At 40.9% G+C, this 125592-nt stretch overlaps 1 protein-coding gene and 1 pseudogene across 5 annotated transcripts; both read left to right on the forward strand.

Moving 5' to 3' along the window:
* The first annotated feature begins 37332 nt into the window (after window positions 1-37332).
* Window positions 37333-107064, forward strand: Wapl (WAPL cohesin release factor). Of its 5 annotated transcripts, none has more exons than XM_006252725.5 (19): window positions 37333-38146; window positions 40924-41444; window positions 54794-55843; window positions 59711-59811; window positions 78920-79015; window positions 81037-81189; window positions 81427-81563; window positions 82236-82347; window positions 85932-86159; window positions 90280-90391; window positions 91037-91134; window positions 93384-93460; window positions 96384-96559; window positions 97002-97117; window positions 97215-97379; window positions 98540-98747; window positions 100410-100498; window positions 104099-104194; window positions 104721-107064. In XM_006252725.5, exons 2-19 carry the CDS (start codon window positions 40946-40948, stop codon window positions 104784-104786), a joined length of 3579 nt encoding a protein of 1192 aa, XP_006252787.2. In that variant the 5' UTR covers window positions 37333-38146; window positions 40924-40945; the 3' UTR covers window positions 104787-107064. The 5 variants fall into 5 exon arrangements, with proteins under 5 accessions (XP_006252787.2, XP_006252788.2, XP_063131209.1 ...); NM_001427279.1 differs by having other exon boundaries at window positions 37702-38146; window positions 59693-59811; XM_006252724.5 differs by having other exon boundaries at window positions 38143-38574; window positions 59693-59811.
* A 4399-nt stretch (window positions 107065-111463) lies between these two features.
* On the forward strand, window positions 111464-113072 carry Isca1-ps1 (iron-sulfur cluster assembly 1, pseudogene 1; annotated as a pseudogene).
* The last annotated feature ends 12520 nt before the right edge of the window (window positions 113073-125592 follow it).

A 125592-nucleotide genomic window follows, 5' to 3' on the forward strand; every position in this document is an offset into this window, starting at 1 on the left:
GGCGTTTACAATGAGTGCATAGGTAGATGTGCTTGTGCCTTCCCATGATGATGTCAGAATTTACTTAACTCACAAACCCTGACAATGTCATTGGCTCTAAGTCACCAAGCACAACTGAGTTCATTGGCTGGCATGGCCATTGGCAAAGCACAGTTTCTTTTATTCCATTCTTCATTAGTAAAATTAACTCTATTTTGCATATTAAATGCCACACAATAACACACACATACATACACACACACACACACACACACACACACACACAATGGTGATGAAAGGGTTAAAGCAGCTACGGAGTTCAAAGATGCCTTACTGAAGGCAAGAGAAGAAATTGGACAGAGATGTAAAAGGAGTTACCACAGGTAGATGAAGAGATGTGAGCCCACTCTCAGAACTGTTTTGAGACATGAACTTGGTAAGGCTGTGTCTGGCCAAAGGCAATTCCAGTGAGCAGTCAAACAGGGGGATCTTATTGAGCTGAACCCCAAGATGTGTGTGCTTAGTGGGACAGCATCAGGAGTTCATCACCTAATGGATCTCAGAATGTATGTGGGAATGGTCTGATGACAGGTTCCTAGTGCTGTTGTGACCCAGTCTCTGTCTTCTCATATGGTCCAGGCAAGAGAGCCACATCAGTATTTGGTCTGGGATATTTGATAACTTCATAGGCTGGTTTTCTGATACAGTTTTGATACCCTGGTGTGCTCATGTGTTCCCGAATTAATTTGCTAAGTTTACAGGTCAGAACGTTTTATTTGTGTGGATAAGTTAACTATCAGTGTGTGCCGTACTCTATGCTGGACAGATGCTGTCTGACCACAGCCACAGGTAAGATATGACGTCACTCAGGGCAAGGCACAGCTGCTGTTCTCCTCAACGTGGACGAACCAAGAACCAGATGCAGCTTCATTTCCACAGTCCTCAATCTGAAGGCTCATTTGTCACATAAAACCATCATTCACAAGGCAAACAAAGTCAGTCTGTCCCTTGTTAACCCATCTGTTGCTATCGGAGGCTAAGCTGCCACCCTTTCAAAGGAGGAAACCAATACAGGCATGGTGGTTCATACCTGTAATCCTAGCCTTAGAGAGAGGTGGGCAGGAGGGTTGCCGTAAGCCTGAGGCCATACAGTAAATTCCAGGCCAGCCTGGGCTACAGAGCATGACCCTGTCTCAACTATCTAACAACTAACTAATTAACTAACTAACTAACTAACTAACTAACTAACAAGATGAACAGGAGAGGGATCATAGCCTTTTTTTCTACCATATAGAACTACTAACACACAAGAAGAGAAACTCGCCTACAACTATATAATGAGGTCAAATTACATGATCAAAAGCCAGAAACCCTCACCCTCCAAGAGTGGCTGTAGTGGGATATAAGATTGTAGGTGACTTTCTATTTTCCATTTGTGTCTCTATATTTCCAATAACAACAGGGAAGGATGAAAGTCAAGGATACACTTCTTGAGGTCAACTGACTCATTCCTATTTTGCACAGCCAGACCTCAGTTCTTGTTCTTATCGGGCAGCATGTTTTAGTGATTCTGAAATTTCTTCAAAGTCCTCAGATGGTGTGAAATGGCAAAGTCCAGGTTTTGTCTTTGCTTACCTTTTTTTTTTTTTTTTCGGAGCTGGGGACCGAACCCAGGGCCTTGCGCTTGCTAGGCAAGCGCTCTACCGCTGAGCTAAATCCCCAACCCCTTTGCTCACCTTTTTTAACATCCTTTTTCCTTAAAACTCTTAGAATCTCAGAAGTATCGGGCATCTTCTTGTATGCACAGACCCCAGATAGTCTAGTTTCTGCATGGAGATTAGTCACCTGTAACCAAAGCAGGATTAAAGGGCTGGGACTTGGAACTCTACCTCCCAACCTCCAGAAGGGCAGGGACTGAAGGTTAAGTCAATTGAAAATGACCAGTTAACAAATCATGCCTGTCAGTGAAGCTCTCATTGAAAAGCTAAAGCGTGGGTTCTGTTGCAGGCAGAAGATTATATGGTGGTCCTTGGATCAACCAGTATCTCTCCATCTGCATTTTTTAAAAGATTTATTTATTTATTATATATAAGTACACTGTAGCTGTCTTCAGACACACCAGAAGAGGGCATCAGATCTCATTACAGATGGTTGTGAGCCACCATGTGGTTGCTGGGATTTGAACTCAGGACCTCTGGAAGAGCAATCAGTGCTCTTAACCGCTGAGCCATCGCTCCAGCCCCCATCTGTATCCTTTATAGCATCCTTTATGATTGATTGATGGTCAACATGTTTCTTTAAGTTCTGTCAGCTGCTCTAGCAAATTAATCAAACCCCAGGAATGGCTTGTGGAAATCCCAGTGTACAGACAGTAAGAACTTCTGGAGGTTGACCTTGTTTCTGCCATTTGAAGTTTGAGGACAGGCTTAGGGACTTGACTGTCAAGCTATGGCTGAATTGAACTGAGTGAGGGATAGATACCAGCTGGTGTTCATTGCAGAACTAATTTAAAATATTTCAAACTTTATTATTGGTGTGTGTGTGTGTGTGTGCGTGTGTGTGTGTGTGTGTGTGTGTGTGTGTGTGTGTGTGTGATTTTGCCCTCTGTGAAGTTGGCTTTACCTCCCCACTTTACAGGCCCTGTGGGGATAGAATTCAGGTTGTTAGGCTTATGGTGCAAGCATCCTTACTAGCCGAGCCATCTCACTTGCCCAATGTCTTAGTTACTATTCTATTGCTCTGAAGACACACCATTACCAAAGCGCCATTTATAAAAAAAAGCATTTAATTTGGGGGGGGGTGGTGCTGTTAACAGTTTCAGAGGGCTAGTCTAGGAGGAGAAGTAGTTGAGAGCTCTACATCCTGATTAGCAGGCAGCAGGCAAAAAGAGAGAGAGAGGGAGGGAGATGGTGACAGAGAGAAAGAGACAGAGAGAAACAGAGGCATAGACGGAGACAGAGACAGAGACAGCGAGATAGAGAGACAGAGACTGGACCTGGCATGAATATTTGGAACCTCAAAGCCCATTCCAACATTCCTCTTCCCACAAGGCCACACCTATCTACAAACCCACACCTTCTTTCCAGTTTGTTAACTGGAGACTAAGCCTGCAAATATATGAGCCTTTGAGAGCCGCCATTTCTGTTCAAACCATCACAGACCACAGACATCTAATTGGTGTCATGAGTGTGCATATGTGTGTGTATGTGCGTGTGTGTGTGTGTGTGTGCGCGCGCACACACACGTGTGCGTTGGTGTTCATGTGCGTGATGTTTGCCACGTCCTCTGTGGAGTTGCCTCTTATCTCCCACCCTTACACGGGATGTGGGGCTAGAAGGCAGCCACCTTTCCAGCCACACCATCTCACTTGCCCCAGAACTGATTCCTTATTTTGTATGGAGGGGCAAGTCCCTCAGGCATTGGTATTTGTTTTGTGAGAGGGTAGCAGAGACAGATTTTTGTTTCTCTTATATTTTCCGAGATGAGTTACAAGAAAGGGAGATTAAAAGCATTAGATGTTTTGGGACTGGTGAGATGGCCCAGTGGTCACGAGCTTATATTAGTCTTGCATAGGACCGAAGCTGAATTCTTAGCACCCGTGCTAGGTCTCTCGCAACCACCCGTAACTCCAGCTCCAGGACTAGTTAAGACTTCTAGCTGCTGCAGACACCTGTACTTATTGGACATACTCCCACAAAGATAGACATAATTTTAAAAAAAATAATAAAAGCAGATTTTAAAAATGTTATGCGTGCTTATACTTTGCTGCACGTATGTCTATGTGAAGGCGTTAGATGCCGTGGAACTGGAATTGCAGACAGTTGTGAGATGCCATGTAGGTGCAGGGAATTGAACTCGGATCCTCTGGAAGAGTTTCTAGTTTTCCCAACCACTGAGTCTTCTCTCCAGCCATAAAACCAAATCTTTAAAAAATAAATTTTGGGGGCTGGGGATTTAGCTCAGTGGTAGAGCGCTTACCTAGGAAGCACAAGGCCCTGGGTTCGGTCCCCAGCTCTGGAAAAAAAAAAGAACCAAAAAAAAAAAAATAAATAAATTTTGGGCTGGAGAGATGGCTCAGCGGTTAAGAGCACTGACTGCTCTCCCAGAGGTCCTGAGTTCAATTCCCAACAACCACATGGTGGCTCACAACCATCTGTAATGGGATCTGATGCCCTCTTCTGGTGTGTCTGAAGACAGCTACAGTGTACTCATATACATAAAATAAATAAAACTTAAAAAAAAAATCTTGGGGTTGGGGATTTAGCAAGCACGAGGCCCTGGGTTTGGTCCTCAGCTCCAGAAAAAAATAATCTTTAAAAGCAGATGAGGGGCTGGGGATTTAGCTCAGTGGTAGAGCGCTTACCTAGGAAGCGCAAGGCCCTGGGTTCGGTCCCCAGCTCCGAAAAAAAAAAAAAAAAAGAACCAAAAAAAAAAAAAAAAAGCAGATGACTCTGAGTGGGGATACCGATTAGTGTCATAGTAACTGTTTCACATGTGCGGGGTGCTGGGTGTGAACCCCAGTAATTCGAAAGACACTGTGCTGTCTGATCGTTGGAGTCTTGCACAAATCTATGAAATTTGAGTGGAAATCAATATTTATTGTAATAGTACTTCTTTTCTCATGTATTGTTTTTGTTTGTTTGTTTGTTTGTTTGTTTGTTTTTTCCAGAGCTGAGGATCGAACCCAAGGCCTTGCGCTTGCTAGGCAAGCGCTCTACCACTGAGCTAAATCCCCAACCCCGTCTTTTCCCATGTATTAATTGACCACTGGGACTGGGGTGCAGCTCGGTGGTATAGCATGTACTAGGCCCTGAGTGCAGTCTCCACTACCACAAACCGTCTGTGCTTGACTTTCAGACTATGACACATGCTTTTAATTGTGCCACTTGGGAGGCACAGGCCGGTGGATCTCTGATTTCTAGGCCAGCCACGGCTACACGGGAAGACTATGTCTCAAAGACAAAACAAAACAAAACAAAACAAAACAAACAAAACCACACATTTGAATACTTTTTTTTATGTTTATTTTTTCCCAATGCTGGAAATTTGACCCAAGATCTCATAGCATGCTTGTGAAATGGACTGTTCTGCAAGTTTCTTCTTCCTTCCCTTTTCATTTCCCTCTATAAGAAGGCAAAGATTTGAACAGAGAGTTAGAGCTAAGCTTTACTGAATGACTTAGGAGTTTAACGGTGATGGTGGTGGTGGTGGTGGTGGTGGTGGGGTGTGTTATATAATCTGTTCAGAGTATCTTCTCTCCTCCTAGATAGATTGGCCTTCCACCCCTCCCTAGAGGCTGTGTTATCGAAACAGCCTCAGAACTCTCCCTTGTTGACCTCCCCTTGAGTTTTGCCAACGAGGGAGTCTCACAATGAGGTGACAGGTGGAAGACAGTGCATGCTCCCTCCCTCTCCCTAAAGATCTCCCTCACCCTGTGCTGTGAGCACCACCAAAATGTTCTGTTTCCACATGGTAGCTCCTCACGCAGCCTTTCTGTCTCCAGGTTCTGAAAGCTACTCTTCTTCTTGGCTCCCCCGGGCCGGGGAGAAGGCAGCTCTTTTGTCTTTAGTTCTGAGCCCCATAGTACTGCCTGCTCCCTGGTGGTTACTCTACACCTCCCCTTCACCTTTGTGAATAGCACCTTTATTACGCACTGTACTCTCCTCAAATTACCCAATCGAATGTGTCATCTGTTCTCTGCCAGGCCCCCGACAGATAGGATCCCTCAGGAGATAGGGAGTAAACTCATCCAAGCTTAGGTGTTGGTGGGTGATATAAGCAGGCTTGGAAACAGGTCTGTCTGCATTAAATCCCTCCCACCTGGGTCAGGTCAGACTGCAGCAGCGTCTGCAAGGAGTCTCCCAGGGCAGCCAGCGAGGTGAGCATTTGGGAGACATCCAGGTCTAGATTTAGGAAATAAGCTCTTCTGTTCTATGCCCTGGACCATGCCATGCCCGGAGGCTGTTCTCATGCCTGGCGCTCCTGGAGTTGGTCGTGTCTTCCTCATTATGCATGCTCCAGAGATAGGCTCGACCCTTACAGCACGGGATCATAGCGAATATACCAAATCACATGGTTTTTTGCTTTCCCAACGACCTGAAAATTTTGTTTACGTTTACCTCAGTGCATTACTTGTGAACAACAACAATAATGAAAAGGTGCCTCAATCAATCGACCTGTTGGAAACATGGCACCATAGGGTTGCTCAATACATGGTAAATAACACATTATTTGCCAAGTGCAATAAAACAAAGTCTGCCAGTTTTCTGCCTGACACTGTGCTTGTCCAGAAGGCTTTGCTTGCCTAGAACAATCAAATCAACAGCACTATAATAGTTCAAAACAAAAACAAAGCAAAAACCCAACTGCAGCAAACAAAAGACTCCTCAAACAAGGGGTAGAATCCAAGGTTGATGTGGTGGGGTACGTTTATAATTCTAGCACTTGGGAGGCTGAGGCAGGAGGATTGCTTGTCCTAGCCAAGACTTGATTATATAGTAAGATTCTAACTTAAAAAAAGAAACAAGTGGAATTCAATTCTCAGCTTCTAGCCTACAGGCTGCCCTTTGTAATTTGCTCCTAGCCAAATGCAAAGGATCTCCGCAGCATGACTCTCAGGACTGGGGCCCTAAAGCCAGAACTGCTCTGCCTGACTCTCCCCTCCGGGGAAACGGATTCATGGAACCTGACTGTTACGTGGTGGCCACATGGGTTCAGCTGAATCTCTGCCTGTGGGTCCTTTCGAGAGGTTGACATTGCCTGAGGGATTCCAGCAAGAACTTCCAGCCGGAGCTCAGTCATCTTCGGGAACAAAGAAGAACACGACTGCTATTCTCATAAGTCACCAAGCGGTGATGTTTGCACAGTATCAAAGTTCTCAACTTTATAGGCCTGGTAGGGCCAACGCTTCTCTTTGGCGTGTCCGGCGTCTTCTACGAAACCTCTCTAATTCTCTCTTTTTTTTTTTTTTTTTTTTTCTTTTTTTCGGAGCTGGGGACCGAACCCAGGGCCTTGCGGTTGCTAGGCAAGCGCTCTACCACTGAGCTAAATCCCCAACCCCTAATTCTCTTTTTTTAAAAGAAAAGTTGCCAAATCTTCAGTTGATTAACAGCCCTGTTCCGTGTGTGCAGATAAGTAGGGTGTGTGTGCATGCATGTACATGTCTGCATGAGCACATGGATGGCCAAGGACAACCTCTACTGTCGCTGCTCAGGAGTCTCATACCTAGTCTTCGTCTGTTTACTGAGACAAGGTCTCTCTGGCACAGAACTTGGCAAGTAGGCAGGCTGGCCAGCAAGATCTAAGTATCTGCCTTTCTCTGTCTCCCCAGCCTGGAATCAAAAGCATACATGCCTGGCTTTTTAAGGGGGGGGGCAGGAGGGGTTGGGGAATCAAACTTAGGACCACATGCTTGCAAAGCAAGCACTTTACTATCGTTGCTGTTTCCGTGCCCCCTGTGTGCTATTTTTAAAACCAACTTCATAGTAATGGCCTCCAGGGCTTAAGGCTTTCTAAAACTGAATATGCCACCAGATAACATCAATGACTAGAGACCGAGTTCATTAATTTATGCATTTATCCTCTGACTCATTCACTCAAAGCATACTCATATATACTTAGTGGTTGTTTTGAGAATATCGAGAATTTCTAAAGAGCTATTTAGGACTAAAAAATTTTAGGGGGCTTGAGAAGAGCTTCAGTGATGAAAACATTTGCTATTCTTCCAGGAGGCCTGAGCTCCGTTCCCAGTACCTGTGTCAGGCAGCTCATAGCTTCCTGTAACTCCGCTTCCAGGGGTCTGACACGCTCTTCTGGCTTTCATGGGCACACACACACACACACACACACACACACACACACACACACACGAATAAAATTAACAACCGGGCTGGAGAGATGGCTCAGCGGTTAAGAGCATTGACTGCTCCTCCAGAGGTCCTGAGTTCAATTCCCAGCAACCACATGGTGGCTCACAACCATCTGTAATGGAATCTGATGTCCCCTTCTGGTGTGTCTGAAGACAGCTACAGTGTACTCACATACATAAAATAAATAAATTTAAAAAATAAAAACAAATATTGAACCCTGAGCCTTGCAGAGCAGTTGTGGTGCTCGCTTTTAGTCCCAGCACTCAGGAGGCAGAGGCAGGCAGCTCTCTGAGTTCGAGACCAGCCCAGTCTACATAGTTCTAGGACTCTCAGGGCTACACAGTGAACTCCTACCTTGAATGATGGAAACAAACAAACAAATAAAAACAAAAAACAAACAGGCAAAACAAAACTCCAAACCCTATTCTTGCTCACATTAATTTGGTTTTAAATTTGGCAGTCAAGAACTTTGACTAGAGCAGTGGTTTATATGAAGCACTAAGAGGACATCCTCTTCCCTGGGGAGGGTGGAGAGTAAAGTGGTGGCTCTGCCTCTTGGTCTTCAGACCTGTGACTGACTCCTATCATGCTACTAAATAGGACAGAAGTGACAAAGCGTCACTTCCAGATCAGGTTACAAAATACTTTGGCTTTCCTCTTTCCCTTCTGCTTTCTATGTTGGCATAATCTTGTTCTTCTTCTCCCTACCCCTTTTGAGATGGAGTCTCATATATCTCAGGCTGGCCTTGAACCCCTGACTCTGCTGCCACTGCTTCCCAAGTGCTGGGATTATAAGCCTGGGCCAACACTCTTGGCTGTTTGCATACTTTGATGAAACAAGGTGGCATGTTGAAAAGTTCCAGATATGAAGGAACTGAGAGCAATTATTATTTTTTTAATCGAAAATAGATTATTTTCTCATTAATATATCCTGATTATAATTTCCTCTCCCAGTTCCTCCCCACTTTCTCTCTCCTCCTTATCTACTCCCTTTATGTCTCTCATACGCCGTATCAGACATTGGCTGGTTACTCCCACAAGTTCTGTGCCACCATAGCCCTAGCATCTTTTGCAGGTAAGACAGGTTGGAGGTCAATGGTTTTGTGGCTGGATTGGTGTCCACATTTCTCTTTCAATAGCCTGAAGAGAACCTTCCCTCACCAGAGAGCCTCGAGTGTCAGGGTGAATGCTCCATGTACCTGTGGACCCCAGCTTGACTCCTCCATGTTCAATCAGTTGTGTGGATGTTGTTCTTGATAATGGGGCTCCGCTGTCAGTTCACATCAGCCGGGGTTGTTTGGGGATTTTCATGAGACGCCCCCTTGGCCAACAACTTGACTGAATGCAGCCCAGACCCACCACTGAAGGCCTCAACTGGCTACAAGAAATGGCTGGTTGGTTTTCCATATCCCCCATTACTAGGAGTCCTCATTAGGATCACCTTCACAGGTTCCAGGAAGTGCTCACTGTGCTAGGTTTCCACGTCAACCACAAACGCACCCCCCATTTCCAACCATCTCTCTCGGGACTCTTCCCTTCCATCCCATCTCTCCCTTACACCCGATCCCTCCTGCTCCTGTCCCCACCTGCCCCGACCCACCAGTAAAATCTATCCTATTTCCCCTTCCCAGGGAAAGCCATACACTCCCCCGAGAGCCCTCCTCTTTAACCTTTTTAGATCTACTGATTGTAGCTTGGCTACCGTTTACTTAACGGCTAATACTCACTTATAAAGACTTATTTATTTAATGTATATGGATACACTGTAGCTGTCTTCCGGCACACCAGGAGAGGGCATTGGATCCCATCACAGATGGTTGTGAGCCACCATGTGGTTGCTGGGAATTGAACTCAGGACCTCTGGAAGAGCAGTCAGTGCTCCTAACCACTGAGCCATCTCTCCAGCCCCATACTCCACTTATAAGGAAGTATAGATCATATTTTTCTTTCTTGGTCTGGGTTACCTCACTCAGGATGATTTTTTTTTCTAGTTCCACCTATTTGCCTGCAAATTCCATGATGCCATTTTTTTTTTCCAGAAGCTGAGTCATACCTAATGAGGAAGTGGGCCACGTTTTCTTTATCCATTCTTCAGCTGAGGGACAGCTAGGTGGTTTCTAGTTTCTGGCTATTATTAAGAAGGCCAAAACGGACATAGTGGAGCAAGTGTCTTTGTGGTAGGATGGAGTGGACTTTGAATATAGCTGGATACTTTGTTATATTTTTCTTTTCTTTTTTTTTTTTTTTGAGATAAGTTTCTCTGTGTAACCCTATCTATCTTGGAACAGGACTGTTTGTCCTGCTTGTCTACAGACCACGCTGGTCTCAAACTCACAGAGATCTGTCTGCTTCTGCCTCCTAAATGCTGGGATTAAATGTGTGCCCCACCCCCCACCTCCAGCCCCAGCTGGATCTTGAGGTAGACCAATTCCCAATTTTCTTGGCAAGCACCATACTGATTTCCATAGGGGCCGTACAAGTTATATTCCCACCAGCAATGGAGCAATATTCCCCTTGCTCCATATATCCCTGACAGTGACTATTGACCAACGCTGCATAAGCAGGTGAATTCTTTGAAGAACCCTGCTTAAGCATGGCCTTCCCCAGCCAAGCGCTCAGATGAGACTACTGTGACTGCCACCTTATAAAAGAACCTGGCATAGATGACACAGACTGTCCTCAGATTTGTAACCTGCCTTTACTGAGGTAACTGAAGGAAAGTTCTGGGAGACACGGCGACTGCCACAAGAAAACAGCTTTTAGGCAATGAGCTATCCAAGGATGATGACTTTGCTCTGAACTCTGGTGGACAATTTTTTTTTTTTTGGTTCTTTTTTTTTTTTTTTTTTTTTTCCGGAGCTGGGGACCGAACCCAGGGCCTTGCGCTTCCTAGGCAAGCGCTCTACCACTGAGCTATATCCCCAACCCCTCTGGTGGACAATTTAAGGGAAGAGTTGGATAGGCACGAGGTCATAGATTCCTTTTCTTCTGTTTTCATTTACTGCTGCCTTTCATGGCTTCCCCTTTTGCCTTTTCTTCCTTCCCTGCAAAATTCAGTCTTGAAGGTGTTAAGTAGAGTAGAGAAAAGGAGGCATGAGGGAGGGGTCAGCAGCGAGGCACAGGGCACTGAAGACCGGATGGGCTAAGAGGGGCATTTAGGTTAGTAGGGCAGCCTCCCTAGGAGGGCCAAATGAGGACACCCACATAAGACTGTGACCTAGAACAGGATGAACGCAGCTGGGAAGCACCAGAAGGGTATTGTCCAAAGAAGTAGGCAGCTCAGCCAGACTTAGTCTGCTCTGCGCCGCTGAAGCAGACCTAGGAATAGAACTTTGTTTCTCGTATTTCTGGATTCCAGAAAGTCCGAGATGAAGATGGTGGCACTTGATGAGGTCCCCCTTCCTGTACCCTCATGCGGCATGGAGGCAAGAAACCCATTCCCAAGTATTTTTGAAATTTATTGTTTTGAGTGTGTGTTTGTGTATATGTGTGCACACACACAAAAGAGAGAGGGAGAGGAAGAGGGGGGAAGAGAGAGAGAGAGAGAGAGAGAAAGAGAGACAGTCAAAGGTCTGAGGTGTTGGTGACTGTGAACCACCTGGGTGCTGGGACTTGAACTTGTATCTTCTGAAAGGGTGGTTTATGCCCCTAACTGCTGAGCCATCTCTTTAGTTCCATTCCTAAATGCTTTTTCCCAGTTGCCTCAATTCTCTCGTAATGGTGGAGAGCTACAAGGTAACCACTTTCCAGAAGACTCCATTTCCCAACAGCATGACACCTGATGATTATGTCTACAATCAAGCGATCTTTGGGAAACACTGAGATAACAGGAACTGAGTGAGAAAGTGAAAGGGTCACTCATTCTGTTTCATAAGAAATCACCTGAAAATGTAATTGGTTCAAACAAGAACCCTTCGGCATCTCAACTGTTTGTGAATCAAAATTCAGAAAAGAGGCCTACAGGGATGGCTCATCAGGTCAGCGTATTTCCACACATAGACAGACACACACGCACATAATTAAAAGTAAAATAAACATTTTTAATTATAAAAAAAAAAGCAAGGCAGGGCTTGTTGTGAACGGCTTGATCTGTTCTATAACACCTGGGCCTCGAGGGCTGGGCTATCTGAAGTCCTGATGGAAGTCGTAGATCAGCTTCCGAGCTGACTTTTCTTTTTCACTCACATCTAGGCCTTCATCAGACAGCGGAGTGTTCTCACAGCTTGGTAAGGGGTGTCTGCCGGAGTGAGTGGTCCCAGAAGGTGAGCCAAGAAGAGGTTACCTCCTTTGCAATCTAGCTACAGGTTCAGATAGCATCATTTCCATCATATTTTATTCATGGGGAGTGAGTTACTAAATCCAACCCACGGTGAATAGGGGGAGTGGGATTAGATTGCACCTTTCGAAGGGAAAACAGTCACTGAACTTGTGGACTATTTCAAGACCACCGCAGAGTGCATCGCATTGGAGAGGTGGCCCAGTGTGGGTTTTCAGGGCCAAGGAGAACGAGGAAGGCACCATGTGGGACAGGCAGACTGGCATGGGATCTGCATCTCTACTGTATTTGATGAGGACATCTGAGCTCTCAACAGCCAGGTTGACAGCAGTGCTGGATGGTGGATTATTCACAGGGGACTGAACTCACGAGAAAATATATGAAGAATCACTTTGGGGGAGTAGCTGGTAATAGCTTAATTAGTGAAGTGCTTGCCTTGAAAAAATGAACTTGGGGGCTGGAGAGATGGCTCGGTGGTTAAGAGCACTGACTGCTCTTCCAGAGGTCCTGAGTTCAAATCCCAGCAACATGGTGGCTCACAACCATCTGTAATGAGATCTGATGTCCTCTTCTGGTGTGTCTGAACAGCTACAGTGTACTTATAAATAATAAATAAATCTTTTTTTTTTCTTTTTTTTGGAGCTGGGGACCGAACCCAGGGCCTTTTGCTTGCTAGGCAAGCGCTCTACCACTGAGCTAAATCCCCAACCCCAATAAATCTTTTTTAAAAAGTGAAAAAGAAAAAATGAACTCATGCTTTAAAAAAAAAAAAAAAAAAAAAGCTAGGCATGGCTTATGGGTCCTGAAGAAATAGGAATGTCTCTGGGCTTCAGTGTAGTCAACTTGGCAAATAAACTTCAGGCCAATGAGAGACCTCGTCTCAAAAAGAAGATGGTAGGTTCCTATGGAATAACGCCTAAGGCTGTCCGCTATTGTCTACTCGAACAGGCACAGGCACAGGCACAGGCACAGGCACAGGCACACGGGTACACATGCACTACCCCACCACAAATACAGGCAAAACAAAACAAAACAAAAAATGGATAACTGGGGATTGGAGATCTATCTGAGTGGTCGAACATGTGCTTAGTATGGTCAAGGCCTGGGGTGGAATCTCCAGAACATAACAAAAGATATACAAGAAGAAAAAGAAGAGGAAGAGGAGAGGGGGAGGAGGAAGAAGAGGAGGAGGAAGAGGAGGAAGAATTGAAGCCATGTTTCTCACTATCAAAAGAGTGAGATGAATACACAGAGGAGAAAATCCCAGTAACAGAGCTATACACTCATTGCTTATAAGATAGAGAAATATGAAAAGACATAGATTGTGTGTGTGCTTGTGTTTCCCAGCATATCTGGGTGTCGTAAGCTATTCACTCTTACAGTTCACTAAAAGGACCTGAGAAGAGTGGAGTCCTAATAGCAACGAGTGCTTAAAGCTTGGCTCGAGTGGACTTAGCGCCTACAAATACATTACCCCTCCCCGCTAAGAAACGAAAGCCACTTAGAGAAACGATGAATCCGGGAATATATAATGTGAGCCCGAAATACCTTCTCGCAGTGGAAAGGCAAGTACTTTCCCTACGACCGTGAAAGGCACATCCGAAGGACTGATGGGACAGATACAGAGGAATGGCTCTAGGCCCAGCTCCTGGGGACACTGAGCCCGGGGGACTGCTTGAGTGTGAGTGGAGTGAGCATGGGGAGACTCTCCTCACTGGGACAAAGGAAAGATGGGCAGGATTGAAAAGTACCCGGGAACCAGCTTGGAGTTACTTCCATTAGCGAAATCCGAGGCAATCGACTCAGCCAAAATAAAAGGTAAAGGGCTGAGTATGGGGCTCCGTGGGTAGAGTGCTTGTATGGCAAACATAAAGTCCAGGTTTGACCCCCAGCACCAAAGGAAGCAGGCCTAGTGGGGCATCCCTGCAACTCTAATTCTTGGGATAGAGAGACAAGAGTATCAGAGGTTCGAGGACATCCTCATCTACATAGTGAGTTTGAGGCTAACCTGGCTTATGCAAAACTCTAGTTCCAGGGGACCTGATGCCCTCTTATTGCCTCCATGAGTGAAAATCTGCACACACTTGGTGCACATAAACACAAGGGACTCATACATAAACACAAAATAAGTAAATAGAGATCAAGAGCAACAGCGAGAGATCAGAGAGACAGAGAGACAGAGAGAGACAGACAGACAGACAGACAGACAGAGACAGAGAGAAACAGAGAGAGAGGCCCTATCTCAAACAAAGTGACAGATAAGACTGAACTCCAATGTTTTTCTCTAACCTCCATACATGCATCATAATTCAGGCATATGTGTGTACACACACACACACACACACACACACACACACACACACACACACCATTAAAACTAAATGCATTAGCTATTTTGAACTGGATCCTGTTTCAATGAAGGACTTGATGGACATTTGCCAAAAGTTGAATGGGGTTTGAGGATTAGACGTTGATGTCTATTTCCTGACTCTGGTGTGATCAGATTCTTCATAGGAAACACAAACAAGCTTATGCTTCATAATAGAATTAAGCATTAATAGTTTAAAGACACTCATAGTAATAAAAGTGAACTTCTTTCTCTGTGTAATGATGCTACTTACAGGACACGAGAATAACTGTTTAAGTTATTCTCTCTTTTCTTCTCCTTCTGTCTCTGTATCTCTGTCTCTGTCTTTCTCTCTCTGTCTCTCCTCCCTTTCTCTCTCCTTCTCTCCCTTCCCCTCCCCCTTCCTCTTTCTCTCTGAGACAAGGTCTTGCTATGTAATTGAGTCTGTCCTTGTTGACCTCACAATCCTCTTGTCTCAGCTTCTGGGTGCTGGGATTTCAGGTTCATTCTACCATGTCCAGCTTTACTTTTTCTTCTTGTGTTGTTTAAATGGAGAACACAAGTAACTGTCTGGGCTCTGTCAAGTTGCTATGAAGCCATCGTCGGTGTTCAGGCCTTTCCCAGATTAACGTGCACTGGAGGAAGAAGATAATTTTAGTTGAGATTGCTGGACAGGAGTTCTAAGCAATAAATCTATTCACAGGGGCCCCAGAACATTTCTTTGATCTACCAGTAGGAGCTGGGCATGATATTCAGACCACAAATGATAGTTTAGCTTGATTCTGATGCACTGGGCCAGGCCTAGTGACATTCATCCAGGAAGTAGGACGATAATCAGAAACCAGAAGGCCAACTGGGCTATACTGTGTTACCACCTTATGAAAGGCGTGCATGTCCCTCCCCTGTGAGGAGATATTTATTTGGGTCAGTGCAGTGTACAAGTGATCCCTGTCATTTGGGGTCAGGAGTTTTAAGAGCCAAGATAGTTTGCCTTGCCTATTTTCCTAGCAACGTTCTAGATGACTCTGCTTAGTCAGCCTGGGCCCCTCCTCTAAAAGACCTGGAATCACTCAAGAGGGATATTCAAGAGAAAGAAACTCTGACTGTTACGAGCCACTGAAATCTGGGGTTATTTGTATAACTCAGCCTAAACTGAGTGATACATTACCCCAATCTGTCCTGTAGTTTTTGAAGAGCTATTTTTAGCCATGGGGCAAATTCCCACAATAGTTTCTTGATCCATGGAATGAAGACATTCAAGTAGAGCTAATTCCCTACCCCAAAGCTGGAAACAGCAACCAAGCCCTGTGTGCAGCATTCTTCTTCAGCACTTTAACCATCAATTACTGAGATGTGTGAGTGCCTTTCCCTAATTGCTTCGTCTTTTTTCATTTATCCTATATATACTATATATGCTTCAGAACACCAATTATGTAGCACATATAAGCATGTACTACATAAAACATAAAACATTAAAAAAAAATAAACCCGGATTATCCTGATCTCGAATACATTGGATTAGAGCTGAGACTAGATATGGTCCAAACATGTGTTTTATATGGTAAGCTTCATGAACAGTGTTTTAGACAGACAGACAGACAGACAGACAGACAGACAGACAGATCAACATTTCAAACAAGTCAGAATTTGTTGGCCATACTTTAAAATCATATGTCACATGAAAGTCTAGATGAATTGTTTCTTTGACATATGGAATTTGAAGTATGGAAAGATATGGAGGTCCTAGGTCCTTTCTCCCTGTGGCTAAAGGCAGCTGAGAAGGATCATCCGCTGTCTCTTTCAGTAGAATTAAAGTTTTCCCAGCTCCCCACGGGTTCTGTCCACCCCTCCAGCACTGAAGGGTGAGGCCGGCATAGCTCATGACCAGCTCCTATAGATGCAAGCCCTGTGGGCCACTTTGCCCTTCTATGGGTGCTAAAAACAATGAAAACCTAGATGCCAGTCATCTAAAGGGAGACTATTTATTGGTGAGCAGTGGTGGCACTCTCCTTAATCCCAGTGCTCACTTGGGCTGACTAAGGTGGATCCCCGGTCTGCAGAGTGGGTTCTAGAACAGCTAAGGCTACACAGAGAAACCCTGTCTCAAAAAACAAAGACAAAGGACACATGATGTTTGTGGGGAGTTGAAGAGAACTCAGCTGACAGTGACAGAGGCTGAGCTTGGCTTGTGGTACAGCTGTGCAATGCTCATGGGTCTTGTGTCCTCGATGATCTCCACTTTGCTTGAGAGAGAGGCGCAGCAGAGAACTTTCCTGCCACTCCTCCTGGTACCTGTTGCTGACTCTCGCAGAGGCTGAGCCTAGCTTTCTCTGCTAGGTAGTGCCACCACTGTTGATTCGTTTGCTGTCCCGACTCTACAGAACCTGCTGGAACTTCTGTGAAGTTTTGTGAGTGGACCGAGTTGCTGCTGCTAACCTATGAACTGAACTGTATCTTACAGATGACACAGAAGGGAGTTGCTCCAAAGAACCTTTTTAAACAGGTCCACTCCCCCACCCCTGCCCTGTACCCTTTCTTTTCTACTACCTCTGGTGGGTGGTGGGTTCAAAGGGAGGTTAACGTGATTAAGAACCATCATTAAAAATAAAGTTTGAAAAAAATTAAAGTTGCAAACAAACAAACAAATAAGAGAGGCTGAATGCCTCCCTAAGAACCTTTCTTGGACGGCAATATGAAATTCAGTGGCAGAGACGCATCATGGCTAAGGTTTTAGGTCTACAGAAAAACTGACAAAATAGTACAGATAATCCTCATAACCGGGACCAACGAGGCGACACAGTGGATGGATGAAAGTGCTTACTGCCAAGTGTGAGAACCGTGTTTGATCCCCAGAGCCTACAGGGTAGAAGGAGAGCCTCAATTTGAGCTCTGACTTCTATATGTGAACTGTGGCATGTGCTTGTCCCAAAATAAAAATAAATAAGTAAACATATAGATATATACACATATATACGTACATACATACATATATAATACACGCCTATGTATACACACATACACACATACATACACACACATATACACATACATACATACATATATAATACACGCCTATATATATATACACACATACATACACACATATACACATACATACATACATATATAATACACGCCTATATATATACACACATACATACATACACACATACATACATACATACATACATACATACATACACACACATATACATACATACATACAGTGGCTCCAAGACTTCTCCCTGGGTTCTACTTCTTATGGTCTTAACTGCCTCTTCATAGTGCCAAACATGGGCCTTTTGGGGACACTCCATATCCAAACTATAGCTTATAGTACATTTTAAATAATCAATGAACCAATATCGATACAGTGCCAGTATTTAAATCCATATTTTATTCAGATTTCCTTCATTTTTACCTACTTGCCTTTTCTGGTGTGACGATCCCATTCAGGACATCATCTCCCCAAGCTCTCTTCTCTTTTCCTTTAGGTTTTCTTCAGCCTGAGTTTCACTAGGCACCAAAGCTGACCTAAACCCACTGTGTAGCCCAGGCTGACCTCAAACTCAAAGCTGGAATATCTCTACCTCTGAGTGTCTCGTGTACTGAGATGACAGGTGTGCTCTCTGCTCCTGCATTTTACATTTTACATTAATCATTATGCCTCCTCTGATCATTAATCACCACTGTCTTGAGTTGAGTTACCTTGGAGACATACCTGGGGCGTGTCAGTAAGGGTGTTTCTAGAGGAATGTAACAGAGTTAGGAAGACCCACTTTGAATGTGACTGACACCATCTTGTGGGCTGAGGTTCTGGAGTCAATAGAAAGGAAAAGGGGGGAGAGTGAGTTGAGCGCCGGTACCCAGTTTTGTTTGCTCTTTGACTGCAAACACAATGGGACCAACTGCATTGCATTCCTGCCCTTGTGCCTTCCCTGTCACAAGGGGATAGACCCTTGAACTGGTAATCCCAAATAGACAAATGCTCCCCTTGAGTTGTTTTTGTCAGATAGTTGGTCGCAGCCGTGAGAGAACATGTATCTCTATAGGGTCCTGTGGTGATTTGAATATGCTTGGCCCAGTTGATGATTCCATCATCACGGGGCCCTCGTGAGCTCAGGGTTTCTCTACTGTGATTCCTCCCTTACCATTCATAGTCTCAGAAGGATGTTACTCAGTCTTATGTGGAGGACATTATCTAGGGTAACTATTTGGAATTCTCGTGCATGAGAACTTTGTCTTTAATTAATCCCCACTCATTTTTATTTTTTTAAATTAAAATTTATGTATTTACTTATTTAGCTTTATATGTCACCACTGCCCCACCCCCTGGTCCTCCATCCCACAATCCTTCCCCCTTATCTCCTTCCTTTCTCCTTTTAGTGGGTGCAGCCCCCCTGGATATCCGCTTACTCTGTCACTTCAAGTCTCTGTGAGGCTAGGTGAATCCTCTCCCACTGAGGTCAGACAAGGCAGCCCAGCTAGAAGAACATATACCACAGACAGGCAACAGCTTTTGGGATAGCCTTCACTCCAGTTGTTTGGGACCCACATGAAGACCAAGCTGCACATCTGCTACCTATGTGCAGGGAGGCCTGGGTCCAGCCCGTGTATGCTCTTTGGTTGGTGGTTCAGTTTCTGAGAGACCCGAAGGTCCAGGTTAGTTGATTCTGTTGGTCTTCCTGTGGAGTTTCTATCCTGTTCAGGCCCACAATCCCTCCTCCTTTTCTTCCATAAGAGTCCGCAAGCTGCATCCACCGTGGACTGTGGGTGTCTGCATCTGTCTGAGTCAGCTGCTGGATGGAGCCTCTCAGAGGACAGTTATGCTAGCCTCCTCCCTGCAAGCATAACATAGTATCATTGATGCTTATCAGTGCTTGCCCATTGGGGTGGATCTCAAGTTGGGCTGGTTATTGGTTGAGCGTTCCCTCAGCTCTGTTCCATCCCCAATCCTGCATCTTTTATAGACAGGATAGACTTTGGGTTGAAAGTTTTGAGGGTGGGCTGGTGTCTCTGTCACTTTACTGGAGTTCCTGCCTGGCTACAGGAGGTGGCCTCTTCAGGTTCCATATCCCCAGTACTGAGAGTCACAGCTAAGGCACCTCCCTTATCCCAGGTCTTTGTCTCATCCTGGAGATGCCCCCCACCTCCCCACCCCTGTCATTGGCAGATTTCCATTCATTCTCATGGCCATCAGGCTATCTCTCTTGTCCCTCCCCAACCCTGATCTTTAATGCCCCATCCTCCTCCTCATCTCCTCTCCCTCCCTGGTCCCTCCCTCTGTCTGCCTCTTTTGATTATTTTATTCCCCCTTCTAAGTGAGATTCAAGCATCATCGCTGGTACCTTCCTTTTTCTTTAGCTTCTTAGGGTCTGTGAAGTGTAAAATGGGTATCCTGGATTTCATGGCTAATATCCAATTATAAGTGACTATATACCATGCATGTCTCTTTGGAGACTGGGTTACCTAGCTCAGGATACTATCATCGAGTTCTATTCATTTGTCTACAAAACTCACGATTTCTTTGTTTTAACAGCTGAATAGTATCCCATTGTGTAGATGTACCACATTTTTTTATCCATTGTTCAAAGTGGCTGGATACAAAAATTAACTCAAAGAAATCAGCAGCCCTCCTTTACACAAATAATAAATGAACTGAGAAAGAAATTACAATAACCATGGATAATATAAAATACATTGGTGTGACTCTAACTAAGCAAGTGAAAGATCTGTATGATAAGAATTTCATGTCCCTGAAGAAAGAAATTGAAGATCTCAGAAGATGGAAATATCTCCCATGCTCAGGTAGGAAAATGGTCATCTTACCAAAAGCAATCTACAGATTCAATGCAATCTCCATCAAAATTCCAACACGATTTTTTTATAGACCTTGAAAAATCAATTCTCAACTTCATATAGAAACACGAAAAACCTAGGATAGCCCAAACAGTCCTGGATAATAGAGAACTTCGAGAGGAATCACCATCCCTGACCTCAAGCTATACTACAGCACAATCATGATAAAAACTGCATGGTATTGGTACAGAGACAGTCATGTTGATCAATGGGATCGAATTGAAGACCCAGAAATAAAGCCACACACCCATGGCCACTTGATTTTTGATAAGCCAAAACCATACAATGGAAAAAAAAATCTTCAACGAATGGTGCTGGTCTTGCTGAATATCTGCAATGTAGAAAAATGCGAATAAATTCTCCATTTATCACCCTGCACAAAACTCAAGTCCAAGTGGATCAAAGATCTCAACATAAAACTGGATACACGATATCTCATAAAAGAGAAAGTGGAAAATACCCTTGAACACGTTGTTACAGGAGACGACACCCTGAACAGAAGAACACCAACGACTCGGGCTCTAAGATCAACAGTTGATAAATGGCACCTCATGAAGCTGTAAAGCAAGGGACACTGTCAATCAGACAAAACGGCAGCCTACAGGTCGTGAAAGGATATTCACCAACCCTACATCTGACGGAGGACTAATATCCAATATATACAAAGAATTCAAGAAGTTAGACGTCACAACCCAAAGAACCCGGTTGAAAAATGGGGTACAGAGCTGAACAGAGAATTCTCCACAGAGAAATCTTGAATGGCTGAGAAGCACTTAAAGAATTTTTCAAAGTCCTTAGTCATCAGGGAAGTGCAAATCAAAGTATCTCTGAGGTTTCATCTCACACCCATCAAAATTGCTAAACTCAAAAACCCAAGAGATAGCACAAACTGGGGAAGGTGTGGGACGTGGGACACTCCTCCGTTGTTGGTGGGGATGCAAACCTGCATAACCACTGTGGAAATCAATATGGCAGTTTCTCAGAAAACTGGGACTAGTTCTGCCTCAAGACCCAGCTATACTACTCCTGGGTATAGACCCAAAAGATGCTTCCCCAGTTCACAAAGACACTTGCTCAACTCTGTTCATAGTAGTTTTATTCATAATAGTCAGAAACTGGAATTCCCATTCATTTGTTCATTACATCAGTGTGGATCCATGGGTGTTTACTTCTACTTAATATATTTCACTGTTATGCTCATATTATCCCATTGGAAGCTCTTCTACAGTGGTCCTTAGTGTTTGTTTACGTTTTATTTTATGTGCATTGGTGTTTCGCCTGAATGTATGTCTGTGTCACGGTGTTGGATCCCCTGGAACGGGAGCTACAGACAGTTGTGAGCTGTCATGTGGATGTTGGGAATTGAACCAGAGTCCTCTGGAAAAGCAGCCAATGGTCTTGACCGCCGAGCCATCTCTCCAGCCCGCCTTGGTATCTTTTTTGATGTCTCCATTGTTGTTTCTTTTGTGTTTGTTTGTTTTGTCTTATTTAAGCAAAGGCTTGGTTTTTTTGGTACTGTAAGATGTTTGAGGCTCATCTTGTCTGTTTTCCGGCCAAGCTGGAGATTAAACATTTCCCCTAGTGATGGTGGCTTCTTTTACCGTAACTATGGTTTGAAAATGAAACATACCAAAAGGCTCAGGGTTTTTTAAAAAAAATAATTTAATTTCTGTGCATTGTTGTTGTTGTTTTTTTTGTTTTTTTGTTTTTTTGTTTTTTTTTGTTTTTCGGAGCTGGGGACTGAACCCAGGGCCTTGTGCTTGCTAGGCAAGCACTCTACCACTGAGCTAAATCCCCAACCCCTGTGCATTGGTATTTGAAGGCATCAGATTCCCTTGAACTGAGTGTTGGGGGACAGTTGTGAGCTGAACTGGAGTTGCAGACAGTTGTGAGCTGCCATGTGGGTCTGGGAACTGAACTTCTGGAAGAACACGCAGTGCTCTTAAACCTCTGAATCCTCTCTCCAGCCCCCGGCTCAAGTATTTTTTTAAAATAATTTTTTTTAAAGATTTACTTATCTTACGTATGTATGAGTGCTCTGTGTGTACACCTGCAGGCCAGAAGAGGGCATCCGATCATATTACAGACGGTTGTGAGTCACCATGTGGTTGCTGGGAATCGAATTCAGGACCTCTGGAAGAGCAGACAGTGCTGTTGACCTCTGAGCCATCTCTCCGACCCAGCTCAGGTATTTTTAACAGCTAATTCCAGGCTGGTGTTTGGGCAGGTTGTGGGCCCTTCAGGCATCTGAATGGAGATGGATTTCTGGGTGTGGATCTAAAAGGGTTATGACCCCTCTCAGTTTCTAGTGTCGCTCTCTACTTCCTAGTCCTGATATTACCCCAACCCAAGGAATGCCTGGAGTTCAGACTTGGGACAAACAGCTGAGGTGTGAACTTAATGTGTTCTCCCAGCACCCCCCTCCCCCTCTCCTTACCTGGCATACCTGCCCTCTACCCTGAACTTTCCAGCCCAGGGACTAGGCTTCCCCTCCCCTGGAGGCTCTTCCCTATATAACTCACTCTCCCTCCCTCCCTCCCTCCCTCCCTTTCTTTTTTCTCTCTTTCTTTCCCTCCTCCCTTCCCTGTGCCAACTTCCCTGGCCTCGTTCCTCGGGATCAGTGAACCTTCCCGGGAGCGGCTTTCCAATAAACCCGCCTTTATATGCTCTAATCTAACTTGAATTGGCTCATTTTCCTGGTGAAGAAACAACATGTTAGGAACGCTGCCTGACTTTCCCTGCCATCGTGGGATGGCCCTCTGAGACTTTGACTCAGAGTAAGTCCTTCCTGCTTTAGACGGCCTCTGTCGGGTGTTTTGTCGTAGACAGAAGAGTAATGGATACATGTGGTGAGACGCCAGAGCTGAGCAGAACCTGCGCACTTTACCACAGTCAACTCAATGGCGACCCGGCTCAGTAACAGAATGCTGCCAAGTAAAGGAAGCCCTGGACTGCATGCCCAGCACCAGAAAAGAAACAAGGAGGCAGACTGAGATCCTGTCACGGAGGTTCTGTCCTTGCCTGTCACGCCCACGTATGGCTCAGGAGGCTAAGCAGCAAGGTTTCTGAGTGCAAGGCAAAGCTGAGCTACATTGCCAGACTTTTGTCACCAGACCCGCCAGTCCTTTTCTTCCTGCTTTTTGAAGGTGGTCACACCGACTGATGTGTTTTATAAAAAGGTCGGGAAAGGCAGGGATATGTTCTGTGGAGGCCGGGTATGGTGTAGGGGAAAGGGGGTACCTCTGCAGCCCATGCCGAGGCATCTCTTCCCCTGAGGGACCAGCCATACGGCGGCATAGTATAGACTAGAGTTTATTCAGGGCATGGGGAGGGAAGTTGAGAGAACGGCGGGTGGGGGGAAGGAGGGAGGGAGGGAGGGAGGATGAAAGGAGTAGAGGCTGGCCATGAGCACAGGAGAGAGGGGGGAGGGGATGGGGAGAGACGGGGAGCAAGAGCAAGAGAGCAGGGGGCAAGCAGCCCCTTTTATACTGAGTCAGGCACATCTGACCTTCCTTGGGTAGGCGCCAGGTGGGTCAGGTAGGCACTGATGAAGTAATACATTAAATGCGCTCTCTCTCTCTCTCTCTCTCTCTCTCTCTCTCTCTCTCTCTCTCACGCACGCACACACACACACACACACAAACACACACACACACACACCCCAAACACAAAAACAACCCAGATACACAAAAACAACCCAGATGCACAAAGACTGAGACAAACCAGTGGGAAATGGCTGCAAGGGGTGTGTGTGTGTGTGTGTGTGTGTGTGTGTGTGTGTGTGTGTGTGTGTGTGTGTGTGTGTGAGTGTGTGTGTGTTTAAGAAATTGGTGGAGGGGCTGGGGATTTAGCTCAGTGGTAGAGCGCTTGCCTAGCAAGCGCAAGGCCCTGGGTTCGGTCCCCAGCTCCGAAAAAAAGAAAAAAAAAAGAAAAAAAAGAAATTGGTGGGGGAAGACAGAGTAAAGGAGCACTCCCATGAACAAGGTCACTGCATCTGGCAGCCTAGTACTGCCGTGGGATGGCAAGGCCAGCCTGACCCGGAGCAGAATGTAGGACCGGAAGCTGACTTGATGAACCAGCCTCGTTAACGGTGGGCCCGAAGAGAGTTCACGGTGGAGTCTGAAACAGTGCAAGATAGGAAGGCTCTGAACATTTTCCTAGACACAGAGAGTTAATTTGTTTTACACATAGTGCATATATGTTTTCGGAAGGTCGAGAAGGTTAGAACCGCCGCGGTTCTGGCAGCCCCAGATACTAAGAAGGCCGCCTGGGATCAGACCTTGTAGCTTATCAACCAACCCTGCCCTAGGTCTCCAGGCCCTTAACTTAACTCACTTGTGCCTCTAAAGTCCTCGTGGAGAGATCTGTTATAATTGTCCTTATCACCTAGGAAGGCGCCTTTTTTTTTCTTAAAAAACCAAAAAAACAAAACAAAAAAAACCCCCAAAAACCCATATCCAGGTCTTGCTGGAAGAAACAAAATGCAGACAAAGTGGTACTTAGCCTAAGTTTGGGTGGGGCAAGGCCCTGAATGGAAATGTTTTTCCATTCAACTAAAATATTTTGGGCTTGGGGTCATCCGGGAGCACCGGATACTGCCCTCAAGAAAAGCCCAGGACGGGGCTGGGGATTTAGCTCAGTGGTAGAGCGCTTACCTAGGAAGCGCAAGGCCCTGGGTTCGGTCCCCAGCTCCGAAAAAAAAAAAAAAAAAGAAAAAAAAGAAAAGCCCAGGACGCACAACATAACAGTGATTACCATAACTTTGCACTTCGTTGTTTTCCCAGAATCCTTGGAAGGTGGAGGTATAGTAGACGCCTTTGGCCCAAGGCGTGGGTGGGTGGATGAGCTTCTTGGAACAGCGCAGAGACCACCACCTCAGGATTGAATGGACGCCCATTTCTTCCGAGGTGGTTCAGCTCCCATCTCTGCGAAACCCTTTTCCACTCAAAGGCCTCAAATAAGGCGATCAGAGCCCGGGTGGATCGGAGGCTAATCTCGCCACGGCTTGCCGAACCCGGGTTCCTCCAGACCCCACTCCGTTGGCGGAGCCGGTGTACTGGATCAACGCACCGCCCCACTTTCTCAGCTCTGGGCAAGGCAAGGGACAGTCCAGCAAAGCAGCTAGGCCTCTCTTCTGGCCAGGAAGTGTCCTTTACATCTGCGGCACTACAAAAGAGGCCCTTGCTGGCACCTTTTTCTTGTAAATTCTAGGTCAGGCCCCGAGAGCAAAGCAAATCCCCTGGGGAGAAGGGACCAAACACTGAGCTCCCATCCCACCCACTCCGGCATCCTAGGGTGCATTCATTTGAAATGCTAATGTTTTCGTACCTAGTTCTACCAGTAAGCAAGCTAAAGCCTTGGTGAGATTAAAGAACCCAGATACTTGGGCTGGGGCAGGAAGCGGCAAACATCTGTTGGCTTAAAAGAGGGAGGCAGGTGTTTATAGATAAATGGCGGAAAATTATTGCAGACTCCATAGACCAGGACGCTTGCTTTAAAGTCTCCTTTGTGCATGATTTCAGAGTAGAGGTTTTCCGAGTCCACTGACCCTTATTTGCACCTCTCCCTATCACCTTTTCGGCGGGGACAGCGGGCAGTTGAGTCTCCCGCCTCTGGGCAGCAGGAGGGCAGGAAGCAGGTCGTGGGTGGAGGGGGGTTGGGATCGGGTGACCCAAACTCAGGCCCCGCCCAGGTCGCTGGCCTTTTCTGGGCTGATAGGCCGGGTCTCCTCTCAGCGAGGAGTTGGGTGGTAACCACAACGCCCTGGAGAACAGAAAGGTGACACAGGCTGTCGCTCGTATTCTCTCTCCGTCTCTGTGTCTGTCTCTCTCCCCTCTCTCCCTTCTCCTCCAATTTTGGCTTTCGTTTCTTTGTCCGCATTCGATAGTTTATCGAGTTTTGCCAAAATTATCAAGTCGTATTCCTTGCTCAGCCCAGCTGCCAGCGACGGTAACAGTACCCGCGAACACCTTGGGAGCTGCTGACACACTGCCAGCCCCCAAGCCTTTCAAAGAGATTAACTCTGCAGGAGGAGACAAAAGTCACGTCTAGCTGCTTTCCAGAAGCGGCCCAACACTTCTGCACTGTCTCATGGGTTGCGATAAATTGGGGCACACTTCCTGGTTGGATATGGGTCGGAATTTCGCAGATGGACCGCCTAAGGGCTTAGAGTTTCTGGGTGTTGGAGAGGGCTGAACGGGATATCAGTGGTTCTGGACCGTTTCCAGGTTCCCCACAATTCTCCAACTTCGGTGTTCTTTAATCCACTCAGTTCTCTAAGCAAGTACTCCCTTATCTTTCACAAGTTTTTGCCTCAAGCTGGGAAAAACTCAATAAAGGAATGATCAGTTTTCAGCTGGTGCAGTCAACCCCCAGACACAATGAAGTAAGTAACAGAAAGGACAGAATTCGTTCTCACTCTCCTCGGAGAGGCTCAGGGGTTCAGGGACTTTGCAGGGCAGCTTGAGCTGGGGTTGGGGAATCATCCGAAGGGATGGGGACCTATTGGGGAGCTGGCGTTGCTCACTGGAAGGAACTCAGTCCTCTCTTTTCTCTGTTTCTGAGAAGGTGAGAGAACTGGAGAGAGTGAAGAGTCCGTATCAGGAATCCATTTGGGTGTTGTTGGGGACCCAATAAGCAAGGTTGGAAGGGCAGTGTTCACTTCTTGGCTAAGACAGAACTGTAGCCTCAAACTCAAAAGCCTTTTGGGGAGAGCAGTGGTTCTCTAACTTCCTAATGTTATGATCCTTTAATACAGTTCCTCATGTGCTGACCCCCAAGCAGAAATTATTTCAGTTGCCACTTCATAACTGTAGTTTTGCTACATCTATGAATTGTAGTGTGAAAATCTTTTTTCCAATGGTCTTAGGCACCCCCCCCCCCGTGAAAGGGTCCTTTGATAACCCCAAAAGGCCCACAAGTTGAGAACCACTGTTGTAGACTGTTTTCCCATCCTTGCTGCTCACAGACAAGCCGACCTCCCTCCCAGCCAGACTGCACTTGACCTCTTTGATCTTTATTGTGTTCCTGGAGGTCAGAGGACAACTTGTGTGAGTTGATTATCTCCTTCCAGCACAAACATCCAGGGGATGCCCAGGCTCTGACCCTTTCCTTCAAAGCAGCAGGGAAGTCTCAACTCTAATCCTTGTTCCTCTGTGCAAATTCAAGCTTGCAAGTTGGAAGGGCATCAGAAGGAAGAGTTCTGTCTCCCGACTTAGACTCCAGGTGTGCATGGCCATCAAATAAATAAATGATAGATAGATACATCGATAGATAAAAGCTAGGCAGTGGTGGTACACGTCTTTAATCCCAGTAGAGGCAGGTAGGTCTCTGTGAGTTTGAGGCCAGCCTGGTCTGTAGGGCTAGTTCTAGGACAGCCAAGGCTACACAAAGAAACCCCATCTCCAAAACAGAAACAAAAAAACTTCAGTGCCTGGGACAACAGGCTTCACTCTTCTGACCTCTGGAAACAGCAGGCCTGGTTTAAAAATCTGGCTCCGTCACCTATCGGCCGACTTGCCAGGTGTCCTTGGGAAGGTCAGTTACCTGGTATAGTGCTCTGTAGGTCTCCCCTTAATGGAATGGTAGGATAGTACACTAAGCCCTAAGGAGGAGACAGATGCTGGTGACAGTGTCAGCGACAACATGGGGACATCTGCTGTTGTGGTTGGCAGAGACAAGGGTGGGAGGGGGACGGGGGGGGGTGTCTTCTCTTTATATGAGAACAGCACAAGCACATCTAGGAAGTGGCTGCCCTTCTCCCAAGCTCTCTGAAGTTCTACAGTGGCTTGGGGGAAACTGTGATATTTCTGCTATGGCCAAACTGTCTGATCCTGGCAGTCTAGCTTAGGTGGGCAGGGACAGACTGGCTTGTGGAACAGGTAGCACCCCAGGGACCTCTAGCCAGAGTCAACCAATGCATCCACACTGCTGGGATCTTGTCCCAAGCAGGGTCTTCTGCTGCTTCCCGCCTTGGGAAGCCCTGGGGGGGTGTCATTCAATTGCCTTGTGTTGCTTTTGATAGTACTTCAAGGTTATTAATCCCTTCATGAACAACATCTGTCCATCTATCTATCTATCAATCAATACATATCACATCCATTTTTTTCCATTTTCTAGAGTCATACCTGACGGTAATACCATGTACCTGGGTTTTAAATATAGACCATAGGGGAATAAGACTACAGGCTGATTGATTTGCGTTCAGCAGGATGTGTAATCTAGGAAAAGGCATCATAAGTACAGAGGGAGAATGATGCTCTGGGCAGAGGGGGCTGTAGGAATCGAAGCATGAAGTCTTGGTACTTGAGTACTATTTTACTGCCTGGAGTCAGGTGGAAGAAACTGAAGGAAGGTATTTAAGGTAACAAGCAACCAGATGGAGTTATTTCCAGTCACAACCGCAAGTCATTAAATTTTGGAAGCAGAGAGAAGTGATTTGTCAAATGTATGACTTGAAAGTATCATTCTGGGGGCTAAGGAAAGGTAAATGCACTTAAAAAAAAAAAAAAAAAAGGCTATTTTTAGCCAGGCTGATGGCACACATCTGTAATCCCAGTACCCAGCAGGCTAGTCGGGACTAGTGCAAATCTGAGGCCTGTCAGTGTAGGCTTAGAGTTTTCAAAACCTACTGTAATTAGGGTTCTCAAATGCTTCAACCTCCCTTCCATCCCACTGACCAGAGGTAGGGGAGAGAGAAGATTAACAGGAAAAGGGGGTTGTGGACCTGTTTAGTAGTTACCCGGGGCCATTCCACTCTTTGCTGTCAGGATACCAGCAGTCTAGTTCAATAGCTAACACGAAGGACGATCCAACAGAAACAGCAAGGCCCCACCAAGTCGACCCGGAGTCAGCGGAAGTGTCTGCTGGGATACCAGGGGAAGTTCGTTGGTGCCTTTCTCCCCACCAAGTGAGGGCATGAGCAGAGAAGCGAAGCAGTGCCTGGTAGCGAAGCAAGAGTGTCCTCCCACTGTGGGGTTCTATTTATATTCTTTTTGAACATCATGAGACCTGTAAAGTGTCTGTTTTCAGCAAAACATCACATGCCCTCTCACAAGACAGCTTCCACAAAGACATCACATGACACAACCGAGTTTTTAAAGAAACCAGAAATTTCCACTTTAAATCAGGACTCTGTTGGGGCAAAAAAAAAAAAATACTTTTAATTCCATTAAATTTCTTTCACTATTCTCCTCAGGTTAGTGAACAATCATCAGTCATATGAGAAGACAGGAAGATTATATAGTTATCCAAAGATTTGCTTTATTTTCTGACACACTAATCTGACAGATTTATAGAGCATAGTGTGATAATTTAATACATGTATGAAATGTGTAATGATCAAACCAAGGCAATTAACATTTCCAACTCTCCTCAAATATTTACCATTCACTTGTGCTGGGAAATTTCAATCTTTTCTCTTCTCTCATTTTTTTAAATGTAAAAAAAAAAATCACTGTAAACAATGGACACATATTGTTCTTCATAGCACAAGACTCATTTTATCTAACTGTACGTATCAATTTGCCATCCAACCTTCTCGAACCCTGTGTCTGATGACCACTATTCTAGGTTGTTCAAAAAGCGTTTGTTTTTAACTCTGTGTGTGTGTATGTGTGTATGTATGTATGTGTGTGTATGTGTGTATGTATGTGTGTATATGTGTGTGTATGTGTATGTGTGTATGTATGTGTGTGTATGTCTGTGTGTATGTGTGTGCATGTCTGTATGTATGTGTGTATGTGTGTGTATATGTGTGTATGTGTGTGTATATATGTGTATGTATGTGTGTTATATGTGTGTGTATGTGTGTATGTATGTGTGTATATGTGGTGTATGTATGTGTGTTATATGTGTGTGTATGTGTGAATGTATGTGTATGTGTATCTGTATGTATGTGTGTATATGTGTGTGTATGTATGTGTATGTGTATCTGTATATATGTGTGTGTATGTGTGTATGTGTGTGTATATATGTGTGTGTATGTATGTGTATGTGTGTGTATGTATGTGTGTGTATGTATGTGTGTGTATGTATGTGTGTGTATGTGTGTGTATGTATGTGTGTATGTGTATGTGTGTGTATGTATGTGTGTGTATGTGTGTGTGTATGTGTGTGTGTGTATGTGTATGTGTGCATGTGCACCCCCCCCCCCACATTGATCAAAGTCTTTGGATCCCCTGGTGCTGGAGTTACAAGTGGTTGTGTGCCATCCAACATGGGTGCTGGGAACTGGACTTGACAAGAGCAACCTGTGCCCTTACTACTGAGCCAAGTCTCGCCCCGTGAGATCTTCTTAAGCTGCCTCATGAATGAGAGAGAACATGAGGTGTTTGTCTTTCTGTGTGTCCCTTATTGCACTCATGGTGTCCCCAGTTACGATGATTTAGACTTAGAAACACTAAGCACACAGTATCGAGTTCCCACAAACCTCCCTCTCCTAACCCCACCCCAAATGCTCCTATTATGAATACACCATGTGCTCTGCTGTTCTCAATGGCGCAGTATTAACTGCATCTATAGTAAACACTGGGGTCCTTCGATTTGACACGGAGACCTGTTACAGTGCTGTAGGAAATGTCATCTTTCTCAGTCTCCTGTGTGACGGGTCCGCCTCCTGCCTACCGTAATGAGAAAGTAATGCTCTCTCATTACTACCCGGATTCTATTTTGAAATCTTGAATATTTTGAATTTTGCCCTTTCCACGTGTCACACATCTAGAATCAAAACATTCGGCCTTTTGGATTGGGTTCTTGCACTTACCTGGTTGCATTTAATGTTCTGCTATATCCTTTTATAGCTTTCCTATATACCCAAAACTTTTCTGTATAGCCCAGGCTGGCCTCAGATTTATGACAGCATGCCACACAAAAAACCTGCATGAATGGGGAGTTAGCTTAACAGCATACTCTATTTCTCCTAGTGCATCAGAATATCATCACTTAAACATTTTTTTTTTTTGGTTCTTTTTTTCCGGAGGAGCTGGGGACCGAACCCAGGGCCTTGCGCTTCCTAGGCAAGCGCTCTACCACTGAGCTAAATCCCCAACCCCATCACTTAAACATTTAATCCGTGAGCAAATTTAAACATAAAGCTCTTGAAATCCAGTATCATCTTACATTTTCAGCACACCTCAGGTTAGACTAAACACGTGTCCAACACTCAATGGACATAGCTATGGCTGCCACACTGGACAGTGGGGATAGAGTGCGGTTTGGGTGCTGAGGACACGGCATAGGTCAAAATGAACAGGACTCTATACTCCTAGTGTGGGAGATGGAGAAAAACCAAGCAAGTACTTTTGGAGAGCTTTATTAGCAAGTGAATGTACTGGTATTGCCGAGAGACTGGAAGGCTGTTTTAGACAGCCAGAGTAATCCAGAAAGCCCTATGCATGCAGTGGCTTCAAATTAAATATGGGGCAGTCACTGCTTGGATCACGCTAATGCAAGCTGCTCCAAAATTCAGCTTAGTACAAAGAGTCATTTATGGCTCACGAGAGACTCATGAGGTCAATGGGGGCAGCTCTTAGTCCCAGGTGGGCTCATGCATGTGCCATAGCTGCAGGCCAGAGAGTTGGCTCTGTAGGGTCAGCTTTGGGGCCTGCTGGCTGTTGACTGGAATAGGATGACTTCACCTCCTTTCCATGTGGCTTCTCATCATCTAACAAGCTAGCCTCAACTTGTTCTCTGGGGCAGAGGCAGCAGATCCAAATGACAACATGAAAGCTTTAGGCTTCTTAAGCCTCAAATGTGAAATGCATCACCTATGTCCTTTTCTTTTGACCAAACGAACTTGTCGGGCCTGCCTAGATCCTGAGAGGAACTGCGGACTCACACTGCAAAAAGTGTGACTACAGAAACGATCAACAAATTCAGGCCATATTCATTATCGACGGCTTCAGCTACAGAAAAACGCTTTCAACTCCACCGGCTGTGAAAATCCTAACCCTGGGCTGGGCGTGTGAGCTCAGTGGTGGCTGGCATGCTCGCCTGGCATACATAAGGTCTAGAGGTGAATCTCTAGTACCACATACATAAGAAGATTCTAAACTTCTATGTGCCCAGTAAGATAATCTCAGAATACAAAAGCAAAAACAGAACAGCATGGTTTAAAAAAAATGTAAATCAAAAATTTCAATGTATCTTTTTTAAACTATTGATTGACCAGACAGGCACTGTCAGACTGTCAGAATTTAAAAGTGATTTAACGCTAGTGCTTGGCTAGCAATTATTTATAGCCTATCTTCTGTGTGGCTGGCATTTATCTGGAAGCCCCTTCCTTCATACAGTTTATGTTGTAATGGCAGAAAACATACTAAGCAAGTATGTAAGAAAACCAGTGATAACTATGGAGAGAAACAACAGGAGATTCAGAACGCTGAACGGAAGGTGTGGGAGAGCTACCAGAGTTGAAGGAGGAGTCATATAGGCTTCGGGGTGCGTGCAGAGGTTACAGTAAGTGCCCAGGCCTGAAGCAAGAGCTGGTTTAGCAGTAGACAGAAGGTAGGTGTGGCAAAGTGACTGGAGGTACTCAGGGGCCTAACAGGGATTTAGGAGGTTTGGTTTCAGTAATGGCGAAGTATCTAGATTTTTTGATAAGGTACCATGCAACTTTACTTGTGAGGACTCCAGGAAAAAGCTGTTCCCTGAGACAAAAGTCAGGACTTCTAAGAGGCTGCTGGGTACCCAGTTTTGTTAGACAAAAGTTCAAGCAATTTCTATTGCTGTGTCGTTTAACTACCTACACTGTAGTCTATTCCCCAAGGGATGTTACCATCTCCGGAGAACATATTCCAATTATCTTGGAAAACAAGGTAATTGGAATTATGACAGTATTCATCATTGTAGTTCTCACAGTGAAAACCACAAGGACAAAATAATTCCAGATAGTACAGTCTTCCTGGCCACGCCGGGGGAAGCTTGACAATGTATGGAGCCACTAAGATACCTGAAACTATTGTTATTGTCTAATCGCTTTCCTTTTTTCTTTTTCTTTTTTAAAGATTCATTTTATGTATACATTGCTGCTGTCTTCAGACACATCATAAGAAGGCATCGGATCCCATTACAGATGGCTGTGAGCCACCATGTAGGTGCTGGGAATTGAACTCAGGACCTCTGGAAGAGCAGTAAGAGCTTTTAACCTGTGAGCCATCTCTCCGGCCCGTTGCTTTCCTTTCAAGGTATAACCCTACAGGAAAGGAGGGCTTTAGTCCACAGCTATTTAATGAGTACCTACTATGTGTAGGCACTCTTCTATAGGGATAGAGCAGAGAACAAGACTTGATATGAGGGCAGATTCCTGTTCTTTCTTCCCAGAGCAGATAGGCATAAATATTTGAAATAGGGTATATTAGATGGGAATGTTTATGCCCTAGGGGAAAAAAAAATAAAATGGGCAGTGGATATTTGGGAGTGGAGGGACTACAAGCAGTTTAAAACAGGCTACTCAGGGTTGGGGCTATAAGCTCAATGGAGGAGCACTTAGCATTTGTTGGACCTTGAATGAATCCCAAGCAACCCCACTCCCCCCCCACCCCCCAGATTCATTGAACATCTAATGGAAATGAATGGGATCAGCCTGGTATGAGAGGAACCACATGTAGGGGAGGAAGTAGGAGCTGCTGTGGAACACTGGAGGTATGCAGAGTGGAAAGAGGAGGAGCCGTGTGTCAACAGGTAAGGGCAGGGGCTAGCACACATCCCATAGTGCTTTGCAACCCAAGTACTACAATATGCAAATGCGCACTTTACAGTGTTCCCCCCACATCCCAGAGCAAAGGAAAAATGGTGCTCATGCAGTCCCTTCTGGTTTCAACATACTGAACTAGACTCTAAGTCATATTTTATGACACAGTTTTCTAAGAAGGGCTGAAGGTTTATTTGGCGAGGTTAGTTCTGCCTCTGCCTGTGCAAGAGCTAGACCAAGGGCACAGAAACGGAAGAAACGCCTTCTGCTAGTTTTCTTTGCAGGAGAGAATATAAGGCAGTGGGGGAGGGTCTTGTCTTCCCTAGGCTGTACATGGAAGGGTAGCCTGTAGCATCAAAGGACATAAACTGGGCTCAGATCCAGGATTCTAGATTGTTACATAACTATGATCGTGGGGAAACCCCCTTCCGCTTCCCCCCAAGATAGCTGAGGGGAAGAAGAGCATTAGATGAAGGAGATTCTTAGATTTTTGATCAGGTGAGCATCACACGTCATCTGCGTGAGGACTGAAAAGAGCTGTTTCCGAGTCAAACATTATCAGAGTAAATAAAGAAGTACACACCTGTAATTCCAGAATTTGGGAGTGGAGGCAGAAGGGTCAAGAGTCCAAGGCTGCACTGCGCACTATGTGGCCCTGTCTCAAAACCAACCAACCGACCAACTAACCAAATGGAGAAATATGTCGGGACTCAAGCAATACAACCAAAAGCTTCTGGCCTGTACGGCATAGATTATGTCATTCTGGTGTGGTACTCAGGACCACGGCAAGGGAGCATTTAGTTGTGGTACAGTCTTCTGGGTCTCTCAAGATAAGCCCTAGAGGTAGTATCATCTGTCAGGCATGATATGAGGCCCTGGGAAGGTAGAGTTCCAGCACAGTGCTGCTAGTTAAGTCATGTGTGTAACTCCACAGAGCCAGGTTACTATCTCCCCTCACAAATCATGTAGGACCTTTTCCCCCACTTCCCCAACAGGAGGCTGGCTCCGATCCTCCTCCTTCAGCTTCCGGAATGCAGTCACTGCAGGTGTATCTATACCTGGTTTCATGCACAATTTCCTGCTGCGTTTATGAATAGCCACACATCCAATAAAGTTGAGATTTCTTTTTTTTTTTTTTTTTTTTTTTTTTTTTTGGAGTTGGGGACAGAACCCAGGGCTTTGTGCTTGCTAGGCAAGCCCTCTACACTGAGCTAAATCCCCAACCCCGAGATTTCTTTATTAGTTGTAGTACATTAAGTAAGTGCCAACCTTTCTATGCCCTTCCCGTATAACAGGGAGGGCAGACTAGGGCACAAATGAATCCCCTAAAATCCCTAGCCTCATACTGGTTGCGGATTAGGTTCTTGACCCTTTTATGCTCGCCTATGACAGGCAAGTGCTCCATCACCAAGTTATATGCCAAGCCCTGTCTTCCCTTCAATATCTTAGTCCAGACTGGCGTGGAATGTTCAAAGCTCCTGCCTCAAACTTGGAAGGATTGGGATTGTTCTCCCTTTCCTCACCTAAACTCAGTGGACCATATGATGCGCACCTACCAGTGCTTGTTAAACGTTGCTGTGTGAACCAATGGCCTGGGGGAATCCCACTAATCTGCAGAGGCCCATGTCTCTGCAGGGGCATTATCCCTTCCCAACAAAGTCAAAGGTTATGCCTAGATACTGACCATGGGTCACTCTTTCAGCAGCAGGGATCTGAACACAACTAAGTTCTATCACTTAAGACAAACCCTACAAAAGGGGGCCGAAGAATGGTTCTTAAATAATCAACCTTCCCACTTTTGCCTCATCAACTTCAAGTGCTGAATACCAGCAGGGCTAGGCCAGAGGGTTTCTCTTGGTCTTGGAAGTCCTCCAGGAAGGTCTCCCAAATGCCTCTCTCTGCCTCTTTTGGCTTTTTGATCTTACCTTTTGCCTCTGATGATAGTTACCCTCTAATTAGCACCCACCCCATGTCATCTAAATAATTAACCTAAGTGCAGATGCACCTCTGCCAGCTGTCTTCAAACAAATGATAAAACAATATCCCAAGCTGCTGATTAAAAAGACAAAATTGACCCAAATAAGTCATATATCTATACCATACATAGTGCAAGACCTATTAACTGGTTCCTTAGCATACGTTAAGGGGCAGGTGGCTTAACTGTGAAGTCAGTCCGAGAAAATACATACACAATACTAGGGAAACTGGAAACGCAAGAATGTAAGTTATGAAACTTAGCATCAAAAGGAAAACAATTCAAGTGTGTTGAAAATCCACCTTAAATTCCTACTGGGAAGGGCCCATGTTTTTGTTTTTAAGAGGGTGGCAGAAGGGATTGCCAAGGGTGTCTAAGCAAGGGCATGCTGGAGAAACACTTACTTATACTTTTCCTCTTTAGGATTTTCCTGACTACACTGAAGGGAGCTTGAAACTTGAGGAGATCTTAAAGGCAAATCTGGCAGAAGAGGTTGTCTTTTCACTGAAAGCAATTAGTAGTTTTCTAATTTCTCAGTTGAGTCTCCATTAACTGCAAGGCTGATGGCTAACCACTCACTTCTCCTATGTGAAGCTGACTGTACGGTGTTTAGAAAGCTATTTTTCCATTGAAGGCTTAAAATAAAACCCCTCCAAATTCCTCAATTAGGTAATACACTGACATGAAAGTCTCTGCAGAAGAAAACTTACACTACTTCGTCCATCATTCACTACCTTCCTGTCCCGGACTAGTTAGTTAAAAATCAAAACCAAAACAAACGACCTGCGCCCGCAAACCAAAACTTTATTATGAACAGTTTGAGACAAACATTAGTATGATAGCGTATGTGTACATATCCCGCAGCTCCCACAACGAAGAACGTCCTCAGTTAATTTATTCTCTTCTCTCCCCGTTTTTAGAGAACAAAATAAACGCATCGGATCATTTTACTTATCAACATTGTAGTATCCTTTTTTTAAAAAAAAAATTTAAAGCCACATTACCGTAAGCACAGTCAATAATGACGATGAGAATTCTTTAGTAATATACAATACTCGGGGAGCGGGGTGGGGTGGGGTGAGGGGTGGTTGTCATTGCTAACAGGTAGGGGAAAGAAGACCGAACTCCGTAGTGGGGACTGACAAGTAAGGTGGGAGGGGATGAAGCGCCTGGCTGAAGCGGATCCGGGCCGCGAGGAGACCAGCACCGGACTCCTGGTTTCGGCCCTCGTTTACCTGTGTTGGCTCGCTCGCACCGTCAGACCAGTTCAAAGGCTGCCCCAAATTGCCCGCCTCCAAGGTCCGGGCGGTGGCCTCTCAGGCTCAGCGCAGCTGCACAAGTCACTGTCCCCAGACACCGGAGGGTCCCTGGAGGGGAAACGATTGACACAGCTGCCTGCACTGTGCCGCGAGCCTTCCAGCGCCGCACCTGCGTCTCGTCGCGTGGCCAGGAACTGGAACTGGTTCCCGAGTTGGTGAAGTGTCCATCAGGCCCGCAGCCAGAACCCATACAGTTCGCCAGCTCCGGAACCGGGCTTTAGACACCAAGACCTTGCGGAAGAGAACTACAACTCCCGTCGGGCCTCGCGCTCCAGCCAATCGTGGCAGCCGGCGCGTGCGGGGCGCGGCGCCTGCGCGGCGGTTTGAGTAAGCGGCCGTACGATTGGCTGCGGGGTCGGGCGGCCGCGCGGGGCCTGTGGGAAGCGGAGTGACGGAGCGAGCGGCTGTTGGAGGAAGGAGGTGGGGGCCGGGAGCGCAAATGGCGTTGAGATGGTTCAGGGCCCTGTTCAAACTCCAGCGCTGACCATTCACCGGCGGAGGCGGCGGCGCAGGAGGCGGCGGCGGCTTAGCTGGGGCACGTAGCAGCCTCGGCACCGGCGGCGGCCGCCAGGGAGGCCTAGGCCCTGTCCGGCCGGCGCGCCCGAGGTGGGGAGGGAAGTTGCGGGGCCGCCGCTCACCCCCCCCCCCCTCGACCGGGCTTCCTATTTACCGAAGCGGAGCGGCGGACTGTGACGGCAGCACAGCCCCTCGCCTCTCTTGGCGCACCGGTCGGCACTGTTCTCTCGCGCGGGGCTCCCGCGTCCGCCCGTGGGCCGTTGGGAGCGGGAGAGGCGGAGGCGGCCCGAGGCCAAAGCACCCGCCAGGCGCCGAGGGTAAGTGAGGTCTCGGGCGGCTGCTTAGGCCCGGAGTGAGTTGGGGCGGGTGGAGGAGGCAGGGGCGGTGCGAGTCTCGTTGCTCACCTGGCTTCTAAGGAAGTTGGGCACTGGAGGATCTGAAGAACTCTTTCCCTTCCCACCTCTCATTTTTGCCTTTTGAGTTCTTTTCCGGGCGGCTTCTTGATTGACTAATCTCTTCCAAACCCGGTCCGGTTGATTTGAGTCCTGAATTCTTTTCCCCGTCGTCTCCACCGCCTCTAGCCGTCACCGAGGCCTTGCTTCGGGGACTCAGTAGCAGAAGCTTCCGGGGCGTCCGAAGCGACATCCCTTTCCTAGGCGGTGGGGGTTGGGAGGAGAAAAGTTGCGTGAGTGTCCAGCCCGAGGGGTGTCTCGGTTACTGCCTCGGGGCGCACTCGCAGCCTCAGGTGAGAATTTCTGTTTCCCTCTATTTTCCACTTTCCTCTTTTAATTGAAGCCCCCCTAATGCTTTACCGTGGGTCTCTTTCCTGGAAGAGGCTAGCTTTCTTTACCGCTTTAAGTGTAAGGAGGTTGTTTTTGTATACCCTCTCCTTAATTTAAGTCCCAATGCACTTCCGTCAAAAGTCCGCTGGGCTTTGGGGTGAGGCAGAGGCCTCCCAAATCGAAAACACTTAGTTGTGAACCTTCATTTCCTTTTTACCTAGGACTGTTGGTGAAATTTGAAGCCTGAACAGGATAGTGTGTATGTAAAACGTCATGCCAAATATATATGCTGAATTTGTACATATGTTATGCTTAGATAATGCCCTCTCCGTAGTCTCCTGACTTTTTAAAATGGGCATTATGGAAAACAGTAAAAGCAATCATATAATGAACTCTTGTACTTATACCTTCTGGATTCAGTAGATAATAACTCACCATATTTTTCTTAATCTATATGATTCTCATTCCTTAATATTAAAAAATTACTGATATTTTCATCAGTATTTAATGATGTTAATACATCAGCGTATATTTCTGAGATATGATCTTTTAAAAATACAGTTGTCTTATTACTTAACTCAGTATCAGATATTCATTTTCAGACCTTAATCCTGCACAGTGAATGCTTTGTGGCTTTAGAACTGCTTTTACCGTGAGTTTTTCAGATGTCATAAATAAGATCAAGTCTAGATTTTTTTGACTTGGCTTTAGTCAGCATTTTTAGATGATTGCGGTGTATGTGTGCCCCAAACATTCCAGCTTTATTGTGATATATGTGTGTAGGTTTACTTGTCACAGCTTAAAGAACTGACTTTATTTTCTTGCTTTTGGCAGCTTGGTTTTGTTTATTAGGCCATATTTAACAAGAAAGACAATAAAGCTTGTTAGTTTTCAAAACTACAAAATGGAAACTCTCTGAGGAAAGCTAAATTTTCTCTTAGCACAGATGTGTACGATGACTAAATTATTATTTTGTCCAATCAGAATTGGTTTCCTTTCAAACATTAGGGTGGTGGTAAGTCTACTGAAAATTTGCTGAATTAAATTGGATAGTGATTCATTAGGTTGTAAGAACTTAATAAAAATACTAAAAGTGTAGCTCAAAAACATTTGAAAATGTAAGTTAAATATTCTTATTTTAAATTTCCAAGTAATGAAGATTTTCCAAGCCCTTAAGTAATTGCTTTCCTTCCTTCCCCCTAGAATTGGTAAATTGATATTTAAACGGTGGAAGGTCAAAGTGTTGAAAAAGGGATAATGATTGCTTGTTTGTGCTGTAAAAAGTATTATACCTTGTATTTTAAAATGTTCGATTTTTTCCCCCCCTCGGAAATTTTTTTCAGTATATTTTTAGTCAAGTAAATGGGTTTGTAAATTGAAGAGGAAAATAAAGGCTAAATATTTCTATTTATAATAGTAAATCATATACCTCTGTAAAATGGAGTTCTCCAACTTCAGAAAACTTACTCAGTGACAAGCAGAGCACTGTAGAGATAAAAGGAAGTAGAAAACGGTTTCTTGAGTTTAGGGAGATGACTATTGAAGGAGCTTTTTTTTTTTTTTAAAGATTTATTTATTATATATAAGTACACTGTAGCTGTCTTCAGACACACCAGAAGAGGGCATCAGATCTCATTACAGATGGTTGTGAGCCGCCATGTGGTTGCTGGGATTTGAACTCGCGACTTCTGGAAGAGCAGTCAGTGCTCTTAGCCACTGAGCCATCTCTCCAGCCCTGAAGGAGCTTTTAAAGTCAGTTAAAATCACTTTAGTTTAAGGATCAGAACCTTTAAGCTTGGGTAGAATCTACAGATTATACTATGTGAGAAGATACGTTTTTCTGACCCTCTATGAAGGGTTGTAAAAATTTCAAAGAACTAAGTTTGATCAACTGACATTGTTTAGATCCTGGAAATTATATATATTGTGACTAAAGATTTTGTATTTGTGTATTTACTCTAGATTATTTTTCTGATTAAATTGTGTATGAGGATATGGAATTTGAATGTTTTAAGTTAATTTGTAGGTACTGCATTATAAGTTGATTAGTAGTAAGCTTTTTTTTAAACTTTGTAAGTTTCATATGAATATGTTCTTATTGTAAAAGCAAGCCAAAACACTACCAAACCTGATGTATGGAAGTAAAGAATGGAAAATTAACCTCTTCAGCTCATTTATTTAAACTAGTTTAAAAAGTTTGCGTGCTGAATGTTGAAAACTATATAAGGAAGTCCTAGGATCTTATTTTTTATAGAATGCTTAAAACTTGTTAAAAATTTGCTAATTATATTTTCTCAAAATTCTTTCTACAGGGAATATGAAACAGGTGTCAAAATGACATCCAGATTTGGGAAAACTTACAGTAGGAAAGGAGGAAATGGCAGTTCAAAATTTGATGAAGTTTTTTCCAACAAACGGACTACTCTTAGTACAAAATGGGGAGAGACCACATTTATGGCTAAATTAGGGCAGAAGAGGCCCAATTTCAAACCAGATATTCAAGAAATTCCGAAGAAACCTAAAGTAGAAGAAGAAGATACTGGAGATCCTTTTGGTTTTGATAGTGATGATGAGTCTCTACCTGTTTCTTCAAAAAGTTTAGCCCAGGGTAAGGGTTCCTCTTACTCAGAATCCAGTGAAGCTGTTCAGCTGGAAGAAGTCACTTCAGTACTTGAAGCTAATAGCAAATGTAGTCATGCGGTGGGTGAAGACAGTTTTGCTTCTGATAGATGCTTACTTGTGGAGGATTCTTTAATTGGGAAAGAAAAGAACACAAATAGAATTCCAGAAGACAATGCAAACAAAAGTAGTTGTACTAAGTTGATAACTTCAGGTAAGTTTTGATGTATTTAAAGCCATTTATGTGATACTGAAATTCTAATTTATTACTTGTGTGCATGCATGTGTTTGGAAAGAAAAGGACAACTTTGTATAGTTTTTTTCCATGTCTACATGGATTCTAGAGATAAATAAATGGAGGTTGTCCGGTTTGCATTTCTAGCACCCCTACTGAGCTGTTTCATTAGCACCTTAAAAGGCCCAAGTGGTTGCTGAGTTGCGGTGGTGCGCTCTTCTAATTCCAGCTCTTGGGAGGCAGAGGCAGGCTTATTTTGGAGTTCAGACCCCTGGACTGCTAGGACTGTTATGTAGAGAAGCTCTGTCTTGGACCCCACCCCCCCACAAAGGATGTGCGTGGTTGCCATTTGTTTTTTTTTTTTTTTCCTCCCTGCATTTATGATTAGTAGGAGATATTGATAAGTTTGTTTAATGTGTGTGTATGTCTCCTGCATAAATGTGCACTGTGCATGCCTGCTTCCTTTAGAAGCTAGGAGCTACTGAAGTTAGACACCATGTGGGAGCTGGGAACTGAACCTGGGTCCTTTGGAAGAGAAGTCAGTGCTCTTAAATGCTAAACTATTTCTCCGGTCCCCTTATAAAGCACTTAAAACTTTTCAGAGCTCAATCAGATTTAAATTTTAATTCAAACATCTTAGAGACTTGTTACTTGGTATTATTTTGGGAACAGTCTTTATACATTGATTTGTTGGATAGTGTTTTTTATAATACTGTGAGTTTATTGACTGTCTACAAGGAATTTGTTGTAGTCTTAATGTAAATAACACATCAAGTAGGATAGGGAGTGTGACTTGCATTGCTTTGCTAAAAGTGCTGAGCTTTTTTTCTAATTTTCTCAACCTTTGGGTGAGTGAGCTAGCTTTTGTTGTCGTCCTCTTGATCCTCTGGGCTAATAATCATTTTGGTTGTTGCTTTGTTCATATTTCTCCTAAAGCATTGTTCTTACCTTAAGCTAGATTTTCATAAGAAAACAAATCAAAAGAAGCCTAACATTGTTTCCAGATCAGCTTCTAAAATTTATCATAAAGATACAATTTCTGAGTGCAAATGAATTTTTTACTCAACTCTGCTCACTTTGTAAAGTTTGGAGAGATTAGGTAACTTTCTAAGATCAGCTAGTGGCAAAATTAGAATGAGGTTTTTTTTCAATTACTTTTAGATTTATTTTTTTTATAAGTCTGCATGCATATATATATATATATATATATATATATATATATATATATATATATATATATATATATACACACACCATATGTATGCTTGCTGGCCACCAAGGTTGGAAGAGGGCATCTGATTCCCCTGGGACTGGAGTTACAAACAGTTAGGAACTACGATGTAGGGTCTAGGAATTGAGCTAGGTCCTCTGCAAGAGCAGCCAGTGCACTTAGCCACTGAATGAGGTTTCTTGGTTGTTCAGATGTTGTTGAGCCTACTATCTGATTGTAGTGTTTAATTGTCGTTTCTTGCTGATTCCAGATAGTTGTCCTACACAGGAGGTAGGTAGCCTGTAGAAGACTAAAGGTGCAAGTTTGTTAACGTCCTTGTGGAGGATCAAGGGAGAATGGGGCCTGGTGGCAGAGGGTCGAGGGAAAAAATGTTTTATAAGAGGAATAGGAGTATTTGTAGGAGGTATCTAATTATGTTTCTATGGTGGTAGTGTGTTTTTTTTTGCTTTTGTTTTGTTTTGTTTTGTTTTTTTTGGAGCTGGGGACTGAACCCAGGGCCTTGCTTGGTAGGCAAGCGCTCTACCACTGAGCTAAATCCCCAACCCCGGTAGTGTGTTTTTACATTTGTTCAAATTGCTGTTGGAAGTTGCTAGAAATGCAGTAATCTGTGGAATAAAATAGCTTCACATTCCAGTGTAGCTGGATTGTAGTTCTGATGATGCCTGTAGTTGGGTTGACCCTGATTCCAGACTCCATTATAATAAAGTTTGAGGAGAAAATACATACAAAAATAAAGATAAACAGGTATTCTAGAAAAAAAATCTAGTTTTGCTTCCCTTGTTATAAATGCACACTTAGTGGTAAGGGACTTATGCCACAGAATGAGTTTGTGTATTTTCCCTTGACTTTCTGAAGCTTGCAAACTCTGGCAACTCTTATAGGGTAGGAAGCAAACTTGAAGTGTCTTTAATTTTTGTAATAGTGTTAACTTAAAAGTGTGTATAAGTCAGTTATTTTTATAAACCATGTATAAGTTCATGTATTTAGAAGTTGGCTCTGTAACAGAATGCTTTTGAGCTTTATAGATTTTCTTTTGCCATTTCACCTAAACTTTTGGGATTTCCTGATTTTGCATTTTTGTCATATTGTCAGTTCTTTAATTTTACTCAGAAAACTTAATTTGTTTTTATCAACAACTTGTTCAAAGTATGTAGATGTACTTGTTCAAAGTGTGCAGGTTTAAATTAAGTTCCATAGTATCTTTTCAGTGAGATATTTGTTCACTCTTTTCTGTAGTTGAATTATTTCACACCAATAAGAAAAGCTTATCCAAACTTAAAAGAGTTTTATCAGTTTTTTTCTAATAATTCACATTAAGTTCATCTTTTCATCAGTAGAGAATTGTGATTTCTTTTTCGAAATTACACTTTTTTGTTTTAAATACTTCTTAATGGGTAGTACTTTTAAAGATTATGGTTAACTTGAAGAGGAAATTCGAAGTGAAGTCATAATAAACCAGAATGGTTTAACTAGTCAGCTAGTCTAGGGGTAAAGCCTGAACACCTGAGTCTGTGTCCTGGGAACTCGTGGTAGAAGGCGAGAACCGACTTCAGGTTGTCTTTGACCTCATACACTCGATGTGCACCATGACTTGTGTGTCCTACATGTGCACAACTCTCACACGTAAATAAATGAGTAAGTAATCAGTTTTAAAGACATCAGTGGTTGCCATTTTGTAAACAGATGCTTAATAGATAAGGAAAAGAGTAGAAAGTATTACAAACTGTCTAAGAATTCTAGGGAAAGGTTGAGTTGTTAAAGTACCCTGCCTGGCTCAAAACAAAACCACAAAATTTCCAGTTTCAGAAAGATAGTGAAAGAACCGAGTATTCAATAGTTGGTATGTTATGTGGCAGGGCATCTTTTCTCTCCTTGTGAGGGTTCTGAGTTGACTGATGCTGTTTGTATTCCGATGTTAATCTTGCTTCTGAAGAGGTTCCCCCCTGGAGCAGTGATCTCATGTGAACCTTCTCCCCATTCTAACTGGTCTATAAAGGCTAGAGCCTGTGATTGGGCAATGAAGGGGAAGGGTGAGACTGGAGGTTTGAGAGAGGGGAAGGAGAGAGGACTGAAGAGAAGGAGGAAGCCGTGGTGCACCAGAACCACGAGGGCAGGAGAAACAACAAGTAGCAAGGGGTCTCATTGCTGGGGAATAAATTAGTATAGTGTTAGATTTGCCCAAGCTAGGCATATAGCTTTCAATTATAATAGCTGGATTGTGTTTTTTCATATGGGCTTATTGGGGTTGGAAATTCCAGCAAGATGTGATACCGTGGATTGAACCTAGGGCTTTATGCATACTGGTTAGTCATCTACCATTGAATACCCCCTTAGCTCAGTGTATAGCAAATTGTATGTCATCTTTTCTGCATATTACTCTTCTTTTTTTTTTTTTTTTTTCTTTTTTTCGGAGCTGGGGACCGAACCCAGGGCTTTGTGCTTGCTAGGCAAGCGCTCTTTCTACCACTGAGCTAAATCCCCAACCCCGCATATTACTCTTCTTACCTTCCATCCTGTATGTATTTATTTTCAAGTAAATTTAGTAGTTCTGGTTTTATCTGCAAATTCTTAATTTTATAAACACAAGATGCTGATTTCAGTTTGTTTTTTATACTAGTCAGTTCTTAGGTGTGGCACTAAAATGACTTTAAGCAGTAGCTAGAGTTCATCTTTTTTTAAGCTGTCTATAGTAGTCTATTTTGAATCATTTTACTCAACCTTTTATTTTTTATTATTATTTTTAAAAGAGACAGTCTCACTATGTAGCCCTAGTTCTGGTAATCACTGTGTAGACCAGGATTTGGCTTTGCCCTCTGAGTGTTGGGGTTAAAGGATACACATCCATGCTTGGCTTAAGATTCATTTTTATTTATCTTTATGCGTGTGTCTGTGTTGTTTGTTTACATGAGTGTGGGTGCCAGAGTCATTGGATCCTTTGGAGCTTGATAGCTGTGAGCTATCTGACGTGGATCCTGGAAACTGAGCTCAGGTTCTCTGGGAGAGGAGTATTCACCTTTCCAGGCCCCACGAGCATGATTGGAATGTGGAAGTTAGAGTACATTATTTGGAGTCAGTTCTGTCTTCTTACCATGTATTCCAGCAAATGAGCTCACTGTCAGGCTTGCATGACAAGCACTTTTACCAGCTAACTCATCTTACCCACTGTGGAGTGAGAGGGTTGTCTTGTTGAGACAGGATCTGTGTATCCTGGACTGGTCTTGTGATTACTATGTGAACAAGGATGACCTCGAACTTCCGATCTCCAGCCTTCACTTCGTAAATGCAAGGATTCTAGGCGGTCTTCCCCACACCCGGGGTTGTTTGGTGTTGGCTGTTGAACCAGGGCCTTCTGTGTGCTGGCAGGTACTCTACTACCAGTACATGCCCGTATTCAAGCTTGGAATCCGGGTCTGTACATTAAACACCTTTAATCTCAGCACTTGGGAGGCAAAGGCAAGTGGATTTCTGAGTTCAAGGCCAGCCTGGTCTGATTGATCTCCAGGACAGCCAGAGCTACACAAAGAAACCCTGTCTTTTAAAAAAAAAAAAAAAAAAAAAAAGCCTATGCACCATATGTATGCAGTGTCTGTAGAGGCCAGAATAGGGTGTTGGATTCCCCTGGAACTGGAGTGTCAAGTCGGTTGTGGGTGCTGGGGCTTCTGGAAGAGCAGCCAGTACCTCTGAACCATCTTCTTACCCCAGGACTTAAAAAGGTTGCTTTTGCTTTTTATGTGGGGTACTTCTATTTCTCTTCTTTGTTAGTCTGGACTCTTAAAAAAATTATGTAGAGACTTACATTTCTTCTTGGCACACTTTCCATGCCAGCCAGCTGGGATTCAGTCTACATATCCTGCCAAATATTGAGATAACCATAGCATAGGCTCTTAATTTGCATGGCTGGTTTCATAGCCAATAAGTTTTTTCCATTTGCTTAAAGCTGTATTGAGTGTGTAAGCTTGCTGGGGGGTATTATCAGGACATCCTGAGATTTGATTTTAGAACCAAAGATGATTTTCAGAAAGAGGGAATGAATAATTCTACTTTTGACAGTTTCAAGTGAGCTAGGATTGGGCTGGAGAGGTGGTTCAGGGGTTAAGAGTGCATATGGCGGGGTTGGGGATTTAGCTCAGTGGTAGAGCACTTGCCTAGCAAGCGCAAGGCCCTGGGTTCGGTCCCCAGCTCCGAAAAAAAGAAAAAGAAAAAAAAAAAAAAAAGAGTGCATATGGCTCTTGGAGAAGACCTGAGTACCTACCGGTAACTACAGTTCCAGGGGAGTCTAACACCTTTGGCCTCCTGAGCAACTGCACTCTTGTGTATTTATCCACACAGAGGGATGCAATATGTACATACTTACAGAATATTCTTAAAAAATGGGCTACAAACTTAACTGAGATGATGTCAATCTTTTTTTTTAAAGATTTATTTATTTTAATTTATATGAGTACACACTGTCACTGTCTTCAGACACACCAGAAGAGGGCATCGGATCCCATTATAAGTGGTTGTGAGCCATCATGTGGTTGCTGGGAATTGAACTCAGGACCTCTGGAAGAGCAGTCAGTGCTCTTAACCAGTGAGCCATCTCTCCAGCCTGATGATGTCAATCTTAACTTAATAATATCAGGAAATTATTTGCCTTTAGATAGTGTTGTTTGTATAAAATATACTTGTCATTTTTAAGCTTCACGAAAAGTGGGTAAGAAATCTATTCTGTTTTTAGTTTCAGCTTTGAACTAAGCCTTTTATATATCAATCAGTTCTTAATCATAGCCTTGTAAAACTGGCTTAATTCCCATTAAAAGGGTAAAGCACCATTCAGAAGTTGGATAACTTGAATTAAATGGAATAGCTGTGAAACATCCAAATTGGTCTTTTCATATGGTATTGTCATATTCTGGTAGGAATGAACTTAATAAATAAACAAGCAATATATGATTTTAGAATAAAACAGCTGTCTTAAGATCGATTTTATCTTGATGTTGAAGCAAGTTACAAGTTCTCATTTGTTTCTATTTAAGTAACTTTTTTTTAAAGGATTATTTGAATTTTTTTTTTTAAGATTTATTTATTTCATGTATGTGAGTACATTGTCACTGTCTTCAGACACCAGAAGAGGGCATCGGATCCCATGATAGATGGTTGTGAGCCACCATGTGGTTGCTGGGAATTGAACTCAGGACCTCTGGAAGAGCAGTCAGTGCTCTTAACCGCTGAGCCATCTCTCCAGCCCTTTAAGTAACTTTTTAAAAAGACTGACTTTGTTTGTATGGGTATTTTGCCTGGCATATACATCTGCACCGTGTGCTTGCCAGGTGCTATGGAACTGGAACTGGAGTTAAAGACAGTTGTAAACTATCATGTGGGTGCTGAGAATTGAGCCACTAACCACTGTGCCATTTCTCTAGCCCCTAAATTTTCTTTTCTTTTTTCTTTCTTTTTTTTGGTAAAATAAGGCCAGAGTTTTTAATACTGAATAAAATGGATCTTATTTATGTAGCTAATAAATACCTTTTTTGTGTGCTATATATAAACAGAACTCGATAGTATGTACATTTTGAGGCAGATTTTTGTGTCTTTTTTTTGTTTGTTTTTGTAGTTGCTGGAGATTGTATGCAGGGCCTTCTACATCCTGCCACATCCCCAGCCTTTATTAAGTAGATTTTGATCTCTGTCTATTTCTCTCTGGAGACTAGTACAGGCTGTCTTTACATTGAAGACGTACCTGAAAATGATCCTCCTGTCCTGCCTGTATTTCCCAAGTACAGGGGATTATAGCAGGTACCATCATTCTTTTATTTCTTATCTCTACCACTCCACCCCCCCTACCCCCCCCCCCCAAGGAAAGCCAATGTTGTTCTCAAAGGTAAGATGAAACAAGAGCGCAGGAAGCCATTAGCAAGCTCTTCCTCACATCTAAGAGAATACCAGCTATGTAGTAATTAATAAAAGTGTAAGCATACTGTCCTCCTGTGTGCATTGAGGAGGTGTAGCATTGACCTGTGCTGGTCATGAATAACTACTTTCAGCACAATGAGATTTATTTTTATAGCACTTCACAGGACCGACCCCCCCCCCCCCCCCCCAATATTCTGTTCCCTTAGACTTAGAGCTGTGAACAACCAACCACAACTGGTTTTTGAGAGGGAGATCAAGGATGGAACTTAAATTAAGAAGCATTGATTTGAGATAATTTATAATGTGAGACTAAGTATAAAAATATTTGAAAATGCAGGATTCCATGAAGTCATTAAGTATTTGAATTGAGCTGTGAAAAATTTCCTATACTTAAGGGTGGAGAGAAGAAGAAACTAAAAAGGAAAGCTAATATGAAACAGCCAGAGCTCTTGACGGCTCAGCTGAGTGGCATGGGATTGCTGATACAAAAGTTAACTAAAGGAGGATTTCACAGAATGGCTGTAGTGACCTGAGGACTGAGAAAATTCACATATGTAAATGTACATGTTTTAAAGAGAAGAACTGGTTCAGCTGGAGACAGATGGCACCCCCAAATTAGGTAATAGGAGGAGGGGTTATTTACAAAGGTATAGGAGGGATATAGGAAAATCACAGGGGATGAGGCCCCAACCTTCTTAACAGTGAGGCTATTACCCCATCCAAATGGATTAGGGATTGAAGAAACCTGCTTTATAAGGCAGTGTCTTTCTGTAGAGGACCTAATTATGTTGTCCTAGAAGCAGTAGCTCCTTACTGCAGAACCCTACGTAAGTATAAAGATAAGGGCTGTTTTGTTGATATGAATGATAGGGGGTTGGTTTAATTTTGGCCATCATTCTGTGTAGTAGACCTGCTGGCAGTGGTTGTGCTGGCAGTGCTGCTGCCAAAATAACAACAACAACAACAATAATAATAATAGTAATTTTATATGTAATTCTGGCTCCTAAGTGCTGGATTATAGATACACTACTATGCTCAGTTTTTTTTTTTTTTTTCTTTTTTTGTCGGAGCTGGGGACCGAACCCAGGGCCTTGCGCTTGCTAGGCAAGCGCTCTACCACTGAGCTAAATCCCCAACCCCTATGCTCAGTTTTTGAGTAGTATTTTTGTTAAGGTTTTTGGGTTGTATTCTCTCTCTCCCCCTTCCTCCCTCCCTCCCTCCCTCCCTCCCTTCATCCCTCCCTTCCTCCCTTCCTCCGTCCAAGTTAAGTATGAAACCTAGAGCCTTAGTTAAGCTCCGTACACTGTACATTGGACTACATCCCTAATCCTCATTTATTATCTTTAAAATGACATAATCTTGTGTTTCATTAGAGTATTTTATATGCTAACTGAAAAAAGATGCTTTAACTTTCAAATCTTGATGTAAAGTTTATTAATTGAGGAAGTTGAGAGCTTTTTTATTTTTTTGAAACCGTCTCTAACCCAGGCTGGCCTCAGATCATGAATTTCTTATCCTCCTATCCCCATCCTGTTGCACTCAGGTGCCACCCACCACTCTGCCTATATTTATTCAGTGCTTGAGCCTGACCCAAGGGCCTGGTGTGCTAGGCAAGCTATCAACCAAGCAATACCCCTAGCTCCTGACTCACAAATAATAGTTCATTCTCTGGCTTTTTCATGGTCAGTACCCACATGTTCTCTTGACAGTGAAGTTGCTTTCCTTCAGATTTCATGAATACTTTCTATTTCTTTGTTGGAGCTAGAACCCAAGACCTAGAGTATGGGAATGTGCATTCTATCATTGAACTATCCCTAAGCAGCCTATGTACTGTGTATGACCCCAAAACCTAAACACACGTTGAGTGTCATAGCATGATTATAATCCTAGCATTTAGGTCAGCAAGGCAGGGCAATCTCTAATTTGAAATGAGCCCAGGCTACATAGTTGTTGGCTAGTCTTGGTTACACAGTGGGATCTTGTTTCAAAACATACACACAATGTGAGATATAAAATACTGGAATGTGCATATGTATGGTGTATCATGCTTTTAGTACAGTTAAAGGATAAGTTTAGGATGTACGTCGCTCAGTATTGTAGATACATCTTGTTCTTTTTAGCAGGCTCATAGTTTCCATATACCATAGTTTCCATATACCTATACCAGGTAGGCGTACTTAAGCTTCTGCCTTGTGTGGTTTTGGGTGTTTTTGTGGCAAGTAAATGTTGCATTGAACATCTTTCTAAGTTTTTGAGTACCATGTCACCTGTGTTAGTATAGTGGTAGGAGTAATTTCTAAAAGTAATTTTGAAAAGGCATATATATATATATATATTAAAGTTTTATTTTTATTGCTCTAAAGTGTATGTCGTTAAGTATGAGTGTCTTCATTTGTGTTTGGGTATGTTGCATATAAGTGCAGGTGTTGAGGAGGCCAAAAGCTTACCCCTTTCCGCTGAAGTTCCAGGTGGCTGTGAGTCATATGGTATGTGATGGGGTTGGAATTGGGGTCCTCGGGAAGAGCAGCAAGTGCTCTTATGCTGAACCATCTCTCTAGCCCTGGATATATATATACTACTAAAATTTTAATTGACAATACCACGTTTCTTGCTAATAGTATGCACCCCCTATCCCAAACTTGGTATCATCCTTCTATCAAACTTTATACCTAGGTAAAGGTAGAAAAATAATTACTTGTTTTTTATGTTGGATTGTTTTCTTTAGAGTATGTAGTATCTTTTACACATTTTTACTTGCACTTTTTTTTTTCTTTTTTCTTTTTCTTTTTTTTCCCGGAGCTGGGGACCGAACCCAGGGCCTTACGCTTGCTAGGCAAGCGCTCTACCACTGAGCTAAAACCCCAACCCCTTTACTTGCACTTTGTTTATATTGTTTGATATTGGCTAGAATCTTCCTACTTAGCCTTTTTCTCATTAAGCTAGCATAGTTCTCCCTAGAATGACAGTATATTGTTAATTGTAGCTTTTTAGGTATATGCTGTACAACTAGTTATATTGTATTTGGTTCTGTTTCCAAGCATAAAATTCAAGGTCCTAGAATCTTACATAGATCATCTTGTAATGAACTGAAGGCTGACCGTTTTTTAAGAAGCTTTAGGATGAATAGTGTTCACTAGGTAGATGGATGCAATCAGGATTAGAGGGTTGAGACTTTCAGAGATACCCCTACCTGAAACCTCTTCAGGAAGGGAAGAGGGGACAAGTGCTAAGTTGATTACTACCATGAAAGCCATGAAAGACAAGGTTTAGTGATGACTGGCCAGGAGGTTTCCTGGAGGGAAGTGTGCTCTTCCCCTCACGCCTAGTTTGTTCATCTTTCTGGTTGGCTCTCTTCACTTGCTTGTTTACTTACATATGGTTTATGAGACAGTGTCCCATGGAGCCCAGAAGCTCTGCAGTTTGCAGCCAAGGATGACCACAAATGTCTAATCACCCTGCCTTCACCTTTCAGGTGCCACTTCAGCCAGCAACTGTTTCTTCTGATAGATGATTTGTTTAGAGACAGAGCTTTCTGTATAAAAATCTGTTAAGTAAACGTGGTCATTTAATTTCTCTTAGAGGATGTGAAGTTGAGACAGTCCATGTAATATGCTGGCTTCGAATTCACAATCTTGGTTGCTTTGCCCAGCCTTGTGAGGGTTAGGGCCCGGTTTTATTGTCATCTTGTTATGCCTTGTTCGGTTGATGTCTCTGGGAGGAAGAGGTGTTGAGTGAGTGGGGTGGATCTGGAAGGAGAGGTAGGATGAGAGGACTGGGAGAAATGGAGGGAGGAAAGCTGCTGCCAGGGTGTATTGTATGAAAGAATAAAATAAAACAAACCAAAAAATCTAGCCATCATACTTCCCTCCCCAACCCCTTTGGTAAATGAATATTCTGTACTAATGGGTTTATCTGTTAGGAAACTGGTTTTGATGTGGGAGGGCAGTTAAAAGCAGTTGTAATCTGCAGATAAAGTGATAACCTTTCAAAAACAAGTTAAGATTTTTGTTTTTGGGAAGTTAAATAATAGAGGAGTATAGGACACTGTTCACATGCTAAAATACTGCTGTGGAGAACGTGGGCAGTTTTTCCTATGTAGAACTCTGTTAAATTAGCTTTTGCCTGAAACGGTCTATGTTTTAGAAGTTTAAAAATGTACTAGAGTAATAATTTACTTTTACTTTTGCTATGTACATAGTATGTGGATTGTTTGCTACTGACTGTTACTCTGTACTGTTTGCTTAGTGAATGCTGCATACTCAAACTTACAGAACTCCTTACCACCCTTCTTACAAGTTACAAAGGTAGGCTAGCAGCAGTTACTACTTCAGTCACTTCAAAGGCAACTTATGAAATGCATAAACACAACACATAGGAGAAATGAGGGCAGTAAACTTAAAATAGTAATGTTTCTATAAAACTATAATGAAGTTTAATTTTAGATCTGTCTAAATCAGAATAATGTTTATACCTAAAACAGTCTTTTTTTTTTTTTTTTTTTTGAGATATTAAGGTAGTAGAAGCCAGGTATTATGCACATGAGGCAGAAAGATTACTAGTTTGAGGCCATCTTGGGTTCCAGAGGGAACCCTGTCTCAGAAAACAAGAGCAAGCTGTGTGTGATAGCATGTCTTTAATCCCAGCAGAAGCAGGTGGCTGGCTCTGTGATTTAGGGCCATGATCTCTATAGCAAGTTGTAGGCCATTTGGTGAAACATAGTGAAAACCTGTCTCAAAACATACTATAACTTCTTAACTATCCCCCACAAAGTCCCTTCCATGGAATATTATACAGCTATAAAAATGAGCTGAGGGTTGAAGAGGTGGTTCCCAGCATCATGGTACATGGGTACCCAGACATACATTAATTAATAACCATGAGGTAGTTTAACTTATTACATCTTAGACAAATTAGGTAGGTGTTCTAGCCACTGAGTTAAATTATCCCTTTTTTTTTCTTTTTCTTTTGAATCAGTGTCAAGTTTCCCAGGGTTGCCATGAACTTTGTATCCTCTTGCAGGTTTACAGGCCTATGCCACAGTTAAATTATATTTAAACTCATTGAGTAACATCAAAAATTATATAATTAATTCATTCATATAAAACACTCTTTTTGACTGTGTTTGAAGGTGTATTCATTAAGACTTGTAAGTAAGGAGAGTGCTATGGCATATGACTTTAATTAATCTCAGCACTAGGAAGGCGGAAGCAGCAGATCTCTGTGAGTTTGAGGCCAGTCTGGTCTATATCATGAGTTCTAGGGCAGAGTTATATAGTGAGACCCTATCTCAAAACAAAAGATTTGTAAATAGTTTTTCTTAAATGTAGATGTATTTTTCTTGAAACAGGTTTTTGTTTGGCATAGAGTAAATATTTGCCAGTGTTTAACAATTAATGCTCAAAGATCATGGTGTTAGTTTGAATCATTGCTGTCTTTTACTTGAAAGGTAAAGTAATTGCTTTTCTGATGTTAAGTGATTCTTTCTGTTGTTAAGAGTTTAAGGCGGGGTTGGGGATTTAGCTCAGTGGTAGAGCGCTTGCCTAGGAAGCGCAAGGCCCTGGGTTCGGTTCCCAGCTCCGAAAAAAAAAAAAAAGAACCAAAAAAAAAAAAAAGAGTTTAAGGCAACAAAAATGCAATTCTTACTTATAAATAGTCATGTTAAGTTTGCAGTACTGGTTGATAATCCTAAATAGGCACTATAGATTATATAGGCATCAGATCCACTGTTTAGAAGTTGAGGCTGTTAGGATTAGAAGAGATAGAGAAATAGCTAGGGAAGCTTCCTGCAGGCAGGTTTCTTGACAAAATTAGCATACTGTCCAAGCAGCCCTATTTCAGTAAGTACAGATGCCCCTTAAAGGCATGTGACTCACATTGCTACGTATGTTTTAAGTTCTACTAAATTTAAGCAGTTACTTGAAAGTATAAATGTCATCTAATGTTATCCTCAGTTAATTCAGTTTCTTAGTAATGCTAGAATTTCTTCTGAATTCAGCATAACAGTTTTAAGATGCTGGAGTGTCCAGGGACAGGCAGAAGATGGCAGGAGGAGAGTCTGATGTATAAACTTTTTTTTTCAATTTGAAATCGTTGCAGCTATTTCAAGATTATTTTATACTAATGTTCAGATAGCCCTGCTATTTGTCAATATGCTTACTGATAAAAACATGTTTTTAACCTCACATATTTTTCATTTTTATAGATAAAGTGGAGAATTTTAGTGAAGAACATGAAAAAAATAGTCACCATTTTCACAAGAATGCTGAAGATAGTACTAAGAAGCCCAATGCAGAGACTGTAGCGGCTTCTGAATGTAAAGCTGATGAGACTAAAACAAGTGATACTTGGAATTCCCAGTCTGCAAAAAGAACAGAGTCTCCATCTGAAAGTTGTCCAGTCAAAGGATCTGTAAGAACTGGTTTATATGAATGGGATAATGATTTTGAAGATATCAGATCAGAAGACTGTATTTTAAGTTTGGATAATGATTCTCTTTTGGAGATGAAGGATGAGGATTTAAAAAATCGGATTGGAGGATTGGAAAATCTAAACGAAGCCTTTGAAGAAGATATTATACAAAGTGTTCTTAGGCCAAGCAACTGTAGGACGTACTGTAGGGCCAATAAAGCAAAATCCTCACAGGGAACGTCAAATTTTGATAAGCTAATGGATGGCACCAGTCAGACCTTAGCCAAAGCAAACAGTGAATCAAGTAAAGATGGCCTGAATCAGGCAAAGAAAGGTAGTGTAAGTTGTGGGACCAGTTTTAGAGGAACAGTTGGACGGACTAGAGATTACACTGTTTTACATCCATCTTGCTTGTCAGTTTGTAATGTTACCATCCAGGATACTATGGAAAGGAGTATGGATGAGTTCACGGCGTCCACTCCTGCAGATTTAGGAGAAGCTGGCCGGCTCAGAAAAAAGGCAGATATTGCAACTTCCAAGACCACTACTAGATTTCGACCTAGTAATACTAAGTCCAAAAAGGATGTTAAACTTGAATTTTTTGGTTTTGAAGATCATGATGAGACAGGAGGTGATGAAGGGGGTTCTGGAAGTTCTAATTACAAAATTAAATATTTTGGCTTTGACGATCTCAGTGAAAGTGAAGATGATGACGATGATGACTGTCAAGTGGAAAGAAAGAAAGACAAAAAAAGAACTAAAACAGCTCCATCACCTTCCCAGCAGCCTCCTCCTGAAAGCAGTGACAATTCCCAGGATAGTCAGTCTAGTACTAATAATGCAGGTGAGAATTGTAAGATGTATGTATAAAGTAATACGTATTTAATATAAGTGGTTTTCAGGCTTTAATTAAAGGGTAGACTCTTTCCCTAATACTTAGTTTTAGTTTGGTGTGTGTGTGTGTGTGTGTGTGTGTGTGTGTGTGTGTGTGTGTGATTTACTTTTAGTTGTATGTTGGTGTGTGTGCCTGCATGTGGGTATGTGCATGCGCGTGAGTGCAGGCGCCGTCTGAGACCAGAGCTGGAGTTAGGGTTGTGAGCTACCTAACCTGGGTGCTGAATACTGAACTCAGATCCTTGGGAAGAGCAGCAAACTTTAACCACTGAGCGATCTCTTGAGCCTTAGTTTATTATATTACACTTTAGTAGAAACATAGATTGTCTTACGCATAAGTATAGCATTTTACATGTAAATGATTAGGTCTGAAATTGTATGGTATACTGGGGAGTGTTATATATATTAAATCAGTAACTGTCATTTAACGTTTTTTTATTTTGGATTGGGTTCTAAACCCATATAAGTTACTAAATTGCATGTAAGTAAACTCTTCCAGTGAAATACAACCCTAGGCCAGCATATGGGAGTTTATGTGAGAATTTTATACTGTTGAGTCTTTGGGACAAAGATATCAAACATCTTGTTTTAGCTTTGAAAATCCAAATGCAATGTAGACATAAGTGTAGTTTTTGGATATTTAGAACTGTACTGATAACAGATGGTTTTAACGGGGGACATACTCAAAAGAAATTAATTAAACCCTTTATAAGTCGCACAAGACTAAAAAAAAACATTTAAAACATACTCCAAGCCTCTTAAATTGTGGTTTCATAGGATTGAAAAGTACTAGTAGGTATGTATTCTGTGTTTTTTTTTTTTTTTTTTTTTTTTTTTTGGGTTGTGAGGCCATCAAAAGGCAGGCTTTTTATTGAAACAACAGCACGCACATATACAGATACAGTACAGATTTGCAAATGCCAAAAAATTGTACATGAAGACACTGGGGAGTTTTCACAAAGAAAGTATACCTATGCATCTAGTCTGACTCATGTTGGAAAGGGGAATTACCAGCCCTCAGTAGGTTGCTGCCTCATTTCAGCCATGCTTTCATTTCCCCAGTGTAGGCCCCATCTTCTTGTTTCTGTTGCTATACAGTAACCTTGTCTGTTTATTAGTTTAATATGGATTGATAAAGTGTGTATCTATTCTGCTGGGCTTCACTGTTGCATGCTGGATTTGTGAGGTTCAGCCACATTATTTGCAGTGAGAGCTTGTCTCATTGCTATACAGGATACTACTCTGCCAGCTCCACAAAGGATGATGGCCATTTGGTTGCTTCCATATTTTGGCTATCTTTGAATTACTGTTAATAATGTAGTACACATCTCTTGGAGTAATATGTGCATATTTCTGTTAGGTATATATCTAGGAATAGAACTGCTATGTCATAACACACACATTCACACACACACAGAGAGAGAGAGAGACAGATAGACAGAGACAGACAGATAGACAGAGATCACATGTACACATGTGCAATGACAAATATACACATGACAAAGCAAAGTATATAGTTCAGTCTACTGAATATTCAATGTATTCTGTTTTAATATGATTTGTGTCAAGATTGTAGGCTCAATGATAAGGTTCTCTTAATAGTTGAGTGTCTAGTGAGAGCTAGGTCTGGTTTTTTTTTTTGCATCTTGGAGTAATAGAACTTAAATTCTGGAATATGGAAAGTTAGATTCACTTTGAGAAGTGAAGTTGATACTGAATTTAACATTTAAAAACTAAAGAGCACTTGGATGAGAAACACCAAGTTGCAGTTCAGTCTTGATATAAAGTAATCCTTTTTAAAAGTTGAGGTTCTCTTTTAAATTAGAAGGAAATGTTTATAATTGTTTGAGAAGTAATCTAGTCCTTTAGTAGCTTTTATGTGTAGACTCACTGGTCATTGAACTGCATTGTACTTGCCAAGGATAGCTATCTTTGTTGTTTTCTTTTCCTCCTGACTCAGCCTCACAAGTGCTAGGATTAAACCTGTGCACCACACCCAGAGATTGTGCTTTTTAAAATTTTGTCTTCTTTGGGGCTAGAGAGATGGCTCAGTGGTTATGTGTGTTTGTTGCTCTTAGTTCCCAGCACCCACAACTTCAGTTCCAGAGGATCTGATGCCTTAGCATCTCTGCAGTATCCCTAGGCAGGCGTGTAGTTCATTTATATACATAGGGGCAGAACTGTTAGGGGATGGTTTTGTGCACTGTATTCAGATGCTGATTTCTGTGCCCAGCCATCTGCAGTCTGGACAGTGGCATGGTCAATCATCTCCAGTCTTAATGTTAAATAAAACTTGTTTTCCATCACTTCCGATTGGCTAATAAAGAACTGATCGGCTAGTTAGTAGACAGAAGAAAATAGGGCAAGACTTCCATCCAATCCCAGTTTGGGTCCCAGAAAGAGACTGGAGAGGAGAGAGGGAGAAGAAGGTGAGAGACCATGGGGATGGACCAGCAGGATCTCCTTTGAGGCCTCTATGAGAGAGCAGCCATGAGGACACACATGGACCTGAGTAAGCCAGGGCAAGACAGATGCAGGTAAAAGACCACATAGCTGGGAAATGCAGAGAACCAGGTTAGAGTAGCTCAGAACCTGCCTAGCTTAGTGCTGAATCTTGCTAAAATTCCAGCTCTCTGTCTTTTATTCGGGAGCTAAAATAGGCTAGAGCTGACCCTGCAGTTACGTGGGAACAAAAAGGGTGTAAGAAAACCCTCCTCAAAGAATTAGTTGCATAAAACACTCATACATATTATAAATCTTAAAAAAAAATTTATAGTGGTTGTCTTTGTAGAAGTCAGCAGCTTCTTACATACTTCGAACTATGTCTAGGGTGCTTAAATGAAATGTCTTTGACTTTTGAGAGTCACACCAAAAATTACCTACCATGTATCAGAGAACTCTAAACTCCCACTTAGCACAAACACATAAAGGTACTGGAAGCATTGACACCAGACTACAGCATTGACACCAGACTACAGTATTGACACAGACTACAGCATTGACACAGACTACAGCATTGACACCAGACTACAGCATTGACACCAGACTACAGCATTGACACCAGACTACAGCATTGACACCAGACTACAGCATTGACACAGACTACAGCATTGACACAGACTACAGCATTGACACCAGACTACAGCATTGACACCAGACTATAGCATTGACACAGACTACAGCATTGACACAGACTACAGCATTGACACCAAACTACAGCATTGACACAGACTACGTAGGTTTGCATTCTAAGTCTGCTTCATCAGCTCTGCCTGACTGGCGTCCAGCAAGTATTCTTTTAAGTCAACATGATTTCATGAACTTAAAATGAAGAAAAAGCATGAAATTTAGAGAAATTTGGTATTTTTATGAGTTTGTAAATTATATATCAGTGTTAGTAACTATAGATCTCTGGCAGTTACATTATCTATGAAGTTCAAATTTTATTTTGGAAACAATTTTAAGCCAGGCGTGGTGATGCCTGACTGTAATTTCCGTATTTGGGAGACCAATGCAGAGGATTGCCATGAGTTAGATCCCACTTTGGGATATATAGTGAATTCCAGGCATAAAGACCCATTCTCAGCAAAAGAGAAAAGATTTGATTTTTGCTCTTAATACAAAATACAACTAGAACAGATATGTAGTAGATTTTGAAGTAGAGGGTAGGGTTATATCAGCCATTACTACTTTTTAATCCTTTATTATTTTCCCCAACATTAAAGTTTTCTTAAAAAGCCTTAAATTCTCTCATAGCTTGAAACAGTGGAATGCTAGCTAGTTTTGATTACCATTTCAGAAAACTTGGATTTTACAGAGGACTTGCCTGGTGTGCCTGAGAGTGTGAAGAAGCCCATAAGTAAACAAGGAGATAAATCCAAGGAAAACACCAGAAAGATTTTTAGTGGCCCCAAACGGGTAAGTAAAGCATTACTATTGGCGATTTTAATTAAAAAAAATTTTTTTACGTGTGTGTGTGTGTGTGTGTGTGTGTGTGTGTGTGTGTGTTTTGTTGTTTATTCTGCATGTGCCTTTGGGTTCCTCAAGACCCTTTAAGGTATCTTCCTCTATTGTTCCCTATTTTTCTTTGAGACAGGATTTCACTCAGCCTAGAGTTCATAGATTCAGCTAGACTACTACTGCTGACTAGCAAAGCCCAGGGAATCTTCCTGTCTCTACCTTTCTAGGATTACAAGTATGTGTTGCTGTGCCCAGTTTTTTTTTTTTTTTTTTTAATATTTTATTTATTTATTATATATGAGTACATTGTAGCTGTCTTCAGACACACCAGAAGAGGGCATCAGATTTCATTACAGATGGTTGTGAGCCACCATGTGGTTGCTGGGATTTGAACTCAGGACCTCGGGAAGAACAGTCGGTGCTCTTAACCGCTGAGCCATCTCTCCAGCCCTGTGCCCAGTTTTTATGTAAGTGCTGGAATTGAACTGAGTTGCTCATGCTTGTAAGGCAAGTGCTTTACTGACTAAGCTGTCTCCCTAACCCTATTTGTATTTTGAGAAATGGCCAATTGAGTCTTTTTTTTTTTTAAGATTTATTCATTTATTATATATAAGTACACTGTAGCTGTCTTCAGACCCACCAGAAGAGGATATCGGATCTCTTTACAGATAGTTGTGAGCCACCATGTGGTTGCTGGGAATTGAACTCAGGACCTCTGGAAGAGTAGTTGAGTGCTCTTAACTGCTGAGCCATCTCTCCAGCCCCGGCCAATTTGAGTCTTTTTGCCCTTTTTTAAAATTAAGGGTTATTTTTTTATGTTTAGTTGTAGGAATTCAGAAGATTTTTCAAAAAACTTAAAGTGCCATATGAGCCTGCTCTCTCACTCCTGGGTGTATACCCAGAGAACTCCATACCTGCTGTGGGGATGTGTGTACCCCCATATTCATTGCCGCTTCATTTACTGTAGCAAAGAATTTGGAATCAGCATAGGTATAGTTGTCCATCAAAAGATGAATGGATATTTAGGGTGTGTGTGTGTGTGTGTGTGTGTGTGTGTGTGTGTGTGTGTGTGTAAACAAATGTGGGCACATAATATAACATATAAGAAAGAAAATGCTAAATGTTAGGGGACGAGAAGGGACTGAGTTTCTATTCTGTATAAAAGAGACGTTCAATGAGTTGTATAATATTTGGGGCAAGTTTTTCTGTGTTTGATTTTTTTTTTTTTTGTTAATTGGCAATGTTTTGCATGATGTAAAATTTAGTTAAAAAGGAATTCCTTACTATACATAATTTGCAAATATTTTGTTCTCTTGATGTTATACCTCCCTCTTTGCCAAATTTAAAATTTTTATTTTTTTCACTTTTGTTGTCCCTGGTTTTGATGTCACAGTCAAGAATTCATTACCAAATTCAATATAGGTTTTGAAAATTGTTTTTGCTCAAAAGTTTTATAGTTTTATTTAGGTTTTTGGTCTATTTGAGTAATTTTTGTTTGTTTTTTTGTAGATAGGGTTTGGGTTCTCTGTGTAACAGTCCTGGCTGTCCTGGAACTTGCAGAGATCTTGCCCCCACAGTGCTAGGACTAAAAATAAGTGCCACCATTGCCTAGTTTGAGTGATGTGTGCTATAACATGGTGATTGTGGCCCACCTTCATTTTTTGGCATTGCAGCATGTAATTTAATATGGCCTGTTTGATGGTACTGAGCATGTTTATTACATTTAGAAAGCCTGTTGTGTTTTATTCTTGAACTTGCCACTAAAAACTTTGTTCTTGCTAAGTGAATTAATTTTATGTAGCTAGAATGTTAAATATATTTTGTCTTTTTTCCTTTTATTTCTGTTAAAGATCATTGGGTATTTTCAAAGATATACTTATAACTGTTTAGATGCACTTTTAGTTTTTATAAAATGGTTTATGATATATGTTAGTTTTAAGAGCAATATTTATCAACGGGTAGGAGGGTCTCAATCACATTTTTTTAAGTAAGTGTGTGTGTGTGTGTGTGTGTGTGTGTGTGTGTGTGTGTGTGTTTAAGGTTGGTTACTTTACATTCTTAACATGTATTAAGGACCCCAAAGAAGAGTTCTGTCTGTATGTATTAGGTTAGATAGAGCCAAGTATGGTGGCATGCATCTATGATTAGGGAGCTGATACAGGAACAGTACAAATTACAGCTGTACAATTTTGGGCCACATAACAAGATCCTGTTTTAAATAAACACAGTAAAGAAAAACTACCAAAAACATTGAGTAGATTAGAAATGAAAAACATACCCCATTTGTATTTATTTATGGTTCTCCTAAAATAATAAAGTGGTGTGACATAATTTTTATAAAAATTATTTTCAAGCCAAAAGTATAGAAGAAAGAATAAAAATAAGTACCTTTATTTTTGTAAATCTCTGGAAAGGCAGGCTCTAAAAAAAAAAACAAAAAAAAAAACACTTGAAGGCTTGGTGTGGTGGCTCATGCATATAATCCCAGCACTGGGGATGCAGAGGTAGGTAAATCTTGAGTTTAAGGCCAGCCAGGACTATCTATGTCTTGCTGGAGAACAGTTGTATTCTCATGTCTTGCCTTCAGTATATTTTACCGTGTTATATTGGTTGAAATATTTGAAGAAAATCTAATGTAAACATGCTTCTCCTTACATTTTGAATATACATTTCATCCATGCATGCTTTAAAACCATATGTATTGGCTGTTTGGAAAATACTGGCCACCTTGAGTTATACAAACTTTCTAAGGCAAAACATTTTGTTATAATCAATCAAAAAATTCATGTTAATGGTGTGCACTCGTTGATAAGTGGCTATTAGCCCAAATGCTCGAATTACCCAAGATGCACAGAACACATGAAACTCAACATGGATGACCAAAATGTGGATGCCTCTCTCCTTCTTTAAAAGGGGAACAAAAATACTCATAGGAGGAGATAAGGAGGCAAAGTTTAGAACAGAGACTGAAGGAATGCCCATTCAGAGCCTGCCCCACATGTGGCCCATACATATATAGCCACCAAAACTAGATAAGATGGATGAAGCTAAGAAGTGCAGACTGGGTTGGGGAATTAGCTCAGCGGTAGAGCGCTTGCCTAGCAAGCGCAAGGCCCTGGGTTCGGTCTCCAGCTCCGAAAAAAAGAAAAAAGGAAAAAAAAAAATAAGTGCAGACTGACAGGAACCGGATATAGATCTCTCCTGAGAGACACAGCCAGAGTATGTCAAACACAGAGGCGAATACCAGCAGCAAATCACTGAATTGAGAATGGGACTTCTGTTGGAGGAATTAGAGAAAGGACTGAAAGAGCTGAAGGGGCTTGGGACCCCATTAGAACAACAATACCAACCAACCAGAGCTTCCAGGGACTAAACCACTACCCAAAGACTATACATGGACAGACCCTGGGTTCCAAATTCATAGGTAGCGGTGAATAGCCTTGTAGGGGCAGCAGTGGAAGGCAAAGCCCTTGGTCCTGCCAAGGCTGGACCCCCAGTGTACAGGATTGTTGGGGGTGAATGGGGAGGAGAACACCATATAGAAGGAGAGGCAGAGGGTTTAGGGGGCCGATGGACTGGAAACCAGGAAAGGGAATATTTGAAATGTGAATAAGAAATACCCAATTTAATAAAAATGGAAAAAAAATAAAACCAAGCCATTAGTAACAAAAAAAAAATAAAATAAAATCCATGTTACTATCATCAAACCAACAATAATAATAGATCAAGGTCTCCAGAATTTTAGTTTTTGCTAGAGTTGATATTTTTTTCTCATCGGCATCAAATGCCTTAAAGGGGTTAGCTAACAGTCTCACCTTATTCCTTTACAGAAATATTTTTGCCAGTTACCCAAGTTTTAATAAGGATATTTATTAGTCTTTGAAGTAAAAAAATGAGTTTTCTGACAAACATAGCTAGATATATACAGCTCAAAGGGTTGTATGCACAGGTATTTTATGTACATTTGTCATACGAAAAATTGAGATTTAGTAAAGTTGATAGTTCTCAGACTTATTGAAGCTGACCTTTATGGTTTGTGGGAGTGATGAGAAGAGGTATAATTTTGTAGGTTTAACAGATTCTTGCCAAGACACCATCAAAATGGCTTCAGCACCATCCATAGGAATTTCAACACACTGAGAAAGGCAAATAACAATCCTGCAATTATGAAAATAGTTTTGATTTGTAGTCTCCTGGAAGAGTCTGCTCTGTCTCTAGTTCCATCTCCTATACTCTGACACTTGATGATTGATAGTATTCTGCTTTATTTTGTTCTCCAAAATTTTTATTGTCAGAAACTTCAGATCCAAAAAAGAAATGTGAAACCCCTTCTCTCTCAGTATGAATTTATTTTTGGCTAGCATTTTGCTATCGTGGTATATACACTGTGTACTTTCTATCTGTATAACATGTCTATTATACAGTACATATCATGTATATACTGTAGTATTTGAAATTAATTTCATTATTAGCACAAGCATTTCTTTTTTTCCTTCTGTTTTTTTTTTTAAAGATTTATTTATTCATTTATTATATATAAGTACACTGTAGCTGTCTTCAGATACACCAGAAGAGGGCATCGGATCTCTTTACAGATGGTTGTGAGCCACCATGTGGTTGCTGGGAATTGAACTCAGGACCTCTGGAAGAGCAGTCAGGTGCTCTTAACCGCTGAGCCATCTCTCCAGCCCCTTCCTTCTGTTTTTGCAAGATAGCGTTTCTTTGTAGCTCTGCCTGTCCTGGGGTCTCCAGAAATCAGGCCAACCTAGAATTCAGAGATCCTCTCTACCTCTCAGTCCTGGGATTAAAAGAGTGTGCCACCACTCCTGGCCTAAGCATTTCTTTTTTTTTTTTTTTTCCTTTTTTTCCTTTTTTTTCTTTTTTTTCTTTTTTTTCCAGAGTTGGGGACCGAACCCAGGGCCTTGCGCTTGCTAGGCAAGTGCTCTACCACTGAGCTAAATCCCCAACCCCTGGCCTAAGCATTTCTTAAGAAAAAAGAATCTCCTGTCTAGTGATAAGACTAAAACCTATAAGAAAATAAATGCTTTTTAAAACATAATTCGTGGGGCTGGGGATTTAGCTCAGTGGTAGAGTGCTTACCTAGGAAGCACAGGGCCCTGGGTTCGGTCCCCAGCTCTGAAAAAAAGAACTAAAAAAAAAAACATAATTCGTAAAGCCTGATCATACTGTTTTTATCAGAAGTCCTCAGAAAGCTCTTAGTTCCCTCCCCACCTCTTTTAACTAAGTCTCTCGTATAGCAGTTTGGAATGTTTTTCTTTTAAGTTATTAATCAGATTTATGTCAGTAAATTCTTACCCCACAACACATCCATACAATAAACTCAGAGCCAATTGATATTGATATAAACTGCTCACCTAAATAAGACAAATTGTCCTGTAATTATCCATCACTTCTAAGATATTCATAGCTACCTGTGGCTATTTAAAGCCACATGAATCTGGGTCGTCTTCTTTCTCCATCTTCCTCCTCCTGTTTTGTTTTTATATAGACCTTATTTAAATAGATTCTTATTTACAAAGAATTCCCTTTCACTTATTTTTATTAGGAAGCCGTGATACTTGTCTTTAGGACTGTTCCACATGTAGAAGGTATCTAATTATTTCCTTGATAATTATTTAACTTGCTCTCCACTTTTGGCTTAGGAAGCTATAAATTCGTAAATCTATCTTCTGTATTAGATTTAAGAAATTTTTTTCTTCCAGAGCTTCATTGTTGATAATTGTTTATATTTCCTTACACTTGAAGCTGTATTTTTGAATATTCCATTATTTTTACTTGTTTGTTTGTTTGTTTGAGACAGTTTTCTTTTTGTAGCCTTGGCTGTCCAGGAACCTATTTTGTAGATCAGGCTGGCCTGAAACTCGGAGATCCAACTGATTTCTGCCTCCTGAGTGCTGGGATTAAAGGCACGAGCTATCACTGCCTGGTGGTTTTTCTATATTTTTATTTATATCTCCTACACTATGGGAGATTTGAATCTAGGGCCTTGTGTATGTATTCTTGGCCTTTAATATTGCTTCAATAACTAACAGAGGTTGGGATTGCAAGCTTTGTTAAAAACAATGACATTTATCCCTTTTATAATTTAAGTAAGGTATTCAGAGGCCATCCAAATACCCTATTCTGCTTTGTATCTTCTCACTCATTATTGTTTGCTTCTAGTATTGAACCTTGTCTTAGTGTTTATTGATGTGAAGAGAGGCCATGAAACTTATAGAAGAAAGCATTGAATTGGGGGCTTGCTTAGTTTCAGGGGTTAGTTCATTATCATTGCGGCCGGGAGAGTGGCTGCAGGAGGCAGGAGTGGTACTGGAGTAGTAGCTGAGAACTCATGGGATCTGCAAGCTGCATGAAAGCTAAGAGAGAGTCAGAGTCAGTCTCTCCATCTCTCTGTCTCTCTCTCTCTTTCTCACACACACACACACAGACACACACACACACAGACACACACACACACACACACACACACACACACACACACACACACACACCTTCAAAGCACAGTCTCAGTGATAATACCTTTTCTAAGGCCACATCTACTCCAAGGCCATACCTTCTAATCGTTTCTAAATGTTCCATTCCTTAGTGACTTAAAGTATTTACAAACCTTATTGCCATAATGTATTATACTGACCGCTGCAGACTGTTGAAAATTTAACTTTCTTTTACATTTAGTAAATGGAATAATATAGTCTCTCTCCCCATCACTGATAGACAATTATTAGCATTATGCGTAGTAAAATAAGCCAAGCATGATCACTTTTATGGTAAATCTAAAAGACAATGTTGAGATAGAATAATGCCACTATACCTGGCTGTATTCTTTGCACAGAGGCAAAGGAAATGGCTAGGTATTAGTAAAAGGAATACTGAAGAATTAGTAAATCTAGAGTCATATATTGTTCTGTTAACATATTCAACAGAAATACAATATTGTGTATTGAAATTTTGCTTAAAAAGTAGGCTTTAGGCCCTCTTACCACACTGCAAAAATTAATTATGGAAGGGATAGATATATAATTTGTTAACTTATACTGATCATTCTTCATGCTTATCAAAACACTTATATTTCTTTTTTTAAAACACTTATATTTCTTAAATATATATAATAAACTTTAAAATTATTAAATGTAGTATGATAGGTTTTGACTTTTCTTTGTGTGCCATAGTTTTAGATTGGGCTAGTGGGAACAATTTCTAGCTCTCATTTCTCTTTTACGTAACCCCCAACATCTTTGAACTCCTTTTCTTTTTTTTTTTTTTAAGATTTATTTATTTCATATATGTGAGTACACTGTCATTGTCTTCAGACACACCAGAAGAGGGCATCATGTGCCCATCTTTACAGATGGTTGTGAGCCACCATGTGGTTGCTGGAATTTGAACTCAGGACCTCTGGAAGAGCAGTCAGTGCTCTTAACCATCTCTTCAGCCCTGAACTCCTTTTCATGATGACTGAGATTCATCATGTACTTTTTTTTTTTTCAATTAAAGAATTCATTTATTTTAGGACTCTTGGTTCTTTTTGAGGAGGATAAATACATAGGATATCTGAGTATTAACTATATTTATTGCTGAAAGACCCTGTCATTAGACAGCTAGGAGACATGTTAAAAAGAAGCCATAGTTTTATATTGATAGCTTTACTTTAAATTTAGCATATCAGAATATGCTATTAATATATTATTATATTAAAAGAATATATTAATGTGTTGGAGGAGAGGCCATTCACATATTGTACCTGTATGAATGAATGTCAGATGGCAAAATTCTGGAGTTCTCAGATCTCCCATTCTATGATCCAGGAATTGAACTCAGATTATCAGGTGTGCATGGCAAGTGCTTTTACCTGCTAAGCCATTTTGTAAGCCCTGATGTGACATTTTTGTATTTTGCTTACTGCTGTAGCCTGTGCCCCCATAAAAACCACATTGTAATGGACTAGTGATTGTTACTGGGATCAACAAATAGTGAGTGAGGTTTAAGCTATGTTTGCAGTTCTTTTGGCTCTTCAATTGTATGTTACTAAGGGTGACTGGTCAGAAAGTGGGCAAAGTGACACATGTATAATAACAAGCACTCAGGCTGATGTACAGGAGAGTTGGTGTTAGTTTGAAGCTAGACTGGGGTATATAACACAGACCCTCTCTGAAAATTTTTAAAGCCAAGGATGGTGGCACAGGTCTTTAATTCCTGCAGGGGAATGTGGTTCTCTGTGAGCTCAAGGCCAGTTAGTCTGCAAAAAGAGTGTGTTGGGTCAGTCAGGTCTATGTAAGTGAAACCCTGTCTCAAAACAGTTCCTTGTTAATTTTATGATTTTTTGCTTATTTTACTTTAATATTTCAATTAGTCAAGCTCATCGTGTGCTTATTTGTATTTAATATTTTGGTAGTGTTTTGTTTTTTCAGTATTAGTGATCTAACCCAAGGCCTCATACATCCTAGGCAAGCACTCTACCACTAAGCTATATCTACATCCCTGTGTTCAGTTTTTAAATTTAGTTTTAAATTTAATCTTGAGAGGTTTTGCTTTGCTATTCAGAGTTCACAGCGGTAATAGTGTACATGGACTTGACCAGATTTTGAAATAATTTATATGGCCTAAAGTAAATCAGGTCATGGAAAACAAGTTGGCAACAGACCTGTTTGCTGCTGTGTGGATGGACACGATATCATAGTATCAGGAAAATTAAGGAAATTACTGCTGATTTGTTTAAACTTAAAAAGCTATATATGGGATTGCACACACTTTAAATACATAATGTGAATAAAGCGTTCTTGTAACAGTAGTTTGTCATCTTTTATTCCCTGAAGAGACTTAAATGCCCCCTACTTTCATATGAGTAGTTAGGATTCACAGAAAACCAAATTCTCCAAGGAATTTCTATGTAGATTATCTTCCAGATACCCTAGGGTAGAAGTGGGTATGAATGGATGTAGGAAATGTTCTCAGCAGTTGTAGAGTGGCCTCAACTTACATTTTTCTAATGCTTCCCCTGATTCATTTTGGTTGATGTGAACATTACAGGAGTTACAGTTTGTTACATTGTTTCAAGACTGTTTAAGTACAGAGAACTGTGAAACATAAAAAGTAAACATATACTTTATTGCTATTGTTTATTGTTACAGACTAAGGACTTAAATAATGCCTTGTATGTAGGGCCTTCCTAAGGGTCCTCTAGGGTCATGCCAGGCATTCCCTCTCTACTTACTATCCTATGTATCTCTGCCCCATTCTGCTGTGATTTTACACTGATTTTATACAACCTAGAGTTCACACTGGTACTTTCCCTTCTGGTCCAACACCATGTTTATTCTGCCCTTCATGCTTTAGTATTTTATTTCTCTGTAACTACACTGAGAAATCTGGCTGTCATTGTCTTCAATATGTTCAACCGTTTAGTTAGTCCTAGTAATATTTGTCAGTAAGTTTCTTGATCACGTAGGTCATCTTCTTTAGTGATACAACCAGCCTAGCCAAGACCTTCCTTTTCTCTACTTCCTTATATTAACTTTCTTTAACATTTTAAAATATTTATGTATATGAGTGTTTTACCTGCCTGTATGTAATATACCCACTTGTATGCCTAATTGCCTAAAGAGGTCAGAAGACTTTGTCCCTGGAATTGGATTACAGATGGCTCTGAACCACCATGTGGGAATCAGACTAGGTCCTCTTGATGTGCTTTCCACTGCTGACCAGCTTCTCCAGCCCCACGTTAATTTATTAAATATGTCAGTACGGTTTTTTTTTAAGATTTATTTATTATATATAAGTACACTGTAGCTGTCTTCAGACACACCAGAAGAAGGCATCAGATGGTTGTGAGCCACCATGTGGTTGCTGGGAATTGAACTCAGGACCTCTGGAAGAACAGTCAGTGCTCTTAACTGCTGAGCCATCTCTCCCGCCCGTCAATACAGTTTTTAACTTTACCAGGAATATAAGCAGGAGTTGTTTATAGTAGAATTGAGGGCTGGCTGGGAGGTTATGCTACAGGAGCAGCATGAAAGAAAACTGTTTAAAAATAGTTTAAATAATGGCTTTAAAAAGTCATTTGTTGGACTTGAGAACTGGCTGAGTGGTTAAAAGCATTATTGTTCTTCTAGAGAACCCAGGTTTGATTCCTAGCGTTCACATGGGTTCTTAGTTCATTAATTCTAGGGATCTGACATCCTCTTTGACCTCTGCAGACTCCAGGCATGCATGTGGTTCATATAAATAAATGGATGCAAGACAGTTAGTATACACGTTTTAAAAAGACCCCAAAGACTTAATAAAAGACCCAGAGACTTAATAAAGCAGTCATTTGCTAGTTAGGAAAATAAAGGAATTTTAGGAATTGGACTGAATTTAAGTAACCTTGGTTAAATTTTAAGGATTGATCATTTGGAAATTTTGGTGTAAATTCTGGTGAAATGTTCACCCATTTCTGTCTGCCATTTCTCTCCTTCCCCTTTTTTGCAGCTGTCATCCATGTGATGATTTAGAGAGAACTGCTTGCTCTGCTCACTTTACATAGTCTGTTGCTAAGGCAGTGTTTTTATAAAAATCAGCAAAAATTACCTTCAGTGCTTGGAAGGTTGCGTTTTCTCGAAGTGTTGATTACCTTGTTTTGCAATTAAGACTGCTTCTGGGTCTTTGAAGAAAATAATGTAAGATCAGTTGTGGTTTCAGTTTTTGAATATTTCTACTACTACTTTTCAGTGTTTCTCTGTGGTTTAAAACTGGGCCCATCTGTCCCTATTCTTTGTCTGACTTTCTAAGGAACATTTTGGACTTAATTTTTTTTATTTTCCGTCTGTTATTCAATATGACACTTGATAGTAAGCTTTTAGGCAGTTGCTTTAAAATTTACTTTAAAGTCAAGAGTACACAATAATTTTTATTATAAAATTGCAATTGTATGAGCCTGCACTTTTAAAGTTATATAGCTTTATAAATTTTTGTTTTCTGAAATTAATTATTATAGGTTGTTAATTTAAAAACAGAATCTCATAACTGAAGAGACTTTAAAGGACAAGCACTCCCACATCTCACCCAAGAACAAATGTTCTTCCACACAGCGCTTTTTTAGCAGTTAGAATTCAGTTTCCCAAAACAGCTTGTTTTTTTGTCCAATGTATGTAGTGAGTGTTGCTTATCTATTTGAAGATTTACCTATTTTTCTATTTTGTGTTTGAGGACTTACTTCCAAGTTTTGGATTCAGACGTGTAGGTGGTAGTGATTTCTAAAACACCAGATGTTAATGCGTGTGAAGCCTGAATAAAAGGAAGACTGGAACTGATAATGATGATGAGGAATGCTTGAGGAGTATAACAGTTAAAAGTTATGACCGTCTATTTATATTTGGTGGATTGATGGTCCAGAGTAGTTTTATTAAGGGTTGTCAGATGGGTTCTAGTTGACTCTGGCTGTGGAAGAAAGTCAATTTAATTTAATTTAAAATAGTTTTAGCATTATCTTTCTCTTATAGAAGTAATATTTGAATACTAAACTAGGCATTCTAAATTGTTGACCTTTGTAAATAATGAGGTAAAAATACTTAGGAAAGTTAAAATATTTTCCTATATTACCCTTTCCTTTATTGTTTAAATACTACTAAAGTATTACTACTTTTAGTTTTTATTAGTTCAGGTGTTCTTCTGTTTTTGAAGTGTGTGTGTTCTTTGCTTGCATGCATATAAAGGGATTTCATGCATGTCTGGTGCCCACAGAGGTAGATCGTCTGGAACTGGAGTTAGAGATAGCTGTGAGCTATCATGTGTGTGCTAGGAATGGAATACAAGTCCTCTGAAAGAGCAGTCAGTGCTCTAACTGCTGAAGTTTATCTCTAGCCCCAGTTCATGTGCTTTTAAAATTAAAAATAGGACCTGGAGTGATGGTTCAGCAATTAAGAGCCCTGGCTCCTCTTTGAGAGGACCTGGATTTGATTTTCAGTGTCCACATGGAAGCCCCAGCCACCTGGAACTCCAGTTGCGTGGATGCCTTCTTGTCTCGGGTAGCAGGCATGCAAGCACTGGCTGTTTGGTCTTCATAACACGACTGTCATTCTTGAGAAACTGTTCACTTTCTGAGTAATAGGTTCATCTCACACTGTCTGCTAAGGTCCATCCTGGGATTGGTTGGAGATGGCCCTAGGGACCAGGTGTTACGCACTAGGTATGCTTTCATTAATTTCGGCCCTTTTAACAGAGATAGGGAACGTGCATGTATATGGTCACATACATATAAAATACATATTCATGTAGATTAAAATGCATGCACATGTCTTGAGTTCATAGAGATATCTTCAGCACCAACTCATCCCCACAATTTTTTTCATCCCTTTTATTGACGGTGAGCATTAGCATCACATTTACTCAAACCTGTAATATTTCTAAAAAGTAGTGCTCTATCACTGTGAAGTTAGGAGTTGGTACATCTCAGGAATTGAGTGGTCAGCCAATCTAGTCAGTTGGCGAGCTCCAGGTTCAGGGAGGACCCCGTCTTCCTGTAAGACGGAGGGTAGAGGAGAAATCTGGCCTTGATGTGTGGCCTCTAGACATGCACCACAGGCACATCCCGGCACACATACTCGCTAGTCAGCATTTGTTTACAGGCACACACATGCCTTGTCAGCACTCGGACCAGTGGTGTAAAGTCAGACTGTTCTCAGGGTACTTGGGACTAGTTCTGTCTGCCTGCCTTTTGATTAGTTGGTCTGTCCTTGATTTATTTGAAATATAAGTAGGTTACTTGGTTCTGCTTTGCTTTAAATTTTACTTTTTCTCCTCTGTTTCCATTCTTAGAGAATGGTATGAACACCATTAACATTTTTCCTAAAGTAAAATTTAAAGTAAATTTAGTTAAACGTCACTTCATTTGAGACCTGTTCCACCCAATTTCCCACCTCTTACGAGGAACCAGCTTTATCTTTCTTTTGTTTTCCTTTTTATAAAAAAAAAAATGCTTTCTTACTTTCTTTTAATTTTTTTTTCTTTTTCTTTTTTTCGGAGCTGGGGACCGAACCCAGGGCCTTGCGTTTGCTAGGCAAGCGCTCTACCACTGAGCTAAATCCCCAACCCCTTTCTTTTAATTTTTATTGGTTATTTTATTTACATTTCAAATGTTATTCCCCTTCCTGGTTTCACCTCCCTCTTCTACCTCTCCCCCTACTAACTTTCTTATAAAAATGTAAACTTTACTTTTTTTTTTTAAAGATTTATTCATTTATTATATATAAGTACACTGTAGCTGTCTTCAGCTACACCAGAAGGGGGCATCGGATCTCTTTACAGATGGTTGTGAGCCACCATGTGGTTGCTGGGAATTGAACTCAGGACCTCTGGAAGAGCAGTCAGTGCTCTTAACCACTGAGCCATCTCTCCAGTCCACTTTTTTGTTTTTTTGAGAGAGGGTTTTGTTGTGTAATTTTTGCCTTTCCTGTAGACCGGCTAGCCTAAGACTTGTAGAGCCTTTTCTGCCTCTGCCTTCCAAGTGCTGGGATTAAAGGTGTTAGCTACTACTGCCTGACTGTTTGAATTTTTTTTTTTTTTTGGTTCTTTTTTTTTTTCCGGAGCTGGGGACCGAACCCAGGGCCTTGCGCTTCCTAGGCAAGTGCTCTGCCACTGAGCCAAATCCCCAACCCCTTGAATTTTTTAAGAAAGGGTCTCTCAATCACTGTACCCTAGGCTGACCTAAAACTACTGTGTACCCTAAAATTCTCCTGCCTCAATCTCCTGAGTGCTACCACGCCATCTTTATTATATGGGGTTTTTGTTTTGTTTTTGAGACAGGGTCTTACCAAAGTAACCTTGGTTGCTCTGACGCTTGCTATGTATTCCATACTCCTAGAGAGCTGCCTGCCTCGGCCTCAGAGTGCTGGAAGTAAAAAGTGGGTGCCACCGTGCCTGGCTTACATATTTTTGAACTTTGCTTATTGCTTAGTAATAATATCTTGAAAAATCTACTTACTATTGGCGCATATAGTTCTTAAAAATAGTAATTATGGGGGTTGGGGATTTAGCTCAGTGGTAGAGCGCTTGTCTAGCAAGCGCAAGGCCCTGGGTTCGGTCCCCAGCTCTGGGGGGGGGGAAAAGAATAGTAATTATGTAAGCATATGACTTAGGTTGTGTTTTTACTTTAGTCTCATTCTCTCACATGCTGATTGTTTATATTCTGTAAATTACTTCCTTTAAAATAATTTTTTAAAAATCTATACTTTATGTGTATAAGTGTTTTGTTTACATATATATTTGTGTACTATGTACATGTCTTGCTCCTCTTGAGGCCAGAAGTAGGTAGGATATTTTTCTTTGACTCCCTAGTTTTTGTTTATGTAGACATCTCTAACTTGCTGGCTTTTTTTTTCTTCCTTTTTTCTTTTTTCTAATGGTCTAAGACACCTAGACACAGTCATTATGTATTGCAGCCATTTGAGCATCATTCAGACGGAATCACATTACTTTGTTACAGAATCCTTGTAGGTAAGACTGGGTGAGATATACCAGCTCACTGTTTCTGTCAGTACTGTAGTCTTGAATTGGTCTTGTTAAAAAACCAAATCATACTAGAAAAATGGTAGGACTCCTTCCCTCTGTCCCCCAACATACACACTGTTAGAGGCCTACCCAGTGGGAAATAGCAGACACTCTTAATCTTTGCTATTCTGGAAGGAACTTACTTAAGGAAAAAAAGGTTTTTAAGTGCATTGGTGTTTTGCATGAATATGTATCTGTGTCGAGTCCCCTGAAACTGGAATTACAGTTGTGAGCTGCTATGTGGGTACTGAGAATTGAACCCAGGTTCTCTAGAAGAGCAGCCAGTTTTCTTAACTTCTGAGCCATCAAAACTCTACTTTCTTATCATTTATAATTGTAATTTAATGAAACAGTTTGCCAGATCACACTCTCAAGAGTGTCCTTATAAAAGAACCTTGTATTTATGTTTTCATTGACACTGTCACTCATTTATAATTGACGCACATAGGTTGATCATGGGCTTATTTTTTTAACTGTAATAAATTATTACTGCATGTAAAATTCTTGTTTGTCACATAATATTCCTGGAGAAGTAAATAATAATGAACATAGGATGTTGTAAGGTGGCTGTTCTGAGAATGTCAGCATATTCACTAGAGCTGCCTCTCCTTGTTCTAAGTATTCTTTAGATCAGAGAGTAGTCAGAAGGCAGAAATTGTCTGACAAAGAGTAAAGATATGAACAGTGATTAGTGTGCTATATATCTGCTTTTAAAACTAAAAGAAGATGGACGATATAACCCTGGAAGTCCAATATGAGTGACATAATACTACGTGCTGTTCATGATCTTTCTTCTTCATGAAAAGTTGATTGCTCTGCAGTTGTTCTTTTTAAAATCATTTTTAGTTACTCTACAAAATCACTTGTGCTATGTAAGATTAGAATGTGGCCTATCTGATCCTCTGGTGTTTACATAACAATTCATATTGGAGCAAGTAGAATTCTTGTACCATTTTTAGTATTATGTTATGAGCTCAGGGTTAGTTCAATGTTCTCTCCCTCTCTACTTCCCTCCCTCCTTCCCTTCCTCCCTCCCTATCTAACACTCATATGTTATTTATTTAAGTGCATGTATCTCTAGTAGTTCTCTTAACCTGTACTAAGCCCTGCAACTGGCAAGAGAGATGATGAATCAGTGGTTTCATGGTACGGTGGCTCACAACTATTCATACCTCCAGTTCCAGGTCAGCTAGCACCCTTTTCTGTCCTCCATGGGCACTTGGCATCCACACCATACAGACATACATGTAGGCAAACATTAAAGTCAAGGGAAAGTTCTGATCAGATCTCTATTTTCTTTACATTACATTAGCATTAAAATGGTAAGCATCAAAAACTTTGCAAGTATAGGCTCATCAAGTTACATGCTAAAGATAGTATATTAGTTACTTTTCTCATTGTGACAAAATACCCAACAAGAAACAAATTATGAAATGTTGGGTTTATTTGGTTCATACTTTGAAGGTACAATCCATCCTGGTGGGCAAGTCCTAGCAATAGGAGTTGAGGCAGCTCACTGGGCTGCATCCCTTTTCAGGAGCAGAGATGGATGCATGGTAGTGCTTAGCTCACTTTTTCCTTTTTATGCAGTCCTACACCCCAGTCCTTGGAATTGTGCTACTCATATTCTAGGTGGGTCTTTTCACTTGAAATTAGATAGTCTCTCACTGCTATGTCTGGTGGCTTGTTTCTTAGGTGATTCTAGATTGTTCGTATTGAGTTGATGGCATTAGCCATCACACAGAATAAGAAATGTTCTTTGCTTTGTTTTTAGAGAAAAGGTTCTTTTAGCCCAGGCTTACCTTGAACTCTGTGTAAGTCAGACTGACCTTACTGCAAGTGCTCTTAATCTTAACTCTGAGTGTTAAGATTATAGGCATGCCAACTTAAAAAAAAGAGTCCTTCCTCCTGACTCTTAACATTTCAGTGCCAGCACTCCCTTTGTTGGTCTGAGTCCCTGTATGATAGATTCCCTTTTTTACCTAAAGGTGATGGACTCATACTGTGTAGCCCAGCATTGAAATAGCTATTAGTAAAATTTAGTACTTAAGATAGTAGTTAGTATTTTGCCTCATCTTACAGTGTTTTAGTTAAGAATCTTGTATTTCCCTGTTGTTTTGTTCTATGGAGAATTAGCCTTTTTCTTAATCCAGTGATTTTTACCTAGTGTTAATGTGTTCTTAAAAGAAATAGAGGGGTTGGGGATTTAGCTCAGTGTTAGAGCGCTTGCCTAGCGAACCCAAGGCCCTGGGTTCGGTCCCCAGCTCCGAAAAAAAAGAAAAAAAAAAAAAAGAAAAAAGAAATAGAATAGGGGACTAGGGAAGTTGGCTTAGCCGTTGACACTGACTGTTCTTCTGAGGGCCCGTGTTCAATTCTCAGGACCTACATGGCAACTCCCAACTATCAGTAACATGTGGTGCACATATCTGTAAGAGGGCAAAACAGCAAGTCATAAAAAAATTTAAAAACATAAAAGATAAAAATCAGTAGAATTTTTGCTCTTTGAAATACCTTTCTCTGTCTGTGACTTTATTACAGTACTAGGGTTGGCACCTGGACCTTGTGCATGGTAGGCAGGTGTACTACCAGCCACACTTCAACCCAGGACATAGATTTATACCAGAAGCATATAATCATGGACTGGGTTCTGGGTGTACTTGAGGGATTAGAGGTTGCTCGAATAAAAGATTTAATAATGAACAGGGATAAAATATGTTCAGTGTTTTTCTGAGATAAACATGGATAGAGAGCTAGGTTTTAGAATTTACATTAAATCTATTGTGTGCTCCTGTGACCCAGAAAAGTCATTAATTAATGTAAATCTGGTGTATAGGAGTAATGGGAACAGGAATATTTGCCTATTCTTGAAGTAGGTTTTTGTGCAAATACCCGGTAGTATATAAAAAAAAAAAGGAAGATTGCAGTCATAAACAATCATTAGATCAAAAACTAGAAGGTTAGAAGGACAAAATTTAGTATCGATACATCTTTGAAGAATAAAAAATAGTATTGCTCTTCTGTCTTGTCATTTTTTTTATTTGAAATCAGTTTCCTTTTGAAAATAAAAGTTTCATTTTTTTATACAAATGTAGTTCTATGCATTTGAATTTATAGGTTTTACTATTCTGGTTCTGAAATTCAGAATGCTAAAGCTGAGAGACTTTTTTCATAATTTTAAGTAAATTGATTTACTAGTATAATAGCCTGTGTTAAAAAAATCAAGACAGTTTATAATCTATGAACATTCAATATGAATGCTTTTGTAATTTTGGCATGGAATTCACAAATGTTAGTACACTGAACTTCTTTAGATTATTGTATCTTGTGAGGGTAATTCACGTCTACTTTTATAAAATTCCACTTCCATGAGTATGAAAGGGACTTCTTTCTGCCTGTTATAACTGTCTGAGTCCTGTTGTTGAAAATTATGAAGCAAGAATGACCAAGTATAAATAAGCAATAAAGCTTTGGTAATGAATATGTTGAATTAAATATATTAAATCTTAGACTTTCCTCCTCCTCCTCCTCCTCCCTGTCTGTCTGTCTGTCTGTCTATCTATCTATCTATCTATCTATCTATCTATCTATCTATCTATCTATCTATCTATATCTGTTTCTTGGTTTTGGTTTTTCAAGACGGTTTTCCTGTGTAGCCCTGACTGTAGGGAACTTGCTTAGTAGACTGGGCTGGCCACAAACTCTTACTGGGATTAAGGGTGTGTACCACCACATCCAGTATACTAGACTTTTAAACATTTACTTTAGAAGGAATACTCATTTACTTATCTTTTGTATGTGAATATGTGTGTGAAAATGTAGGCACATATGAGGGGGCATATGTGGAGGTGAGGGGCCTCTTGTTCTTGTTACTGCTGTGCCACTTACTCTAGGTTAGCTTATTATATAAGCTTCTCAGCAGATCTATAGAAATATTAGAACTCCGGATGCATATTTTCTAGATACAGCTTTTTATGTAGGTTAAGTCCTGAAACTTAACTCCAGCTATTAGGATGGTACTGCTAGAACTTGTACTCAATGACCTTTTAGACAAAAAAAGCTTCTGTTACCATTACTTTTAGGACATAGATTTGCATTAAGTGATGATTCATCATTATGTCTAATGTATAGATTCATGCAGTGACCTTATTAGGTTTTCTGGGTAATGTGTATAGAGCACATGAAACATAAACTAGCTCTTTGTTTTTATGTTCCTCTTAAACAACTGCTGTATATAATCTGTGTGTGTGTGTCTGTGTCTGTGTGTGTGTGTGTGTGTGTGTGTGTGTGTGTGTGTGTTAACAATTTCAAGTGCTTTTTTTTCTTCTGGGTTGCACAGAAGAGCAATTATCAATTCTTTGCTAAATACTAAAGTGATTATGTCTGGCATAGGTATGGTAATAGCCCTGTTTTTGGTCCAAAGATGTATGTTTATGCATTTCAGTTACTCTATATAAATGAGACCTTTTTGTAAGGGATACAAAGTGAGATGGAAGCAGTTGACTTTTCTCTCTCATTTTACTAGTCACCTACAAAAGCTGTATATAATGCCAGGCATTGGAACCATCCAGACTCAGAGGAACTGCCTGGACCACCAATAGTAAAACCTCAGAGTGTCACAGTGAGTAAAGTTTTTCTTTTAAAATAAATTAGAAATTCATCTAGATAGTTACTATCTTAATTTTTGTTCTTATAAAGTTATAATTAAAAGCTTTACAAATTAAAACTTTGTAGGAGCTCAAGGCCAATCTAGGTTTCATACTGAGACCTTATCTCAGAAACTAAACAACAAAAACCAAAGCTTTTAATCATGACTCACTTTTCATAGAATTTATAATATTTAGGGTTTAAGAAAAAGTACTCCTTATATGAATTGTTAGTATTGATTTTTGTGTTTATGTGATATTAGTATGTATTGTTATGGGTGAGGGTACAGGTGTGTATATATACTCAGTAGAGGATAAGGTTTATGAGTAATTTCTTCTAGCATGTGAGTTCTGACAATCAAACGCAGCTTGTCAGGCTCGCTTGGCAAGCATTCTTACCTGCTAAGTAATCTCATTGGCCTTCTGTGTCTAATTTTTTGAGAAAAGGTCTCATCAAGTTTGGCCATCTTAGCTAGACTGGTGAGTTCCAAGGATCCACCATTCTCCACCACAAACTGCTGGGGTGCTGGCTTTGTTTTTTAAGAGCATAGATACTAAGGATCCAATCTTCAGATCCTCATGCTTGCATGACAGACCCTTTGCCCACTTCTAGCCTATTGATCGTGAGAATTTATAATAAATTTAGGCATGATGGCTCATACCTGTAGTCCTAGTACTTGGAAGACTGAGTTAGGAATCACCACCTTGTCACCAACAAAGACTGCATAGTAAGACCTCACTCTTTCTCCCAAAGCTTTATTGTAGACCATACACTATACTGTGTGGTTGTTGTTGTTGTTTTTAAAGTTTGGGGCCTCTGCCTTTTTAAGAATTATTTTCTTTATTTTATTATGTATAAGAGTGTTTTGCCTGAATATTTACCATTGTATATCTCTTTTTTGTTTGGTTAGTTTTGTTGTTGTTGTTGTTTTTTTTTTTTTTTGAGACAGGGTTTCTTTGTTTATCTTTGGCTGCCCTGGAACTCATTCTGTAGATCAGGCTGATCTTGAACTTAAAGAGCCTTCTAAGTGCTCGGGTTAAAGGTGTTCTTCACCTCCACCCGGGTATCTATGTTTGTATATCTTAAAGTGACTTTCATCCCTTAATTTGCTTTTCATAGAGCTAAAATTACATTCAATTAATACTTTCCAAACCAAACCTTTTGTAACATATTCTCCTATGTATGCTACCCATAATCCAGGTAACTAGGAGATGAAGCCTTGGACACCTTGAGCTACCAAAGGAATGAGTTCTTAGAACAGTAACAAAAATTTGAGGATGGAGGGTCACGTGTTTGTGTTGCTAGTGACTGAACCCAGGGCCTTGTGCAAAGACTAATATTCATCCTCAGCTCTAAGAATAGACCTCTAGTGGTTGGGGATTTAGCTCAGTGGTAGAGCGCTTGCCTAGGAAGCGCAAGGCCCTGGGTTCGAGCCCCAGCTCCGAAAAAAAGAACCAAAAAAAAAAAAAAAAAAGAATAGACCTCTAAGAATAGAACACAGTTTAATGTTTTTTCTTAAGTTGATTATGATGTCACCATCATACATGCTAGTAATTATTTGTGATTCTGAAACATGCTTTGTTCGTTTTATAACTTACTATTTTTGTTGTATATTTGCTTTAGTTTCCTATGCTTCTGTGATTACTTTGCTGTAGTTTTTCTGAAGCCCTGTCTAACTGCTTATTGATGCTACTTATGCATGCAATTGTGGTTCTTTATTCTGTTAACAGTCCTAGAAGCAAAGAAATTTTATGAAATGTAAAATTTTTAAAAAGCTAGAAGTATTTATCAAGTGGTTCTTTTGTGTGTAAAACAATATTTAAGTCTTAGTGCATGAAATTTAAATTACCTTGTAGGACTTTTCAGCAGCCTCCCTCTTCCCCTCTTAAAAATAAAATCATTTACTTTTTAAAATCTACATTTGTCACATAGACAAGATGTTACCTTTTAAAATATATTTGCTTAGAACAACTAATTTAATACCTTTATTAATAGGTGAGGCTGTCTTCAAAGGAACCAAATCAAAAAGATGATGGAGTTTTTAAGGCTCCTGCACCACCACTCAAAGTGATAAAAACTGTGACAATACCTACTCAGCCCTACCAAGAAATAGTTACTGCACTGAAATGCAGAAAAGAAGACAAAGAAGTAAGCAGCCTGTACCGTCTCACTGCACGCGGATAGATTTCTATGTGTAACAGTTAGCCCCAGTCTGAACCACAAACGTGCCGTATCCTCCTTGTCCAGTACTAGTGACTCAAAAACATTTTTGTTGCCATCATCTAATGAATGATTTTATAGGCCTTTTATTAAATAGAGTAACCTCTAGATTTAAATATGTTAGTTGAAAGTTACAGAGAGGTGGGCTTATTTTTTTCTTGGCAGTTATATACTGTTGTTCAGCACGTGAAGCACTTCAATGATGTGGTGGAGTTTGGTGAAAATCAAGAGTTCACTGATGACATTGAATACTTGTTAAGTGGCTTAAAGAGTACTCAGCCTCTAAACACACGTTGCCTTAGGTAAGATCTTAATTGTACATTTCATAATGTTGTGCATACTATGTCATTAAGTTTTTCAACCAGATGGGCTTAATTTGGTAATAAAGCTAGGCATTTAAAATTTTCTGTTGTTGATAATTAATGATATGTTGAAATGTTTCCTTTTTGTATGGTATAGGCTTCAGTTTCCAGATGCTAAAAGATTAAATAGTATTCTAAATAAGCTGAGTGGGGTTGTTCTTTTTCCTTTCTTTCTTTTTTTTAATCTCAGAATTTCAGCCACTAAGTGATATTGATTTGAGCAGTTACGTGGGTCATCTTTTATATATGGCAATGGATTGTATACCTTGACCTGATTGTATTATCTATAGTCAGCTGAAATATATCCAATCAAATATAACTAACTGCTTCTGCTCTTAAAATAATAGCAGTATTATGAATATGAGTACGAACTAGAACTGGTGATTGAAGCAATGCACAGCAGACACCATACTATTCACTTTATAAATGTAGTATGCCCATTCATACCCTAAGCCTTGGTACATGTTTTAACAATTTGGTTTGCCCATGGTTTTTATATTTTGTGTTGACAGTGTTTTAAGCCTTCTACTTCCTTCTTGTTTGGAATTGTTCAAAGTATAGCTAATGTCCTAGCAATTTTTAGCTGCCTTAACATAGTCTGTTTCCTTCTAGTGTTATCAGCTTGGCTACTAAATGTGCCATGCCCAGTTTTCGAATGCATCTGAGAGCACATGGGATGGTTGCAATGGTCTTTAAAACTCTAGATGATTCCCAGCACCATCAGGTAGGTCTTCTTAAGTTTCTGAGGTTGTAACTAAAAAATTATAGTTTCTATGTATATCAGAAAACACCTTCTTATCCATGTAAGTGAGTTAAAATTCAAGTTTTTTTATTTGCTTGGTAAGTAGAGATGATAGCCATACATTTTTGCTTTATTTTCTCAAGACTTTTCTTAAGAAAAGTTTGTTTATATTAAAATACTATTCATGGGGGTTGGGGATTTAGCTCAGTGGTAGTGTGTAGAGTGCTTGCCTAGCAAGCCCAAGGCCCTGGGTTCAGTTCCGAGTCCCCCCCCCCCCCCCCCCCCAAAAAAAAAGAAGAAAGAAAAAAAAAGAAAAGAAAATACTATTCATTTGTTAGTTAACATATTATACTGAATATACTATAAAATGATTTCCTCTATTCAGAAGTTTTTGAAAATTGTTTGATAGTAATGGAATAGAAAAGAGTTTTAAAATACAGCCATGGGGGGGGGAGGGGGATGTTTGCCCGGAAACCGGGAAAGGGAATAACACTCGAAATGTATATAAGAAATACTCAAGTTAATAAAAAAATAAAAAAAAAAAATACAGCCATGGGGCTGGAGAGATGGCTCAGTCTGCTCTTCCAGAGGTCCTGAGTTCAGTTCCCGCCAACCACATGATGGCTCACAACCATTGGTAATGGGGTCTGATGCTCTCTGGTGGTATGCAGGTGTACATACAGATAGTCACTCATATATATATTAAACATATATAAATCTTTGAAAAAAGAAGAAATATAGCCATGATTTTAAAATATTTCATTGTTGGTTCTGGAAAACAGCTGCATTGTGAAAAGAGTAAATGATAAGGATCATCCACCCAAAGTTAACTCTTTTTTTTTTTTTTTTTTTTTCTATTCTTTTTTTCGGAGCTGGGGATCGAACCCAGGGCCTTGCACTTGCTAGGCAAGTGCTCTACCACTGAGCCAAATCCCCAACCCTCAAAGTTAACTCTTAATGTGATCTTCAGTTAGAAAAAAAGAGTCATTACCAAACCTGACAGTAATGATATATTGAGGTGTTCTTGTCTGAAAGGAAATTACTTTCTAAATACAAATTGAATGCCACAAAATTAATCTAATACAATTCTGCTAAAACTGAAAATAATGAAATTAAAGCGAGTGAGCCTTCCTCTGTGCCCAGGTTGTACTAGACACAGAATAATGAGGACAAAAAGGCTCAAGAAATGTGTTGCTTGCTTCAGTGACCAGTTAGGTATGGACTTAAGACATTTTTTTTTTTTTTTTACTTAGTGAGTCCTTAAGGTCTTCACTGTGACATTCTAATTTCCAGAAAAATGCTTTATAAACATTTAATCAAAGGGACTGAAAAGATGACTCAGCAATAAAGGTCCTGATTTGGTTTTCACCTGTGTGAGGGAGCTCCCAAACACCTATAACTCTAGCTCCAAGCTTCTAGTCTTTTTGAGCAATTACATCTATATGGCATGTGCACACACTTCCCGGTGAGCAGGCGCACACGCACACACACAGACACTCACACACACACAGACATACACGCACGCATGCATACCACCCCTACCTAAATTTTAAAATAAAAAGAAAGACAAAAAGTAATGTTTAGAGAGTCTGTACTTTGGACAATTCAGAGTCACAATCAATGGTTAATTATATACATTATATTGTTGGACATAATAATAACTGGTTCTAGGACAATATGACTAAATATTTACACATTCTTATATATTCTCCCTTATAATATCATTTCTCCATTACCCTGAAAATCTAATAAAATTTAAATGTTATGTTAGTTCTTATATTATTTAGGAAATAATATCGAGGAAAATGTTTATACATATTAAATACAAGTATAATTTTTATATTTTTGATCTGTGCATGAATGGTTGACTTTTTGGATATAGAATGCATTCTTAGGGTATTTGTCTACCAAAGACTGATTGTGCTAACCTTAATCTAAGACATACCATTTTGAGTATTTTAAGCACATTTTGTTAATGTTTTATTAAAAGCAGTTACTAGGGACAAAGAATGTAGCTCAGTTAGTTTGCGTGCTTGCTTAATAGACATGAAGCCCTGAGTCTTACTCCTAGTATGACATAAACCAGGTATTGTGCAGGCCTGTAATCTTAGTATTTGGGTGAGACAGGAGGACCAAAACTTCAAGGTTATCCTCAACTACATAATGAGTTCAGGGCTAGCCTGAGTTATATGAGATCCTGTCAAATGCATATCTTTAATCCCAGGACGTGAGAGGCAGAAACAGACATAACCTTAATGTGTTCAAGGCTACCCTATCATACCTGGTTTACACAGTGAATTCCAGTGCTACATAGTGAGACTGTGCCTCAAGAACTAAAATCACACACCCAACAAAGATGTTAGGCCTAGTGGCACTTAAGCCAGTAGATCCCCAGGTTAATTTGGTCTCCATAGTGAATTCAGGCCAATCAGGATTATGTTGTGAGACCCTTTATTTTAAAAATATTGTTGGATTAAACCATTAAAAAAAAACAGAAATCGGGGTTAGGGATTTAGCTCAGTGTAGAGCGCTTGCCTAGCAAGTGCAAGGCCCTGGGTTCGGAAAACAAAACAAAACAAAACAAAAAAACAGAAATCAATCCAGCCATGTGTAGTGGTGCATGACTTTAATTCCAACACCAAGGAGGCAGGGGTAGGTTGATCTCTGTGAGTTTGAGGTTATCCTAGTCTACATAATGAGTTCTAGAAGAACCAGAGCTATGTAATGAGGCCCTGTCTGGAAAACTGAAACAAAAGAAATGGATTCGGGTGTGTTTGTTTCCTCTTTTTTTTTTTTTTTTTTTCCCTTTTTTCTTTTTTTCGGAGTTGGGGACCGATGTTTGTTTCCTTTTAAGTTATTAGTTTATGAGTGTGTTTTGGTTGAGTGTATGTCTGCACTAGCTTTGTGCCTAGTGCTTGCAGAGGCCAGAAGATGGCATTGGAACCCCTGGAACCTAGGGTTAGAGATGGTTATGAGTGAGCCATGAGTGAGTCCCTTGGAAGAAGAACTAATGCACACTCTTAGCCGCTGAGTCATCTCTTTGCCGCCGCCCCCCCCCCCCCCCCCCCAGTTAAACTTATTTCAGTCCCCTGTATACTGGTGACAAGCTCGGTTGTCTATATTTTACCGAGGGTAAAACTGTGTTTTGATATAGTATAAACACATTTATGTTTCTGGTTTTTTTTTAAATGACATTTTTATGCTACAAAGAACATTAAAGGTATATTGCAAAAAGGAACATATATTACATAATACATAAAATGTTCTATAAATACCTCATTTAGAAAAACTGTTTAAAGAAATGGGTAGTTAAATTTAAATCTAGTTGAACATTGAATAGAGAAGGATGATAAAGAGGAAAAAACTGATTTCAGTCAGGGTTTTATTTATTAAATGGATATGTTTCCCTAGAATATTTTGAAAAAAGCAGTGATTTATCCGGGTCTCCATCAAAACCAGTAATAGGAATTTTAGACGTTTTAGCTTATAAATGTCAGTAATGTCCTTGTTTCTGAAGTTGTTAGTAATTGCTTTCATGAATATTTCTCTTTTGGGATCTGTTGAAGAATCTGTCCCTCTGTACAGCTGCTCTCATGTACATATTGAGTAGAGATCGTTTGAACATGGATCTTGATAGGGCCAGCCTAGATCTCATGATTCGGCTTTTGGAACTGGAACAAGATGCTTCTTCAGCTAAGCTACTGAATGAAAAAGACATGAACAAGATCAAAGAAAAAATCCGAAGACTCTGCGAAACCGTGCACAATAAGCATCTTGATCTAGAGAATATAACGGTGGGTTGTTTCCTCCTGTAACAAGTGAAGGTTACGTTTAGAAAGTCTGATTGGTTACAGAGGCTTTGTGAGTTCAGACAAACCATCTAACCTTTTAACAGTCTCGTTTATGGCCTTTGTTTATGAAGTTTTCTACTAAAGTTTAGCTCTGAAAATAATTTCCTGTTCTGGTTAGTATAATTGTTGCTGAAATGGCCCACCATGACCTAAGCAATCTGGGGAAGGAAGGATTTATTTCAACTTACACTTCCAGGTAACAGTCCATCACTGAGGGAAATCAGGAGAGGAATCTAGAGGCAGGATCTGCCGCAGAGGCCATGGAAGAGTGTTGCCCACTGGCTTGCTCCTCACGACTTACTCAGCCTGCTGTCTTACACAGCCCAGGAGGCAGTGCCCTCTCCCATCAGTCACTAATTAAGAAAGTGGGTTACAGACAGGTTCTCTCCTTTCAGATGACTATAGCTTGATTTAACCTTAGTCAGCGCACTCCTGAAATCACTAAACTTGCTCATGTTTGAGCCTTTCTTAGTTTTGGTTTTTCTAGTAAATAGATGTTTTTCTTGTTAAAATTTGCATAATGTTTTCCTTTTTCTTCTTACATTTCAGCTATTAGCAACCACAATTTTTAGAAATTTCAGAAATCGGGGCTGGGGATTTAGCTCAGTGGTAGAGCGCTTACCTAGGAAGCGCAAGGCCCTGGGTTCGGTCCCCAGCTCCGGAAAAAAAGAACCAAAAAAAAAAAAAAAAAGAAATTTCAGAAATCAGAATTTGGAGAATTTATGAACAAGTTTTTTTGGGTTTTGGTGTTTTTTTTGTTTGGTTTTTTTGTTTTTGTTTTTTTTTTTTGTTTTTTGTTTTTTTAAATTCTAGACTATCTCAGGGTATCTGGAGGCTAAAAGAGGGAGCCATTTGTCATTTTTGGAGCAGTGTACCCTCATTGTAGGGTTATATAGCCAGTGTTTGCCTTTACTCTGAGCACAGACAGTTTCCCAGTGGGTGAAGATAGTCTAAATGTTTATGAGGCCAGTATGATCATTGATCCAAGGTTTTGAAGAGAGAGAAAAAAAATAGCAATTGTTGTATAATCCGATCTTTTTTTTTTTTTAAGATAAAACTTCTTTTTATTGACTGCTTAACTGCGAAAACTTCTTTGCTACAAAAATTTCCAGACCTAATAGTCACAGTGATTGAGGGTTCTCAATCTGTTCAGTTATTCTAGACTTATTAAGGAGTTTATGGATTCTGATCAGCAACAACAACAAAATTACAGATGTGAGAAAAGCCAGTCGACTTTAAAACTCAGATTCAAAATGTGCTCTTTATTTGGTAGCACTGGAAAATAGTTATTCTCCGCACATGAGTTCTCCTCCTTGTCACCAGTCTGTTTGTTACCTTTAGGTTGGCTTGGGAGTTGGGCACTGTTGTTCTATTATTAAAACTTGTAATTTTTGTTCACTCGGGATTTTACATCCAATTTTTTAAAATAATTATATTTTCTCCCATCTTTTTGTTTTTATTGGCTCATCCTTCCTAGTATTTTCTTCTATCCAGAAACTCAGTTACCACTCTCTGACTACCACACAAATACTTGTATGTCTGTTTTATTGTACCGTCAGTGATAGCTAAGAAGTGTACTTAGCCTAGATCTCCAGCAACAGATAAATAAATAAAATATGGTCTAAATGGAAATCTACTCAGCTATAAATGAAAATTAATTTTAATACTATAAAAATTATTTTGAACCTAAAATTTTAATTTAGTATATAATTGAATAAATATATTTTTGTTATTTGTTGACATTTTGGTTTTATATATTTGTTGTCAAATAATATTTTTAAAAATGAATTTGATGTTTTAGAGAATTTGTTAGGGTAAGTAAATATCAGCATAAAAAAATTCTGACAGTATATTAAATAATTTACTTGATTGAAACCAGAGGACAGGACTATTTCAGGGTTCTCTTCTCCAACTCAGTGTCAGCTCTCCTTAAGTATGTTATAAAATTGTACAGTAGGCTTAGTAAGTTGCTTTGTTTAAAAAATAGTTGCTTACATGGTTTAGTGACATTGTTTGGGTCTAGTTAATTTTGTAGTATGTTTTTGTATATTTTATTTATTTATTTTTTTTTCCTTTTCTTTTTTTGGAGCTGGGACCAAACCCAGGGCCTTGCACTTGCTAGGCACGCGCTCTACCACTGAGCTAAATCCCCAGCCCCGTTTTTGTATATTTTAAAGGTTTTTGTTTGTTTTCTTTTTAATCAAGTGTATAGCCAGCCTGGAGTGGTGGTGCACACTTTCAATCACTGCACTGAGAAGTCAAAGGCAGGCGGGTTTTTGGGTCTGAGGCCCCTCTGGTCTATAAAGTGGGTTACACAGCAGCCAAGGCTACACAGAGAAACTTTGTCTCAAAAAAAAAACCTTAAAAAATTAAAACATAACTTTTTAAATATATTTGTGCTGTTGATAACAGGAAGAGCTAACAGTAATACTATTTTAAACTGAGTTACAGTGCTAATGGTTAACAGTAGTCTGATTAGTGATTTTGCTCTAGAGGATTATTTTAGTAAAGATACTTTTTAAGTAGAAATGCTTTAAAAAAATTTTTTTTAAAAAAGGTTAGCTTATGTATGCTGAATATAGCCTGAAGTATAAGAGTTTTTACTAATGTAAAAATTTTGCACCCTTCTTAAAAGATTGTAGCATTAGGCCACAACTTCACTGTTAAGACTCATGAGCTGATAAATTTGGTCATTAAATTACTATTTGCAAGACATAGACTGAGAAATGAACCCAACTAAATGATTTTGTTGTACTGAATTCTAATTCTTTATCCTAACAAAAAATTTCTTTGTCTCTAAAAAACTTACTAAAATGTTTAGATCTTTCTAACTTTGTAATCTAAGCCTTGTTTTATTTTTAAGTAATATATTTCAGCTTCAAATATACCTGACAAGGTGAAACATTTTCTCGAAGTTTTTAAATTTGTGTTGGGGTCAGGGGACAGACAAAAACTGCTTTTAAGTCTTTGTTAATTGTTTTTCCTTGCGGTGGTCTGCAGGCTGAAGGATAGCTAAGTCCCTCACTGCCTTCAGTCTGCTGGTCGTTTCTTCTGCTAGGCTTCCCTTCCTCCATCACATCAACAACCAGGTTAATCTCTGTTGGGAAGTGGCTTGAGGCTTTAAAACCATGGCCTCATAAAGAAAAGCGCTCATGTGCACACACACTCATACACGTATGTACACACACACACTTAGGAAAAGAAACATCCTAGCTGCTACATAACCCTATAGTATAGAGTTCAAGGCATAGTATGATTTTTAAAAAAGCCAACTTTACAAGAAAATAAAATAATGAGCAGAGAAGTGGAAGAAAAAACTGTGGTTCACTGACGAGCACGCGGGGAATGCTCCTGTTACTCTGTGGAGAAAACCCAATTGTCAGAACTCTAGCTTCAGTCTGCTTAAAGTAATGACCTCTGGGTTTGAACATTTAGGGCCACTGACATTCCCAAACTTCCCACTTTGAAATTTATTTTATTACATTCTTTTTGGTAGGTTAATTTAATATATTGATTTATTAAAAAGGAAAGAAGCCAGGCATGGCGGGAATGTCTTTAATCTCAGCATTGAGAAGGCAGAGGCAGGCATATTTCTATGAGTCCAGGACAGCCAGGACTATTTACACTGAGAAACCCCAATTCCAAAAACAAAGAAACGAAATCAATAATGCCACATCTGATTACTTTTAAATGATTTTTTTCATAAAAGCAAGCCATATAGTTCAACCCCAGTTTCTTTAGTGTAGACTATTCTGATAAAATTAGTTTATTCATCTATAAAAGTACTCACTATTGTATTTTTTACTTTACATTTTAGTAAAGAAAAATAAGTCTAATGTTAATTCTTCAGAATTGTACTAACCTGCTGATGGTGTCATATGCCTTTAATCCCAGCATTCTAGAGGGAGAGGCAGGTAGATCTCTTGAGTTTATGGCCAGCTTAGTCTACAGAGTGAGTCATTACTGCCAGGGATATACAGAGAATCCTATCTCAAATCAGGAAAAAAGAAAAAAAATTTATTTTACACCTCAGTATTCATTAATGGTATTTCTGATTTTTTAGACTGGTCATTTAGCTATGGAGACATTGCTCTCCCTCACTTCCAAACGAGCAGGAGATTGGTTTAAAGAAGAGCTCCGGCTTCTGGGTGGTCTGGATCATATTGTAGATAAAGGTTTGTATACATATATACATACATATTGTAGATAAAGCTCTGTGTGTGCACACACACACAAACACAAGTTATAGAACTTCAGTCCCAGTATTTGGGAGACAGACAGGTGCATCTTTGAGTTTGAGGCCAGCCTAGTCTACAAAGCCAGTTCTAGGACTGCCAGGACTATACAGAGGAGAAACCCTGTCTTGTAAGCACAACAATCAGAGACACGGTGATCAAGGCAACCTACAGAAGTTTATTGGGAACTTAGAGTTTCAGAGGGTACATCCATGACCATCATGGCAGGGAGCATGGCAAGTGCTGGAGCAGTAGCTAAGAGTTCACGCCTTTATATAAGCACTGAGAAGTGAGGAGAGAGACGATTGGGGACTTCCTGGGTGTTTTGAAACCTTAGAATCCGTCTATATTACAGGCCTCCTCTGACAAGCCCATACCTCCTAATCCTTTCTAAACAGTCACACAACTATTGCCTAGGCCTCCAGATGCATGATCCTTTGAAGTCCATTATCATTCAATGTATAAATTATGTTCCCATTCCAGCATATACATATTCATAGTATATTCATAGCATGTGTCTAGGTAACTAAGAAATACTTCATTGAACTTTTATATACTAACTTTTATCCATTTGTTTTTGCCTAGTAAAAGAGTGTGTGGATCATTTAAGTAGAGATGAGGATGAAGAGAAACTAGTAGCCTCATTATGGGGAGCAGAAAGATGTTTACGAGTTCTGGAGAGTGTAAGTATGGACAGCTGGGCGGGCGAGTTCTCTCTGCTTGTGATATATAACTAACTGGCCTGATGTTTTAAATACCCTGGGGTTTTACCTTTGCTTGTCTGAGTTGAAACTGTAAGGATTCTTTTCAAAACCAACTGTCAGTAAATGGGTTTTTTATTTTAAGATTGTATTGTTTCGCTGGATATGTTGATACATACTTGTGATCATAAAATTGGGAGGGAAGATTGTGATTTCAAGGCCAGTGTGGGCTACATAAATAAGACCTTGTCTAAAACCAAAAGCTTTTATTTGTATATTATTACTTCAAATCAAAGGTACATACAGGTATGTTTACATGTACCTGACTGTATAGTTTTCTTAATACAGAATTCTGTTTCTGGTAAAAATACTAACTTGTTTATCAACAAACACAGTCATGGTTTTGTTTTAGTTAGTATGCTTTTGTCTTTTTAGTTTTTGAGTCAGATTATAAGCTCAACTAAAAATACTCAACTTTGGAAAATAACACTGTTGGGTGACCGTGTTGTGGTCCTTGGTGATTTTGAATGACAATCTAGTTTAGCATAGGCTACACTTTACTGACAGTGAATTTTAGAGTGTATAATTGCTGATTAAGTAGATAGGTTAGGTACTGTTTTTAAAACATGGAAGAGCTCTTAGCATACATAAATAAAATTGTTCCATCTAGGGTGCTGCTTACTAGGTCACCCATTCCATTATTTCTTTATTTAAAATACTTTAAATAGCTGACTGTATTGGCACACACTTTTAATCCAGCACTTGGAAGGCAGAGCCAGTGGATTTCTGTGAGTTCAAGACCAGCATGAACTACATAGTGAATTTCAGCATAGCCAGGGCATGTAGAAAGATCCTAAAGAAATAGATAGATACTAATTTTAAAAGTAAAATATTTTAGATATATTTATGAATTTTAAAGTATTTGTACTTTGAAAGCTTTCTGTCTGCAATTCAAAGTACTTGACAATTATGAGTAAGTTATGAGAATGGTGTCTTTATTTTTTGATAAATTAGTAGTTTTTAGTTGGGATCCCAGTATAACTTTAGCTGACCTGTAGTTCACTATGTAGACCAGGATGGTTTTGAACTCACAGATGAGCCTGCCTCCTGATTGTTGAAATTAAAGATGTGTGCTACATTCTGATCAGTAGTTCTCTCATTTCAAATATTGAACTTATAGACTGTACAGGTATTTCTCTGCATCGAGGCTTCGTAAACTTTGCCACCCACCACCCATTTTTGCCGAGTGAATTTTAATGTGACCCTCAATATATTAGCAGTACCTAATAGATATATAATGCAAAAAGTAAGTTAAACCCAAGACAGAATCTTCAACATTTTGGATTTAGTTTTGGTTTGTTTGTGTTTTGAGACAGAATCTTTATGTGTCGGCCTAACTGCTCTAGAACTTGCTATGTAGACCAGCCTCCCCCCAGGGCTCTACCTCTCTCTGCCTCCTGAGTGCTGGGATTAAAGCTTGTACCACCACGCCCAGCTATTAAACAGCAATTTTTAAAGTCAGTCATTCTGACCCAGTATGCAACCCAGAAATCAACCAGTTTGATAGACATTGAGGAAACCATTAAAAGTCTTTGTTATATGTAATCAAGTGACTCTGTCTTCGTAAGACCTGAAAATTTTGTGTATACTGTAATTTGTAGCTTTTTGAGCAGTGTTTGTTGGTGTGTGGCATGACGACACACATCATGCAGAATGCTGATGTTGTGTCGTAGAAGTAAGTGAATTCATTATATGAGCCATGGGCGGCATGACTGGATTTATTTCATTTAGGACTTAGCATTTGATTTTTTTTTTTTTTCTCTTTTTCTTTTTTCAGAGCTGGGGATCTTTTTTTTTTTTTTTTATTAACTTGAGTATTTCTTATTTACATTTCGACTGTTATTATTCCCTTTCCCGGTTTCCGGGCAAACATCCCCCTAATCCCTCCCCCTCCCCTTCTTTATGGGTGTCGTCCCCCCCCCCCCCCCCCCCCGTGCATTTGACTTTTAATGAATTTGGTTGTTGGTAACATTGAGAAATTTTCTATGTTGCCAACTTTTACACATTTAATTACAACTCTGTAGGTCACAACTAGAATTTAAAAAATTGTGCCCTTAGATGGCAAAATCTGTTCCATCTATCTATTTTTTAAGTTACCAGGCAAACTGTGGTATTATTTATATAAATGAAAATTATGGATCGTCACAGTCATTTATATCCATTCCTTCTAGGTAACAGTGCATAATCCAGAGAATCAAAGCTACTTGATAGCCTATAAAGATTCACAACTCATTATTTCATCAGCTAAGTAAGTTTTATAAACTCTCATTATTTATTTAGCTCAGGAAATAAAGATGTATTCTATTTTTTTCTAAAGTGTGTTGTCTCTTTGAGTTTTGTGAATAAGTACATTATAGATAAAAAGTAGAGTGTAGATTCTTGAGGTAAAAAGGTTTGGTGAGAATGGCAGCTCCTTTATGTTAGCTGTAACCCTGGACAAATCATTCCTTACAAGCTCTTTATCGGGAGGGTGTTTCCATCACCAAATAGATATAACTTAGCACATAGCATGTATACATTTTCATGGTGTATATAATACATTCAAAGATGGCCTGTTAATACATTTTAAGTGATTCTAATGTGTATGTACAATATATATGAAAGAATCAAATTCTTTATGTAGGAGTAGTAGAACATTGCTTAGTATATAGTCAATGGTAAATACGTTGGCCTTTTGTTTGAAGTGGATTGTAACTCAGTTTCTGCCATTTATTTATATATCATTTTCCGGATCTTAGTATATCTCTCTGTCTAGCCTTCATCACAATTAGGCTAAAGCTGTCACCTAAGCTTCTTTGTCTTTAGTCCTGGTTCTGTCTGATTGCAACAGCTTCTTCTTGGTATTGCTGTCCTAGATTTTGCTATCTTTGCCCTAGTTTTCTGGCCTTTATCTTAGCCATCATGCCACCGGGATTTAACTTTCTCTGGGTCTCTGCTTTGAAAATCTAATCTTAAATTGTAATTCTATATGACCCCTTGATTGTCTTTGTAAATTTCCGTATAAAAGAAACAACTGTTTTAGTGTGGATGGTCTGGTTTATCTATGTGTTAACCTTTTATTTGAAATTAAGAGAAGTACAGACTGAATAGTGTGATAAACACTTACTACTCAGCTTGGATAATACACAGGCGAGCCTTGTTTCTGTCTATAACCTCATTTTATTATTATTATTTTAAAGCAAACCCAAATGCTGAATCCTCTGCATTTCCTGTTTTATTGTGCTTTTGTGAATTTTACAGAACATTATTATCCTTTTTTTTTTTTTTTTTTTTTTTTGGGTTCTTTTTTTCGGAGCTGGGGACCAAACCCAGGGCCTTGCGCTTCCTAGGTAAGCGCTCTACCACTGAGCTAAATCCCCAGCCCCATGAACATTATTATCCTTAGCACATGCAATTCTTCCTTATCAAGGGACTTCCTTGAAGATTAAACATGTTTCTCACTGCATGTTGTTTGGCAGGTGGTGGTTGGGGTTGGTTGGTTGGGGTTGGTTGATTTGTTTTTAGTAGCAGAAGAGATGGAACCTATGCTTATTCCGGCATCGTGCTCTGCCATTCAGTTCTAGTCTCTTTTTAATTAAAAAAAGTGTATTATTCCTGATTTTAAAGTTATTTTCTTATGCTTCTTAATCCCTGAGAATTGCCTTAGTAAGGATTTAATGTGTTCATCTCTCACATGGGGTTTTCTGGTGAAATAGTTTTAGAAGAGGTGATAAAAGTCAGAATTGGGTGTTGGAGAAATAGCATTCACCTGTACTTTCAAGAAAACCTGGTAGATACTTAGTAATACTAAGCACAGACAGCTTAGTTACCAGTCGCAACCGGCAAATTTTGTCAACATCATCAAACATTAAAAAAGGAAATTGTTTGGGTTTGACCATAAAAGAACATCTTTCTAACCAAAGAATTTTGAAATATTAGGAACCTTAGAGGATTTCCTAGCGTAGTAAAAATAAGCTAGGAATAAATTAAATATGTAGAATTTTTCTTTTAAGGGTTTTATGTGGTATAATTCATGAAAATAAACTGACGTTGGTTGACTTGATCTGTGTTAGACTTAAAAAAAGAAATAGTGGATTTAATGGTTGGAAGATGCCTTGGTGGCAGGAGAGATGACTCAGCAGGTAAAGATACTTACAGTATAGAGTTGACCAGAAACCGTGAAAGCTTGAAGAAGTGCATCTACTCTACAAAGTTGTCTTCTGACCCCCTTATGGGTGATGTGGAACCTTTGCTCACACACATGTATCATACACACATATTAAAAATAACAGTTTACAGATAGACCTCTGTAAGCATTCTACTTCCTTGTTACTGTGTGTCAAACTTAGGAATCATTGGATGTACACCTGTTAATTTGAATATTCTTCCATTAAAAATACTGATTTATCTTAGTAATGTATGTCCGGTATTTGATAATCATCTTTATTGAGTGATTTATCTGATACGTTACCTGCTAAGAAGACATTCTCTCCTTATTTGCTACGTGGCAACTAAGTGGAATTAAGAACAGGCATTATTGGGGGTTGGGGATTTAGCTCAGTGGTAGAGCGCTTGCCTAGGAAGCGCAAGGCCCTGGGTTCGATCCCCAGCTCCAAAAAAAAGAACCAAAAAACAAACAAAAAAAAAAAAACAAAAAAAAACAGGCATTATTTCTTACAGGCTATGGGCAGGAGCATCATGGTGTTGTATTTTGTGTTTGAGGTATCTGTAAAATGTGACAGCTTTTGCGAGTAACACAAGTTTGTTTGTGTGCGTGTGTCTGTCTGTGTGTCTGTGTGTCTGTGTCTCCGTGTCTCCCTGTTCTTGTGGTGGTAATTGTTTGGTCTGAGACAGGATATTCTTTTGTCCCAGCTAGGAAACACCTAGGCTCAAAACAGTCCTTTTGCCTCAGCTTCCTCTGTAGTGGGGACTATAAACATGAACCGCTGCGCTCCACGTGGAACAAGCTTACAACTCTAACTTTCTTTAGAGAGATTTTAATGATCAAGTTTATCAAAATTTAGCAATTAGCAAAATTGTCAGCATGTGTGATACATTATTAGATATTAACATTGTAACTTTCAAAACAGGAAAACAAACAAAAACCCTGATTATTTTTCTTTAGGCCTCAGTAAATAGAAACTGTCTAATTTTTATTGTACCATAATAGTTTACATTTATTTTCTCTTAAGAGCATTACAGCATTGTGAAGACCTGATTCAGCAGTATAACCGCGCTGAGAACAGCATCTGTATAGCAGACAGTAAACCTCTGCCTTACCAGAATGTAACTAACCATGTGGGCAAAGCAGTGGAGGACTGCATGAGGGCGATCATTGGGGTATTGCTCAATTTAACTAATGATAATGGTAAGTAATAATTCCTTGCTGTGTTGCATTTGGAAATAAGCTATTCAATTTTTGATGTAATGATTTAAAATATTCCATAATGTAATTGACTACTCCTATAGTCATAAGCTACTTTTAGAACTACCTAGTAAATTACCTTTTAAATATCACAACCCTGTATTTCATTAAAGGAATAGCTAGTCGTTTTAAAATTAAAATTTTAAATTAGTACTTAGTGGTTGGGTGTTGTGGGCATACCTATAATCCTAACACCTGGGGGGCTGAGTGTGATGAGGTTGCAGTCAGTTGGGAGGTACATAGCAAGTAACCAGAGGGGGCAGGATTAGAGTAAAACCAGGACTAAGAGAAGAAGAAAGGAAAACACAACAAAACTCAACAACAAAAATTGTTTTAATTGTGGTCATTAGTGTTATCAGGAAGGTTTTTTGTTTCCATTCTTCAGAGTGGGGCAGCACAAAGACAGGAGAACAAGAAGGACTCATAGGCACAGCGATGAACTGTGTCCTTCAGGTTCCAAAGTACCTACCTCAGGAGCAGAGATTTGATATCCGAGTGCTGGTGAGTTAAAGTGTAGTCACTCACTTGACAATAAGTTATATGTATTATACTCATTAAGTTCTTGTTTGTGATGATTATGTTTTTAAATGTTTTATAGGGATTGGGTCTACTGATCAATCTGGTGGAGTATAGTGCCCGGAATCGACACTGCCTTGTCAACATGGAAACATCCTGTTCCTTTGATTCCTCCTTCTCTAGTGGAGAAGGAGATCATAATTTAAGGCTAGCTGGACAAGTTCATGCTGTTCAGGCTTTAGTACAGGTGAGCAGCAGTGACATGATTGCATAGCACATAAATTCTACAAGATCCATTGTGCACTCGCTGACCTCCTCAGCCTTACTGTTCAGATTCCTTGACAGGGTCCCTAGGACCTTCAGGGGTTTCTTGGACCAGTTTTGAGAAAGGCTCTTTTGTTTTGTCAAACATACTGTCTTCAATATCTGTATATTTAGCACAGCTTTTAATGTCTGCTTAGCATTTGATATTTAAATTCTCATTAGTAACTTGGTACTTTTCCTAAATTGTATGAATGAGTATATTAGGGTTTTTTTGGTGTTGAACACCATAGCAACAAAAGGTGAAAGTGGGGTTAGGGATTTAGCTCAGTGGTAGAGCACTTGCCTAGCAAGCACAAGGCCCTGGGTTTGGTCCCCAGCTCCGAAAAAAAGAAAAAAAAAAGGTAAAAGTAATGGAAGACAAGGAATTTGGTCTGTTCTCTTGTCTGTATCGATACCTAATAGATAGGAAACTATATAAATAGTCTTCCTTACGGACTTCCCATGATAAAAATGCTGATATGTTAAGACCTAGTTCTTCCTGAGAACTTTTATATTTACTAATTGTTTGTATTTTAGCTTTGTCATTGTTCTTCCTTCTAGTTAATTCATCCAATATCTGTAGGTTTGTTTATTATTTTGTTTTTTAATGTTAAAAATGGGTAGGGGTTTTTTAATTTGATTTTTGTTTTTTTGTTTTTGTTTCCGCTTTAATTTTCTTGGAAATGTTACCTGGATTAAAGATAATTATTGAGACTTTCAATCTTAGAAACACTATGTAAACTGTTACCAGATCACTTAAAAACAGCATTTATACTTCAGTTTTGGTTTTCAGTAGAATGTAGAACAAAAGCTTTTTAAAATCAGATATTCTTATTTAGAACAAAATATTAGACTGCATGTCTTAATGTCTTTAAATTGTGTTTTTACAATTTTTTTCTCTCTAGAGGAAAATTTTTCTTTCGCTTCTTTAATTATAATTGTTATACCTGTGTATCTTTAATTATGATTGTGTATATGTATAAGTTTATAAAAGCAATCATTTGAAGTAATTTAGTGTTGGCCATGTGTGTTTAGTGCTGACCTCAGGATTGTCTAATCTGTTCATATCTTTTTTTAATGATTTTCAAAAATAATTTTTATCAGCTATTTCTCGAACGAGAAAGAGCGGCGCAGTTGGCAGAAAGTAAAACAGATGAGTTGATCAAAGATGCTCCCACCACCCAGCACGATAAGAGTGGAGAGTGGCAGGAAACAAGTGGAGAGATACAGTGGGTGTCGACGGAAAAGACTGATGGTGCTGAGGAGAAGCAGAAGAAGGAAGATGAGGATGAAGAACTTGACCTCAATAAAGGCACGTTAATCTGTGTAATACTATAGTTGCAGTGAGAATAGTCATTTTTAGTTCCTAAACATTTGACTCGCATATTGTTATAATTTAGTTCATGTCTTTATAGTTTGTCTAGTTAAGCTTTGGAATTACAGTACATCTTCCTATCCCTGAGCATGGTGTGTGTCCATGAGAGATGGCTTCTCTTTTGATACTTCTCCTTTACTCTAAAGGTTGGGCAGGGTGGTGCACAGCTATAGTTCTAGTGTTTGCTAGACTGAGGCAGAGAAGTGTGATTGGAGGCCAGCCTGCGTTTTTTCAATGAGACCATGTGTCTAAATCGGGAGGGGATGAATACCATAGGTTTCTTTTATCTGCCTCACCTTAAACTGAGGTATTCTGTCAAAATTTACAGTAGTGTAGTTCTTAGAGTTTACTAGGCAAAGAGCAATACATACCTAGCTAGAGGCACTGTCTTTACTAATGAATTTACAGATTACCTACTATTTCTAGGAATTATATTTGCTTTATAATGTACATTCTGCAAAATAGCTGTTTGTAGCTAAACTCCTGAGATTTGAGGATTTTCTTGTTTGGTTTATTGAGACAAAATCTCTGTAGCTTTGGCTGTTCTGGAACTTGTTCTGTAGGCCTGGCTGGCCTGTAATGTCCAAGAACTCCCTCATGAGTATTGGGATTCAGGCCTGGGCTACCACTGTCCATTAAGGTTTTGAAATTTAATATAGTCAGCATTTCCCACGTAGGAGACTGCTGCTGAGCCCGTTTTCTTTTTGTTAGGGTATTTCTTCCCTACGTTCATAGTCTCCTACTCCTAGACCTATGGCTCAGTCTATCTTACCAGCTTATTTCCATTGGATGAGTCTTATGGCATTTGTTAGAACTATGTTTATTTTTATAGTCTCAGTCTCTCTGTCTCTCTCTCTCTCTCTCTCTCTCTCTCTCTCTCTCTCTCTCACACACACACACACACACACACACACACACACTATATGTATTATATACTTTATATATGTGTGTGTGTATTCATATATATATGCATATAGGCATTTCATAGTCTTACTACATTTTGTTTATCTGTACAGATAAACTTTGGGTTGTTTCTCCTTTGTAGCTAGTACAGTGATGTTAACCAACAGTATGTGAGGGTTTCAGTTCATTCACACCTTCAGTTCATTACCTTGAAGGATATCTTTCTTAGTCATTTTAGTTAATGAAAACTTTTTGTTTCATTTGCAGCTCTCTAAAAACTAATTATCTGTAACATGTTTATTTCTTCTTTAGTCTTTTTGTGTATTTGAAGAAGTGTTCACTTGGGTCTCATGCCTACTTTTTAATCTGGTTATTAGTCTGTTGTTAAATTGAAAGAATTCTTTGTATATTCTTAGTATCTTACCAGGTTAATGATTGTGTACTTAAATTTCGTGAGTTGGCTTTCCCTTTGTTATAGGTGATCTTCTAAAAACCAATCTTTTAAGTATGTTGCCTATGTTGCCGTTTAGTTTTTCTCGTATGTGGGTCCCTTATTGAGTTCATTTCTTCTAATTTGAGATACTGAGTTAGACATGCATCATTTTTAGTAGCTTTTAAGGCGATAACAGAGTAACTGATGTTACAGGGTCTATATCAGTTTTGTACTGTAATAACTCCTTATTTCACTGTTTGCAGCCCTTCAGCATGCTGGCAAACACATGGAAGACTGCATCGTAGCCTCTTACACAGCCCTGCTTCTTGGGTGTCTCTGCCAGGAAAGTCCAGTAAGTAAATAGTTTAGAAGCGCCGTATGGATCTTTTTAAAAGATTGTTGTGTAACAGCTTCACACCATTACCTGATGCGCTTAATTTTAACAATTTCCCTGCTCATATAGGCTTCTTATTTCGGAAGAGTGGCTAATCGTACAGTTATTTAAACAGTTTTATTTATCTCCCTGTGGAAGAAAATGTCAAGAATATGTTGATAACTTCCTAGTGATTTCCTTTGAAACTTCTTTTTAAAATAGAATATGAGTATTTTTTTATTTCCTTTTCATTAAAGGCTTTTATAGCAAGATTTGAGATATGGTGGGCTGTGGTCTTCATGGCTTTTTTAAGAACTGATATGTATCACTCAAACTGTTGGAGATACTAAAAAGCAAGCTGGGGGGCTCCGGATGTAACTCATTACTGATGTGCTTTATTAGTGTGCCTTGGGTTTAGACCCTAGAACTACCTAAACTAGTTGTGGCAGTTAGACATACAGTCCCAGCATCTGAGAGGTGAAGGGAGCTGAGTCAGGAAGATTAGAATTTGAGGCTCACCTGGGCTTAGAGACCTGGTCTGACAAAAATGTGATTAGAGTGCTTTTAATGTCATACCGAAGGATTTACATACAAGAAATTAAAATAGTTTAGAATGTTAAAGAGTTTAAAATATTTCCTGACCTTTTCAGGATACATTCTAAGGAAAGAATGATCTGTTAGAACAGTGAAGTCCGTGGTATGAATGACTAAGTCCCTGCTGGCACCCATAGTTGATGTAAAAGAAGGGAGAGTATAACACCTAATGCTCAGCTGGCAAGTCAGGTCTGTGGAATAACGTGTCCTACACGGGTTTTATCGTCCTTTTCCTTGGTTAAAAGCACTTATCATGAGCTAGAGAGCAGCTCAGCTGTTAAAAGCACTTGCTGCTTTTCAGAGGATTAGGAGTTCGGTTCCTAGCACCTATGTCAAGTGGCTCATAACCACTTATGAGATCAGCTCCAAGGTATCCAGTGCCTCTGGTCTCTAAGAATACCTGCACTGTGTGCACACATATGTATACAAAATGGAGTTAAAAATCATCAAAATATATTTTTATGTATAGAAAAGCACTCATTATGGTCATAAGTAACCATACCTTAGGGTCCCATCTAGTCAAATAATGTCCCACAGGACCAGCTCATTTTCTTTTTAAGATGTCATCCTTGGACTTCTTACCATTTATCTGGCTGAGCATTGGACCACATGCTTCCCTCCCGTTTCAGGCTAGGAAAATGGTGGTAGAGTGTGTTCACCAGGGATTATCCCTGAGAAATGTGCGTCTATGTAAGTTGGTAGTCACACACATGTGGAGGGTATACGTACTGGACAGTCTGTTGCCATTGAAAAATCTGAACATCAAAAATGTAATGAGAATAGAATCTTGGAATCATTCCCTTTGGAATATGAATAGATAAATGAAAGGTCGGTAGTAGTTGCCTTAGTTTCTAATTGCTGTGATTAATACATTGGGATAGTAGTCATGTATAAGTGTATTGATAATAGATCTTGAAGTTTGTGTTGTCTGATGTGTGACCATTGTTATGGATATCTGTAGCTTTCATGTCCCTGAAGAAGGGCTTTCTGAATTTGCTGACAGTGTTGTGGATTCTCACAGCCACGGATATGGTAAATTAGTTGCCTTGTCAATCCTTATGATTAAAGTGAACTGGCTTTCCCACTGTGGCAGTGGAGTAGATACAAAGCGAGCATATAGTTATGGGCAGTAAGCTGCCTTCACTCTGTGGCCCCATGCTTAGGAAGTGTAAGAAAGTCTGGGCATTTTCGGTTTCCCACCTTGACTACCAGTTTGCACTTGGTACTTTTCAGTGGTCTGTCTCCTCACTGTTGTTGGTTCTTGCCTCTCTCTATACTTTGACTTTTGCATAGTGCCATAAGATCTAGCTTTCTCCCCAGCTCCGAAAAAAAGAACCAAAAAAAAAAAAAAAAAAAAAAAAGATCTAGCTTTCTTCAGAGCTCTTGCTAATCATGTAATTTATCTGTCCTTGTCTTGTTGACAGCTATGGAATGGTGGATTTATTTGCTACTTTAAAAACATACAGTTAAGCCTGCTTCTCTGATTACCGATGCCAGCATGCCTTTTGTATAGTAGCTATTACGCTTCAAATAGTCCATGCTATATTATTCCTCTTTGTCCCTCCTGTACTATGAATGTTGTAATGTCCTTTCCACAGCCACTATACATGTTTAGTCCTATATAGGAGTAAAGAAGAATTTGAACTAATGAAGGGCTTTCTTCATATCATGGGAGCTATTTATTCTTTATCTCAGTTTACCAAGCAGTTCTTCAGAGTTACCTCAGCCATTCTTTTCTCCATCATTGTTTAAATGTGATGATTTGGTACTAACTACATTTGTAGATCATGGTTGTTTTAAGCAGGTTTCTAAATTTACATTTATGTGGATGGATGTTTGCCTGTATAGTAGTAGTTTTCTTTGTATTGATGTAAAAAAGATCATGAGCAAAAGAACTTGAGGAAAAGGGTTATTTCATCTTCAGCTTACAGTCCTCCATGGTGGGAAGTTGCCAGAAACTCTTAGGAGTCCTCCTTACTGGTTTGCTCAATTTTCTTTCTTATACAACCCAGACCGCCTGTCTAGAGGTGGTGCTGTCTGCACTGTCAGTCACCAGTTAGGAGAACACCCACAGACCTGCCTGTAGGTCAGTCTGACGGAAGCAGCTCCTCAACTGGTCTCTCTCCCAAGGTGACTCTAGTTTGTGGCAAGTTGACAGAAAACTAGCCAGCACACTCCGCATGGATGTCTGTAAATCAAGTATATGTCTGTGTCTGGAGGCCAGAAGGGTATTAGATCCAATGGAACTAAGAGACAAGTATGAGCCACTGTGTATGTATGTAGATGCTGGGAATCAAACCCAGATTCTCAGGAAAAACAGCCAGGGTTCTTAACCGCTGAGCCTTCTGTAGCCCCTTTTCTGATGTGTTTCATCCAGTTATTTCACTTTATAATTGTATAATTTATACAAGAATGAACTGAGACTGGTGGTAATTTCTTCAAAAAGTAATTAGTTTCTTCCTTTCACCCATCAGAAGTTAAATTAAAGGCTTTCTTCTTATCTTTTATGTCATATCTTCATACTGTTGTGTTCTTAGTATAGATGAGCCTGCCCAGAAGGTCTTTTTACTCTTTCTGCTTCCTATAGCTGTTTTGCCTTTGTTATTCAGGACAGGGTGTCTCAGTCTAGCCCTGCCTGTCTATAGACCAGGTTAGCCTTGTACTCACTGAGATTTCTGTGTCTGCCTCTGCCTCCTGAGTGTTGCCACCACTGCCCAGCTAAATTAAGCAAGTTTAAATATAATGAAACTATATATAAATCAGGTCTTACTTTGTAATTTTTGCTAGCTTTGTTGTTGTCCCTTTTTTTTTTTCCTGTGGGTACAGTAGGGTGGTATGGAGTGGGGAATTGACCTGGATCTGCCTGCACATAGGTGAATGAGTGTGGACTGGGACCTACAAGGTTTGGGGTCCTTTGTAGATGCTACAGAATTGAGTTATGGTATCATTTTCTACCAGCTTGACTGTTTTTATCTGTTTCTTCAGATCAATGTAACTACAGTAAGAGAATATCTTCCAGAAGGAGATTTCTCCATAATGACAGAGATGCTTAAAAAATTCTTAAGCTTCATGAATCTTACCGTAAGTAACTTTTATTGCCTATTGCAGTTTATATATAAATTTTTGATTATTTTCCAGACAAAAATCTTACACTGTAGCCCAGGCTGGCAATCTTCACGTTTCAGCCATTCAGTGCTGACCAATGGGACCTGGCTAATTTATGTGTTTTTCCATTTAAATGTCATACATTGACAGTGAAAATAGTAATCCCATAGTGTTCTGCTCTTCTTCCCTGTGACAAAGTATTTAACATAAGCAGCTTACAGAAAGGTACATTCTGGTTTATCTTTCCAGCATTTTTAGTCGGTTGTGGTAAGGGTAGGGTGGAAGAACCATCTGTGGTGGACAGATAATGAGGATGCCTCTGTGTCAGCTTTCTCCTTTCATTCCAGTTGTGCTTCCAGGCTGTGGGTGCTGCCACCCACACACAGCAGACCACTGTGGCAGATGCTCTATTCCTCAGGCAGTGGTTTAATTGCAGTGTACTCTTTACTGGGTAAACTTTACTTGTTAAGTATTAACTGTCATTTCTCTCCTTCCCCCTTAGTGTGCTGTTGGAACAACAGGCCAGAAGTCTATCTCTAGAGTGATTGAGTATTTGGAACACTGCTAGCTGCTTTACCTTTGCTTCAGGTGCTTGGTAATGCTGGAGCTCTCCTTAGACAGAGAACAGACAGGAAAGAAGTCCTGGAAGACAAACCAAGAACGTTCATCAGTATCATTCGTGTTTGGATTTTTATGATCACCTGATTTCTTCATCATGCATTCTGCATTTGCTAAATGACAGTTACTACATCAATCTGCAGCTATCAAAAATGAGGGAAAAGGTTCAGGCTGTTAACAGTCCCATGCAGTATTTAAATACACTTACTTGGCAGAGTCTATGCCCTCCCCTTCTTTCCTTGCTTTGTTTCAGGCAAGGGTTAAAGGGGGAAATTGTGCTGCTGTTAGTGCAACTGCTGTGTATGTTGAGCCACTGTTGTCATGCCAGTCAGGTGCAAGGCAGCCTAGCTACTGAGCTGTTGAGTGTCCGAGGACATTCGAGACAGCAGCTTAGGTCCTTTTTCAGGCTCATTTGCTTTTGCTTTTTGTTGAATGATTCCAATCGTAAATAAAGCTTTTAATAATTTTGTGAATTTTTTTTGGTTGTTGTTCCCTGAACTACTGTCTATATTTAAAATTAGATGGAATCCAAAGACACAAGGGATTAATAGTATATTTTTTTATTCTTGATTAGGTTTGGGTGTTGAACTATTTTTCACTTCTGAGACCATGACCATATTCAATGTCATACCATTATGTGTCATAGCTATAGGCACAAGAAAACAAATAGCAGTTTGAGGGAATATTATATTATATAAGATAATGTGCCCTGTTAAAGGATTAAGCAAAAATAGACAAACCCAGGGTAGTTTACACTTAATGCTAGGGAGGCTCTTGAAACATTGTTAAGTTTTGAGGGAAGTTCTCTAGATATATTTTCTAATGTTCAGTACAGTAAAATATAAGGAAGCTAAAACACCAATGTGGAATTCATTTTTCCAGATAGCGTGTATATTCTTCTATAGAGTGACAGGATCAATTGCATATGCGCAAAGCCTTAAAATTGCAGGTGTAGAGAAGACCCTTTTTATTCACATCCTATGTTCATAGAGCAATTGTTTAGACAATGATTGTGGAACACACAGAACATGGTTTATAGGTTAAATTTCATAGTTTTTTTTTTCTTTTTTTCCTGTATTGTTCAGACCACTGGTTATACATTTCCCCCTTTTTATTAATCTGCCTGAGGACAGACAGGCTTTCCAGAGATGTTTCATTAATACTTTTAATTACCTTTCAGGTAGTTCCATCATGTTTCTTCATTGGATTTGTAAAACTTGAAGCCATAAAAATATTAGTTTGGTGTGTATTGGGGAAAATAGCTGAAAGTCTAATTTTGACTCATTTTAGACTTTGTTATTTCCTTGTATAAAGTAACAAACCGGGGCTCTTGTATCAGTGCCATCTGTAATGTTTTTAAATGCAGTGGCTGCCTTCTATTGTCTTCCTATTTTTGATAATGCAGATTGTTGGGAAATCTATAAGGAAGTAACTGACTCTAGGCAAATTGTTTTCTTCCTTCTACCCACCCAAACCCTACCCATCACCTTTTTGGAACACAGTATGCCAGTGTAATGTGGGAACCATTGAGACTGTATTTGCCCTGAGTACCAAACTAATTTAGTGAACTTTTTTCTTTTAAAGCATACTGGTAAATGATGTCCACAAATTTCCTTAGATATATTTTAATTAATTGTTTTAAAGTACATTGATATTTATTAATCATTGGATTTGGGGAGCAGATTTTTGACTGTGGCAGATGGTAAGGAACAGAACAGTAAATAGTTGGACGAGATCAATCAGGGCGAATTACATTTTTTCTGTTACACTGGTGATCATTTGATAATTGATTTACCTCAGTGTTTAACAGTTTTTGTTTTGTTTTAAAAATACTAACTAATTGTCAAGCACTGATAGAGATGCAGGTTTTGGTGGGTGTGGGTTGTGAGGAAGATCTCACCTTACCAACTGCAGTGCATTTCTGTGTTTTTAACCCTCAGAGAACTCTCATTTTAGGGTACTTGAGGCTGACTTGCAAATTAACTAAAGTTTTAAGGTAACCTTTTTTCCATTGTAAATATTTCTGTAAATACTACCAGTTGGATATTAGAACAGTAGGATACTTTTCTGAATCCAATCCTATTTTTATTTTATACAGTATTTCTCAGCTGTGATCTTTGGAGCAAAAGCCAACGGCAGGAAAAAATAGTTTGTACCAGTTTCATGAAGTATGTCTTTGGGTTTTTGTAAATAATTTTAACTCAAATAAAATTGCTACTTTAAATACACACGTTGTCTTTAACATAAGTCTATTGACCTGTTTTGGAGAAAGAAGTCTCAAAACTTGATAAGACCAACACTGTGTCATTTGAGCATAGGTGTTCGATTTTTCCTAACTGTTTTATGTACTTGTATAGGTACTGGTCTGAACGAATGGAAGCACTCAGCACTCTGGGCTGCTTAGGGATGGTGGTTCTCTGAGTGCATAACTAAATCCTTAGAATGTCCTCTATGTTACTTAAACTTTTGGCTTTCTGAATATGACTGTAAATTTCTTCGTGTTTGAAGTTTGATAGCCAGTTTTTAAGCTTTTAAATTTTTTTCTTGTCAGCCTAAAAGATTTTTACATTTACAATTAGATTCCTCAACCTTGCCTTGCTTGCTTTAGTTACAAGAGTAGATTTCAGGATTTTCCCCTGAATTTCTTACTTCCTCTCCCCGTTTATACACATACACAAGTGTAAGGCCACATTCAAGAGTGGACAGATGACCCAGGTTCTAGACTTGGAAAGATCTAAATCATACACATGGGAGTTTGGGTCCTAGCTCTGGTACAGCTGTTAAATTGGAGCAAATTCTTAAAACTGTAATTCATCCACTAAACTGTAATCCCCAAAGCAAGGCAGGAAAGCAGCCGGGCAGACTCCACACTCACCAGGTTCCTTTATTGAAAAATGGGAGACACTACCAACCTACCTGATGGTTGTAAAGATTAAATATCTATGAAGCATTATTACAATGTTTCAAATTTAATGTTTAGTGTTAGTTCTTAGAGGTTTTTTCCTTTTACTATTTCACTGTAAAAAAGTAAAAATGCTCTGGAAATGAACTAGAGTACTCGTGACTGTTGAAGGATTTCTAGTGCTGGTGCCTCACATCACTGCTGTTGATTGATGGCTTGTGCTTTTAACACCAGATTCTCCAAATTCCTATTTCCAAACTTGGTCTTGTTAATGTATTCATAATGAGTCATAAAGTAGAGGGAAATTGAGCAAATATTAATGCTTTCTAGACTGTTTCAGGTTTTTTCTTAGAAAAAGGTGACCAATCTAAGAGGTTTGGACAATTCACTGTTGATGGCCTCCTGATAAGTAAGTAACTTCATGTAGAATGTCTTTGAACAAACTTGAGTGTTTTGGTCAAACCTCTTTCTCTAACTTCTGTATATTTGCAGTTTGAATTCTCAAAGTGCCATCTGCCGGTTTAAGGAACATAATAGAAAGCCACATTTTTCTACCTAGACTTTACATTCTCTAAGAATTTGCTTACTAACTGAGATCATACTACAGAAAGTGCATATGCTAAACATGTCCAGAATATCTATTGATACTGTTTTTTAATGTAAGCACACTAAACATTACAGTTCAGACAGACATGGAGACTGAAGCAGGAGATAGGAAAAGCTGCACCAATACAGGACTTGTCGACTTCATGTAGTAAGTAGCTTGTGGTGAAGGTGCACATCGTCACGTATAGAGCGAACCACAGGAAATTATAGATACAGCTTGAGTTTCTAGAATAGCCAACGTAGAACACAAGGCAAAGAAGGAAAAACAGTAACAAAAAACTAGCAAGAGAAAACAAAACAGGACGGTGAGCGAGCTGAGTGGGTAAAGGTCCTGGTCTCCATGCCCTAAACATGACTTCAATCCCTGGGCACCCCTGCTGGAAGGCGTGAACTGGCTTGTGCAAGTTGTCCTCTGGCTCATACAAAAGGAAGTGAAAACAGGAAGCATACGAGACGAATAAAAAGTAAATCTGTGCAAAAGGAACATGCCAATGTCCTCTAAATGTCACGGTATCTTTAATTGTATTAAAGCTTAGTTAAAGATTGAAGAGATGCTGAATTTAAGTGAAACATGAAAGAAAAAAATGAAAATACGCCATAGTGAAATATTGATGTAAGACATACTTAAGGCAGACTCATGTATTTCTCTAAGAGCATATTGTAATCGTGGAGATGTGGAATGTATACAAAAGGACACAATGTACCCCAAGCCAGGCATACACACCACCACATTCCACACCCTGACCCCCATAGGTTTGTTCAAGCACATGAGTCTATGGGGGGCGATACCTAGTTGTAGTATAAGAAAAACATTCGGTCCAACTTCTGAAGTACCCATGAGTCTATAGCAGACTCAACAGTCTTGAGAGTCTCTTCTGGTCATCCACTTAACTGTAAGCCCCAAGCAAGGCAGGGAAGCAGCCGGGCAGACTCCACACTGCATCTGTGGCTCCTGGGCATTCAGTCTTCAGATTTACAACTCCTTTTTTTGTTTTTCATCCAACATTTTCCTGGTCTGGTTCCACTGCCCTATTAACAGCTTTCTTCAGCAGGTATCCATGGATCCTCTAACATCTTGAGGTCTGTAAGTCAACCTCAACTTCCCAACTTCTTGTTTCAATATTTGGGAACCACACATGGTCTGGGCTCCTCCAAAAGGCTTGCATCACTACTCCAGCTCTGCCCTCTGTAGCACTCTAGGCCCTGATTCACTCCACTCCACGCCACTGCTGCTGTTCTTGGTGGTCATCCCATGGCACTGGCATTTCCAATATGCTGGGCTCTTCTGCTGCAACTAGGATTCACCAATAACCTCTCTAGGCTCTCTTCATGGAGCCAAGCCTCCATTCCTTTGTATGACCCCTTCAGTCCTGGGCTGTCAACTACAACTGAGGTTCTACCTTTACCAGTGGCCCTCACAGTGCTCTTTATGACCTCATCATGCCTTCAAACAAGTACAACCGGGGTGACTCTTACACATTTCAGCTGCAGCAGGAGGTACAACCTTGGTTATCTCTAGAACACAGCTTTTTTCGTGATCTTAGAAAACACTTCTCAAATGATTTCATCATAGTAATGCTGACCTCTTAATTTCTGCTAATTTCTTAGCTTCTTAGCTCCAGCTAACCAGCTTCAGTTGTCCCAGTCTTTTTTTTTTTTTCTTTACCAACACCGGAGCCACACGGCCAAAGCTGCTAAGTTCTGCTGCTTGTTGGAGCTAGAACGAGGCCCCCTTTCACCAGCTTTCTGCTTTCCAACTCCTTCACTGCTTAAGCTTGGCTGTCCTGGAACTTGTTTGATGATGAATTCGAGATGCTGGGATGAAATTTGTGTACCACCACTTAAACTTTTCTCTATTTGAAATTTGTTCTAGGTTGGGGATTTAGCTCAGTGGTAGAATGCTTGCCTAGCAAGCTCAAGGCCCTGGGTTCGGTCCTCAGCTCCGAAATTTGTTCTATACTAGGCTGGCCTTTAACTTAGAGATCTGCTTGTTTCTGTCTCTTGGGATTAAAGGTGTGTACCACCATGCTTGGACCTGAGTTTAGCTGGGTGGGATCTTGCCCCGAGGTCACCATTCCCTTAATCTGTTTATCTCCTTGAACACAGGATTCAACTCCTTTTCACTTCCTGGTGCTCCTTCTTGAACCATACATTTTATATTTTTCCTTTCTCAGTTTGCTTCTTTTCAGTTAAAATGCTCTTCATCAGACTAAACCAGAGAACAAAGTCTCTGTTGGGCATTTTTGTGACTTCCTTTATTAATGGGATTAATTTAAATCTCTTTATCTTAGCCTTAAGTAGACTCTTCAGACAAGGCATAAGGCAGCCACATTCTTCACCAAAATACCACAAAAACAGTCTCTAGGCCACATACTGAAATTCTTCAGTGAAACCACTTGGGCCAGGTCTGCACAGTTCAAATCACTCTCAGCAACAAAGTCTTAAATATGCCTACCAGGACAGCCCACTAAGTCCTACTTAACCATTCCAGTGCTTTTCAAATCCTAAATCCCCAGATCCACATTCTTCTAAACAAAAGCATGGTCGGGCCTATCATAACAATATCCCAGTCCCTGGCACCAACTTCTGTCTTAGGGTTTTCATTGCGGTGAAGAAACACCATGTCCAAGACAACTTTAATGAGGCCAACATTTAACTGGTTCCGGCTTACAGGTTCAGAGGTTCAGTCCACTATCATCAAGGCAGGAGTGTGGCAGCGTCCAGGCAGGCCTGGTGCAGGAGGAGCTGCGAGTTCTATGAACTCCTCATCTGAAGACTGCTAGGAGAAGACTGGCTCCCAAGTGGTTAGGAGAAGGGTCTCATTGCCCACCTCTACAGTGGCACCCTTCCCTTTAACAAAGCCACACCTGGGTTGGGGATTTGGCTCAGTGGTAGAGCGCTTGCCTAGCAAGCGCAAGGCCCTGGGTTCGGGCCCCAGCTCCGAAAAAAAGAAAAAAAAAAACAAAAAAACAAAGCCACACCTACTACAACAAGGCCATACCTCCTAAGAGTGCCACTTGCTGAGCCAGTTTAAACCAGCACAAATAGATACTTTGTCTTTTTAAAACATAAGCTGGTGGCTGTAGTCCATACCTGTAATCCTAGCTACTAAGGAAGTTATGCCAGGCCAATCAGGTAAGTTCAAGACCTGCTTGGACAGTAACATGTCTCAAATATGTAATTAAATTGAAGCTACAAAAAATCTGAGTGGATGAATTACCTTAGTCTAATATACAAAATTACATTGAACCTGATTTTTGTATTGCATATGAAAATTTCACCAAGATAATCTAAGGGCTCATAAGACAGGCTTTGGCATATTTCAGATGAGTGAAGTGAATGAAGACCAGCAATCAAAAATCAAAACAACAGCCGTGGCAAAGCAGACTCAGATGCTAAGCAGTGTGGGTCAGTAAGAAAAGCAAGAGAAGATTGTGCCAATTAAAGCAACACATTGGGGGTTGGGGATTTAGCTCAGTGGTAGAGCGCTTGCCTAGCAAGCGCAAGGCCCTGGGTTCGGTCCCCAGCTCCGGAAAAAAAAAAGAAAAACAAAGAACAATAAAAAAAAAAAAAAAAAAAAAAAAAAAAAAAAAAACAGCGTAAGTTGGTTTTTTTTTTTTTTTGGTTTTTGTTTTGTTTTGTTTTTCTTTTCTTTTTTCTTTCCGGAGCTGGGGACCGAATCCAGGGCCTTGCGCTTGCTAGGCAAGCGCTCTACCACTGAGCTAAATCCCCAACCCCTTCCAGCATAAGTTTTTAAGAAAGAAAAGTTAGGTTAGAAATCAGTGTACTAAAACAAACTGAAAAGCTTTTTTTTTTTAAGTTAAGCCCTTACAACCAAACAAGAACTGCCAATGTAGGGAATGAAAGATGAAATAATACAGAGCCTATGGATATTAAAAGAAATAAGATGTTACAAATAAGCCTAAAATCTTTATTGCTAAAATTTCAAATTTGAGAAATTCAGAAAACTGACGAGGTCAGGCCAGGTTCTGTGATATGCGTGTGCAGTCACAGCATTTGGGAGATAGACACATAAGGATCAAGTTTCAAAGGCTGTGTTTAGGGAGATGGCTACTCGAGACGCTGTCACACAAAAAATTGAGTGTGTATGTATGCATAAAGGCAAAAGCGAGCCGTGTCCATGGAGAGAAGCTGAGGCCCCACGCTCCAGCCTGAGGCTGCGGGCGCTGCGACGTGGACATGTCGGCGTCCGGTCCGCGCCACCGTGCAGGCCGTGAGCAAGAGAACACTGCAACCCACGCGGGCGGCGCTCACGCTGACCCCCTCTGCTGTGAACAAGATAAAACAACTTCTTAAAGACAAGCATGAGCATGTGGGTCTGAAAGTGGGCGTGCGGACCAGGGGTTGTAACGGCCTCTCTTACAGCCTGGAGTATACAAAGACAAAAGGAGATGCTGATGAAGAAGTTATTCAAGACGGAGTCCGGGTGTTCATCGAGAAGAAAGCCCAGCTAACCCTGTTAGGCACAGAGATGGACTATGTGGAAGACAAACTGTCCAGTGAGTTTGTGTTCAACAACCCCAACATCAAGGGAACCTGTGGCTGCGGTGAAAGCTTTAACGTCTGAAAGCTGAGGACTGCAAACTCCAGGAGAGCTGGGTCTGCCTTGGAGCGTACCGAAGAAATCATGTGATGTCCCGTGTCGGAAGTTAGTGTGTGGCTGCCTCGTGGGTGAGAATAAAGTGAAGCATTGAAAATAAAAAAAAATGGCAAAAATGAACATTAAAAACCAAGGCTACATGACCCCAGAGTTACTAGTCCCACAGACATGGTTTCCAATGAGATCTGAAATCCTAGACAAAGAATTAAAGGGGATAATTATAAGTACATCCAGTGAAATCAAGAGAAGTCACCACCCTAAGAATACAAGCAGCTGACTGAAATAAGAAGGTTGATAGGAGTTATAACTGCAGAAGTTAATGTAGAGCTACAAGTCTGAAGAAGGGCTGGGAACAGAAAGCAGCAAACAGAAAGCTTTTAGGGAGTCACTGATAGAATGGATCGAAGACTGGACCGAGTGTTGGATAGATGGCAAGGTAGTTGAAATGTTCAAAGATAAAGTACAGTTAAGAATATGGGGCACTACATAACGACCAGACCTACAAATCCCAGACCCGAGAAAATGAGAATTTCATGCTGGAGGAATGAAAACCATTATTTTCAAGAACGCAATTTTATTGAAGTGTCCTTAAATCTAAAGAGATGCCCATTCAGGAAGTATAACACCAAATAGATAAGAATAGAAGAAAACGTCCTGGGTTATAGTTAAAACACCAAATACACAAAGTGTTGAAAGCTTAGAGAAAAGCACCAAGTCAAATATAGACACACCCACTAGGATAACACCTGATCTCTCTCAGTAGAAAGGCTGCAAACCAGGAGGGCTCGGGATGATGTGTTTCAAGCTCTAGAGCACTATAACTGTCAGCCCAGAACACTAGACCTCATAAGACTATCAAAGATAGTGGATAGACAAAGAAGAAAAGAGCTTTCTGTGCTTAAAAGTGAACTAAAGGAATTCGTAGTTACTAAACTAGCTCTACAAAAGGGACTTGAGAGAGATAAACACATCGTGGAAGCTACAAGAAAAACAGAGCAAAGGACAAAAATCACCAGTAAGAGAATGAGGCATAGGAAAGTGATTAGAAATTACTATTAAGAGACACTGCTCTGTTGGATTCAACAGCATCGGTCTACTTGTTATCTCCAAGAAATGACCTGACCATCAGATGCAGCAGAAGAAGAAGAAGAAGAAGAAGAAGAAGAAGAAGAAGAAGAAGAAGAAGAAGAAGAAGAAGAAGAAGAAGAAGAAGAAGAAGAAGAAGAAGAAGAAGAAGAAAAGATATTCTAAGCAAACGCTCTAATAGGTAACAAAAGTTGACTTCAAAATTAGAACATAAATAAGGTCGCTTCACAATAAATCTCCCGAGTTTTTTGTTGCACTGTGTGCTTTGTCCTAGCGAGTCTGGAACTCTCCTGTCCCATCTCACAGGGGTGCTGGGATTACAGTTATGTGGCGTTGCATCGGACTTTCTTACATGGGCTCTGGGGAACAACCTTCAGGTGTAAGGCTTGAGCGTCAAGCATTCTTTACTCCTTGAGCCATCTGGTTGGTGATCAAGACATGTTACAGATATATTGATGGAAACATCGGGTAGGTGGGATATAGCAAAATCGGGGAAGCCTTTGCTATAGGTCTCAGATTGTTAGGACATTCTTAACATTTGAGACGGTAGAAGACAGGGATCCGTACATTACACAGAATTTACTTAATGGTAACAGGATATGAGGTCACACACAGAGATAGGCCTTAAATAGCTGTTTTTGGGAAATATGGTCTCTCAGGATAATTTGGTTTCAACCTATAACATTCTATTTTTTGTTTTTTTTAAATTTTATGTCCATGAGTACACTGTAGCTGTCTTCAGACACATCAGAAGAGGGCATCGGATCCCATTACAGATGGTTGTGAGCCACCATGTGGTTGCTGGGAATTGAACTCAGGACCTCTGGAAGAGCAGTCAGTGCTCTTAACCGCTGAGCCATCGCTCCAGCCCTCAACCTATAACATTCTAAGTCCTCACAATCATGTACATTCTAAATAGTCAGTCAGCCTGTTTAACACAGATGCAGTGTTCTCTCTCTTCAGTTCCCAAATCTCATACTAGGAGAAAAAAGCTAAAGTGCTGGCATCAGAGAAGCCAGAGAAGAAACTTCCCTCCGAGAGGACTAGCCAGAGCCAGACTCCTTGACAGGCTGCAAACAGGCAGCTTGGGAGACCAGGCCTAAGTTTCTGTTTTCCAGAATGGGAAAATTCCAAAACAAGTCAATTCCAGGAAAAAAAACCACAAACAAACAAACAAAAACAAACAAACAAAAACAAACAAACAAAAAAACCAAAAAAAAACCAAAAAACAAAAAACAACTCACCCCTCACAGGCAGCCAATCAGGAAGATGCCCTAGCCTGAGCCAACCTCATGGGCAGCCAATCAGGAGCTGAAGAAGCTGCCCTACCACCTAGCTTCCTAGCTTGAGCCAAGTATCAGCAAAAGTTCCCTAAATCCCCCAGAGCCTTAACCAATCACCTATACCTCTCAAGACAGAACTAACCAGTCATGGGAAGAAAAGGTAAAAGTCACGCACTCCTACCCTAACAGGCTTTAAATTGACCCTGCAAAGTCCATACCTCTGTCTTCCATGAAGCATGGCGGACCCCTGCGTGCAGGGTCTCTGCATTATAAACACTCTTTGCTGTTGTACACTATTTGAGTCTGGGGTACCATTCTCCGCAAAACACAGACCCTGACACCTCCTACAAAGAGACTTTACACCGTTCTGACAACTTAATATATGTATAGCCCCAGGCCTTTGCCTCATCCTGTTACCCTGCCAAGGAAGAGGATGGGGAACCAGAAGTCTATGTCTCCTCACTTTGGCCAAACTGGGGTGGGACAGGGATCCATCTTTATGGACTTGTCTTCTAGTTTCTTATAGGGTGCGGTGAGGTTACCAATCTAAATGTCCCAGGTAATAGATGCCTGGCTTAACTGTCGGGATGGGAGGACACCAAGTATCTGACACTGCATGTATCTGGCACTCTCATGTGATAAACACTGGGAAAGGTGGACAGTACACGGAGGTTGCCGGTAGGACCTCAGGGTTAAGCATTGATACTATGGGGGAAGACGCTGATGCCTTTAAATGACTGCTAACATCATTTAAAGGTGTTTCTTATGAGTTTAGATATGGGCAGATGTGGAACTGGCTCCCTAGGAGCGGGAACTGGGTAGATCTTACCTGATTGACAGTTGGATTGTTAAATAACTTTGGGTGATCTGCCCCGGCTTGGGTTTTACACGCCATCAATTTAAACATGTGCACATGCTAACGTGGTGAATGGGGCGCTTCGCTGGACCGGTTGTTTCAAAGACAGATTGCTCGCTGTGCTTATAGCATAGGCCTCTCATCTTCTACAACGACCAAGATTACAGAGTGGTAGGATGTTGGCCTACCAGGAGGGGAAGGACATGTTCTTCTCAGGGGAGTTTTCTGGGGACACTGGTGCCTGATAGTTCCTGCCTCACTACGATAAATCAGGTGTTTCTGAGTAGCCAGGGTTCTGTCTGTTGAGTTTACTGAAGTCTTGGCTCTGAATACACAGTATGCATTCAGAGGCCATGCTTCTTGTGTGGAATGCCACCAAAACAAACAAACAAACAAACAAACAAACAAACAAACCCCAGAAAACAAAAAATAGAAGAAAGAAACTGCCTGAAATACCTCGGTTCATAGTAGAGTCTATATTGTAGATATGGTTTACAGTGCTTGTATTATATAAAGTTCTCTGCCCTTGCAGAAAAAAATACACAAAACAAAACCTTTTACCATTTTCTTCTCATCATTTTGCAGCACCTTATTGTGAAGTTAGTATATCTTCGGATTGTAATATACTAGAGTGTTTGATTTTAAAAGTTGTGGTTTGAGGGCTTGGGGTGTGGTTCTGTTGGGAGAGTGTTTGCCCAGCAAGAGTGGCCTGGGTTCAATCCCCAGTGCCACATAGAACTGGACGTGGTGTTGCACATCTAGAATCCTAGCTGGGACTTGGGGGACAGAGGCAGGAGGATCAGAAGTTCCAGGTCATTGTTGGCCTGGGTTTTAGGAGATCCTGTCTCAGAACAACGATGATGACAACGACGAGAAGAAGAGAAGAAGGAGGAGGAGGAGGAGGAGGAGGAGGAGGAGGAGGAGGAGGAGGAGGAGGAAGAGGAGGAGGAGGAAGAAGCAGCAGAAGCAGAAGCAGAAGAAGAAGCAGAAGCAGAAGCAGAAGAAGAAGCAGAAGCAGAAGCAGAGGCAGAGGAAGAGGAAGAAGAAGAAGAGGAAGAGGAAGAGGCAGCGGCAGCGGCAGAGGAAGAAGAAGAAGAAGAAGAAGAAGAAGAAGAAGAAGAAGAAGAAGAAGAAGAAGAAGCAGGAGCAGAGGAAGAGGAAGAGGAAGAAGAAGGAGAAGGAGAAGGAGAAGGAGGAGGAGAAGCAGGAGAAGCAGGAGAAGCAGGAGAAGCAAAAGAAGGAGAAGAAGGAGAAGGAGAAATAGGAGAAGAAGGAGAAGGAGAAGAAGGAGGAGGAGGAGAAGCAGGAGAAGAAGAAGAACAGCAACAACAACAACAACAACAGCAGCAGCAGCAGCAGCAGCAACAACTCCCCACTGCCGGAGTTGCTGGTTTTGAGTTTCATTAAAATGGAGACCATCAAGATGGCTGGTTTGACAACCTGAATTTGATTTTTGAAAGCCAAGGAAGGTGGAAGCAGAGAACTGACTGGCACACCCATCATTGCCCTCCCTCCCTCCCTCCCCACCCACAAGTTGCCGGGTGAAGTTTGTTCTGTGATTAGCATGGCGTTCCAATAATTTCTGAAATGGCTGTGAGCACACACCTGCTATTTTCTGCTGTGTTTTTATGCAAACTGACACCATCCGCACAGAGAGCCATAAAATGAAAAGCTGGAGCCCGTAGACGCTCTGCAGCTTTATGTACTCAGCTAACATTTAATTCCTCATGCAAAAATAAACAAGCACACCCACCACATTAGAACACGGGCTTTCTTTTGTCTTTACTAAGTAGTAAAATTATGCATGTATTATGGACTTAAAAAACTTTATAAAAGGGGCTGGGGATTTAGCTCAGTGGTAGAGCGCTTACCTAGGAAGCGCAAGGCCCTGGGTTCAGTCCCCAGCTCCGAAAAAAAGAACCAAAAAAAAAAAAAAAAAAAAAAAACTTTATAAAAAAAAAAAAAAAAAACCTTATGAGCTACTGCCAGCGAATGGTTTGTGTGCCTACTCTGTATAACTGTGCCTTCAAGGCCAAGTACAAACTGAGTCTCAAGTGTGATGGGCTGATGAGATGGTGCAGTCTGTAATGTGCTTATTCCCAAGCTCGATACCCTGAGTTCTATCCCTGCCCCGTAAGGCAGAAGGAGAGAGCTGATACCCTCAAGTGGTCAACTCACCTTCATGTGCAAACTACGCTGTGTGCATGCATGCTCATGTGCACATACATGATCAATCAACCAATCATCAATCAATAAAGGTAATAAAAGTAATTTCTCGTGTCTATGTAGAGAATACCTTATGTCTGTATGATTGTGTGCCTGTTGATAATAAATCAGATAGGATATGGCTTAGGCAGGAAATAGGACATCCAGGAGGCAGAAAGGATTCTGGGATAGTGCCAGGACTGGGAAATTCGTCTGAGAAGATGTGACAAGACAGACGCATGGTACTTGAGCATGGGTACCCAGCCAATGTGGCAGAGTGCAGATGAAAATAAATGGGTTATTTTAAATTTTGGTCTAGTTAGAGAAGAGCCTAGCTATATGGCCAAGATATATTTGTAAATATATTTTGAGTCTGAGTCTTAATTTCTGCGAGTATGGGGCTGGTAGGTAGAACCAGGACATGGCTTCTACACAGGTGTAAAGAGGTCACCAGTGAAGAATGTTTCAGAAGCACCCCCTCCCCCCAGCAAGTGAGATCATTGTAAGTTCATTATCGTCTGAATGCTCCACCTTAAGCTGCTCCCCACCCCCACCCCCACCCCACCCCCCTCTCAGTCTCAGAAGATGCTGACTTGGAAATGAGCATTGTGAGCTCTTCAGCTGCTGCAGATCAGACTCCTCTTCTTGTTGCTCTTACCAGCTCTGCATTCATGATGGGGAGAGTCCCGTCATGTTCAGTTAGAGCCACACAGAGGCAGAAAGAACCAGAATTAAATCCACATCTATCTGATGCCTAAGCCAGCTAAGTTCCTAGCACCCTAATCCATCCTCTTCTGATGCTATTACTTCCTCTTGCCTCTGTCGATGTCAGGAAACTGGTTTTGCTCATGTTTCAGTGCACAACATCTTAGGAGTGTAGCTTAAAATAACTTTATTTTGACCAGAGGCTAAACTAAACTGCAATTTGTCTTAGCAAAGAAAATCCCACTTAAGGTTCTAGAGAGCTGAATTCAATGGTGCAGGCTCAGAATCTCAGCGCTTGGGAGACTGATTCTGAAGGCTTGTGAATTCAAGGTCAGACTGGACAAACCAGGGAAACACTGACATACATGCATAAAAGAAAATGAAGTCCCAAAGAAGCAGTAATTTGAAGCATTAACACTCTATTGCCTGTCAGACAGACTCTCCTGCCTAGTTAGACAGAGTCAGGAAACTAAGCAAATTATTTACTTAGAGGTAGCAAAACTACAGGAGAAAATCAATGTGACTGACTGGGTAATATTTATATAGCTGAAAGAGTGAACACTGGACAATGGTGACATTAAAATAGTCTTCTAAGGGGACAGTCAATGGGAAATCTAGAAAACTCAGGGTAAGCGTCATGCTTAGAAATATAGAAGAGGGTTGGAGATTTAGCTCAGTGGTAGAGTGCTTGCCTAGCAAGCGCAAGGCCCTGGGTTCGGTCCCCAGCTCCTAAAAAAAGAAAAGAAAAAAAAAAGAAATATAGAAGAAATAACTCGAGGACCTGCCTGGGTGAACACTGCTTCTATCTATCTATCTATCTATCTATCTATCTATCTATCTATCTATCTATCTATCTATCTATCTATCTATCTATCTATCTCTTTGTGTGTGTGTGTCTGTGTGTCTATCTGTCCCTCCCTCTGTTTGTCTCTATCTCTCTCTCCCTCTCTCTTTCTGTCTCTCTCCCTCCCTCTGTCCCTCCCCACCTCTCTCTGTCTCTCTGTCTCTGTCTCCCTTTCTGTCTCCCTCTCTCCTTTCCCCTTCATCCTCTCTCCATCTGTGTGTCTGTGTCTCTCTGTCTCTATTTATGTCTCTCTCTGTCTCTACCTCCCTTCTTCCCTCCCTCTCTGTTTCTCTCCCTCCCCCTCTGTCTCTCTCTGCTTTTCCCTCTCTCTGCCTCCCTCTTTCTCTCTGCCTCCCTCCCTTCTTCTCTGTCTATCTCCCCCCCCCACCATGTCTCTCTCTGTCTCCCTCCCTCCTTCCCCGTCTCTCTCTTCCTCCCTCTCTCTTCTTGATGGAGCGTTTCAGTTAGCCCTGCTGACCTCAAACTTGCTGTACAGTAGAGGTTGACCATGCATTTCCGATCCTCCTGCCTCTACTCTCCAAGTGCCTGGATTACCAGTGTGTGCCACCACACCCGGTCCTTTCACTGTAAATCTTTTGGCTTTTGAACATAAATACTTGTTTGTTGAGAAAGAGTCTTCCTATATAGAACAGGCTGGCCTAAAGCTCTCACTCTTCCCACCATAGCCTCTTGGTGCTGGGGTTCATTATAGATTTAGTGCCACCACCCCCAACAAAATACATAAAACATGTTTCTCCCCCTCTTTCTGTCTTTTTCCGCTTTTCCCTCTCTCTTTCTCCCTCCCTCTGTCCTTTAGCCATGCCTGCTGATATACAACTTCAATGCCAGCTACCCAGGAGCTGTAATAGTTGATGGGACAATAGATCAGCGGTAGAAAGTTTGCCTAACATGCATGAGGCCCTGGGGTTCATCCCGAGACTGTAGCACTGTCCTACCACCACTCAAACAAACAAACAACAAACAAACAACCACTTCTCTGGAACTTAGGTTTGGACATTTAGTACGTCAGTATGTCTGGGCCTGGCTTTGGGCTAAACCCCACATCCTGAGTTGAACCTATAGACCATGAACAGGTTTCTGAACCACTTGAGGGTGAACTTTTGCATGACCAGCTATGTGCGCCTTCAGATGGCATTTGGTGACTGAATTGAGATAGCGGAGGGTAAATTTGGGAGTTTACAGTTGTCAGCATTTCAGAGAGTTGCACGGCTAGAACCAAATACCGCAGGAGTGAGACCTACTTCTTCAGTCTCTTCTACTTCACGCTTCCGTCATCTGGGATGAAAACTTAAGCACAGTTCTTATAAAAATAGCTCACATGTCCCAGTCGCCTGCTATATATACACGGGACTTGGTCAAACCACATCCTGTGTGCAGCCTTTGGCTCACTGAGCAGCACTTGTATGCCATGCATGAGCTGCTGCATGTCCAGACAGAAATAGCACACTCAGACTCGTAGTAAAGACGTTTATTTTTAGTTGTTATGAGTGATACATTGAAATTACGCAGAAGAAAAAGTAGACTGGAGAAGAGCAAAGTGCACAACTGAAATCCCAGCCATCTACGCTACCACGTGTGCTGCCTCTCCTTGGACTGCACTGGATGCTCTCAGGCGGACTGCTAATGTTACATTAGCGCTTGTGATGTACCTGGTACAGCCTTTGCTTTTTCTCTCCCTTCCCACCCTCCTCCCTCCCTGCCTCCCTCCCTCCCTCCCTTAACACAGGCTTTCTCGGTATACCCTAGGCTGGCCTTGAACTCATTATGGAGACTGGGCTGACTTAGAAGTCTCGATCCTCCAGCCTGAATGTCCCTGGTCACAGATATGCACCACTGAGCCTGGTTCAGGGTTTGGTTTTTATTTCCAGAGAGCTTAGGTGTCAGCTTTAGGGACCTATGTCCTTGCTTGGGAGCCCACAAAGCGCAAACAAGCTACTTATTACCTCTTATTCCCCCAAGCCTATTGTGAGATATTCTCCAGAGAAGACTGCTTGGGCATGGGTTTAAGCCAATAGAAAGTCTTTGTTAGCTAGCCAGTGACTACACAGGGTGTTCAGGATCCCATTGTAGCATTGAGCCCTTCTCTGGGTGAGCTTTTAAAGCGAGTGGCGCGCGCGCGCACACACACACACACACACACACACACACACACACACACACACACACACACGTGCGCACACACACCAAAAAACCCATGTCCTGACATATTTCAGTTAACAGGAAGTAACTGTTAACCAGAAAGTGACTACAGAAGCCAAAATGCAAGGTCAGCACATTTAGGGACATTCCTGCAGCTGTGGACTGGGACGGGTTAGGTCTTGGTTCTCATTTTGGCGGGTGCGGCCATCTACGTGCTGAGTTTTACAGTCTGGACAGCCCTTCCGTCATGGCGTCAGTTGTCTGGGTTCCTGTTAGAAGGCATCATAGCGTTAAAGCACTCGGAGGTTTCCTATGGACGTTTTGAGGCGGTTAGAGCTCTTTGAAATGTGGCACGCTGGACTTCAAGGCACAGGAGATTAATATGATGTCACCTACGCTGGTGCTATTTGTACGCCCGGCCTGGTGTGATTGGCTTGGAGTGAGTCACAGATGTGCAGAAACTCTCCAAGGGCAACTCCAGGAGAGGACAGTCCAGCCGAGCTGGGTTCCTGCTGATGAAGAGGGGGATGGGACTGACTATCTTCTGTAGGGCTGTGCCACGCCCTCCTGCTCAGGGCTTGAAAGTGTGTCCCTTTTCTCCAGCTGTGGGAGATGGCAAAGCTAATTCACTCCCTTCCCCAGTTCTGCAAGCCTGGGCTGTAACTATGCTGCTTCTAGTGTGCTTCTAGTCAGCGGCCAGTACTAAGGCTCACAGGATTGCCCCGCTAAGCATTGTGGGTATTTTCAAAATAATCTGCCAGCGTAGAGACTGGTGTGTGCCTGACCTTCATTTCTGTTGGGCTTCACCTTTGTTGGTACGAACGCCTTAGATTGGTGAAAATGACAGTGAAAATCCAGGAAGAAGCTAGTATAGGGGGAGGTCTGAGTCAAGAAAAGCACCTGATTTACTTGGCTTTTCTGGGTTTTCCCAGGTGAAGTACTCCTCCCTCTCCTTACCTTTCCTTCCCACCTCTCCCCTCCTCTTACCTCTCTTCCCCTGACCTCTGTCCCCTCTTCTATCCTCCCCTTCCTTCATTTCTGGGCCACACTCCTAGCCTTCTTGATTACTAGAAAGAAAATAAACTGTTTTTAGATCAACTTCAGTCTTCCTGACCAAAGATGCAAAGCAACTAAGTCTTTTGAAGGCCCAGGCAGCCAATATCTAAAAGCCCCCATAGCACACAATGAAACAAAGGACGTCTTAAACCAGTCCTAATGACCTGGCATTGGTCAAGTGAGGACCAAGGCTGCAGATGTAATTCAGCATCAGAGCATGTGCTTGGCATGTTCTGGGTTTTATCCCCAGTGCAAACACACACACACACACACACACACACACACACACACACACACACACAAGCACACATACACACATGTATGCATGTGCACACAGACAGGCACACACCCGTACCAGGTTGGAATCAACTTTGCTGCTTTACCTGAAGCCAAGGTGTGGTTAGTAGACAACAGGTATCACAGGACACACAGAGAGGGAGGCCCGTGGGAGTCAGCAGGCCTTATTGAGATGATCCAGATGATCTCACACGGAGGGCAATTCATGTCCCCTTAGTGCCACCCAGAGCGCTAACCCACATAATCACAGGCAAGAAAAGTTTTGGTGTGCTTCGTTATACAGTTATAACTCGGCTAGACAGACGCCGGGCTGGGAGGATTTACAGACAAACACGATCAATTGATTTCCAAGTGTTCCTCTACATTTCCGAGCTGTCCACAGAGGAGGGGAGGAAGGGTTGAGGCAAATGCAGTAGGAAACTGAGTCAAGATGAAGAAAGTTTTGTGGCTGAAGGGTCATTGGCCCACGGCACTAATTCAAAGAGAACTCGTGAATTCAAGAGGCAGCCGGCTTTCCTGGTTTTCTTATCTCCAGCCCATCTGAAAAAAATACATTCTTCTCAACTCTGTCAGGTGCTTTCTTGTTTAATTGTGTGAGTCATTTCAAGCTGTGTTTGTCTGCTGAGATTCAAGAATCTTTGAACGAGAAGGTGAGTTAGATAAGGGGCAGGCCCACCTCTGTGTTGAGCACTCTTTTTTTTTCTTCTTCGGAGCTGAGGACCAAACCCAGGGCCTTGAGCTTGCTAGGCAAGCGCTCTACCACTGAGCTAAATCCCCAATCCCTGTGTTGAGCACTCTTAAAGTGCCCTTAAAGAATCTGCTAAAATCAACTTGTCAATGGTAATTTCTCCATGTTTAGATTTTACGCATGCCCGAGGTTTATTTTCTTGTAAATAAGCAATGGATGCGTTAATGTAACTACCCGATTGGCAGCTGTTGGACTTCTCTTGCTACCTCGGCTGTCCCTGGACAAAACAACTGTCAAGTAGCCCACTGAGTTAACCTAAAGGTCATTCTGATTCTCCACAGATCCTTTGAGAGAAACCTACAACAATTGCTTCTGGCCGCTTTGGCTCCCGGAAGTGACACTTTGGGACTTCAGGCCACATTCACTTTATATCAACTTTTCTGCAATGACAAGCCTCAGTGAGTTCTAGATGACCCTGCAGCGGTCCCCACCCAGGTGAGAGGTAAAGCACTTCCAGGGGTACCAACCGAAGCATTGCTGAGACTGGAAATTAAGGAAGGGGCTGTGCTGATTGGTACAAACCCAACCTTCATTTGCATGTGAAGTTTGTTGTGATTGGTGGAAACAGCCTCTTCTCTGGCTCTGTGAACAGGCAGTTGAGTTTACCTGATGAATCAGCTGGGAGATCCCCAACTCGATTCAATACTTGTCTTTCCTGACGTTACAAAAACTGGGCTTAAAAAAGGGCCTTTCTTGAGTGATCCTTTCTTGTCCAGTTGTAGAAGTGTGGGCAGAGCAGGTACCAGAATAAAAATTAACAGAGAGAGAAGAGTGGCTGGGGTGGAGAGGTGGCAACAAACCAGCAGAAGCCAGATTGGCTGAACAACAGGTTGGCGGGTCAAGCTTCAAGAGCTGCTAGGCGGCCCACTGCTTGACAGCCGAAGAACAGTGGCTGATAGTGAAGTTGGGTACCCTCGACTGTCACCTCTGGCAGACCACCTTAGTGCCTTTTGGCTTATGATCCCAGAAAGGCAGTTTGATCAACTTTTTTTTTTCCTTTTTTTTCGGAGCTGGGGACCGAACCCAGGGCCTTGTGCTTGCTAGGCAAGCGCTCTACCACTGAGCTAAATCCTCAACCCCGTTACTTTTGCTTGTATTTTGTGACAGGGTACCGAACTTAGCCTCCTGAGTGTTAGGACTGCGTACCCCAACACTTATGCTCTTACAAAATGTTTCGTGTTTTATGTTACTCCTACCTCATGATTTATGCCTGCTTAGTTTGGAATACTTTTTCATTCAAAATATTATTTTCATTATGAAGATATATGATCACGATACTCAAGGTAAAAAAAAAAAAACAGTAAACAAGGAAAAAGCCTTTATTTTCCTCCTGTGACTGAGGTTTCAGGGATATGTCACCTGGCCCGTCCCTCACGTGTATTCAAGA

This window comes from Rattus norvegicus, chromosome 16 (genome assembly GCF_036323735.1).
Source record: "Rattus norvegicus strain BN/NHsdMcwi chromosome 16, GRCr8, whole genome shotgun sequence".
NCBI classification, from domain to species: domain Eukaryota; kingdom Metazoa; phylum Chordata; class Mammalia; order Rodentia; family Muridae; genus Rattus; species Rattus norvegicus.

Bases quoted from the DNA above. Each gene is read 5' to 3' on its own strand.
- Wapl (NM_001427279.1), top strand. From the start codon at position 40,946: ATGACATCCAGATTTGGGAAAACTTACAGTAGGAAAGGAGGAAATGGC. The intron at 81,190-81,426 runs GTAAGCAGCCTG...TTTTCTTGGCAG, and splicing joins GCAGAAAAGAAGACAAAGAA to TTATATACTGTTGTTCAGCA. The intron at 98,748-100,409 runs GCACGTTAATCT...CACTGTTTGCAG, and splicing joins AGAACTTGACCTCAATAAAG to CCCTTCAGCATGCTGGCAAA.